The 144,179-nt window shown below is 42.1% G+C and overlaps 1 protein-coding gene across 1 annotated transcript; it reads left to right on the top strand.

Annotated features, from left to right (window-relative positions):
- Positions 1 to 74,244: 74,244 nt before the first annotated feature.
- SLC6A1 (solute carrier family 6 member 1) lies at positions 74,245 to 143,855 on the top strand. Its single transcript, XM_033926635.1, has 15 exons — positions 74,245 to 74,396; positions 108,295 to 108,705; positions 112,485 to 112,616; positions 117,297 to 117,397; positions 118,759 to 118,868; positions 118,959 to 119,091; positions 121,108 to 121,242; positions 121,370 to 121,473; positions 123,323 to 123,447; positions 128,090 to 128,202; positions 129,937 to 130,068; positions 131,176 to 131,278; positions 135,888 to 135,988; positions 139,465 to 139,632; positions 141,340 to 143,855. Exons 2-15 carry the CDS (start codon positions 108,468 to 108,470, stop codon positions 141,442 to 141,444), a joined length of 1,800 nt encoding a protein of 599 aa, XP_033782526.1. The 5' UTR covers positions 74,245 to 74,396; positions 108,295 to 108,467; the 3' UTR covers positions 141,445 to 143,855.
- Positions 143,856 to 144,179: the final 324 nt, after the last annotated feature.

The following is a 144,179-nucleotide window of genomic DNA, read 5'->3' as shown; positions in this document are numbered from 1 at the left end:
TTTATTTATATTTGTTAATTTGTAAAGTGGTGATTGTTATGTAGCAGTTTTTTCAAATTTACATCTACTGTCTTTATATTTTGCACAGTATTAGGGTATGTGTCATTGTTTCTGTGGTGTTGCATTGTATGCAGAGTCTGGTTTATTGGCGTTTCAGTTTAACTTTTGTCTACATATTTCTAGTTTTAGTTTGTGATTATTCCATATTAGGTGAGGGTGTATCTCTGTTCTGTGTGTATGAAAAGGACATGGCTTTCTGTTAGCATTAACTGTGCAGGATCTGGCTTGTTTAGTTTTACAATGCATGTGTTGGTGTTCTAGTGCTCACTGCAGTGTTTAAGATGCTGCCTTTTCCTAGGTGCACCCTTGTTGTGTAACTCATGGATTATTACTAAAAATAACTTTTTTTTATATAGAGGAGGATCATTAAAAATTTTTTTATATAGAGGAGGATCATTAAAAAATGATCAGCACTGGCTGTCATATATACTAGGTACGCCACTGGATTTAATGATCCTATGCTAACTTTACTGTTGATGTAGGTGTTGTCCCCCCCACACACACTATAATGAATTAAATTAAAGCTGTATTAACATCAAACAGCTTCAAATGACATTATAAGCAAATAAAAATAAAATATTTTTAATACATTGCTAATTATTACCTGCATTTTTACCTAAACTGTTTTGCCTAGCTCTCACTTTGATTTTTATCTGCTACTTTTTTATTTTGTTGTAGTGCGATCACACAGGTCTCCTTCAAATTATGTGGAAGAGGTTTGGAAGTGGGGATCGCATCTATTTCATATCCTCAGTGAGACCTCAGGAAGGAATATAGTGATCAAAATATTATTAGAGGTGCTGTAGAGATGTTTCTTGTATGACTGGATGAGCTATATTTATCTTTTTTTTTAGTTGTTTAAATTCATGCAGAAATAAATGGCTAGATTGAACCTAATGATTTCATTAACGCATTTCCCTTTTTTAAATCTGTATACCAGCGGTCTCAAACATGCGGCCGTGGGCCACATGCGGCCCCCCAGGGACTATTTTGCGGCCCGCAATCTGTCCTTGCCTAAAGCAGGGGTCCCCAATCTGCTTCCCTTCCCCAAGCCACTGCAATCGGGGAACAGGTCAGCGCCCGAGGTCTTAGCTCTCCCTACATATCTTCCCCAGCTCGGAGCCGACCAATTCTCGCCACCCAATGTTCAATTCTAATGTTGGGGAAGAAGTTCTGGGCCAGCCAATTGCTGCCTGGCTGGCCTGGAAGTTCCTCCCCGACGTTAGAATTGACGTCGGGTGGTGTGAATAGATTGGCCCACGCTGTGGAAGATATGCAGGGAGAGTTAAGACCTCGGCACTGGCCTGTTCCCCGATTGTGGCGGCGGCGGCCTGTTCCCCGATTGTGGTGGCGGCAGCTTGTTCCCCGATTGCGGTGGTGGCGGCCTGTTCCCCGATTGTGGCAGCGGCAGCTTGTTCCCCCATTGCGGCGGTGGCGGCCTGTTACCTGATTGCGGCGGTGGCGGCCTGTTCCCCAATGGTGGTGGCTTGGGGGGGGGACAGAGAGACAGAAAGAAAGAAGGGAAACGGGACACATACAGAAAGGGGCATGGAGAGAGAAAGGGCGGGCATGGAGAAAGAATAAAAGAAAGAAAGGGGGCACGGAGAGAGAGAGAGAAAGACAGACAGACATATAGAAAGAATGGGGGCATGGATAGAGAGAGAAAGAAAGAAGGGGGCAGGGTGAAAGAAATAAAAAGTTGGGGGAGGGAAGGAGACAGATGCCAGACCAGGGGAAAGGAAGGAAGGAGGGATGGAGAGAAAGGAAAGAAAGAGATGCAGACCATGGAAATAGGGACAGAAGAAGAGAGAGATAGAAGGGAAGACATGGAAACATAGATTTTGAAAAGAAAGCAGAAAAATTGAATATTAAGTTAATGCCAAAGATGGATGCAAGGCAGAAAGTGAAGTTGGAGAGAAAAACAGTCAAAGGACAAGAAGACCCTGGAAACATAGTTAAATGGACAGAAAAATAAAGTCGATGCACAAAAGGGAGAAAGAAAGTCCAACGTAGTCTGTAGTAAACAACAGCAACCAGAAAACAACGAACAGACTGCAGATAATGTACAAGATGCAGGCGTTGTTTATTAGTAAATGCAGTAACATATACAACCTTATAGCCAACCAAGGGACCCGACACGGTCCGTGTTTCGGATAACACGCCTTCCTCAGGGGTCCAAGGTGGTTAAGGTATAAAGCAAACTGCATAAAAGATAACAAACACACGCCAATCACGATCAAATGGCATTGTGTAAGACTTGCTTGACCCCATTTGATCGTGATTGGCGTGTGTTTGTTATCTTTTATGCAGTTTGCTTTATACCTTAACCATCATGGACCCGTGAGGAAGGCGTGTTATCCGAAACACGGACCGTGTAGGGTCCCTTGGTTGGCTATAAGGTTGAATATGTTACTGCCAGTGTTCCCTCTAAGCTGCGCTGGCGCACAAAATATTACATCCAGCGCACAAGTTTCACGTCACAGCGCACGGCGGGCAGGGCGGCGAGAGGAGAATCGGGCGAGTTGGCTCATAACTTGCTGGCGCCCGATATTTTTAGCGCACAGCGAAAAAAATTTGCTCACAACACCCGCCCGCTTAGAGGGAGCACTGGTTACTGCATTTACTAATAAACAACGCCTGCATCTTTGTACATTATCTGCAGTCTATTCGTTGTTTTCAGAAAAATAAAGTCACCAGACAACAAAGGTAGGGAAAATGATTTTATTTTCAATATAGTGATTGAAATGTGTCAGTTTTGAGAAAGGAACGATATTAAACTTTAAATGTGAGGGCTGCAGAAAAAATAAGGTACTTGGAGGACCACAGAAAAAATAGTTAATGACAATTTTGCATAAGGTAAAACTCTTTATAGTTTATAAATCTTTCCTTTAACTGTTAAAGGAAAGATTTATAAACTATAAAGAGTTTTACCTCATGCAAAGTTGTAATTTCTTTAATAAGACATTAACTATTTTTTCTGTGGCCCTCCAAGTACCTACAAATCCAAAATGTGGCCCCACTAAGGGTTTGAGTTTGAGACCACTGCTCTATACCATTTGAAAGAGGGTGAATATCTAATTATTCACTTCTAGAATTGGATACTTCTTAAATTTAGTAAAAATATTCTGGCACAAGTGTCAAACCTTAAAAAAAGGAAGCAATAGTGAACATTGGAAAATAATAATTAATAAAAATAGTACACATTTAGGGCTCCTTTTACAAAGGTGCGCTAGTGTTTTTAGCGCACACACCGGATTAGTGTATGCTATCTGAAAAACTACCGCCTGCTTAAGAGGCGGTAGCGGCTACATGTGCGGCAATTTAGCGCACGCTATTCCGCGCATTAAGGTGCTAACGCATCTTTGTAAAAGGAGCCCTTAATTTTCCCCACCATCAAATTTCCCTGTCTCGCCCACCCCACCCAGCTACTTTTTCATGCCACCCGGCTGGAAAAAATTTCTGGGGAGAACACTGAGGTTTGGCTAATTTCATAAAGGAAAAGCCCATAAGCCATTATTAAGATGGATTCAAGAAAATGCACGGTTTATTTCTAGAATAAGCAGCATAAAATCTGTTTTACTTTCTTGGGATCTTGCCAGGTATTTGTGACCTGGATTGGCTCCTGTTGGAAACAGGATATTCAGCTTAATGGACCTTTAATCTGTCCCAGTATGACAACTTTTGTGTTCTTGTGTAATAATGATAGTGCTAGTAAAACAATATGAGGAAGTGCTGAAAAGTTCTCAGCCCAACCAAGAAGAAAATTTAGGAAGTTGGTTGGTTTGAGAATGTCTCGGCGCCCTCTCATAAATATGAATTATACACTTGGGTATACTCTACGTTTCAAATAAAGGATGATGAACTAGGTGAATTTTAATTTTTTATTAAGGTTTTAATTAAACCTGGCTATGAAAATAAAATGAATGGAAAAAAAATCTCTGAATATGAATAAAGCAAGCACCCTAATGTTTATGGAATTCATGGATAAATAGTCTGGAATTATAGGGAAGATCCAAGTCAAACAGTGAAATAAGAAATAGCAAAGGCAGTCAGCTGTAACTACATTACAGGAAATACCTATCAGCATGAGGTTAGAGGTCAAATAAATAAAGCACTTCAAAATCAAATAGATCGAAGGTTTTGAGGGCTCATCGCTAGGACTGTTTATCAGTTAGAAATAATGCCATCTGTGATTCAGGCTTCAGGTTTTTATTAAAATTTGATTCTGTCGCTTATCAAAATGCTAAGCGAGTTTACAATTAAAATATAAGGATAAAAATAAAAAGGCCAGTAACAATACAAATTTTAAAAGACAGAAATAAAACATATCCATAGAAATCCGGACGTCTGGTAACCCCATCCTGGGAGAACTGTACAGAAAATTGAATAAATAAATGAATCCTTTAATATCTCATCAAATGTTTACAAAGACATTTTAGTATGTAAGAGGCTCCAAATTGTAAGACTGTAAGCCTGTAAGTGGTAAGACTGTTCTGGAAAGAGAAAATATTTCTATTCCACTCAGTATTTTATAGACCTCTATCATATCACCCCTGAGCTGTCGCTTCTCCAAGCTGAAGAACCCTTGCCACTTTAGCCTTTCCTCATAGGGAAGTCGTCCCAAACCTTTTATCATTTTCGTCGCCCTTCTCTGTACCTTTTCTATTTGAGGTGTGGCTGTACCATAGAGTTATACAAGAGCATTATAACATTTTCATCTTTGTTTTCCATTCCTTTCCTGATAATTCCTAGCCGCCACCACACATTGAGCTGAAGATTTCAATGAATTATCAATGATGACACTTGGATCCTATTCCTGGGCAGTGAATCCTAACGCAGAATCCAGGATCACATAGCTATAGTTTGGGTTCCTCTTTCCCACATGCATCACTTTGCACTTGCTCACATTAAGTGTCATCTGCCATTTTGATGCCTAGTCTCCCAGTCTCACAAGGTCCTCTTGCAATTTTTCACAATCCTCTTGCGATTTAACAACTTTGTGTCATCAGCAAATGTAATTATCTCACTAGTTATTCCCATTTCTAGATCACTGATAAATATGTTAAAAAGCAGGTGTCCCAGAAGTCTTTCATGAGGTACTTTTTCAAATGCCTTTTGAAAATACAAATGCACAATATCAACCAGCTCACCTTTATCCACATGTTCATTCACCCCTTCAAAGAAATGCCGTAGATTGGTGAGGCGAGATTTCCCTTTGTAGCATGATATGATTAATTTTTCTGCAGTTAAATTATAAATTTTTTGCCTGAGCCAACAAATGATTGAATTTTTGAAAGTGTATTTCTAACTTGGCTTCTGAGAGACTGAGGCATCTGCCTTCAGACAGTGTTAGGTACATCTATTCAGGAGATGACAAAGGAATGGCCAGATGCAGCTCACTATCATTTCAGACTAATCAACAAAGCAACAGTGAGAACTTCCTCAGTCTGCAAGGGTTGAGAATCTAATCAGGCCCTACCCAGCCAGAACTTAAGACACAGTCAAAATTTAATCAGATGACATCATGCACTGGAAACAGAGGGAAAAGCTGGACTTGAAATACTGCTGTGGGATTGGATGCAATGCCAGCCTCAGGTAGGAGACATAGCCCCCCCCCCCCCCACCCCATGAGTTCCTGCTTTGGGATTGGACAATTGCTCCTGGTGCCTCATTGGACCAAATTTCAATCCACCAACATCCATAAAACCAGAATATTCACCCATGCGCTCTCTCTCTCTTCCTTTTGGACCATCGCTGAAACATGTGCTATCTCTTCTTGGGGATCATCGTGGGCCATGCACCACACCTTGCTGCAACATCTTTCCTATAGAGTAGACCATGTGTTCCCAGGCCATGTGACTAGGACTTTTCAATCAGCAAGGCCTGCATCATTATGAGTAACTTTTGAACCCAGCAAATTAATCATTCTGCTTTAGCAATATCTTGTCTTGTCTTTCCCTTGTTCAAAGATCCTATTTGTAACTACATCTACTGCATTGCCTGTTTGATTTTATAATTAATTCTGCTCTGTAAGAAATAAAAGTTTCAATTAGCTTGTAAATATTTTGAGTTTCTATTCTTGATGTTTTGAGTTTCTGTAGGGATGCCATTCTGAAACAGGGCACACTTGATTTCTTCGCCCCTGTGTAAAAATTATGAATTATTCCTCATTCCCTCTTGCCACTAGCCATTCTACAGCAAGGAAAATGTTAGCACCTTGTGACAATACTGAATCATTCCCTCTCTCTCCCTTATCTGTCACACATTAACCCTTATCTTATCTAAGCTGTCCTTATTTGGAAAGGACATCAGCTGACAGGCATTGCATTGCATACGTTCAAAGACTCAGGTTCTGTCCACGTGTTAATCAGGCCCTTGCCTAAGTGCTGAGTTGGAGGGTGATCACAAGGTAAAGCACGAGGCAAAGGGCAGGTGATCGCATGTACCTGTGTTTCCACCAATGTAAAAGCATGCACCTTTGAATCCACCAATCATAGAAGCATAATAAAAGAGACTCGGAGCTAGCCATTGGCAGCGCCTCCATCCCAACTCTTAGACTGCGTGTGTGTGTTTACTGTGTTCCATTCCTACAATATACATAGCTAAGCTTTAAACAGGCAGAGCTTTTTCCTCAGACTAAAATATCGTTATAAAATATATTTCTCTCTGTTAGATAAATACCCCACTATGTTCATAATTACCTAGTTTGGGTCTGTATGCAAGTATGTTTGTGGTTTGCATGTGGGTTATTAATATGAGGGGTGTTTGTATTTATCTAGGTAGATATGTGTGTGTTATATAAGTGGGTATGTTGGTGTATAGAACTCCATGTTAGGGAATGACTGGGTACAGCTCCCTTTCCCTCTTCTCTTCCCTTATATTGCATCTCTAACTCTTCCGCTCCCTTCCTCTTCCCTTTCCCTTACTTCTTGTGCTATTGGGAGCTGGAATCCCAGCTAGCGTGACTCTTGTCTCCACAAGGTAGGCTCTTGTGCCTGTAGGGATTGGAATCCCTGCTATTATCAAGTCCTTTCTTTACCTTGTAGATCTCTTTTTGTGCAGTGGGGCTTGAGAACCGTCCTGGAAGCAAGTCTTGTTTCCACCATTTGGGCACGCTCTCTTTACCAGATGAGGTGCATATGTTTCACTGGATTAAAAGATGCCTAAAGAGACTTTTAAAGGCTTACAGAAATATCTTACTGGGCAAGCAGTTTCTATGGCAACAGTCAGGCCTGCTTTCAAGAATTATGAATGCCACAGAAATCAGTCTGTTCACATTCATTTTAGTGACAGATGAATTAGGGAGAAAAAAGATGTTTTTAACTATATTCAGGATCTGAGCTTGAGAAGCATAATGCAGAAACTCAAACAAGGTGAATAGTTCTCATCTCAGTCCTTGGGACATAACCTATACAGTCGAATTTTCAGGATATCCATAATGAAGATATATATAGATATATTTACATATAATGGAAGCAATTCATATACAGGTATGTATAGAAACATGATGACAGATAAAGGCCAAATAGCCCATTCAGTCTGCCCATCTGCAGTAACCATTATCTCTTCCTCTCTCTAAGAGATCCCATTTGACTATCCCAGGCTTTCTTGAAATCAGACACAGTCTCTGTCTTCACCACCTCTACCGGGAGACTGTTCCACGCATCTACCACCCTTTCTGAAAAAAAGTATTTCCTTAGATTACTCCTGAGCCTATCACCTCTTAACTTCATCCTATGCCCTCTCATTCCAGAGCTTCCTTTCAAATGAAAGAGACTCGACTCATGCACATTTACATCATGTAGATATTAAACGTCTCTATCATATCTCCCTTCTCCTGCCTTTCCTCCAAAGTATACAGATTGAGATCTTTGTCTGTCCCCATATGCCTTTTGATGAAGACCACGCAACATTTTAGTAGCCTTACTCTGGACCGACTGTATCATTTCATATCTTTTTGAAGGTATGGCCTCCAGAACTGTATACAATATTCTAAATGAGGTCTCACCAAAGTCTTATACAAGGGCATTAATACCTCCTTTTTCCTACTGGCCATGCCTCTCCTTAAGCAAATTTGCATCCTTCTAGTTTTCGCCGTCACCTTTTCAACATATTTGGCCACCTTAAGATCATCACACCCAAATCTCACTCTTCTGCCTTGCACATAAGTTCTCAGTCCTCCATAGCCCCAGGTACATTAGATAGATTGTGAGCCTGCCAGGATAGATAAGGAAAATGCTTGAATACCTGATTGTTAAACCATTTAGATAACCTTGATAGGCGGTATATAAAAACCTAATAAAACTTGAAACTTGAAAACTTCATCCCCTAAACTGTACCGTTCTGTTGGGTTTTTGCAGGCCAAACGCATGACCTTGCATTTCTTAGCATTAAATTTTAGCTGCCAAATTTCAGACCATTCTTCAAGCTTCTCCAGGTCTTTCTTCATTTTATTCACACCATTCAGTGTGTCTACTTTGTTGCAGATTTTGGTATCATCCGCAAAGAGGCAAATCTTACCCAACAGCCCTGACAGGTGAGTATGTCATGAGCAGATCTGGGATTAAAATTTGGTCACTCATTGGCATCGGGGGAAAAAGGGAGGCCTCAAATAGATATTCAAAGGGTTTCAGAGAGATATACCTCTTGCAAAAATCTACGGATGAGAAGTCACAAAATTTTCAATTTATGTTCTTTCCTAGGCATTTTATCATTTTGTTGGTTTCTGATAATAGTGCACTCTTTGGAAAGAGTGTGCATTGTATGGAAAGAGAGCACCCTGTTTCAGAAAGAATGAGAAATCTTTTCCCAGGTTTGCTTATGCACACTAGTTTGTGCATGCATAATGTTTCAAAAGAGCAAAACAAGAGTAGACCAAGAGACCTGAAACAGAGCAATTTAGGCTATGTTTTGCCCAAAGGCTATGTCAGGGGTGAACTGTAGTACAAAAAATAATTAAAATCATAAGTAAAATATAATAACATACTGATAATTAATAAAAACAACACAAATTATAACATTAATAGTTTTATTAAATTTGATAGACTATCATAGACTACCTCAGCAGTGTACAGTGCTTCAACTAATAGCCAATCTGTCGATCAAATCGGGAAAGATTCCGGAAGACTGGAAGGTAGCAAATGTTACACCTATCTTCAAGAAAGATTCGAGGGGAGATCCGGGGAACTACAGACCGGTGAGTCTGACCTCTGTACCGGGAAAGATGGTAGAGTCACTGATAAAGGACAGCATCATTGATCACCTTGACGGAAACGGGCTAATGAGGACCAGTCAGCATGGTTTTAGCAAAGGCAGATCGTGTTTGACGAACTTGCTGCACTTCTTTGAGGGAGTAAACAGACAGATAGACAAGGGTGATCCAGTCAACATTGTATATCTGGATTTTCAGAAGGCGTTCGACAAGGTTCCACATGAACGACTACTTCGGATTAAAAACTGGCTGGAGCATAGGAAACAGAGAGTGGGGATAAATGGACAATACTCGGACTGGAAGAGCGTCACCAGTGGGGTGCCGCAGGGCTCGGTGCTTGGACCCGTGTTCTTTAACATCTTTATAAATGATCTGGACATAGGTACGACGAGCGAGGTGATTAAATTTGCGGATGATACAAAGTTATTCAGAGTAGTAAAGACGCAGGGGGATTGCGAAGATCTGCAACGTGACATAATCAAGCTCGAGGAATGGGCATCGATATGGCAGATGAGGTTCAATGTGGATAAGTCTAAAGTGATGCATGTCGGTAACAAAAATCTCATGCACGAATACAGGATGTCCGGGCAGTACTTGGAGAGACCTCCCAGGAAAGGGTCTTGGGAGTTCTGATCGACAAGTTGATGAAGCCGTCCACACAATGTGCAGCGGCAGCAAAAAGGGCAAACAGAATGCTAGGAATGATAAAGAAGGGGATCATGAACAGATCAGAGAAGGTTATCAAACCGCTGATCCGGGCCATGGTACGCCCTCACCTGGAGTACTGCATCCAGCACTGGTCGCCGTACCTGAAGAAGGACACGGTACTACTCGAAAGGGTCCAGAGAAGAGCGACTAAGATGGTTAAGGGGCTGGAGGAGCTGCCGTACAGCGAAAGATTAGAGAAACTGGGCCTCTTCTCTCTCGAACAGAGGAGATTGAGAGAGGACATGATCGAAACATTCAAGGTACTGAAGGGGATAGACTTAGTAGATAAGGACAGGTTGTTCACCCTCTCCAAGGTAGAGAGAACAAGAGGGAACTCTCTAAAGTTGAAAGGGGATAGAATCCGTACAAACATAAGGAAGTTCTTCTTCACCCAGAGAGTGGTAGAAAGCTGGAACGCCCTTCCAGAGGCTGTTATAGGGGAAAACATCCTCCAAGGATTCAAGACAAAGTTAGACAAGTTTGTTCAACAAGAAGGTGCGCTGGTAGGGCTAGTCTCAGTTAGGGTTCTGGTCTTAGACCAGAGGGCCGCCGTGTGAGCGGACTGCTGGGCATGATGGACCACTGGTCTGACTCAGCAGTGACAATTCTTATGTTCTTATGTTTAAAAATTATATAGTAAAAAAAAAAACCTCCATAATGAGATAGGATAGCCCTCAAAATGGACCCATCCTATACACACACCTTATTGCATACCTAACCTTCAAAGCTTGTATAACGCATCATCTGCATCCACAGTTAGATATCACCCGGGGTGGGGGGGGGGGGGAGACCACAAATGCAAGCTTAAACAAGTAAGCCTTTGTGTAGAAAATACATTAATAATAGCAAAAAAGGTTCGCTTAATCTTCGGACTGAGAAAAAAAGACCACATTAGCCCATACTACAAAAACCTGCACTGGCTACCAATGGAAGCGCGAATACAGTTCAAATTTGCATGCATCTGCTTCAAACAAATCTGGGGCCTAGCCCCTTTCTACCTGCAAACACACTTCACTTTACACACACGAACAACCAGAAACAAAAACATCTTCGTCTATCCTAAAATCACTGGCTGCAAATACAAATCCTTCCTTGACAGAACCTTCATGTTCCAAGCTAACAGACAACAATCCTGGCTGGGAAACTACATAAATAAAACCAGACAGACCTACAACGCATTCCCAAAATCAATCAAAACCACTCTGTTTGACAAATTCATCACCTAAACAGATCAACCTTCGCTCTATGCATTTTCCCCCTACAAACCCGAAGCAATCTCTCAGGCAATTCCAACCCCTCTCACTTCCACTCCCCTTACAACCCCTCTTACATTCCATCCCCTTCAACCCTTCTCTTCTGTAACTTTCCCCTCACGCATTTGTAATTCGCGGAATGTCCAGCCTTCTTTCGATGTGAACCGCCTAGAAGTCGTCTTGACTATGGCGGTATAGAAAAATAAAGTTATTATTATTATTATAAGGTAAAAGAACTTTACATAAAAACAGTGAGCAGATGTGTGTTCAAAATATATAATTTACTCCCCCCCTGCCATTTTACAAATCACGCATGAGGTTTTTAGCACCAGCTGGCATGCTGAATGCTCTGCAATGCTCCGATGCTCATAGGAACACTCTGACCTCCATCATGTAATTTTGAACTAATCGGGCCCCTCCCACTTCATCCCAAGACACAATGGAAGGAGGAATGCCCCTTATTCTGATCACACGGCCCTATAGGCAGGAGGGAGTGGGTTTCTCTCTTGCTGATTTGTGAGGGGAATGTGGGGGGGCAGGGATGTCAGGTGGTCCAGGAATGTTGGGGGATGGGGGGGGTCTGGGGATTTCAGGGGGTCCGTGGATGTCAGAGGTCCAGGGATTGAGGATGTCGGATGATCCAGGAATGTTGGGGGATGGGAGGTCCAGGGATGTTAGAGATTGTTGGGGGGAGGAGTATAGGGCTCAATGGCTCTCTTTTAATTTGGTTAGTTTAGAGGTATACTGGAGGGGATCAGTGCCTGGGAGGGAGGGAGAGAAGAATCTCCCTGCCAGTTAAGCTGATCCTCACAGGGGGGGAATCCCCATCAGCTGAACCAGCAGGAATCCCTGAAACCATCTCAGCTAATAAGGATTCCCCTGCCATGATCAGCTGATGGCAAGCCCTCAATGTACTGATTTCCCCCCCCCCCATCTTTGGGTGGTGGGATGGGGTCAGTGACTACTGACGGAGTAAGGGGAGATCATGCCTTAATCCCTCCAGTGGTCATCTGATCAGTTTGGGCAGTTTTGGAGCATGCACAACTAAAACAGGTCTAACTGCTAGTGTCTAAGTTCTGTCTAGGATATCCTGGGGAAGCTTTGATTATTGCTGCAGGACGTCCAGGTCTAAGCCCGCCCAATGTCCACCCATAACACACCTCTCAACATGCTCCTTTGAGCTCTGGATGCACAGTGGCCTAGAAGTGCTCCAGTTTTGATTATCAGTGCTCAGTTTTGATTATCGACACTTGGATGTCCCAGCTATTAGGATGTCCAAGTGCTGGCTTGGGCTTGTTTTTGGACATTTCAAGGTTTTGATTGAGCCTCTAAGCATATTTATTTAACACATTTTAGTGAAAGGGCCTCCAAATTAATAAAGAATCGTAGGAGTCCTTACAAACACACTAACTGAGCTCAGAACAAATCTACTACTTTTTTGAACCTTCTTGTTCTGGGGGTTGAATAAATATAAAAATATATTATCAGCTCTCTAAAGAAATCTCATTAGATTGTTATTGATTATACTTGTCAGGCATTTGACTCGGCTAACAAGTGACGATAAATAGGATGAGACTGCCTTTAAGCCCGAATATTCTATACAGACAATTATTTTTCAAATTTTATTATGTGATGGGCATCCTAATTTGAAGACCTGCATGAGAGCTGAAAAGTACTTCTGTAAACTGAATAATGGCATCCTTCAAAATTTCAATGAAACATAATTGAGATGCTTCTAGTATGCTTGAAAAAAAAGTGAGAGAACATAGAAGTGTAGACTGAAAAGCAGAGGCATCTCAAATGGATATATTAATCTAACCTAATGTAATCTATAATATTTGAGTCGCTCTATGTGTAATTAGGTTCAAGATGATGTACAATTCAAGAGATATACAATAAGTATAGAAGAATATGGTAGTTATAAGAAGATAGCATACATGGTAGACACAGAGGAAAATAAAAAGGAATTGAGTCTATTACAAGGGCAGATATAGAGAAGACATTGGAGGTACGGTTTACACTGATCGAAGTTATGATGTTCGTTGTTGATGAGCATCCTACTGATTGTCAACTGAGCATATTGCCTCAAAGAGAAGAGTTTTTTTGTTTCTTCCGAAATCTAAGGTAGTAGGGTTTCACTTTGATGGTTATCGGGAGGCCATACCAGGTCTTTGTGCTGATGTAGGTGATAAGTGTGTTACATCTTGGTGATGAAAGGATCAGAAGAAGTTTCTTGATGTTTCTGGTTGGCGTGGACCAGGAATTGATGAAAAGATTTATGAGAGGCACAGCGGAGCTCGCATAGAAGAAGTGATACATTATGCATGTGTAACAGCCGTAGCCCACTTACCCAAACAAGAGTCACAAACGCTAACGAGCAGTCTAGGGAGGTAGGAGAATAAGCTTTTATTAACACAGAATTGGGGGTCTGTTTTCCTCACAGATCTCCCCTTACAGAAACCCGCTGCTTTCCCAAAATACACTGCCCCTCTCAGTTTAGTTTAGTCAGTCCAGAGCCCTTCGCGTCCAGCCAAGGAGCACAGTTCATGCAATCCTGCCACTGAGAAAGAGTTTTTTTTAACTGCAGCCTTTTTACTTATTCCTGTGCAAGTTCTCTCCTGGTCCTTCATGTCCTTCCTTCACTTTCTTTCTCCAGCTGCTCCGAGGGGTGGTAGACTCAAGAGTAATGTTAGGAAATTCTTCTTTATGGAGAGAGTGGTTGATGCCTGGAATGCGCTCCTGGGGGAGGTGATGGAGAGGAAAACAGTGACAGAGTTCCAAAAAGCATAGAATGAACACATAGGATCTCTAATCAGAAAATAATGGTATATATCGAAGAACTAAGGCCAGTACTGGGCAGACTTGCACGGTCTGTGTCTTATATATGGCCATTCAGTTGAAGATGGACTGGAGAAGGCTTCATTGGCTGAGATGGTTTAGATGGGCTGGAGTGAGCTTTGACAGAGATTTCAGTAGATGAAACCTAAGCACAGTACCAAGCAGAGCTTTGGGTTTCTGGCCCAGAAATAGCTAGGAAAAAGGACAATTTAAATCAGTAATTTAAAGAGAGGGTACGGTTAGGCAGAGTGGATGGACCATTCAGGTCTTTATCTGCTGTCATTTATTATGTTACTATATTACTAATAATAAATATTAAACAAAAAGTCTCATATTTCACATGCAAGTCTCCTCTATACCATAGAGCAACTACAGACTTGAAATAATATCATAGGCTCCCTTTAATTGTATCAGTAAAAAAAAACAACTCCATAAAACAGAGAAAAGACTGTGCTTCAAAAACCTGGGACAATATACAAAACAAATTGTAGAAATCCACACTACAGCTTGGGGCCAACCATGATGAGGTATTTGTAAGTTTGTTTTATGATGCAGAAGAGCTTTATTGTGGTGTTTATTTAAAACACTGCTTTTTCCATACGTGGCGATAAAACGGTCTTGTATTTCACTTTCAAGTAAATAAATGCCTCATTAGCCCACCTCCCTCAGCCTCTGATTTCTAGCAAGATTAATCTGTTTAGCAGTAATTAAAACTACATTTATTTTCATAAACATCCAAAAGCTCCTACTCCGGTCTCATGGTGTGAAGAAAACAGCTCATTATAGAAGGTGTGAGTCACATATCGCTGCCAAGCTGCAAACTGATTATAGAGTGAGGACATAAAGGTGGACCCAGAAATATGTCAACTATATGTTATCCTAAACACTAGTCACTGAAAGGGACATGCATAAAGTTTGTCTAATGGTTAATACAGTCGGCTGAGAAACTGGGGCAACCAGGTTTAATTTCCACTGCAACTCCTTGTGACCCTGGGCAAGTCACTTAACCCTCCAATGTCCCAGGTACATAAATTAGATTGTAAGCTCAAAAGAGACAGAGAGAGTATTTACATATAATATGTCCCTATCTCCTTCCATCCAGCATTTTTCCCCCTGTCTCCCCTTCCATCCAGCATGCCAGTCCATCTCCCCTTCCATCCAGTGTATTTGTTCTCCTCATCCAGCGTGTCTTCCCCCTTCCCTTCCATCCAGCATCTTTCCCCGTCTCCCCTTCCATCCAGCGTGTCTGTCCCCCTATTTCCCATTCAGCATGCCTGTCTCTCCCTTTCCATCTATCGTGTTTGTCCCCATATCTCTCATCCAGCGTGTCTGCCCCCTCACCTTCCATACAGCATCTTTCCCCCTGTTTCCCCTTCCATCCAGTGTGTCTGTCCCCCTGTTCCACATTCAGCATGCCTGTCCCTCTCCCTTTCCATCCAGTGTGTTTGTCTCCATATCTTTCATCCATCCCCCTCCTCTTCCATCCGGCGTTTGTCCCCTGTCTCCACTACTATTCATTGTGTCTGTCCCCCTGTTTTCCTCATCCAACGTGTCTGTCCCTCTGTCTCCCCTTCTATCCAGCATGCCAGTCCATCTCCCCTTCTATCCAGCGTGCCTGTTCCCCCTTTCTTTCCTTCTATCCAGTGTGTGTGTGTCCCATTCCGTACAGGATCTCCCCTCCTACATCCAGCTAACCATTCCCACCCAATGCTAACGCTGTTCCTGCTGCTTCTCCAGACTTGCAGCAGCAGTGGAGGCAAAAGAAAGGTAAAGCCATTGTGGGTCCCTTCTCCCTTGTGGCTGCTAGATCTACCTCCCTCTGATGCCATTTCCAGTTCCATGGCAGAGCCAGCAATGATGTCAGAGGGAGACAGGTCTGGCAGCCATGAGGAGGAAGAGAAGGGACATAAGAACATAAGCAGTGCCTCCGCCGGGTCAGACCATAGGTCCATCCTGCCCGGCAGTCCGCTCCCGCGGCGGCCCAAACAGGTCACGACCTGTCTGAATCACCAGAAGGGGCTCCCTTGAAGGGGTTTCTCATTGAAGTCCTATCTTCCCATCGTAGTCTTAATCCTCCGGTCTTGCACATGCACGACCTGTTGGGTTTCTATACTTATTACCTGGTTTGCTTTCTATACTTGTGTTACATCCCAGCTCCTCCCTCAGTATCCCACGATCCCTTTATCCCTCAGGAATCCGTCCAATCCCTGTTTGAATCCCTGTACCGTACTCTGCCTGATCAATTCCTCCGGTAGCGCATTCCAAGTGTCCACGACCCTTTGGGTGAAAAAAAACTTCCTTGCATTTGTTTTGAACCTATCTCCCTTCAGTTTCTCCGAATGCCCCCTCGTACTTGTTGTCCCCTTCAGTCTGAAGAATCTGTCCCTATCCACTCTCTCTATGCCCCTCATGATCTTGAAGGTCTCTATCATATCTCCCCTGAGCCTCCTTTTTTCCAGAGAGAAGAGCCCCAGCCTATCCAACATCTCGGCGTATGGGCAGTGTTCCAGCCCTTTTACCAGTTTCGTTGCTCTCCTTTGGACTCTCTCAAATACCGCCATGTCCTTCTTGAGGTGTGGCGACCAATACTGAACGCAGTATTCCAGATGTGGACGCACCATCGCTCGATACAATGGCATGATGACTTCCCGCGTCCTGGTTGTTATGCCCCTCTTTATGATGCCCAGCATCCTGTTAGCTTTTTTCAAGGCTGCTGCGCACTGTGCAGATGGCTTCAGTGATGCATCCACCAGCACACCCAAGTCTCTCTCAAGTCTGCTGTCTCCCAACAATGCCCCCCCCCCCAATTTGTAGTTGAACAACGGGTTCTTTTTCCCTATATGCATGACCTTGCATTTTTCCACGTTAAAGCGCATTTGCCATTTGTTTCCCCAGTCTTCCAGCTTGTCCAGGTCCCTTTGCAGGTCCTCACACTCCTCCCTGGACCTAACTCTACCGCACAGTTTGGTATCGTCTGCAAATTTTATAACCTCGCACTTTGCCTCCTTTTCCAGGTCATTGATAAATATGTTGAAGAGTAACGGCCCCAGCACCGATCCCTGTGGCACACCGCTCGTGACTCCCCGCCAGTCAGAATATTGGCCCTTCACTCCGACCCTCTGCAGTCTACCCGACAACCAGTGCTTGATCCATCTGTGCACATCCCCTCCCACCCCGTGGGATCTAGAAACAGGAATGAAGTGCGAGATAATAAAATTTGCGGACGACACCAAACTATTTAATGGAGCTCGGACTACAGAGGACTGTGAAAAGTTGCAAAGGGACTTGAACAAATTAGAAGAATGGGCGGCGAAATGGCAGATGAAGTTCAACATTGAAAAATGTAAAGTATTACATGTGGGGAGCAGAAACTTGAGGTACAACTATACAATGGGAGGGATGTTATTGAATAAGAGTACCCAGGAAAGGGACTTGGGGGTAATGGTGGACATGACAATGAAGCCGTCGGTACAGTGTGCAGCGGCTGCTAAGAGAGCGAATAGAATGCTTGGTATAATCAAAAAGGGTATTACAGCCAGAACGAAAGAAGTTATCCTGCCGTTGTATCGGGCGATGGTGCGCCCGCATTTGGAGTACTGCGTCCAATATTGGTCGCCGTATCTTAAGAAGGATATGGCATTAGTCGAGAGGGTTCAAAGGAGAGCAACACGTCTGATAATAGGTATGGAAAACCTGTCATATTCTGAGAGATTGGAGAAGCTGGGTCTCTTTTCCCTGGAGAAGAGGAGACTTAGAGGGGATATGATAGAGACTTATAAGATCATGAAGGGCATAGAGAGAGTAGAGAGGGACAGATTCTTCGAACTTTCGAAAAATAAGAGAACAAGAGGGCATTCGGAAAAGTTGAAAGGGGACAGATTCAAAACAAATGCTAGGAAGTTCTTCTTTACCCAACGTGTGGTGGACACCTGGAATGCGCTTCCAGAGGACGTTATAAGGCAGAGTACGGTACTGGGGTTCAAGAAAGGATTGGACAAATTTCTACTGGAAATGGGGATAGAGGGGTATAGATAGAAGATTACTGCACAGGTCCTGGACCTGTTGGGCCGCCGCGTGAGCGGACTGCTGGGCACGATGGACCTCGGGTCTGACCCAGCAGAGGCATTTCTTATGTTCTTATGTTCTTATGGTTCCACAGCTTCCTAAGCAGCCTTTCATGTGGCACCTTGTCGAAAGCCTTTTGAAAATCGAGGTAAATGATGTCTATGGGTTCCCCATTGTCCACCCGACTGCTTATTCCCTCAAAGAAGTACAGAAGGTTCGTTAGGCACGACCTTCCCTTACAGAATCCGTGCTGGCTTGTTCTCAGTAGGCCATTCCTCTCGATGTGCTCGCAAATGCCGTCCTTGATCATAGCTTCCACCATCTTCCCTATAATTGAAGTCAGGCTCACCGGCCTGTAGTTCCCGGGGTCACCCCTCGATCCCTTCTTGAAGATAGGTGTGACATTCGCCAATTTCCAGTCCTCTGGTACCTCACCAGTTTTCAAGGATAGGTTGCAAACATGCTGGATTGTGCTCGCTATTTCTTGTCTTAGTTCCTTCAGAACCCTTGGGTGGATCTCGTCAGGGCCCGGTGATTTACCGCATTTTAACCTGTCTATCTGTTTGAGGACATCCTCCTTACTTACCTCTATGTGCTCCAATTTTTCGGCCTGTTCCCCACTCATGAGCTCCTCTGAGTCCGGTATATTAGATGTGTCTTCGCTCGTGAAAACCGACGAGAAGAACGTGTTCAACCTCTCAGCTACCTCTTTATCCTCCTTAATCACTCCCTTCCTATCCCCATCGTCCAACGGCCCCACCTCCTCTCTCGCTGGTCGCTTCCCCTTTACGTAACTGAAGAATGCCTTGAAGTTTTTCGCCTCCCTGGCCAGCCCCTCTTCGTATTCCCCTTTCGCTTTTCTAACCTCTTGGTGGCATTCCTTTTGGCATTTCCTGTGTGCCTGGTGATTTTCCTCCATTGGGTCCTTTTTCCATCTCCGGAAGGATACTTTTTTGTCATTTATTGCCCTCTTTACTTCAGTTGACATCCAAACCGGGTCCTTTGATCGCTTGTTCTTGCAGCCTTTCCTGAAACTGGGGACGTACATTCTTTGTGCTTCCTGCAGGGTGTCCCTGAATAGGGTCCAGGCGCTTCCCACAGTCTCCATCCTAAAGATGTTTCTGAGCTTCCTCCCCACCATTTCCCTCATAGCAACATAGTTCCCTTTCTTGAAGTTGAGCGCAGTTGAAGTTGCGGTCTTCCTTACTATGGGTGTCCCCTTTCTAATGTGAATCTGATCGCGTTGTGATCACTGTTGCCTAGTGGTCCTCCCACTTCTACCCCTCTTGCAGGCCCCCCTAATCCGTTTAGGATGAGGTCAAGAGTAGCACCCCCTCGCGTCGGTTCTTTGACTAGTTGCTCCATGAAGCAGTCCCTCACAGCTTCTACAAATCCTGTTTCCCTAGTGCAGTTGGAGTGACCCATACTCCAGTCTATTCCCAGGTAGTTGAAGTCCCCCATCACTGTTACACTTCCATTCCTGCATTCCTGTCTCAATTCCGCTTCCAAGTCGTGTCCGACTCCTTCTGGCGTACCAGGTGGGCCCCAGTTTTATGCCTGCACCCTTGTTTCCCGGCAACTTGACCCATAGCGATTCCAGCCCCTCTGCCTTCGTTGCCATATCCATCCCAACCGAGTGGATAGAGTCCTTTATATATAGTGCTATGCCTCCCCCCTTCTTGTGGGTCCTGTCCCTCCTGTAGAGCTTGTACCCCGGCAGCGCCACATCCCATTGATTTTCCTCTGTCCACCAGGTTTCTGCAATTCCAATTATATCTAGGTCCTCCCCCTTGGCCACGACTTCTAGTTCACCCATCTTGGCCATGAGGCTTCTTGCATTTGCGTATAAGCACCGCAGGTCCCGTAGGTCCCGTCGTTTTTCCTCCACCTCTGCATTTACCTGGGCTGCCTGCCCTTGGATTTCGGGCAGTTCTCCCGTTCCCTGTGCTTCTGCTTTGCCCTCAGCCTTTACCCTCTTAGCTTTCAGCTTCCCCACATTCCCGCCACCCCACTTCCCCGCTTTTCCTCTGGGTTTTCTAGCCCTACCGGCCCCCTCCTGGGCTATCATCCCTTGAGCCTCTGTTTGATCCCCCTCGCCTTGTGGTACCTCTATATTGCCCTCAGCTTTCGCCCTCGTGCCACCCAGTCCCCCTGTGTCTCCATGCCCCTTAGTCTTCTCCCAGCAAGCTCCCTTTACCTGATGTTTCCCTCGCTGTCTGATCATAAGATCCTCCGGTCCCTCTGCTTCCTCCCTGCAGTCAGCCCGTTCAGCATCTGTTCTGAATACTGTTGTCCGAAGCGTCAACATCAGATCAGCTGTCGGCTTTCCCCCTCTCCTCAGTTTAAAGCCCTCTCGATCTCTTTCCTCACATTGGCTGCTAGTAGTCTAGTTCCCGCTGTGCTCAGGTGCAGGCCATCCCGCCGGTAGAGCTTGCTCTTTCCCCAGAAGGACGTCCAGTTCCTCACAAAGTGGAAGCCCTCCTCCTGGCACCATCTCCTCAACCATGCATTCACAGCCTGGAGGTCTGCCTGCCTCTTTGCATCTGCTCTTGGTACAGGCAGGATCTCTGAGAATGCTATCCTCCGTGTGCTCCGCTTCAGCTTTCGTCCCAGGACCCTGAACTGGTCAGTCAGTGTGGCCATGCTGAAGTTCCTCCGGCTCACATCATTCGTTCCGACTTGGATTATTACCGCAGTCTCCTCTGTCTCTGCTCCGTCCAGGATCCTCTCGATCCTATCAGTGATGTCTCGTGTCTTGGCCCCTGGGAGACAAGTCACTAGCCGGTCCTCCCTTCCTCCAGCTACGTGACTGTCTACCTCTCTCAAGATCGAGTCTCCCACCACAATAGCAGACTTCCCTTTCCTCAGCAACCTCCTCTGCCTCAGGTCCGTGTCCTTGGTGTAATGCGGTGTCTCTCCCTCGGGGTCCCGGTGAGTCGTGGTCTCCTCCTCTTGCGTGGTTCCTCCGCTAGGTCCTTCCCCGGTGTCGCCTTGTGGATCCTGGGTCTCGTCTGCCGACATCCGTCTGTGCAGCTGCTGGTCCCGTTCCTCCACCTTCCTATAGGCCTCCTCGATGAATCTCTCGAGGTCTCTCACCTCACATGTGACAGCTTTATCTGTGTTTTGTCACTGCAGTTCTTGCTGTTAAGATAAACAGCAGTAGTAACTGCAGCAGTGGCAGATACTTCCCCATTACTGTGGGAATGCCACAAGAGCAGCTCCTAAATCCAGCGGTACTACCACAGAACAGCCCACCATTATTGCGGCATTCCCGGGGAATTTTCCATTACCACAGTATTGCACCATAATGGTTCCTGCATCACCCTCTCCTGCCTACCTCTTGCATCAGCCAAAATGGCTCACAGGCACTTTCCTGCTGAAGTTTAGGCCTTGGCAAATACGGAGACAGAAGTTCATGTTGGAATATAGGAAGTTGTTAACAAACTCTGTCTTGTTTAATAAGCAAGAATCGAGCCCTTACACTCTTTCACTAAACCGTGTTAAGTACTGTTGTGATCTGAACATGGGAAAACAAGCTTATGCTATTGGCACACTATTTATTTTTTGAAAATACTTTTTTTCAGAAGGGAGCATGTCATGGGCAGGAAATAGGTGTGAAGCATTAACCAACTAGAAGAGTGTTCACATTAGTGCATGCTGACAACTAGGGAATTATATAAATGGCACCTAAAGTTAATGCCTACATCAGCACGCCTAACTTAATTGTTTAATAGACTTAATCAGTGCTAATAATTGGCCATAAGCACCTCATAACTGATATAAGTTGGATGTTAGGCACCTAACTTGATAGGTGCCTACCACTTTGTCCAAGGCACCTATCACAAAGGAGGTGTGGTTAGGGCCCAGATCATGGACATGCTTGTTTTGGGCTTAGGCTCTAATAGGTGCATAACTTGGGTGCACGTATTTCGGCTAAGAAAACCCTGGCATAAACATGGTCTGCTTAAAAGTTGGAATGCCTAGCAATCCCTAAGGCCACTTAGTCGGCAATAAGAGTGATTCTATAAAGCGCACCTAACTTAAATAGAATATCTTTTAGCGCAACACCTAATCTTTAGGCACCATGTAAAGAATCGGGCTTTTAGTACATCCTAAATGGAAAAATTAGAACAGGAACTACAAAAAAATTTTTTTTTTAATTTAAAAGGCCCTATTTTTGAGACACGCAAGAAATGGTTTTAACGCGTGGGAAAGTCCTGAGTTAAAACGTGCTAAGCCTGTTTCTTTTTGCATCTTAGTAAAAGGACCACTTAGTGCAGATGAAATCAATTTAACACATGCTAACCTAAAAATGTCCAAATATTTGTAAAAACCATATGAACTGGGAAAGAAAAAGATCCTATGTACACTCTTAATGAACACTATTATAACCATGATTCCCATGTTGCAATGTTCAGATTTTTAGGCCATGTGAAATAACACTTTGTTACTTTTGGGTTTCTCTTATGTCCATAAAAACCTTCTCCTATTTATGTTCCAAATATGAAACTTCATAAGGCTGCTTCATGGAGTGCTAGTTTAAAAAGATCAAAACAGCTCAGGGTCTTTGTGTGTGGCTTAGAGCTTCTTCTCTCAACTCCTCTCTTTCTGGAACTTTAAAGCAAGAGTTAATTAGGGTTTTCGATGATTACCTTGAATGTGTCTCTTCTTCTCTCTAAGCTTGTACTCAGTGATCGCCATGGAAAGTGCACTCTTCCTGTTTCTCAGGGCAAGCTTCTCTCAACAGAAAGAAGATAATTTCTTGGCTGCTGTCGTTGAATGTGGAGCCAAACCAATACAAAGCATGAATTTTATTTCTGAAGAATGTTCTTGTCCATAAATTGTCCTGTAGAGATGCATGAAGTGTTCAAAGAAACGGAGTGTTTATTCTTGATGCTTCTCACTGTGGTCAAGCAAGCATTTCTTTTGGGCAATTTGTATAAATTACGAGAGCAGATAAAAGAATGTCAAGAGAGCATTCCGGAAACATGTACCTTTAAAATATCCAGGAATTAACCAACACCCCACTTGTTTGCCACTCAACACACAAAAATGATGTTGGGAAGTTTAGCATACTCCTACTATGTCTCACTTTATATAGCGTTGAAAGGCTGTACATTTTGACATTTAAGAGACAGTCCCTGCTTGGAAGAGCTTACAATCTAACTTGGACAGACGGATATGACACATAGGGTTAGGGATGCAGAACCCAAGGTGAGAGGAGTTAGGAATCAAAATCACTTTCAAAAAGGTGAGCTTTTAACTGGGCCTTGAACACTGCCAGAAACAAAGCCCACTGTACGGATTTGGGCAGCTTGTTCCAAGCATATGGCGCAGTAAGGTAGAAGGGATGGGGTCTGGAGCCGGCAGTTCGCAGGGGGGAACATAGGGGGAGATAAGTGAAGAGAGATAATGAGGGGCAGCTGAGTGAGTACATTTGTTGGTCAGTAAAAGGAGTTTGAAATGTATTCGGAAACAGATAGGAAGCCAATGAAGAGAAGAACGCAACTTGGATAAATTTAAGAGCAAATTAAAAAGCTTTCTTTTTAAGGATGCATTTGATAATTAGTAAGCCTGATTGTAACTTTACTGCATGGCTTCACTGAAGTGTACTGATTTTTCATTGATTTTTCCTTTGCTCTTGTTTTTCCCTTGAATGTCTTACCTACTATCAAATAATTTGTATTTCCTTTCCCTACTTTTCCTTGTGTTGAATGGGTTTGTCATGTTAGTCCTTAGTCTTGCAAGACTTAGTTTTTGTCATTTGCTGTATTGTTCCCTAAATTTTGTAATTTTAGTGATATGTACATCGCTTAGAATTCTGATTAAGTGATTAATCAAATCTATATTAAACTTGACTTGAAACTTTAAGAGAGGGGTAACATGAGTATAGCAGCTTGAGATACCATGCTTCTGAGCCACGTGCAGATGCAGAAATGCCTAAGAAAATGCATCCAAATGGTTGATAATTAGGCAGAAGATACCTTCTTGGGATTCTGTTGAACCAAATCCAAAATTTATTATACAGTATACATGAGAGTGAAGTCAGATGTAATTTGAACAAACTGTGTGCTGTATTTTGGTTTTATGGTCGGACTGGAGAAGGGTCATGAGTGGTGTCCCGCAGGGCTCGGTGCTTGGGCCGTTGCTATTTAATATATTCATAAATTATCTAGAAACAGGGACGAAGTGTGAGATAATAAAATTTGCGGACGACACCAAACTATTTAGTGGAGCTCGGACTAAAGAGGACTGCGAAGAATTGCAAAGAGACTTGAACAAACTAGGGGAATGGGCGACGAGATGATAGATGAAGTTCAACATTGAGAAATGTAAAGTACTACATGTGGGAAGCAGAAACCCGAGGTGCAGCTATACGATGGGAGGGATATTATTGAAAGAGAGTACCCAAGAAAGGGACTTGGGGGTAATGGTGGACATGACAATGAAGCCGACGGCACAGTGCACAGCGACCGCTAAGAAGGCAAATAGAATGCTAGGCATAATCAAGAAGGGTATTACAACCAGAACGAAAGAAGTTATCCTGCCGTTGTATCGAGCGATGGTGTGTCCGCATCGGGAGTACTGCGTCCAATATTGGTCGCAGTACCTTAAGAAAGATATGGCGTTACTCGAGAGGGTTCAGAGAAGAGTGACATGTCTGATAAAAGGGATAGAAAACATTTCATACGCTGAGAGATTAGAAAAACTGGGACTCTTTTCCCTGGAGAAGAGGAGACTTAGAGGGGATATGATAGAGACTTACAAGATCATGAAAGGCATAGAGAGAGTAGAGAGGGACAGATTCTTCAAACTTTTGAATAATAAAAGAACAAGAGGGCACTCGGAAAAGTTGAAAGGGGACAGATTCAGAACGAATGCTAGGAAGTTCTTCTTTACCCAATGTGTGGTGGACACCTGGAATGCGCTTCTAGAGGACGTAATAGGGCAGAGTACGGTACTGGGGTTCAAGAAAGGATTGGACAGTTTTCTCTTGGAAAAGGGGATAGAGGGGTATAGATAGAGGTTTACAGTCCAGGACCTGGACCTGTTGGACCACCGCGTGTGCGGACTGCTGGGCACGATGGACCTCTGGTCTGACCCAGTAGAGGCACTGCTTATGTTCTTATGGTCTGGGAACTACACACTAAGGATGATTCACACATACACGTAATATCTGGAAAAAGTGCACACCATGGGCCTTTAAAGTGTGCCTAAAATTTAGGTGCCAACTAAGTGCAATTCTCTAAAAATTAGGCGTATTTTATAGAATCAAGCTTAACGCTGCTTATGCGTGCTTAGACATTGCTAGGCATCGTAACTTTAGGCATACTTTATTTATGCCAGGGTTCTTGTCATCTAAATACCTGTGCCTAAGTCAGGTGCTGAACAGCGCCTAGCTCAAAAACAAGCCTTTATCATGCCCACTTTTATATAGATGTTATGGACTAGGTGCCTACTTTTATAGAATCATGTTTTTTGAGTTAGTTTGTACAATCTCTGCCCGCAGAATGCTCTGGATAAGGCAGTGGGTGGGAGATTCAGCGTCTAAAGCTACTTTGAGCAGACTCCCCTTTAAGGGGCAAATGCTCTTTGGCGAAGGATTACAAGAGTAATGGATAGTAATTAATAGTAGCAGTCCTAAATCCAAGTCCTGAATAAATACGTCGTGCTTTCCTGTGTCTGTACGCGAGTGTCCTTTCCACTCCACCTCACAATTGCATGCGGGAGGTTACAGCAGTGAGGCAGGCAACGTTCCAGAACAATGGTAACATACTGAGGGCTTCAAAATAGTACCTGGCCCGTGAGTTCGAGACCACTGATTTACACCTACTGAAATGTGATACACAAACCCCAACGCCTAACTTAGGCACAGATCAGGCATATTCTGTGACAGTGCGCAAAGATTGTTGCAATGCCCATGACCTGCCTTTGCCATCCCCTTGGCCAGACCCCATTTTTGGATCCACCTATTAGAATTTACATGTACCTTTTTATAGAATACCTCTAAAAAGATGCACACATAAATTAGAATTATTGTTAATTGGTGTCAATAATTGATTGCTACTGTCCAATTATTGGCACAATCTAATCAGGTACTCTAAGTATTTTCCCTATCTGTCCTTGTGGGCTCTCAATCTAGCTATGTCCAAATGCACATGCGCAACTCAAAGCACCATATATAGAATCCAGGGGAGAGTGAAGCAATATATTCTCCGACTTGCTTTAAATTTACTCCTTAGTAGCTTCATTGTGTGGCCCCCTAGTCATTGTATTTTGGAAAAGAGTAAACAAGTGATTCCCATCTACCCGTTCCACTCCACTCAACATTTTATACTTCTCTATCATGTCTCTTCTCCAAAGCATGGTCATGCAAACATATGTTTAAAATAGTCTTAACACTAATGTGAAATTTTAGATTGTCCCCCAACCAGAGGCAAAACTAGGGCAAAGTAACATAGTAAATGACGGCAGGTAAAGACCTCAATGGTCCATCTAGTCTGACCATTAAAAATACATGATTAAATTAACTTGTCTCTTCTTTGATATTTCTGGGTAACAGACGGTAAAGTCCACCTGGTATTGTCCTAGGTTCCAAATGCTGAAGTTGCCATCCAAGCTCACTCCAGTCTATCCAATCTCATGTTCCAAGTTCATAGAGTTCCCATTGATACCCTCCCCAAGCCAAATCACCACATATGGGACACAGACCGTGCAAGTCTATCCAGTACCGGCCTTAGTAAATAAGGCATTGACCCCAGGGGCAAAATGGGGTTTAGTTCATATTCAGTTTATGAACTTTGGCTACATCACTAATCCCCAAATTGATTTACCAAACAGTCCAACAGCAATATCTGAACCTAATTAAGCTTCCATATAGACATATTAGGAAGTTGACCTGTAATGCAGAAGAGCTTCATAATGGTGTTATTTAAACACTGCTTTTTTTTTTCCATATGTTGGGATAACAAGTCTTAGATTTCACTTTCAAGTAAATAAATGTCTCATTAGCCCACCTCCCCCAGCCTCTGAATTCTAGCAAGATTAATCTGTTAGTAGTAATTAAAAGCTCATCTATTTTCATAAACATCCTAAAGCTCCTACTCCAGTCTCACGGTGTGAAGAAAACAGTTCATTAAAGAAGGTGTGAGTCGCATATTACTGCCAAGCTTCCAACACATAAGGGAGTGACACATTAAGATAGTCCAAGAAATATGTCAATAATATGTTATTCTAACACAATGCACTGAAAGAGGCATTCTTCAAGCTACACCAGGGTACTATGCATGATTATTAGTGGTAAAAATAATGCACGCTAATGTGGGTTTCAAGTGAATTTTAATCTGCCTGATTGGCAAATTATATTTTAGTTAATGAAGAAGTGGGGATGGAAGTTTACACATCAACCAGGGATGACCAAGTCGATTAATATTTGTTGCAAAATAAGTATTTATTAATAGTCAATAAAACAGTTTTTCACTGCAATCAATATTTGAGTCAAAAACAGTTTTATTGACTTTTAATAAATACTTATTTTGCAACAAATATTCATCTACTTGGTCATCCCTGATTGATGTGTACAGTTCCAATCCCACTTCATTATCTGCTATTTCTTTGTAGGGCATCTTTCTTTTCTTTGCTGTACATTATATTTTAGGACACAAGGTTAGTATAGAATAAGAGCATAAGCATTGCCGTGCTGGTCTATAAAGTCCAGTACCTGTTTCCAACAGAGGTCTAGCTAGGTCATAAGTACCTAGCAGAATCCTGCCCAGTACTGGCCATAGCTTCTTCAATGTATACCCATTATTTTCTGATTAGAGATCCTCTGTGTTCATCTCGCGCTTGTTTGAACTCTGGCACCGTTTTCTTCTCTACCACCTCCCTTGGGAGCACATACCACGTATCAACCACCCTATCCATAAAGAAGAATTTCCTAAATTTACTCTTGAATCTACCACCCTTCAGCCTCAAATAATGCCCTCTGGTGTTACCATTTTCCTTTCTCTACGAGGAGACTACGAGGGGATATGATCGAGACATTCAAAATACTGAAAGGAATCGACAAAATAGAGCAGAAAAAAACGCTATTTACAATGTCCAATGTGGCACAGACAAGAGGACATGGGCTGAAGCTAAGGGGGGACAAGTTCAAGACAAATATCAGGAAGTTCTGCTTCACACAACGAGTGGTGGACACCTGGAATGCTCTCCCAGGAGAGGTAATTGCGGAATCCACCATTCTAGGATTTAAGGGTAAGTTAGATGTATATCTCCTTATGAGTGGCATGAAGTGACATGGGTAGGGGTAGGTTAGATGCACTTCTCTTTACGAGAAGCTTGGAGCGATATGGGGACCAAAACTATGCCAGGGTACACCTGGCGGGGCCTCCGCGTGTGCGGATCGCCGGACTTGATGGACCTAGGGTCTGTTCCGGAGATGGCGCTTCTTATGTTCTTATGTTCTACGTTAATACCTTTAAAGTATTTGAACATTTGAATCATATCTCCCCTGTCCCCTAAGGTATACATATTCAGGGCTTCCAGTCTCTTCTCATACTTCTTCTGGCGCAAACCTCCTACCATTTCCGTTGCCTTCCTCTGGACAGTGTCAAGTCTTTTTATGTCCTTCGCTAGATACGGTCTCCAAAATTGAACACAATACTCCAAGTGGGGCCTCACCATTGACCTGTAGAGGGGCATCAACACCTTCTTTCTTCTACTGGTCACACCTCTGTCTATACAGCCTAGCATCCTTCTGTCAGCAGCCACCGCCTTGCTGCACTGTTTTTTCACCTTTAGATCTTTGGACAGTATCACCCCAAGGTCCCTCTCCCAATCCTGGCATATCAGCCTCTCACCTCCCAGCACATACGGCTCCTTCCAATTTCTAATCCCCAAATGCATTACTCTGCATTTTTTTGGTATTGAATTTTAGTTGCCAAATATTAGACCATTCTTCTAACTTTTGCAGATCCTTTTTCATGTTTTTTACTCCCTCCTCGGTGTCTACTCTGTTACAAATCATGGTATCAACCGCAAAAAGGCAAACTTCTTCTAACCCTTTGGCAATGTCTGGTAACCCTAGGTATTCAGATACCAGCTGGTGCTGAATATCCCGGAATTGGCCTTGACCAGCCGTACTATTTGCTTAACGGTGATATTCAAATCACTAACTGGATTGTTAAATAGATAAAGGGGTCCTTTCCGTAAACTGTGGTAAAAATTGACCTCAATGTGCCATTACAGGGTCTTTTCCACACACTAAGGCCAATTTTATTGCAGCTATAAAAATGCCTTTTTCTAATTTTCAGCAAACCATAGAGAAGTTTGTCAGATTGGCACTAACAGTGATGCAAAAAGAAATAGATCCCAGATGGACTGCTTATTAAAACTATACCCCATGTGGGTCATGTTTCGCCAACTCTTGAGCTTCTTCAAGGGTATACTACTAAAAGTGGAAAAGTTAAGAGATTTGTGTTCCCTGTTCATCTGATTCTATGTATATAGTGCCCAAAAAATTGGCACCAACTAGAATGGCACTTACATGATCCTATATAAGGCATGCACCATATATAGAATCACGCTTAGCAGCCATATGTGTAATTAAAATTTAGGTGCACCCATTTAGACCCCCAAAAAATGAGGCCTAAATACTAGTGGGTAAGTTGTATGTGGCCAGGTACTAGTGACCTGGATTGGCCACCATGAGAATGGGCTTCTGGGCTTGATGGACCATTAGTCTGACCCAGTAAGGCTATTCTTATGTTCTTATTCTATAACAGTGCGCATAACTTTCAGGAATGCCCATGATCTGCCCATGCTTCTCCCCGGCCATGCCCCCCTTTAAGATTTGCGCATTAGAACAGATGTACACCACTTTATAGAATGTTTCTACCAAATTGTGCACATGATTAGTGCCAGTTAGCATCAACTATGAGGTGTTAGTTGCCAAGTAGTCTCGCCAGTTGGTCTTGTTAAACAATTAAGTTGTGCATGCAGATTGCCTGTGCGCACGGATTTGCATGCACAGCTTATGATGCTATATACAGAATTGGGGGTAAGTGGATAACCTCTTGCTCCTCCCAAGCTCTGCCTATGGGCCACCCTGGCTCTGTCTGAATACTGCTGAGGGAATCGGAGGTGAATACTCAGAGGCGCTACCTAGCCCAGGGATAGGCAATTCCGGTCCTCAAGAGCCGGAGCCAGGTTTGATTTTCAGGATATCCACCATAAATATGCATGTGATAGATTTGCATCTCAAGGAGGCAGTGCATGCAAATCCATCTCATATATATTCATGGTGGAGATCCTAAAAACCTGACCTGGTTCAGGCACTCAAGGATCGGAATTGCCTACCCCTGACCTAGCCATTTCCGCTAAATATCACTTTTGCTGGCACATAACCAGTTAGTAATACCTGCTAATTGAGTAAGGCCCATATTCTATAAACAGTGACTTAAGTTAGGCACCAGTAGGGGCCCTTCCGGCACCTAACTTAATTTGAAAATGCTGTTGGGAAAAAAATAAATAAATAAAAAGCACTTTAAAAAGAAAAATGTGTTAACTTACAAAATTATTATTTTGCGTTCAGCTGCTAAATTGTTTGACACTCTTTTGGGCTTAGCTAGCCAACATATTTTATCAGAATGGAAAACAGTGCTGCACTTTCTTTTTCAGCATGACGGTCCAGTATTTATTTAACTTGTAAATATGAAGAGGTAGCTGCCATCAGATGGAGTAATGTTCACCATATACAGAAGGTCTGGGCTCTTTTGGATGACTATTGTAATTTACGTACTGTATAATTTTCAATTTAGCTTAAGCTCCTAATTCGCCTTGTTATACGTTTGTCTTAGGGGGATTCTGTAATGTTTGTATTGTTTATAATCAATAAAATACATAGAAAAAAATAGAAAAAAAATGTAGGCACCTAAGGTGCCTTTAAAAATGGCATCTGCATTGTGATGATGGAGGTGCTTTATGATGCCTAATGCCACTATAGGCATGGCTAATGTCAGAATTTATGTTAAGCATAATAAAATTCTTGCTTAGACACGATTCATATAAAAGGTGGGCACCAGAAATGTAGGCCCTGAAAACCCTGGCCTACATTTCCAGTGCCTACCTTTTATCTCAGGACAAGCAGGCAGCATATTATCACTTATGGGTGATGTCACTGACAGAGCCCCGGTACGGACCACTTTAAAAGTGCATTGCCACTTTAAGATCTTAGAAAGTTCACGATAGCCCAAACCACGCATGCACAAGTACCTTCCCGCCCGACGTAGGGTACGCAGTCCCTCAGTTTTCTAGTTTCTGTGGAGCTAGTAAGACGCTCTTCAGCTTCGGTTGAACTTTTTTCTCTTCGCGGTTTTGCGGGCTTTGGTCCTCTGGGGCCTTATGGACCTTTCTAGCCATAGAGTTTGATTTGTCAAAGGCTGTCTTCCCGTCCATGTCACGCCTGTCGACAGGTTTCAAAAAGTGCGGTCGCTGTGCTCTGGTCATTTCGTTAACTGACCCTCACCATTGGTGTTTGCAATATCTGGGACCTGAGCACCGTACCGACTCTTGCTCCCGCTGCTCATCCCTTCAGAAGCGCACCTTCAAAAACCGGCTGCTTCAACAAAGACAACTGTTTGGCACTGCAATGGACACGGAGCCCAGCTCATCTCCGACTCCGTCCACACCGTCCATGCTGCCCAAGACCACACCAACCAAGACGACACCGAGAATAGACCCTTCAACATTGGTTCCGGTGTCGCAACTCGCAGTGAATAAGCTGGCTAAGAAGCCTTCCCCCCACCCCCTCTGGGCCTCAGATCAAACTGGCAGTGAGCCAAGTCCTGTTGACCTCGAGGAGACCCAAAAAACGCTTGGCTCCGATTTCGGTGAGTGCCTCAACATCGGCCTCCTCATCGCCGGAGCACAATGCCGCATCGAAGGTACTGGCAAAAACACCAGCGGTACCAGTGCATTCCATTAAGCAGCAGATTAAAGAATTGCTGCTTGTGGAGTTACGGGAGCAGTTACAACTACTTCTCGTCATGGTGACAATGGCTCCTCCAGTGACAGTCACGTCTGAGCTCTCGAGAACGGTACTGACTTTTCAAGAGTCTACATCGGTGCTGACTCCTCTGGGTACAGAACCAGTGTTCTTCTCAGACATCTCCCAAGACAATGTCAGTCAAATCAGCTAAGGCATTAACAAAAATGAATCATCTCCAGGCCTTGACACCCAATTCTCGGCACCGACCTCCACCAATCCGAGATTCAGATCTCTGGGGTGATTCTAATCAAGAACCTCTTGTATCTGATGATGAGGTTTCTTCGGATGAGGATTCTCATTTACCATCTTTTCAGGAGCCTACTTTCAAATCTGACACATCCTTTTCGAGATTTTTTAAGGAAATTTCTGTCTTTTTCTATTCCACTTGAAGCTGACTCCAAAAAATCTAAGCATTTTTTGGTGCCTTAGATTATGACCAGCCAACTAAGAAGTTTCTCAAGCTACCTCTTCATGATATTTTAAGAGAGACTTTTTATAAAAATCTTGAAATTCCTCGTAAACTTGATTCACTTTATAAGGTGGTTCCCATTCCAGGGTTTGACAAATCCCAACTTCCACATGAATCATTTCTGATGGAATCAACCCTGAAAAAATCTGCGGGAGCCAGTGTTTATGTCTCAGTACCTTCTGGCAGATAAGGGAAGACCATGGACAAGTTTGACAAAAGACTGTTTCAGAACACTACGCTGCCAACCGGTCTGGCAACTATGCTTTTCATTTCTCTTTTTATTTAAAGCAATTAGTTAACCAAGTTGCTAAATTTCATAAATATTTGCTTGACCGTAAACTCCCTGCTTTTCAGCATTTCATCTCTGACTTACTTCAACTTCGTAAGTACCTTGTCCGCTCTATTTATGATACCTTTAAACTCTCCTTACTTGCTGCAGCCATGTCAGTGGCCATGCAACGTCTAGCCTGGCTGAGAGTTTCGGAGCTTGATCGGCTCCTTGCTTAGGGGACGAGCTTTTTGGAGCCTTGTTGGACACAACTACCCAAAAATTATCTGCTCAAGAGACTAGGTGGGATACTCTTGTAAGACCTAAGAAAAAAACCTATCCCTTCTCGTCCTTTCAGACAGTCCTCCTACCAGAGACGATTTACTACAAAGCCTATGACTCCAGCTCCGTCTCAACCTAGGAGGCAGCGGCCACAACAGCAACAAGCACGTCAGCAACCACAAAAACAACAGGCTGCCCCTCCAAAATCCACACAGCCTTTTTGATGTGTTTCTTCGGAGCATAGTCATTGTCACCACTTTGCATCCTTTACCTCAGCCCATCAGAGGCTGTCTTCAGCTTTTCATAGGTCGATGGGAGCTCATCACCTCCGACCTCTGGGTCCTAAACATCATTTGTCAGGGTTATTCTCTCAATTTTCAAACCCTACCACCAGACCATCCGCCAAGCGAGTCTGTTTTGGACCCTGCACAGTCCTCCCTTCTTCTACAGGAGGTTCAATCCCTTCTGCTGAGTGCCACTGCAGACTTACACTAGTATTATATAATCTGTAGCTGTCTCTTTTGTGCTGCCCACTTTGGTTGTGGGGTACATATATCCCATCAACATGTACATCAAAATGCAATATGAACATCAGGAACAAAATATATTGCTTTTAAAAATAGGTCTTCAGAAAAATATAAACTAATCATCTTGCTATACCTTGGGTTGATATTTGTTGTGTATTACAGAGCATGTGTTGCATCTCACATTAATGACTACAGCACATTGCAGGAAGCACCCTGCAAGGATATACAATTTCTCCCTTGTGTAGTCCCTTCAGGAGAGCAGTCATGTTCGCCACAGTTGAATTGCAAGGCACTTGAAATTGCATTACGGCTTCATAAATGCAGAGCATGATTTGAAAATTCATACGCAAACCCCTGAAGACCATTTGACTGTAAAGGCAAGCCAGATGGGATTTGAAATGCTAAATTATATGTCATATTATTTAGCAGGTTAGTTCACTCCTCATTTACTTGCCATCTGTCATTATTGTGGTATGCCAGCAAATAATGGGCAACTCGCTCACCATACGTTAACACCAATGCAAATTAGTATATAAAAAGAAACAACTTTCTAGAAGTCTAATGTCTCTGAATTATTAATAATGTTGTTGCTGATTCCATTATCTTATTTGTTCAACTTCTGTTTTCATACCACCTCTGTCAATTCATTTTTACTCATTTACATATTAATTTGGGGGCCCTTTTACAAAGAAGTGCTAAAAGGTGGTCTGCGTTAGGCCCAGCGTGGGTCTTTCTCACATACTAAGGCCACTTTTCATGGTGCTGGTAAATGGTTGATTTTTCTATTTCAGCAATAATGGCCATGCACTAATTTTCCCATTAGCATTTACTGACACCTATGAACATATTTGATAAGTTAATGCCAAGGTGATAATTCATCTACTTAAGCCTATCAAAAAATAGTCTTCAAAAACTCCAGCTAATCCAGAATACTGCAGCCAAGTAGATTTTTGCAAAACGCAAGTCTGACCATGTCTTCCCCACTTCTAGCCAAACTTCACTGGCTCCCAGTGATTTCCAGAATCCATTTCAAATGCTCCTGCCTGGCTTTTAAGACCATTCACAGCATCCTTCCTCCCTTAATCCCAGTATTTTATAACTCCTCGAGTCCTGACTCTACCAGACCCACCCAAAGGTATAAACTATCCTTCCCCTCTCTAAACAGTATTCACTATGCAGGCAAACTGGGAAAATCCCTTCACTTCAGAATCACAGGTCTTTGGAACGACCTTACTACCCCGCTGCGGAACCTGGGCTCCCTCCAATTATTCCGCAAGCAACTGAAAACCCGGCTTTTCACTAAAATGTAATTCTATCCCCCCTTACTCTTCTCTTCTATATATAAGTTCATGTAAACCTTTTTTTTCCTTCTCTTCCTATATTTTAAGTTCTTGTAAACCGTGCCAAGCTCCACATCCATGGAGATGATGCGCTATATGAACTTAAGGTTTAATTTAGTTTAGTTTAGGAAGTTAAATAAAAGGTGATTTCTATGTGTAAAATAGGTGAGTTACATGGGGACAGAAATTTCATCCATTCCCAATGGAATCTAGCCCATACTCACCTGTACCCACTAAAATCCATTCCATCCTCTTACTCCCTCCCATCCCCCCAACCCTCCCCCCCCCCCCCGACACTGTCTGTGGCAGGAAAGATACCCACTCCCTCCTGCCGCCGACTCCGTCGATGCCACAAACCCCTGACACTTCTGACATCTCCCCCCACATCCAATTGGCAGGAGGGATGTCCAGTCAATCCTCCGAACCCCTGACATTCCCCAACATCCACCATATATTCCCTGACACTCTCCAATACCCATCCAACACTCCCCAATTCCCACTCAACATCCCAAACACTCTCTAATATCCACTGGGTATTCCCTAATACTCCCTCATCTGACACATCTGATACATCCCAACACTCCTCAACACTCCCTCACACCCCAACATTCTCCCGACACCTCTCAAACCTGCCCCCATACTTTTAGGAGATGGCCAGCAAGAGGGCTGCCCATTCCCTCCTGCCAGCAGGCCCACCTCTTCCAATGCATTCTGGGATGCACCAGGGAGGGGCCTAAAGCTCTGATTGGCCCAGATGCCTAAGGCCCCTCTCAAGGGAGTCGAGAGTGACAGGGGTTCAGGGGATCGACGGGGCTGCTCCATGAGAGAGTGGGCATCTTTCCTGTCACAGATAATGTCGGGGGGGGGGGGGTGGATGGGGGGTATTCCCTGCAAACTGCTGCTCAGCTGATCATGGCAGGGAGAATACCTTGCCATGATCAGCTAAAAGCAAGTGATCAGGCGTGATTCTCTAACCGGAGCTCGTGACATGGGTGCCAGTTAGAAAATCAGGATGGTTATGTGGGGTTAGACATCTGTCTGTTAGGACAGATGCATTTCTGTATAGTGTGCGATTGTCAGCAGCCAGTGTGCAATTTTCAGTAGCTGCTTAATATTTCAAGTTTATTTAAAATTTGATTGATCACTTATCCAAACTTCTAAGCGATATACAGTACCTAAAAAAGAAAGGGGGAGAGTACATATAACATGTATTAAACAAACAAACAAACATAGATAAATGCAGACAAAAAATCTTTGATAGATATCTTCCATCCCCACCTGTACCTGTAGGATTCAACACTATAACTTTCTTGCTCAGAGCCCAACAGTATTCACTATTCAACCAGTCTTCAATATGGTGTTCTGGTTGCCTCTATGGTCATTCCAGTACTCATTCTGGCATTCCAATTGTCTCATTCTGATGTCACCAGAGATTTTTACTACACTCGTATGGGAATCCCACAGCAACTTCTTCCATTCCTACTTCATCAGGAGGAGGACTGGAGTCTTGAAGATGATCAGTCTTCCTCCTGATGAAGCAGTAATGAGAAACACGATCGGTGTTGAGGAAGAAGACTTTGTGGATATTTTGTTGAATGTTTGCACTATTTTTTGTCGGAGATTAAGAGCACGTTTAATTACATATGTTTCAGCACATCGGGATTTCCCGGCAACAGCGAAAAGAACTATGAATAGTTGTATACCCATTTGCCTGAAGGAATATCATTTCAACTATAAGATAAGTGGGACCACCATACACAATTTTTACTTAATAGTTGGCTATTTTTACATGCATTATAGATTTGGCAGGTAAGTGGGTGCAATGATGTTAATGCACAAATAGATAAGGCATATAATAGGATATATTTTCTAAGGTTTTCTTATCAGATATCAAAAGATGACACACCATCTTAGATATTTTCAATTAGCCAGTTTAAAGACCTCAGTGGTGCAACTGAGGTCTTTAAACGGGCTAATTGAAAATATCTAAGGTGGTATGTGGTCTTTTGCAATGATGTTAAACATAACACCTCTTTGAAACACTGTTGCCAGTGTAAGTATGGTGTTTTAGACTGAGCATATTAATTCACTAGTTAATATTTTGTTTTTTTGTTTACATGTACAGTAAAACCTTGGTTTGTGAGCATAATTCGTTCCAGAAGCATGTTTGTAATCCAAAGCACTCATATATCAAAGCAAATTTCCCCATAGGAAATAATGGAAACTCAGACAATTCATTCCACAACCCAAAATCTTTAATACAAAATACTGTACGTACTTGTATTGCAAGACCTCGCCCGTTTAGAACACTACTCTCATTTAGTCACTTCACTCCTGCAGCGTGAGAGAGAGAAGACCCATCGGCTCAGTTGTGATGATGTGACTCGGGTATACTATATGTACTTGTATTGCAAGACATTAGTTGTATATCAAGTTAAAATTTAATAAAATGTTTTGCTTCTCTTGCAAAACACTTGCAAACCAAGTTACTTGCAATCCAAGTTTTACTGTATTATATTTAGTTTTTGAATGGTCAGAAGAATTCCTTTGAGGATTTGGTTTGGATAATATTTGGGAATTCATTCTAATTTTGTAATTTCCCCGAGCGTTTTTTTCTTTTAAAACAAACAACACTTTAGCAAGTTTTGCATTTGACCAGTTGTGATCGACCATAATGTACCTTGTGGCTGGGCTGCATAAACCCGCATTGCCGGTGGTAACATGGCTATATTATTCCATCCCCACCCAAGATAACCCATGACAGTAACATACATGGGACCGAGTTAATCCTTTATTTGGCATTGTTGCTCAGAAGCAACACGGGTCTTCTACATCTCCAAATGCCTGTTACCTTGGCACTGTTGCTCTCGTTCAACTCAAGTTACATAAAGCAACCGTTTCTCCCTCTGTCAATTAAAAGGTTATATCAGAAAACAAATTGGTGAAAACTTTTAAACTCCCCTTTGGAATCACTCCAAGGCCTGAAGAATAAAGATTATAACGGTAGGGTAATTCAAATTATTACCAAAAGGACTTTCAATATGTTTGAATTTAGCTGTTTGAATTTAGCCCTGGGTGGAAGTTCATTGACTAGCACCAGACTGAAATCTAAATAAACTCCACCCCGTATATCATAATGTCCTTACAAAATTATTCAATTAGAAATAAATACTCCCATCCATAAGTCCAGAACTTTGAGGATCATTCCAAAAGTGGGAGCAAAAAAGACCTTTTATTAATAATTTTAATTACCCTACTGTTATAATCTTTATTCTTCAGGCCTTGGGGTGATTCCAAAGGGGAGTTTAAAAGTTTTCACCAATTTGTTTTCTGGTATAGTTTTGATTTTTGGTGAATATTTTTGAAGCCTTTAATTAAAAGGTTAACCATATGGTAAGTGCAAAATGTATCATATTTAGTAAATCAAAAAGGAATGGTGCAGTGAAGGGGAAGGAAGATCGAGGCATCCCCCTTCACTGCACCGGAGGAGCCCGAGATCGGCGGTTTGCCCCGCCCCCAACAGCCACTTCGGCACAAGTCTGCCTTTGCAGCCCTCTTAAGGGCTCTGAATTCAATATCCATCCTTGGAATCCAGCACAGTGAAGGGGAAGGAAGATCGAGGCATCCCCCTTCACTGCACCGGAGGAGCCCGAGATCGGCGGTTTGCCCCGCCCCCAACAGCCACTTTCAGCACAAGTCTGCCTTTGCAGCCCTTTTAAGGGCTCTGAATTCAAGATCCATCCTTGGAATCCAGCACAGTGAAGGGGAAGGAAGATCGAGGCATCCCCCTTCACTGCACCGGAGGAGCCCGAGATCGGCGGTTTGCCCCGCCCCCAACAGCCACTTCGGCACAAGTCTGCCTTTGCAGCCCTCTTAAGGGCTCTGAATTCAATATCCATCCTTGGAATCCAGCACAGTGAAGGGGAAGGAAGATCGAGGCGTCCCCCTTCACTGCACCGGAGGAGCCCGAGATCGGCGGTTTGCCCCGCCCCCAACAGCCACTTTCAGCACAAGTCTGCCTTTGCAGCCCTTTTAAGGGCTCTGAATTCAAGATCCATCCTTGGAATCCAGCACAGTGAAGGGGAAGGAAGATCGAGGCATCCCCCTTCACTGCACCGGAGGAGCCCGAGATCGGCGGTTTGCCCCGCCCCCAACAGCCACTTCGGCACAAGTCTGCCTTTGCAGCCCTCTTGAGGGCTCTAAATACAGGACCCCTCTTCAAAATCCAGCACAGTGAAGGGGAAGGGAGATCGAGGCATCCCCCTTCACTGCACCGGAGGAGCCTGAAATCGGCGGTTTGCCCCGCCCCCCAACAGCCACTTCGGCACCGCCCACTGTGAACCGCCGAAGAGGAAGGTGATTTCAAGTCCATGACCTGATCGCCACGAAAAACGCACGGATGGCTTAAAGGCTCCTCTTACACACCTGATTTAATATAATCTGTGCTTTTGCAATTTGATTTTCATTACATTTAAATACGTAGCAATTTAAAAGTGTGCATCAAATAGAAATGCCGGTAAGACCGGCCAAAACACCTAAACATAAATTATCCTGCTCAGAACTTAAAATGGCGACGTCACCGACTCCATCTATAACCTTGACACAATGGGGAGATTGGGCCCAAGAAATCTCAAAAATGGTCACCGAGGCCCTGGAAGAAAAATTTCTTAAATTACAACTGGCTGTAGACTGTATTAATGATCGTTTTGAATCACACGCTGGACGTATTACAGCAGTGGAGCAAAGGGTGTCTGATAATGAAGATGCAACTTTGCAAGATCGTGAAAAAGTAACAGCATTGCAAAATCAAATAGCAACACTGACAACACGTTTGGACGACCAGGAGAATCGTCAACGCCGCAACAATCTACGAGTAGTGGGGCTACCTGATCTCCGTACTGATCAGGATCTATACTATTTTTTTCAACTTTGGCTCCCAAAACAACTTGGCCTAGTGACCCCTGACTCTGGTTTTCCATGCGAGCGGGCACACCGCTTGAGCCAACGTACAGAGAATAACAACCGCCCGAGAGCAGTTATTGCTAGATATATCAACTGGAAAGATAAAGATCTTATCATACAAGCCTTTCGAAAATATGGTCGACTTGAATATGAAGGTCAAAGATTACTTTTGTTCAACGACTACTCCCTACATGTATCCACCCTTCGCAAGACGATGGTGCCACTATGTTCTACACTGCATCATCGAGGAGTGAAGTTTGCACTAGTGTATCCAGCGACTTTACGCATATGGAGAGAAGGAAAATCACACTCATTCACAGACAAAGCAACCGCACAACTATTTATAGACTCTATACCTGAGACAAATACTACCCCAACGGGCTAATATTATCAGCCATATATTTTACTTTGAGGTATCTGTTTGATCAAATCAATTCCAAATTTAATATTTTAATCTGAGCCAATAAGCTCTTATCTTAACATGTTATGTTATGTAATGAAATACAAATTTTATATAACCTGCTAAATTAAGCACACTAATCTTTACATTTATATTACTGATTAGGTGTGGATCTTGTTAGATGTTAGATGCTTTACATGCGTCATTCTTATATGCTCATAGAAGCATCCTTAAAATATTTTAATATGTACATGATAGTTTGGTTTATCTATCTTCTGACCACATATTATGAGGTCATTACTATCTTCTTCTTTCTTATTTTAATGTCTTTTCTACTTTTCTTATTAGACAGGAGTGTCTACCTTATCTCACTAATATATCAGATATCTTCTCTCGACAAAAGTGATATACTGCATATCTCTCCAACGCAAATCATATATTATGGCTGACCTACATGTCTTTTCCTTTAATGTGAATGGCCTGAATCATCCCATTAAAAGAAAAAAGATATCCAATTATGTGTCCAATAAACATCCAGACATAATTTTATTACAAGAAACCCACCTCCCATCTGCTGCCGCCACGAAATTTCAACTAAAGGGATACTCTGCTCATATATACTCCCCTGCGACTTATCAAAAGAAAAATGGTGTTTCAATCTTTCTTAAAGATAAACTCTCTCCCATTATTCATTCAATTAAAACAGACACAGAGGGAAGATGGTGTCTGGTACATGCTGCGTTGCACTCAATAGACTTTGTTCTTCTCAATATTTATGGCCCGGTTAAAGATCACCCGGATTTTTTTAGAGACATTCAACTAGCACTAATTGAATTCAGTTCTTGTTCTCTGATATTGGGTGGAGATTTTAACCAAATCCAAGACTTATATATTGACAGATCTTCTTCCTGTAAACCATCCAAGACCAAGTCTTTCACAGCTCTACAGGCCCTAAAAGATGCTTTCTCCCTTGTAGATCCTTGGCGACTACTTCACCCGAAAGGTAGAGAATATTCACATTTTTCACCACCACATAATACATACTCGAGAATTGATTTCTTTCTTATATCCTCCTCTCTCATTCATGACCTTACTAATACTAGTATACATCCAATCTCCCTTACGGACCATGCTGCCATTTCTTTATATATTTCTATTTCGGCTCCACGAAATGAATCTCCTTCTTGGCGACTAAACAACGCCTTACTCTTGGATGAAGAAACTGTTGAAAAAATCAACTCATTTACATTAGAATTCTTCGAAAATAACTCTAAAGATCCTGAAGTTTGTCCTTCCATAATCTGGGAAGCTTATAAAGCAACCCTTAGAGGTGAATTGATAAAAATTGCCTCTTGGAAAAAAAAAACAGTCCATGAAAAAAGAAAAAGAATTAGAAAACGCTATTAAAACATTAGAAATACAACATATGTCTAATCATTTACATGACCCAACTATTCTCCATCATATCCAAAAACTTAAATATGAATATAATACTTTAGTTTCATGCACAGCCAGACGAGATATCTTCATTTCTAATTCTGGTCATTATATGGGAGATAATCTTATGGGTCGTCCACTGGCCAGATACCTTAAAATTAAATCCAAAAGATTACATATCACATCTATCCAAAATTCATTAGGACAATTAGTCAAAACCAGATCTTCAATTTCTTCTCAATTTGAAAATTTTTATACTTCATTATATAAGTCTGAAGTTGTGGCTCCTGAATCAGATATAGACTCTTTTCTTTCCTCCTTATCTCACCCGACCATATCGGAGCCTGTTAAATTGGAACTAGATTCTCCGATAACCATAACAGAAATAGAAACTGCTATATCTTCCCTACCGACTGGAAAAGCCCCAGGTCCGGATGGTTTTACTAACGAATTTTATAAACTATTTCGAAACATCTTAGCTCCTCATCTCCTTACATACTATGATTTCCTCCACTCCTCTCCAGATAAACAATTTAATTTCACAGAAGCCACCATCGTTGTAATCCCTAAACCTGACAGAGACGCTACCTTGGTCAAAAACTTCCGTCCCATCTCTCTCCTTAACTTAGATTATAAAATAATGGCAAAGTTACTTGCATTAAGACTCACCAAAGTGATTCCACATCTTATACACAAAGACCAAACGGGATTTATTAAACAAAGATATATAGGAGATAACCTACGACTTTTTCACCACGTGAATGCACATGCTAAAACATTGACAGACCCAATAATAGGCCTAGCTATAGACGCTGAAAAAGCCTTTGATCGAGTGGAGTGGTCTTTTCTTTTCAGTGTCCTAAAATGGTATAACTTTGGATCATTTTTCACGAAATGGATAAAAACATTATATTATAGTCCTAATGCTCGTATTCTAATTAATAACTCTTTATCCAATAAATTTCCCCTTCACAGAGGCACTAGACAGGGCTGTCCTCTCTCACCACTATTGTTCAATTTAGTATTGGAGCCTCTTCTCTCTGCTATTCGACAATGCCCGCTAATTAATGGTATTCCCTCCCCTGATCGAGACTTCAAACTAGCAGCATATGCTGATGATGTATTAATTTTTCTAAGGAACCCTCAATCTTCTCTCCCTCATCTTATACATATCATCAAACAATATTCTAGCTTCTCAGGATATTCTGTAAACTGGGAGAAATCAGAAATCTTTCCTCTGAACAATAACATTCTTCAATCAGACTTGGCTAATTTTCCATTCACATGGTCAAATGAAGCTGTGAAATATTTAGGGATTTTAATACACAAAGATCCAGTCTTTGCTCAAGATCTTAATATATCCAAAATCAAAAATTTAGTTCTTAACACTACATCTAGGTGGTCTCCACTTTATTTGTCTTGGTGGGGTAGAATATCATCCATCAAAATGACCCTAGCACCTCAAATTAATTACATCCTCTCAATGCTTCCTCTTTTATGCCAGAAATCATTTTTCCATTGGCTAAATAAGAAGCTATCTGAATTTATATGGAACAAGAAAAAACCCCGAATTGCTCTAGCCAAGCTGAAGGCCTCTAAAATTAACGGTGGTCTTAACTTTCCAGATTTCTACCACTACTATATTGCTTCATTAACTAAATATGGAGCTTACTGGATCAATGACTCCTTCTCTCAAGACCCTCCTAATTGGTATGAAATGGAATGTTTTCTATGCAAACCTTTACACATCTCTTGCCTATTAACGATACCAATACCCAGACATTTGAGAAAATACTCTCTTTTGAATTCAACGCAGCATGCTCTCCATCATTTAGATAAAATAGCTGATATCTCAATTAGTGTTAGCCCATTCATGTCCCTTTGGAACAATCCCAATATCCAAAACCAAGGCAAATCCCTTTCATGGAAACGGTGGCAACGGACAGGTATATGGTTTGTTCATCAATTATATACTCTTAATAAACTAATCCCTTTTGATATACTTTGCTCCACATACCTACTAACATCCTCTGCTTATTCACAATGGATCATACTCAGTGAAATACTGTCTTCTGTACAAATACAATATGACTTCATATCTTCTAAAAATACTATTTACCATTGGTCTTTACGGTCTCTATCAAAAGGGAAAGCTATATCTTTTTTTTATAATATTCTAAGAGACCAATCCTTCACTTTCTCATATCATGCTATGAAACACTGGGATAATATAATAACCATTCCACTTTCTGACATTGACTGGGAACTCTTTTGGTCTTCAACAAATCGCCCACTTTTATCTTCTAGAGTTTCACAGTCAATGCTCTTTGTAATGTGGAATGCAATATGGACCCCATTTCGTATGTGGAAAGCCAAATTAAAACAAGATTCTATCTGCTGGAACTGTTTGAAAGAGGAAGGAACTCTTGATCATATGTTCTTCCATTGTACTCTGGTCCGTTCTTTTTGGTCCAAAATCTGGAATACCATACAATCTATCACCAACTGCTCAGAAGAGATTTCTATGGACATTATAATCCTTCGATCTCAACACCCCTGTTTCGCGCAATCAAATTGTCCTCCTAAACTTATTGATACCTTGTTTGTGACTGCTCTCATGCATATTCTGAAAAATTGGAAATCATCTTCGTTATTAGATTATACTTTTTGGTGGAACTCTCTATGTATGTACCACAGATTTGAATCATATGCATATGAAAATAAAATTTCACTCCATAAATCCATGAATTGGAAAAACAAAAAATCACCCTGGTCATTTTTAGATTCATATGTACATTCTACTATGTAGACACTCCTGTCTTCTCTTCTCCTCTCTTTAAAAATTATATATATATATATATTTTTTTTTTCTTTCTCTCTTCTTTTTTCCTCTCTCTTTCAATTTTTACTTTGTCCTATTTCACTTTCTATTGTCATACATCACCACAAACAAATCCAAAAACAACTCTGAGCTTTTCTTAATAATATGGGCCTTTATAATTAACTGTATATTAATGCAAAATGATATACTACTTTTATGTATTTGAATTGCTCCTTGTATTTTTTAAAATACCGAATAAAATTTATTGAACTAAAAAAAAAAAAAAAAAAAAGGAATGGAGGAACAATCATACTAATTCAAAAACAACTCCACCAAACGCAGCAGTGCCAGGAAAGAACGCTGAAGCCGACTGAGGGAAGCAACAACACAGGCGTGAGTATTTTTGCTCTTTTTCTCTGAAACAGCTTTGTTGTGCTTAAGATCCAGTCAACTTTTTTGTGTTTTTTTTCAGCCCTTTTGCCCCATTGCCCTGAAGAAGTGGTCAGTGTGCCATGAAACGCAGGAGTTTATTTTGAAAGGTGCTCACTTGGTTGTATTGTTCTTAATTTATCTCACATTAGCGTTCCGGAGGTTTTTTAGGCCAGTGATGTTTCAAAAGTTGAGCTGATTATCTGGTTCTCTTTAAACCTGGGGCTTTTTTCTCCATTTAAGAAAACCTATTTTGTTTTGAGCAATGCCGCCAGTGTTCATATTTAGTAAAAGCATGTTTAAAAACTGTGTGAAAACACCAACACTTTTTTTTTTGCTGTTTCTATATCCAAACCCTGCCACTGAGGCACCGAGTCAACCTCGGGTGTGTTTTGTTTAGATTTGGTATTGTTACGATTTGAAAGATTCAATCTTTATTTCTGCCAGGCTGCAAAATTGCAGAAAGGCAAAGCAGGCTTGGCCATTTTCGGTTATATTTTACTCCACATAAGCAGCTTATTTATGCTGGTGCACATTTCAATTTGTCTCCGACCTTCAGGACAAGATTATGGGCAATTTAATTTATCTCTCCAAAACAGGAACTATGGTCTTTATTGACATGTTTCACAATACACCAAATCAAGTCATTAATTGTACAGATAGAATTTGTTTAGGCTTCTCACCTGCATCACAATTTGCTGTCACATTGTGCTTTTATAAAATAAAACAAAACAAAGAAGCTTAATATTCAAACACTTTTATTGATGACAAAAAATTACCACAAAACGGTCACAGTACACTTTCAACAATACATCCAAAAGACGACATCAAACCTATTAACAATTGTGTCTAGTCATCAAGCCAATTTAACATGAATGTTCTCCAACTCCCTTCCCCCTCCCCATAGCCCAATCCTGAGATATCAAAAGCAGGGCATGTAATTACATGTATATTTTTACATACAGTAGTAAGCGTATTTATACGATATATAATGCACTTGAGAACCTGGGAATTGGTGTTTTTCTATTGCTGGAGTGTAAAGCATACATACACAGTCCACCAGTTGTGGACATATATGTGGAAGTCTGGGCCATCCAGAGCCAGAGAGTGGCACCCCTGGGAGAAGTATGCCATGAAAATTGTGGAAGCTCATCAGCAGAGATGCTCTAGGTCAGGAGTAGATTTATCACGGGTGCCATAAGAAATGCAGGACTGGCATTAAGAGTGGGCAATTGCCCTAGGTTCCCCCTATTATAAGGGTCCCCAAACCAGCCAGTAGCTGAAAGAGAGACAACCTGTAAGCAAGCTTTGGGGCCTCCTCTGTAACATCTAACCCGAGCCCCATCATATCTAGCACTGGCCCTTAAGAAAAGGTGTGGAAGCCCTGATGAGCTGTGGAAGGTAGAAGGACAGAGGGAAGAAAGTAAAATAGACTACCAAAGAGAGAGAGAAAAAGTGAATACTAGAACAGAAGACAGTGTTCTGCCTCTGACATTGGGAGTTCATTGGGGAAGAAGAGAGGTGGCTTTGTGGGGACGGGGCTGGAGATGGGATAGGGTAGGACCTTATGTCCGGAGTTTTGCAGCCCCAAATCTGGTAACCCTAGGCCTATGGCACTTAGGTGTTAACTTAGGTGTCTAGCTGTTGATTAATGGTGCTAGATTTACTAAACTTACCTTTCCCATCCGATCCGTGGGCGATTCGTGGCCAGGTGACCGATTCTCTGCCAATCTTCATGCAAACTAACTTGATCATTGGCAATCCTGCCGCATGTACAGACCATCTTCTTGTCTGTAGAAGCGGTCGGCGCATGCGCTTGCTCTCTGCACAACAGGGGGCTTTAATGGAACAAAACACGCTGCAAGGGGAGGCTTGGCCAGAGGTAAAGCAAGGAATCTCTTCTATGCCTGGTCGCAAGGATTTCGGGGCAGCAGTGTTAGTGCAGCCCCGCTTTTAACACACGGGTTAAAAGCACAGGCTCGCAGAGAGGCAGGGCGGCAAAGAGCAGGATGCTTTTTTGATGGTTCCAAGATGAGGACAGTCAGCAAGGACGTGAGAGACTGGTCCTTAGCAGTCGCTTCTTTTTTGATCGGCCAGCCCATTTGGTGTTCCTGAATTTGTTTTGCATTCGCGGATCAGTACACGATTGGTGGGTGTACTGAATCTAGTCCTTAGTGCTATATACCTCTAGGTGCCTGTTTACAGAATTGGTTTGATTGTGTATTAGATAAACCAGGTGAATCTTTTTCAATTGTTGGCTGCATCCTTCTTCTGCAACCCAATTCTAGAGGTCTATTCTAGTTCAATATAGAAGAACTTAACTAACATCAATTGCTCAACCCTCATGTCAAGTCATATTATTATTTAATATCTCCTTTAGCTGATCTAATTTCTTCTCTGTAGATTCAAATACAATAATTAATATATTAACTAAAATCTGTCTTTCAAATTTTTCACTTGATTTCATACCAACTTCTTCAGTACCTGTCTCCAAGACTATGGGCCTCTTCTATTAAATTGCGCTAGCAGTTTGTAGCACAGTGAGCCACGTTGAATGGTCCACGCTGCTCCCGACGCTCATAGAGTTTCTATGAGCATTGGGAGCAGCACCGGCCATTCAGCGCAGCTCTCTGTTCTAGTTTAACAGAAGAGGGGGTATGTATGGTATACCCAAAAGATGTGTTTAAACATAGTACCCTTTTACTAAAGTGCACCATAGAGTTAAATGGTGAATTAGGTTCCACAAAAGAGTACCAAGTGTTACCATAATGACATGGCAGTCGGGACTAATTGGGGTGGGGTGAGAATGGGCATGGACCGCATAGTACAGTTATCACCAGTTAGTGCAGGTTTACTTGGAGCTAGATTCTCTAAATGGCACCATTAAGTTCGGCCGCCTTAAAAGCGACCACTGATCATATATCAGTCAGGTGATGGCGCCATTTAGAGAATCACGACTCCAGCAAAGGTAAGCGCTGGAAATGTAAGCCAGGGTTTCCAGGGCCTACGTTTCCGGCACCTACCTTTGGCATTAGCCACACCTAAAGTGGCAGTAGGCACTGGCAGATGCCTCCGCAGGCACAATTCTGGCACCACTTTTTAGGCATCGGTAGGCGCTTTGAAATTTTAAACTGCATTTTGGAGTTGACTTTTGCGCCAGTAGGGCACCCACTGGCACCTAAATTGCTTATTATGCTAAGAACGCAAGTACTGGCATAGGGTTGAAGAATATAGAACAAGTGGAAAAATATAAATTCATATATAGACAGCACGATGGCTTATAACCAATTACCTTTAGGTGCTGTGATTGACCAAGGGTGCCACATTTAGGTGTATCCCCGGTTGTGGTTACTCTACCATACGGTTCTGAGCACTTTGGGTTATGTGGTAAATAAGCATGGAAGTGATTGTTGGGTGTCCTTGATGTATTTGGATTTACCCTGAGTACAGTATTTGCCCCCAGTTTCTTGTTTGGGTGCCATTTAGAGAATATAGGCCTTAATGCCTCCTCAGCAGGTGGTGCTAAGTACAGTCACACTGATTGCAACCAGGTCTATACAGCCAATTTTCAATGCCGTAATTGCTGAGGTTGCATGGTGGGGATGCTTTTGCACTTAGCACAGTTTCATGAGACTCCCTACAAGTGAGAAGTTCTCCAAGTTCCAGAAGATTCTATGTCTTCACTCTCTAAAATGTTTTAACAGTAGGAAAGAAAGATTCTTGTGGACCTTAAGTGGAAGGGGGGTTAGTTATGGATACTTTGAATATTTCCTCTTTGGAGTCAGCTCATAGTCGTGACTCTTGCTACTTTGATTCCAGTACACTTACAAACATGGAGAAGATTGCTGGATCCAGCTGGAAAACTGAAATATTTTGGCAAACAAAACTGAAAATACACAGATCTTGTACGTCATCACTTGTTCAAAAGGATTAATTATCAATACATTCATCAAATTTGACACATAAAAAAAAAATATATAATAATTAATAGACCAAAAGTTGCAGAATAAGAGCTGTACTGCTTTGAGAATAATTTTACAGAATTCCTAAGCCTGTAGCAACATAATAGATGATGGCAGAAAAATTACTCATTTATTGTGCTCTGTCATTCCCACCCACATTGCAAGGACACATAGTTGCTAGTCAACAACTGTGACTGATTATAGTACATATCACCTTGTCCCAGACAGCTTGTAATCTATATCATTTCTATGCTCTACCAGGTATGTGTAAAGCTATCCATCTCGCAGAGCTCCACTCTTACACATGCACACACACACCCCTGTCGATTTTTAGCATTTCACCTTCTTCCCTCCTGTCCACCAAATTTTCCTTCCCCCAACCCCAATATTAATTGTTGAGCAGGTGGAGGAGGGGAGCATCACGTCACCCTTCTCTGCCTGGGGCATGATTCACAGCTTGAACCCTGAGAAACAATGAAATACTAGCAAAACAATCTCACAATTTGGGGCTGTGCTTTTACTTTACTTCACATATTCAGCTTAATAACAAATAAGCTTAGAACAGTAATGCATTCAAATTGTTTTATTACCCATCAATTCATGGGATAATGCACGACAAATTGATTTTGGACACACTAAGATGCTTCTTTTAGAAGCTCAATGCACATTTCAGACGCCTATATTGCAAAAACACATCTAAATCCCAGCAGAGATATGTATCTAATTCCCCCACACACATACACACACAAAAAGTGCATATTTAAAGGGGGCATGGTCTGAACATGTTTAGGATGGGACAGGGGTAGGCAACTCTGGTCTTTGAGAGCCACAGGCAGGTCAGGTTTTCAGGATATCCACAATGAATATATATGAGATGGATTTGCATGTACTGCCTCTTTGAGATGCAAATCTGTCTCGTGGATATCCTGAAAACCTGACCTGCCTATGGCTTTCGAGGACCGGAATTGCCTATCTCTGCAATGGGACTAGGGTGGGGTGAAAAAATACACCAGCATGCCCCTTTTCAGAATGAGAATGCACCTCTATGTCCTAAAAGATCAATATTGGGTAAAGGGTCAAAGCGGTTTACATACATGCAGGTACTTTTTCTGTCCCCAGTGGGCTCACAATCTTAGTTATATAGCTTGGGCAATAGAGGGTTAAGTGATTTACTCAGGGTAACAAGGAGCTGCAGTGGGAATCAAACCCAATTCCCCAGATTCTCAAACTCCTGCATTAACCATTTAGGCTACTCCGCTACTGGGATTTACACCTACTTCCAAGAATAAGTAAGGCGAGCACCTCAATTTAGACAACCAAAATTGGAGAAGTGCTTGGGGGGAGGGGGAATTCATCAGTGGGCACTAAGGGGAAATTTCTATAAGTGGCACCTGCATAAATAAAAATCAACTTCAAAATTAGAGTTAATTATGTCTTTAATGAACTCATAATGACAAAAATGGTAGTCATCTACAATTTAGGCCTACCACCATGGGATGTGGTTAAGGAGGGCGGATTGGGAACATTTTTAAAGTTTGGTGCTGGTAGGTGTCTCTAACAGAATCATGCCTACATTGCTGGCACGATTCTGTTAGCGATTCCTAACATGTGATCGATACATCTAAACATCTACATTGGAGGTGCCTACAAATGTAGGCATCATAAACAGAATCTGGTCCTAAGTAACTTAGCCTGTGGTAACCGCATTAGCATATGCTAATCACATTAGTGTATGCTAATGATTAGCATGTGTTAAATGCTAAGATGCCCACAGGAATATAATGGGTGTTTTAGCAGTTAGCACACGCTAAATCGCTTAGTGCCCGTTGATGTGTTGTCCAAAAGGACACACAAATCTAGATAGCAACTCCCAAAGTCCTTGCACAAAGCTTTGTCTTCTGTTTTTTTTTTTTTTTTCCTTGGCTCTCAAAACCCCTGCCAATAGAGGGCCTCCCAGATATCCCAGACTGCAACCGTGTACATAAATGTGCCTAAACCTCGCACAGTCCTCTCCGACACCTACCTGGTGTTCCTCGTGGGACATTCAGTGGTGAAGCTACAGGAGTTCTCCACTTGGATTCATCTTTCTCAGTGCAAGAAGACAGATCTGCCGCCAGTTTCCTTTGCTCCATAAAATCCTACAGAGTCGATTGCTAGGCCTGAGATTTCTGTTGCTGCAGTTCCAGAAGGATCAGCAGTTGCATCACTGAATGAATGTTATTGAACTGCACAACCTAAAACACCAGAGAGACTGCCTCCTATCTGTCTTTCTCGGACTTTGAACAAGACAAATCTGAGGAACTGAACTGGTATTTGTCTGCTTTTTCCTTATCATTAGTGTACACATGCCACTCAGTCTCTTGTAATTATGTTAATGAAATTGATTTCTCTGTTGCATCTTTTGTCACCAGCCATGGGGGTGGGAAACACCTGGCTCATGCTAGCCCAAGTGGCTTTGAACAGTACTGAGTTTTGTGTAAGGGGAACTTTGACAGCCAGCTCCACTCTTGTGACCTGCTTTATAGGAGTACCCTCTTCCTTTGGTGCCCTTCAAAGTGTCACTATGCTCTCTACTCTTTCTGACTGTGACTCAATTTCCTTTGCCACTGTTCTCCATGACTTTGGGGCTGTACAAAGTCTTACTCCTTACACCTACTCTCAATCTTTTAGCCTAACGCTTATCGACGTGGCTCCAACCAAAGATTGTTTCTACTTTGCTAATCAGTGTAAGGAGTCCACTAATCTTACTTTTTCAGACCTTAACTGTATGCCAAAGAGAATCCCGCTACCACTTGGTTTACGACCATGCACTGGCACCAACATTCTTTGATCTCCATAGTATCACTCTTCAAGCATTCACATTCCCTACTTCATTCAGTCCCCCATACACATAAAATGAAATGAAAATTTATAGTGGCCAGAACAGTCAAAACTTTATAAACAATTCCATCAAAAATTAACAACAAATAATTAAATTCCAAAATGTAAGTCTTCCATTTAGGCTCTTGTCAAATCTTGTCCCAAGTTCACCATCCCAACATTTAAAAAATGTCCATAACTGCACTCAGAAAACAAAAAACTCTGGAACTGATGACCTTGATAAAACCTTTATTTGAACAGGGTGCAAAGACGTATCAAATTAAAATGTTCAACAACATGAGGAACGCAATATATGAATTGTGGCATAGACCTGACATGGGCCGTGTGTCGGTTGTGGAAACGACCTTCTTCTGGAATCCTAAAGCAATAAACAGTACTGCAATAGACCACAAATATGGGAATTGTGAAAGAATGCAACAGAATACTGTGCACTTGCCAAACGAGCTTAGTCTCATCCGGTCAGTCAATTGTGATCTACCATAATGGAGTGCTCAATGTACCTTGTGGCTGGGCTACACAAACCCTCATAGCCTGCGGTAACATGGCTATACTATGCCATACTAACCCAAGATAACCCATGACAGTGGCATACATGGGACCGAATTAACCCTTTATTTGGCATTGTTGCTCAGAAGCAACATGTGTTTCTATGTCTCTTAAGGGAGATCTGCATCTCCAAATGCCTGTTACTTGGCACTGTTGCTTTCAGTTCCAGCATGTCACTGCATCCCCATTCCTCATGCCAACAAATGACATGTCTAGTATGCATGTTCTATTTTATGGTTGTTGAGTTTCTTTTATGAATATGAATGTTTTTATGGTACTCTACTTAGGATGTAAGCAAATAATAAATGACAAATCCTGAATAGAATACAAGAATTTGTCCAGGTCAAAGTCTGAAAGGTGAACAAATCATGCACCAGATTTGAATACCTCACCAGTCACTCATCTTGGAAGTTTCTTAATAGCTTTTTACATCCTTCCATGCACAACTGGAAATACTCACAATCTATGGCCAAATAAGACGAACAGAAGAAAAATGATAACTGGCCACCAAACCCATTTTCATCTGACAAATGAGGTCTCCCTCTTTTATAGTGCAAATATTATTAAACTAAACTAAACTAAGCCTTAGGTTTATATACCGCATCTTCTCCACTGAAGTGAGCTCGACACGGTTTACAGAGTTTAAAAAATATGGGAAGAGAGAAGAGAAAGAGTTTACAAAGCATAAAAAGAGGGGATGTAATCAGGAGAAGAGATTATTATTACCCACCCCCATCAATAAATGAGCAGTAAAGCAGATGAAGCAAAATGTTTCATATGCAGCAGAGATGGCAGAAATAGGCTCCAAAACGTACCGTGGAAGCCCAAGCATTGGATTTTCACTCCCAGGTGTTCCAGGATCAAATGGCACCTTAAAGGGAACTGAGCAGCTTTTTTTTTCTATCTAGAAGACAAAAGAATGTCTGCAAAGCCAAACAGAGATTTCAGGAGGTAAGAACACTGATGGAACATAAAGTAGCAGATAAAGTTATTATTACACCAAAAAAGCATGTATTTCAGAACATGACATGCATAGCAATTGCACTTGCCAGAACACCTGTATTACCCTCCTTGTCAAATATGGAGAACCCTCAATGTTTCTGCACATGACGCTGCACTAGAGTGAAAACACTGAGGTCCCAGTTGTCAAAATGGTGGCCGAATTTAGGCCATGGTAGGTGCCCTACTGCAACCTAACTTTAATTGGTCCAATTGATGCACTAGTTGGCTGCGTCAATTAAAAAAAACAATTTAAATTCAAATTTTAAAAAATGGGACCACCTCCAATAAGGCCACAGAGGTGCCTAATGCCACTGTAGGCATGGTTAACGCTGGAAGTGAGTCGTAAAGTGCCTCCATAGGCACGATTGTTGTGAAAAGCAGGTGCCAGAAATGTAGACCTTTAAAAAACCTGGCCCACATTTCTGGTGTCTACCTTTCGTGTAGCCGCAATTCTGCAAACAGCTGCATTGCGCGATTGAGATGCGATCGGTGGCCATTTACAGAACCTGGGTCTGAGTGCCACAATGGCTGGGATCCAACCCAAAAAAGTCAAACATTCTTTCAGGACAGAGGCAAATTGACATCAAGGCAAAGGTGTCCCAGCCACATGCACAAGTCAGATAAAAACATCATGCACACTGCAGTCAGCAAGTATCCAGACCCTACCACCTGATGCAAAATAACCCACTGCCCAATTCATCCATCTTAGACCATCTGCTGTTGGTCCACCCACATAACATTCCACACCAATTCCTTGCTGCTTTGCAGACTCCAAGTCCACCCAATTTATTCAGTTATGAATGAACAGGAATACAATGATGGCTTTGTTTTGCTAAGGATGCTAAAGTAAATATGGCCTTTTTTTCTTCACTTCCCTCCATCTAAATCACTAGTTAATAAGTCAAAAGGCAATAGCACACACATAATGTATGCCAATAATAAGACACCTGCCCACCAGAAGGACCCAGAACACTAATACCACAAATTCCCTATTTCCAAAATTACCCCCCCCCCCCCCAGGTCTGAAGATAACAAGGAAGCTGACAAATCCTCAGAATTGGACTCCCACACTTGCAAGGGGCCAACATTTTTATTCCTACATTAGCGCTTTTTCATATGCAAACACTTAACTCTGTGCAAATTCTTCAGACTGTTTATCCTGCAACTTTTGGGGCAACTGTTTCCCAGCCCCATTTGATGCCATCCCCAGCACTACCACCCTGTAGCCACCCAAAGCAATCTCTCCACAAGAATTATCTTTAGTCATTCCCCATCAGACTTACTGACAATTTTCAATCCTCACCAGCATCCAAAAGCAAGTTCTCTGTAGATCAATGTACTGCTGGTGTCCTGCTTTAAATGAACAGTAATATTCTGCCTGAAAATTTATGGCTTATGGTTTACTTTATTTAAATAGAAAAACCACCCCATCTACCTTATACAATAATAGAGCGTTTCAGAAAATTAATAAAATTTTCTATTTCCTTTAAAAAAAAATTAAAATTGAAAATTGCAGGCAACAGTGCTAGTCAGGCTGAACCATAGCGGAGCCATTCAACTGAATAGAAAAAGCCTCAACTACATCCAAAAGTCAAACACCGCAGGCAGAGGGGTCCTGCCTACAGTCATCCCAGGACCACATGGCAGAGTGTCTGTCCTTTTACCATGGGACCGTATGGATTAAGCACAATTACTTTAATTTATGCTCCACAAAATAGTCATTTCTGATAAACTCTTTTACCAATATTCTTAGTTTTCTGAGATCCTCTTGCACCACTTCTACCATTACTTTTTGGTATTATTAACCAACTAACCCAGCCTTCTCTAGGACCACAAGGATGCCTTACTGAAGCCCGCAATAAGAAATATGTCCAGAAACACAACACATCAAGACATCAGGCTGCAAGCTCCTGAAGAACACACACACAAAAGAAAACTCTGTGTCACCCAACACACAAACAAAAGCCTTCACTCTCTGTCCTACAATAAGCAACATGGACTGAAAGAACAGAAGAAAAGAACCCCCTTACTTGTGATCCAAAAATAACTTCAAAATAGCCCACAGATGATAGAGCATTGGCTAACACCACTCCTACTCAAACTCCCCCCCCCCAAAAAAAAAAAACAACGTAAGAAAAGAAACCTAAAATTCAGCAAATCTCTGTCAAAACTGTAAACCTCTTGTAATTTTTAGCGAGTGATGCTCAGGACATAGCAGCAATCGCTAATACTTTCCTTTATCTACTCCGCTACTAACACCCCCCCCTTGCAATGTGTGTGTGGAGGGGGAAAGGGGTTCAAGGCAGTTCAGAGCTTGCCAACTACAGAAACAAAATCCATCGTGAGAAGGTACCAGAAAGCAACAAGAGCATGGTTAACTATATAGTGCAGAAGAGAGCTCTGAATCTGCATCTGGGGCACTGCTAAGTTAACTGCTGGTTTGCAGTAAAAGAAGCCAGAAACCCAGTGCTAGCATTTGAAATCTTCAAGTCTCTCCTCCCCTCTCACCAAAACTTATAAGGAAAGGCATGTCAAACAGACGTGCAGATTTTTGAGACCCTGCAAAACAGAAGGCTGGGGAAAAGCCGACCGATTAACGAGCTTCATCTCATCCAGCAAAAAATGTTTGAAGTGTCGGAGTCTGTTGCTTCCCCTGCCAGAGGTGAGAATCTGAACCCATCAGCCAAGTGCTCTTATAAAGTGTGTCGGGCAGAAAGTGACTCAGCTGGACGGCAGCCAGCTGGTGGGCATTGACCCCTCCCACAAAGCGGCGCCAGGCCCCGCCCCCTGCCCACTTCGCCGGCGTCCCCTCCGTGCGCTGGGCGACTCCAGTTCCAGGCTCCAGTCCTAGTGCAGAGCTCGCCCTGTATAGCAAAGCAGCCCCGGCAGCTGGTGAACGGTCAGATTCCGCCTGGAGAATTGAAACATCCGAAGCGGTGCAGGTAGGTGTCCTGCCTATTGCTCTTTTGCAAAATAAGGATCCCGGCTCTGTTCCGATTTCCATCGTCTTGCTGCATTCCCACAAATGATCTCCTTATCTAGGCTTTCAAAACCCATTCGTTGCGAGAGTTTGCAAGTAGCAATTCTGGCTTCTTTTTCAAAGTAGGTCCATATGTGCATGGGAAGTTGTCAAATAGAGTCTGACGTTCTGGGTTGATGAAGTCGCTTTACTGATGTGCTTAGGATGAGTAGAAAAGAAGACAAAAGCAAGGTTAAGATCGAGGTTGCCAGAAGGGTTTGAAGGCTTTGAATATAACAAAGTCCTGCAGGCAAAATCGGACAAAATACTCCATCTTGGGAGGGAAGTTGAGACGTGCTCAGCATTCAGCAAAAAGTTACAGCTGGGCTTAATGTGGATAAGAAAACCAGCAGTCTGCTCAGGGTTTGTCGTAACCCTTTTTCCCTTCTGCTCCTCTATTGACACTCTCTTTTAACCTCCGCCTTTTCTTTCCAGTGCTACCCCTCTAGCTTTCACTTATCCTTTCTCCACAGTATAACTACTGCTATCATTCCCTTGCTTCTTGTCTGGCACCCTAGGTTCTGTCATTGCCTTCTTTTTTTAATCTCTGCCTCCCTTCCTCTTTACATCAAACCATTGCTCTCTCTTATTCCCTTCTTACCCTCACCTCTCCCTGCTTCCCCCCCCCCCCAACATGTTGCTGATGCCACCATTCTATTTCACTCCTTCATCCTTCTCTTTGGCACTGTCACTGCTTTGTGCTCTCCATTGCGTGTTCACTTACTTCCTGACAGGGGGCATTTCAGCTGAATCTGTTGGAGTTGTGTAGCTCTTGTAATCTTGTCTTATTATTACGGTCCTATGAGAAGTTAGCTTGTAACAAAGGAATGACACAGGCTAATGCCACACTCTCATATCATAAGAACATAAGAGACTTAGGTGTGTGTGTGTGTGTGTTATCAATATGGGCTGCCATCAAGTCATGGTGTTTCACTGTTAATCCCAGATATTAGTAACTAGATTTCATTTCATAAAATAGGATCTGTGCTAAGATGGAATGAGTTAGTAAAATAGCCCACAAAGATAATCCAACCCCCTAGGGACATAGTTATAACAAGGGCTACCGTTAAGGTAGGATATTTTAGTACTAACTGGTGTTATTTTAGCACAGGTCCCATTTTATGCAAGAAGACCTAGTTACTCATAATCCAGATTAACAACAAAATAACCCATTTTAACGGTAACCCACACTGATAATTTCCTCCCTAGAGGCCAGAGTTATCAAAATGGGTTAGCTTTAAGACATGTCATTTGACCACTAACTCACACTGTTTTAACACAAGTCCCATTTTATGCAGTCAGATCTAGTTACTAATAACTGGGGTTAACAGAAAAATAACATCGAAACAGTAGTTCACATTGATAACTTCCCCCCATTAGTGTATTCAGCTGAGCCACACAGCACTGGAGGAGGATTTTGAAAAGATGTGGAGAGACAAGAAACAGGTCTGGAAAATGGAAAAAGGTATTGAGACAAGCAGAGAATGAGAAAAATATACAGGGACATTAAAAAAGAGAAAGAAGCGGAAGAAATGAGGAAAATATGAAAAGTTTGAAAAGGAAGAAAAGAATCAAAAAGGGAGACAATATGGCTGATTCAAGAATTGTATCAATCCAGAGGTGAAGAACGTTACTTAGAAAATAGCATATATATATATTTTTTTTAAATCAGAATTTCTTACTGGTCATTTCCTATGGAAAGAATGAAAGCAATGAATGTGGGGAAATAGGACGGAGAGAGATGGAAGACGAGGGCAAAAGAGAAGGAGAGAGTTTCTTTTCCAGTCAGCTCCCTATTTTCGGTACAGACAGGTTGTCTAGCATAACGGAGAAAAGAGCGTGAAGAGTCTGATGGGCCAGACTCTGGAAATAGAGGAGAAAGACAAGATTCATGGTCAGACCTGATATGCAATTCTTTCTAGCATAGAGGCTAACGGTCTGGAACAGATTTTAGTGATGAGTAATAATTTGAGACCATGCTGTTTTAGGCAAAGAATAGTCTAGGATATTTCTTGCTTCTCTCTTAAATCCCAGGGACAATGATGCGTGAGTTCCAAGATAAAAACATAATTTGCTTATCCAGTTTAATAACTCATCAACAGCCATCATGGAGAAAATTTAAAAAAGGTAGTTATCTCACTTGAAAATGCTCCCTTCTTTTAATGTGTAAGACTAAAATGGGAATTAGTTATGGTTACCTTTATTTAATATACCACAATACACTGAATAATAAGCAGGTACTCTAAGTATTTTCCCTATTTGTCCTGCTGGGCTCACAAAAATGGGAATTAATATAATAGAAATACGAAATGCCAGTGACGGGGGGTGGGGTGGAATGATTTGGTCTATCTAGTTTACTCATTCATATCTGTCTACTGTGCAATGCTTATGGTGAGAAACAGTCCATCAAATGCAATAAGTCATAGCAGAAATATTCGTGGTGTAGTAATCTAGGGGAAAGTTCCCAATGTTCTTTTCTTCATACATGTCACCTTAGATAACCTCTAACCTTTGATAAAAGTTGTCTGAAAGCAGAGAGACATTGGCTTACAAAACTCAGCCCAAGCACTGTCTTTGATTTCCCATTTTCTCTGACTTCCCCCACATTGTCAGAATGTTTCCTGTTCTTTAAAATGTAAAGTATTAACAAGAGACATGCTTAAATCTGAATTTTCTCATTGAAACACTAGAGATATAATGACACTATTCTTGCTTTTAGTTCATGGGCAGACATCTACCTTAATTATTAATTTGCTTTGGAATGAAGTACCAAATACATTATTAGTCCCATTTTGGTCAAAAACAGAAGTATACATAAGAATAGCCTTACTGGGTCAGACCAATGGTCCATCAAGCCCAGTAGCCCGTTCTCACAGAGGCCAATCCAGATCACTAGTATCTGGCCAAAACCCAAAGAGTAGCAACATACCATGCTACCGATCCAGGGCAAGCAGTGGCTTCCCCCATATCTTTCTCAATAACAGACTATGGACTTTTTAGTCACTTTGCTATTAAGGAGGGAGGTCATTCTGTAGGTCACCTAAGGTGCTGGGATTCAGCACGCTGAGCACAAATTCTACAATGCATTTAAGTGCTTAATTGCTCTTATGGAATACTAAGAACAAGCAACAGGGCTGATGGAAAAGCAAACCAGCAGTGCTCCTTCTGCAAACTTTATTATGAGAACGACGACTTGATACGATCATGCTTTGACTGAACACGAATCGTGTTTTGGCCTGAGAGCCTGCGTCACCAAAAGATATTGTAAAAAGTTTGGAACACCAATGCTCTCCAAACATCTGGTACAACTGGAAGACTTCAAGAGTACAACCTTGTCAGACAACAAAGCCCACTGAGTAACTAACATGCTAGGTAATAATAAGGTTTACAGCAGGATCGCTGCTGGTTTCTTTTTCTGTCAGCCCTGTTGTTGCTTGTTTGGTGGATTCATCCGTGGTGGATTTGTTTTCTTCTGATTTCCCTGTTATGGAATACCAACATAAGTTTGCAGTTATATACGTAACTTTAGGTCTGAGCACTTGCCAGCTCTATGGCAGGCATACCCTCTCACAATTATATGCTATGGAAGTTAGGTGCTAACATTATAGAATAACACCTAAGAGAAATTACGAGGGGCCACTGAAAAGTTCTCAGCTAAACCCACAAAGTTGGAGCAGTCTCCATCGAGGTCTATACGCTTAATCCAGCACGTTTCCATTTTTTTTTTTTCCTTCCATATTTTTCTGACAGAATGAAAAAAAAGTGGAAAATCACTGGACTAAATATATAGCCCTCAATGGAGACTGCCCCAACTTTGTTGGGTGGGCTAAGAACTTTTCAGGATTATAGAATAAGGGGGTTAATGCATACCTTAAGGTGCATTGATACCTCATGACAGCAGTGTTGCCATACTTCTTCATAGAACAATGCTACTTGTAATTTATGTGTTAACAACATATCAGGAGGTGAGAACTGGGTGGATTGTGTGCAGGTTATGCGCTCGTGTTCATCTGTGCGAACTGTGAATAATCATAATGCATGGGAGGTCTTTCAACTTAACTACACATTAATATTTGCTATTAATATATGGTAAGTACAAAACCCTACCAAACTGTAGTAGTCCTCAAGGGCCGCAATCCAGTCAGGTTTTCAAGATTTCCACAATGAATATGGAAGCAGTACATGCAAATCAAGCTCATGCATATGGATTGAGTTGTTGCTCTAGACCAGGGGTAGGCAATTTTGGTCCTCGAGAGCCGGAGCCAGGCCAGGTTTTCAGGATATCCACCATAAATATGCATGAGATAGATTTGCATCTCAAGGAGGCAGTGCATGCAAATCCATCTCATACATATTCAAGGTCGAGATCCTCAAAACCTGACTTGGCTCTGGCTCTCAAGGACCGGAATTGCCTACCCCTGCTCTAGAAGATCATGGTTACCCACCCGTTATAAACTGATCTTTTATTTATGTGGTGGTGTGGGGGGGGGGGGGTTTGGAGGGAGAGATGGAATCCTACATTGAAGATTATAGTTTTTTGTTTATTTTGTAAACTCGTATTTCGAGAAGAAGAGGGAAAAGAGCTTTTTATTTCCAGCTGCGGCAATAACAGCTCCGACGCTCATAGGAATTCTATGAGTGTTGGAGCTGTTACCGCCACAGCCGGCACTAAAAACCGCGCTACAGTTTTGTAAAAGGGGGGGGGGGGGGTTAGTCTCCATTATGCAGGATTTTGAAAAAGTAATTCAGCTCTTAATAAACTTCTCATTTTGGAATAAATGCATCAAAGAATAGGGGCAGCACAGATGTACAAAGCTTATTATGTATATGTTTATGCTTATTACAACTCTTAATATACTGCCCTTCAGTATTGGAATCATTAAGGGGGAAAGTTATCAATGAGAATTACTGTTAACATGTGCTGTTTTATCACTAATGTGTGCTACTTTAGTACAAGTTCCATTTTATACAATGAGACCTAGTAAATAGTAACCCAGATTAACAGTAAAATGACATCTTATCATTACACCATGTTGCTAACTCCCCCTCCCTTTAATTAAAGAAAAATGAAATGTCTCTAGAAATTGAGATCACTGCTTTAAGTAATAAAAGTAAGCCAAGTATAGAACGATTAAGCAATCGTGACATCACAGATGAGGTTGCCTCTCAGGCACTGATGGAATGAGGCATAATGACATCACAATATCAGCTCTGGTTACCAAAGACTGAAATTCTTCACACTAAGGGAGAAGTTTATCAATCTCGACTACTGATAATATGTGTTTCTTTAGCACAGATTCCGTTTTATGCAATGAGATTTTAACTGTAATATAGCATTATTTAATGGTAGTCCACATTGATACCTTCCCCCTTAAGTGGCAGGAAGCTAGTTCATTTCAGTCTATCAGTGACAGTTCAAGAATTTTTCTTGTAAGTTGTTTATTGTGGTTTGACGATAAGCTTCTACATTATTATAAATCAGGTCAAATGTAGACACCGGCATTGAGCCCACTTGGATGCCCAGAAAAGGTACCAGAATTCCATAAAATCATTTTATTTTTCATGTGTGTGAGCCTAAGGAATGCCATTTCTCATTCAGTGCGTTCCACAGATATGAGAATTTAGTCAGGGCAAATTTTGTCTCAAGGAAACATGATATCTAGATATAAGTCTGCTTCACTTGAGCCACTTAATTTGTGGATTAAAAGCCTTGAAGAATTTGCCTTTTAATAGAGGAATTCCAGTAACCCCCAAATTTTGCTGTATATATCTTCTTGTGTGACTGGAACATACTGTTTCAATAATATGATGAGCGGTTTTTAGATTCTGATTATTTTTAAGCAGCTCCCACTATAAAGGAAGAAGGGAAATTTTGCACAATCACCACCTGCCTTTGCATAGCTGAATTCAAACAGAATTAATAAACAATGGCACAGCTGTAACAATTGCAATGAAATTTGGTGACAGGTTACAAATTCCAAGGGTACGTCTTGATTGAAGAAATTCAGTGAATCTAAATATAGTGGAGGTAAAACCGAGACATCTGAAACTAGTAACGTTTAAATGACTGATTCTGAATAGACCAAATAAGGGCACCTTTTATTAATTTAAAAAAAATGTGAATGGGATCTGAATATTATTCAATACTTTTCCGTGAAAGAAACCAACAAAAATAGTGATATCTAAGGTGAAAAAGACATTAGTGTCAAGAACAAAAGGATAAAAGAATTGGCTTTCAAGCGTCTAGGCACCGACTTAAGAAAGCGCTCATTATAAACACTGACAACACCGATAATTTTCCCTTGCTTCACCTTAGTACAACAAGAAAAGCATAGACTTTGTGAAATAATTGTAATTACAGAAACTCACAGAAAATGTCCTTGTTTATTGTTTCTTCTCAGATCTATACCTTTTGTGGCATTAAAAAAAATATGGCAGTGTACCAAATTATTTAAACCACTGTTTGAGAAATTGGTGATATTTAATGGATATTTAGCCTAATCTGGAAGCTATTGTTCTGGAAACAGCTAAATAATAATAATTTTTAAAAGCTGCAGACCTGTATAATAACAATAATGTAACAATAATAATACGCAGTGTTACAACTTCTCCGCTAGTACAAGGAAATCCATCGTTTTTATCATATCTACCTTAGCAAAAAGAACTCAAGATTTGCTTATTAAATTAAGAAATTGAATGTATACCTTTTACTGGATAAATATTTTGAATAATTAAAGTCTTCCTTCTAGAATGTTATTGGTTTTTGTGTTACAAAAACAGACATAGTTGATTCTTCATGAAATCCTCTGGAACTTGATTACAAAGATTCTTGGTCTAAATTGTCTTCTGAAAAATTGTTTACGGAGAAGAAACATGCCAGGGATTACACTATTATAAGAGGAATCTCTGTATTACATATGGACAACAAAAGGCTGCAAATTGAAAGAAAGCCTTCACTTTCTTTCATGGTGATGTAACGATGCAGAATAAATGAAAAGAGAAGCTCAGATTGATGTGAATTGCAAGTGGATTTATTTCATTGGTATAAGAAGACTGCAAATTCGGGTTTATCCTGAATCTGGTGAATATTATGACGTGCATGATGGATGAAAATTTAAATTCACAGACATCTTAAACTCAACAGTGCTGCTACTTCGTATTGTCATGTGCTTGACTAATCGGAAATACAGAAGAGTTACAGTCCAACAGCTCTTATTACAGATCTGCAGTTTTGCATTGCTCAGCCTTGTGACCTGGCACACAACGAACCAGTGATGTCCATTTGAAACATATCTTTTTCTTTTAAAATCATCCCTCAGCTAACTCAGATGTAAACCAACATGAGCACTTCATTGACAGAGAGATTCATTTTGAGGAATCATTTCAAAGTCAACAGCTAGACTGAAACTCTGTGAACTATCCATATCTTATGCTTTGATTGCTTTCTTGATCGGTTTAGGCTCTACCTGTTAACATGACTCATGACATAATTTCTGCTCAATATAGATATACAGTATATGGCTTTTACTGGTGATAGATCCATTAGATATAGATATAGGCATGAACAAAATGTGCGTCATCTATAACCCTACTCAGGTTATTGATCCTCAAGAGCCATGTTATAATGAGAGGAGAATATGATGCATTGATCTTCAAGGCACATAAACATATCTTGTTGCCTGCTTTATATGGTCACTGGAATCAAAGCGATTAGCCAGTATAAGAATCAAACCATACAGTCTGTAACTTCATTATCTACTGTACAAATTCTATTAGCTGTGATTGAATTCAACCTAGGGATACCACAATACTACACTGGCAGAGTGTACTGGTGATACATTGTAATGCTGTGAAAGAGCACGAAGGGTTATTCAGCCAATCAAAAAGCTTAACAGACTGACATGCCTATTGATTGGAATTCTGGTAGTGTCACAGTATGCTGTGAAAGAGCATTTGAAAATTATACTGTGAGCCATATTAAGATATTTTCCACTGATTTTGGCTTAAGCAAAAAGTAATTTGTTATAAATCACCCACACTGATATAATTCATATATGCTTTGTAATAAGTTACTCTAAGTACAATGGTGCTACCACTAGCATATTTGCTTGTTTTCAGAATAATAAGAGATACCACCAAGAGCATATGTGATTAATAGAAAATGGGATGCATGATTTACTATAGTAATATAGAGGTTCAGGAAAGACAGCATAGGAAGAAAAGGAAGGAGAGTGACATTATATGTTAACGATCATACTAAAGCAACAGAATTGCAGGATTTGCAGGGTAAAGAAGAAGCATTGTGGGTAAATCTAGAAGAGGGAATGGAAAATGTGTTTACACTGATGTGATTATACAGGTCTCCTTCACAGACAGACGTGGATAGAGATTTAATAGCAGACATTCAAAATATAGCTGTAGAAGGAGAAGTATTACTAATAGGTGATTTTAAAATGCCAGATGTTGATTGGGGTATCCCTATTGTAGGGTCTTCTAAAAGTAAGAAGATCCTTGACTCTCTACAAGGAAAACTGTTCCAGTAGTGGGTAATGGAACCCATGCGGATTGGGGACACACTTGGGAAAGTGTTTCTGATGTTACAGTAGGTGATCGTCTGGTATCAGATGGGGGATTACATCAAGATTGTTTTCTTTGACTGGATGACCAATGAACTAGATAAAGTTTGTGCTCTAGATATAATCTATTTGGATTTCAGCAAAGCCTTTAATACGATTCTTCACAGAAGCTGAGAGGGCTGAACTTAGGACCCAAAGTGGTCAACTGGATTTTTTTTTAACTGTTTGACCAACAAGCAACAGAGGATGGTGGTAAATGGAATTCACTCAAAGGAAAGGAAGGTGAGTGGTGAAATGCCTTGGAAGTTGTTACTGGGACCGATTCTGTTTAATATATTTGTGAGAGACATTATTGAAGGAGTAGAAGGAAAAGTTTGACTTTTTACGGATGATACAAAGATAGCCAATAGAGTGGATACCCCAGGGGGAGTAGAAATCATGAGAAGACATCTCCAAAAATTAGAATGGTTAAAGATCTGGTAGTGAAAACTTAAGTCTCTCGAGACTATGTCGGGAACTCCTTGTAGCCATTTCCTGATGGCGATCTGCATGGGGCAGGAGCGTAGGAAGATCGCTCCTACCCCGAAAGCCCTCTAGACCACCAGGTAAGGCCGGGAAGGTGGCAGGGAGGTGGGGGTGGTTCAGAGCCGGATAATCGCAGTTTTTCGGCATTCGCGGTCCGGCTCTGCCCTTATCCCCTGCGAATGATGAGAGAGAAGTGTATTTAATTATATTTACATTAATTTAGTTTAAATGTATGTATATATAGTATATATAGTCTTCACTTAGCTGGCCAGCTGATGCCTAATGAAAGAAGCAGCAACTTGGCACTTTTCATTAGCCCCGGAGCCAGTCGTGTAGTCAGGCGTGGCGGGAGGCGATCCGCTCTGGGCGCTGTCTTTGTGGGGGGTGCCAGCATCGGTCCTCCTCTCCGTCCCCCTACTCCTTCCCCACTCCCTCCCCCACTACTGCGCGTGCTTGCGCACCGCTTCCCTCGTACCTCTTTAACATTCATGGTGCGAACAGCAACTCCAACATGCTACTCGCACCAGCGTCGGCTCTTCCTCTGATGTCACTTCCTGGACCTGCACTTAGCTGGGCACCATTTATAGACCAGTGCTTAGAGCTGATTCCCATGTCAAACTTTAGGTACGATGATTTACACCAACTGGGACCTGGTGTAAGTCCTGACGCAAATTTTAGGCGCAGATCCTGATGTTCATTAGTACTGTGTGCATCTTTAGTGACTGCCCTTGACCTGCCCATGCCCCCATGGCCATTTGCCCATTTCAGTTCTATGCTATAAGATTTGCACGTGGACTTTTACTAGAATAGCATGTAGCAAATAAGTAAGTTAAGTTTAAGTTTATTGTGTTTAATATACCGACCATCAACATGTATCTGGCCGGTTTACAATGCTAATAAAAAAATGAAATAAAAAAGGTAAAATAATAATTATATATATATATGGCGAGGAGTGAACATTATAAAGACAATAAACAAGAACTTACATGAATTTGAGGGTAATAAGGGGAAGGAAGGGTCAATAAATACATTATTAAAATGAAATAAAAGAAAGGGAGGAGGGGGAGGATATGACATCAGGGATAGGGTCGCTTCATAAAAGCGGTTGAGATTATTTTACTGGTTTTGGGGAAGGAAGTATTTAGAGATTATGATATGCATCTTGAAAAAGAAATGTTTTTAATTTGGTCTTGAATTTAACAAGAAGATTTTCACGACGGAGTTGAGGTGGCATGGCGTTCCATAAGGTTGGAGCAACTACAGAGAAGTTAGTTTTCCTAGTGTAGTAGAATTCTTTGATGGAAGGAACGGCCAGTAAGTTTTAATCTGCTGATGTTAAGATCTGAGAAGGACAGAGAGGGATAATAAATTTGTCGAGAAAAGATGGAAGACGTGAGAATTTGATTTTGAAAACCAGCATTAAGGTTTTATAGGTGATACGGTGCGTGATGAGTAACCAATGGGCTTCTTTCAGGAGAGGAGTTACATGATCATATTTCCCTACTTTATGTATGAGTTTGATTGCTGTATTTTGTATGAGCTGCAAACGACGTAATTCTTTTTGTGGAAGTCCATTATATAGGGAACTACAGTAGTCTAGATGGGAGATAACCAGTGAGTGCACAAGGGTTATGAATGCATTAGTTTCAAGGACTGAAGTTAGAGAGCGGATGAGCCTGAGTTTGTAAAAAAACAAGTTTTTACTAAGGAGCTTATCTGGTCGTGGAAGGTTAAGTCTTTGTCTATGGTTACTCCAAGAAGTTTTATTTTTGGTTCAATTTTTACAGAGCAGGATTTAATGAAGATTTTTCCGGTTATAGTTTTATTTTTCCTGATTGGGAAGAGTATACCACAGGATTTATTGATGTTGAGGGAGAGTTTATTTATTTGGAGCCAATCACTGATTTTGTCAAGTTTATTATTAATTTCTTATATTTTGTTTGTTTTTGTAGAATCAACAGGGTGAAGTAGTTGAATGTAGTTTGCGTATGTGAAAATTGTAAAGCCAATGGATAGAGCTAGGGTGAGAAGAGGAGAAATAAAGATATTAAATAGTAATGGAGAGAAAATAGAACCTTGGGGGACGCCGTAAGTTTGAAAAATAGGTGGTGAGGTTTTCTCTTTGGAGTGAACTTTAAAATTTTGCTCATTAAAGTAAGAGATAAACCATGACAGCGCTGAACCTGTGATACCGCAGTTCCTAAGACGATCGATAAGAAGATAGTGATCAATAGTGTCGAAGGCAGCGGATAAGTCAAGAGAAACAAGAAGAACAGATTTTTTGGTGATAAGAATAGCCTTACTGGGTTAGACTAATGGTCCATCAAGCCCAGTAGCCCGTTCTCACGGTGGCCAATCCAGGTCACCAGTACCTGGCCAAAACCCAAGGAGAAGCAACATTCCATGCTACCGATACAGGGCAAGCAGTGGCTTCCCCTATGTCTTTCTCAATAACAGACTATGGATATTTCCTCCAGGAACTTGTCCATACTTTTCTTAAAACCAGCTACGCTATCCGCTCTTACCACATCCTCTGGCAATGTGTTCCAGAGTGTCCCCTAGTCTTTGTAATTTTTGACAGAGTGAAAAATCGATCTACTTGTACCTGTTCTATTCCACTCAGGATTTTGAAGACTTCAATCATATCTCCCCTCAGCCGTCTCTTTTCCAATTAATTCCAGTAATTGATGGTTGGCACCCAATTATTGACACTACATAAGAACATAAGAATTTGCCTCCGCTGGGTCAGACCAGAGGTCCATCGCGCCCAGCAGTCCGCACCCGCAGCGGCCCATCAGGTCCATGAACTGTCATGTTATCTTGATTTAGCCCTATAGCCCCCTTGTTTTTATCTATACTCTTTCCATACTCTTATCTACCCTTATCTGTATCCCTCAATCCCCCTATCCTTCAGGAATCCATCCAATCCCTCTTTGAATCCCCGTAGCGTACTCTGCCCGACCACTTCCTCCGGGAGCGCGTTCCATGTGTCCACAACCCTCTGTGTGAAAAAGAACCTCCTGGCATTTGTTCTAAACTTCTTGTTCTAAACTAATTTGGACTTACACACAGATCAGCCTATCATGTGTGCTATTCTATAATACTGCACATTGAAAGTGTCCCATGTGCATCCCCAAGGCAGTTGTGGTCATCTACTGAATCCAGCCCTTTGCCACTTATAGTGCATTCTCGTTATCATTATCCATGTGTTTTGTACTCACAAATTCACTTTCATGCAAAATAAAGTGTAACCTATTTTAACTATTCACAGTATTTTTGCTTATTTATGGAAAGACTATAAAGGTTAGGGCTCTTCAGCTTGGATATCTAAGGGGAGCTATGATTGAAGTCTACAAAATCCTGAGTGGAGTAGAACGGGTACAAGCGAATCGGTTTTTCACTCCGTCAAAAATGACAAAGACTAGGGGACACTCGATGAAGTTACAGGGAAATACTTTGAAAACCAATAGGAGGAAATTTTTTTCCACTCAGAGAATAGTTAAGCTCTGGAATGCGTTCCCAGAGGATGTGGTAAGAACAGATAGCGTAGCTGGTTTTAAGGAAGGTTTGGACAAGTTCCCGGAGGAAAAGTCCATAGTCTGTTATTTGGAAAGACTCGTGGAAACCACTGCTTGTCCTGGATCAGTAGCATGGAATGTTGCTTTTTCTTGGGTTTTGGCCAGGTACTAGGGACCTGGATTGGCCACTGTGAGAATGGGCTACTGGGCTTAATTCTTATGTAGTCCCATAATGAAGGTATTTGCAGAGCTGTACATGAGTACTGCTACATCAATAGATTGTTTTTGCAAAGCAAAGCTTGTATGAAATACATTTATAAAATGCAGAATATATTAAGCAGGCTGTTCTTTACAAGAAGGTACACAAAATGATGAATTTATGATGCTAGATAGCAAAAATGTAGCATCAACAGGGTTACGCAAGAACCTATCCTACTTTTTACCATGGGAACAATAGTCCTGTATTCGTGTTTTCAATATTCACCAGGTTTTCTAGGAACCTAACCCCAGCAAACAGCAAGAACACATTGCTCACCATATTCTGTAAACAGCTCTAGTAGGCACCTAGATCGCGGCTACCCATGCCTAAGTTAATTGCATTAATCAGCTTTCATCAGTGCAGTAAATGAATGTAGCATTTGACGCCGATTAAAAATCCATTAAAAATAAAAGGTCCCTTTATCAAGCTATGCTAGAGGTTTTTAGTTGCGAGCCAACGCGGTAAATGCTCCGAAGCTTATAGAATTCCTGTGAGCATCAGAGCACTTACCTCACCAGTCCACGCTAAAGTCCTCTTGCGCAGCTTGATAAAAAGGGGGGAAACATAGGAGCCGCTATGCGCCTTTCAGGGTAGGCGCCAGCATCACACTTACAGCATGTCCCTAGAGGCATCTAAGATCAAAGCAGGCATATTTAGGGGCAGAGATGACCTTAGACCTCATTAAGCACGGCCAAAAACGCAGATGCTGGAACATTAAGTTTTTTTTCGTAGACTCCAGGAGCCGTGATTCTGTCAACAGCACCTAAGCGAGATTGACACACAGCTGACGCCATTTTTCGAAGCACCTTTTTACTTGACTCTTGCAAACACTCCCCTAACCTCTATTTCTACCTCAGCAAAATTATTCTGCCACACTGAATTTGCCCTCCACTTGACTTACAAGCAGAACTAAGTCTCAAGGCGCACATTCGGTGCAAAACTAAGCAAGATCTTATCTCTCTACTACAGGTACCCACGCCATAAATGCCTAAAACTGTCCTGTACTTTGAATGTACTATAATTCCTTTTAGGGCCTATCAATTGCCATGCTACTGTGCTCAGCCCCCAATTCTTGTCTTCGTCTCTCCTTACAGTTCATCAGAATTATCCCTCTGCTGCTGTTCTTCCCTTTAATCTGTTGTTCTGAATATCTTATATATGATTTTGCATCCTTGTTGCCCACTGTTTGCCATACTCACAAAACGTACATAGGAATTTCTGCTACTGCTTTTCATCCTTTTAATCTGTTCTTCTGTTTATCTGCTGTATGTGAAGTTGTAACCTTGGTACTAAATCTTCTACTGTGTATGTAAACTTGTAACCCGTTCTGGGCTCTTCTGGGAGGACAGGCTAGAAATTCAACTAAATAAATAAATAAAATAGATATAGGTGCCATTTGCAGAATCTGGGCCTGTATGTGCATACATTTACATTTGCCCACAAAACAAGAGAGCGCATTAACGGTTGTTGCATGTAGACAGCAGTTACTACTGATTATTATTTCCATAGTGCTGAAAAGGCGTATACAGTGCTGTACATTTTAACATACAAGAGACAGTCCCTTCTCAGAAGAGCTTACAATCTAATTTAGACAGGACATTTCAGGGTTGGGGGGAGGGGAGGAATTATGGTTGAGGAAATGATACAGTGGGTCTAGGTATCTGACAGCAGAGAGTAGGCGTTAAGAGTTGAAAGTGAGCCTTTAGCTTGGATTTGAACATGGAAGCTGCCAAGCGACATCATCCTGGGTTTTCATATGCATCATCGTAAAATTACTGCTCCCACTGGATGTAAACTTGCTGATGTCCTTATGCCGAATGCATTTAAGCAAAGGCTCCTTGTGAATCCTATTGTTCATGTGGAGCTCCTATGCAAAAGGAAGCTCCGTGCTTGGATCTTAACCAAAAGTTGCAAAGAAGACATTCTAATACATGTCACTGCTGCTTAACAATAAGCATATAAAGCATTGTCATTTAGAAACAGAGGTTGTAATGATAACTACAGTTGGAAAGACGAGGTCAGACGACAATTCGATTTTATGATGAGGAAATGAGAAGTGGGCAGGGAGTGTTAACCACGAATCAATAGAATGACATGTTGGATGATTACTTTGGAATAGCTGTTTAATTTTCTGCCTGAATTCATAAGGGCTGTGAAATGCTAATCTCTCCCAATCGATATGAGAGCGTTGTAATATTTGTTAGAGGAACTGCTTGCGCATGAAAATGGGGAGAGCAATTTTCAGAAACCGTTTACTAGGGAGGTGCTCAGCCAAAAGAATTCCAGTTCCTTTTCCAGATTTTTAGAACTTTTCTCAGTTTTGAGGGAGTTTGCTTCGTTTCACTCATTTAGTTTAATAAAAGGGGGTTAACCTTTCTTATGTGCACAAATAAATTGTACACACATGCATTAAATATTTTCAGATGTCCTAAAAAAAACTGAATGCATGCTAATGAATCTTTATCCCACATTTGGAGTTAGAAACATAGAAGATGACGGCAGAAAAGGGCTACAGCCCATCAAGTCTGCCCACTCTGCTTACCCACCCCCTGTCTATGCCCTAATGATCTAGGCATCATAACTGAGGATACATTGAAACCCTGAGCTCAGTGTGCAGTGGCGGCTAAGAAGGCAAATGGAATGTTAGGAATTATCAGGAAAAGAATGGAAAACAGAGATGAGAATGTTTTAATGCCTTTGTATTGCTCTATGATGCAGCCACACCTCAAATACTATGTGCAGTTCTGGTTGCTGTGTCTCAAAAAGATATAGCGGAATTAGAAAAGATAGAGAGAAGGGCAACAAAAATGATAAAAGAGATGAGATGACTTCCTTACGAAGAAAGGCTAAAGCAACCTCGAGAAGAGATGGCTCAGGGAGTAGAATGGGTAGATATGATCGCTTGGACTAGGGGGCATACGATGAAGCTACTAAGTAGTAGACTTAAACCAGAGAAAATATTTCTTCACTCAACATGTAATTAAACTCTGGAATTCATTAACGAAGAATGTGGTGAAGGCAGTCAGCTTAGCAGGGTTTAAAAAAGGCTTGAATAATTTCCTTTAACAAAAGTTCATAAGCCATTATTAAGATGGACTTTGGGAAATTCACTGCTTATTCCTACAATAAGCAGCATAAAATCTATTTTACTCATTGGGTGGTATCTTACCAGGTACTTGTGACCTGGGTTGGCCACTGTTGGAAACAGGATACTGGGCTTGATGAATCTATGGTTTGTCCCAGTATGACAACTTTTATGTTCTTATCTGTAGGGAAGGGGTAAAACACGGACCTCATGGACATTACGGACCTCGCGGATCTAAACCCGCACATCCTTAAAAATCTGAGGTCCGTGCCACTTTTAGTCTCAGCATTGGGAGGGAAAAGCGTTAGGATCCATCAGAAGTAAATTGTCATAGAGGTCTGTCGGAGCCATAACCTATGCTGAGACTAATAGTGGCACAGACCTCAGGTTTTTAAGGATGTGCGGGTTTAGATCCGCGAGGTCCTAAGGTCTGTGATGTCTGCGTTTTACCCCTTCCCTTATCTGTACCGTTGACTCATGTAAATGGCTGCTTATTTGGGTAAAAGGGTTCTTTGAAAATTACCCTAAGAGTGGATGCAAATTTGCAGGAGCAATCCAAGTGCATAATTAGCCCTGGCAAGTTAGCACCATACATGTGTTGCATTTTTAAAGCTATTAATGGCATAATTAAAAAAAACTAAAACATCCAAAAATCCCCCTAAGTTGGCACTTGGATGTTCTAATCACCAGGACGAATCTAATCACCAATCTGTTTTCTTGGACATCTAGAGAGACATTTCCTCTGTAGTGCATCCAGAATTCAAGGATGTGTGTTAAGAGGCATGTTATGGGCGGGCGTGGGTGTGCTAGATTTGGAAGCCTTGCAGAGATAATCAAACCTTTCTTAAGATGTCCTGGATGGAACTTAGAAGTTTTGGGGTGGGCTAATGAATCACAGAGGACCCAGACCCATAAGCACTCTAACCAAAACATCTATGGTGTTTACTATGAGCCCTTTAAAACCCACCAAAACCCTACTATACTGCCATATAGGTGCCACTTACAGTCATAAGGGCTATTGGGGTGGTAGACAGGTGGTTATAGTGGGTTTGGAGGGCTCACAATAAATTATAAGGCATATATGGTGAGATGTATATCTGGCACCCTTTATGTGAAGTTGACAGCAGTGCCCTCTAAGGTGACCCATTGCTCTGTTGGCATGTCACTGTGGCCAGTCCATTAGAATAGTGGCCCTTCCCATGACTAAACGATGCTGTTTTGCACGTTTCTAACTTGGATATTTTTGTGGTCAAAAATGGCAAATAAAGTTAGACGTCCTGGTGGTCTAGACCAGTGGTCCCCAACCCTGTCCTGGAGGACCACTATCCAGTTGGGTTTTCAGCATAGCCCTAATAAATATTGTCACAGGGAACCCCATGTGAAGGCAAAGGAATCCTTGCAGTGCCCTAGAACTGATGAGCGAAGTAGGGAATTGTCCCAGAAAAAACAGTAGGTAAGCCTAAAATTCCTCCTAGGGCACTGACAAGAAAGAAAATGCCTTTGCATAGCAGTAGAGAGAAGGAGATAAAGACTCCTCATGCCTGTTTACCTTTTTCTAAGCAGCAAGTGAAAAGCATGGCAATAGGACTACAAATCCCATCAGGCCAAGGGCAGAGAATTCCTAAAGCCAGGGCTGGAACAGTTCCAGTGCCTAGCTCCAGAACTGGTTTGAGCTCAACAAGCACCTGAGCTCAGAATTAGCCAGAACTAAGGGCGCACCTGCACTCCAGCACAGGAAGTTAGCCACTGAGAGAGAAAAGGGTGGGGCTCCTGGTTGCAGGGAGGCAGACATTGAACCACATACTGAGCCACAGAGAAGAAACCCAACAGGGAGAGATAAGGGAACCAGACCTTCTCTGTCAGCAAACAGAAGTGCACCAGAGCCTTATACTGTAGAAGGGCAGGTAGGACCTCAAGATTGGGAGGATTTTGTTGAGGACTCTTTCATAAATGAAGATGATATAGAAATGAATGAAGCTCAGAGTATGGAAGAAATGAGTGAGGATTTAATGGAGTGGGGCTGAGGAACAGTAGAAAAAGTTTGGAGTTTATCAAAGGGAAATTATTGGTGAAGATTCCAGACTAGCCAGGCTGTATTATTTAAAGCCTTTTGGCTGAAAGAGTTGGGGTTTTTTTTCAACTTGTTGCATGGAACTGGCAGGGAAAAACTGCACAGCCTAAATCCAAGCAGGACTGATTTTTGTTTTTCGGTTATGCTGTTTGGGGGCAGTGCATGAAAATTGGTTACTTGAAGCACTGCTGGCCAGAGAACTGGGGAACTCATTCAAAATCTAGTGGGATCTTGGTTGGGATTTTTCTACACCAAAATCTACAGGGCAGGTACAGATCCCAACATCTCTGGGGGTATTTTAGCTAAGAAAACCCTAAAGTGAACTTTTCTCCAGTGAAAAGACTTATAAGAAATCTTAGCAGAAGCTGTTTGAACAAGCCAGGTGGCAAACAGTGGCTGGGCCGGGAAGGGCCTAGCCGAGTGTGGCAGGGCCATTAAAAAGGCTGAAATAGAAGCCAGCGGATGGCAACAAGCCAACTAAAGGAATCAAATGGATTGTTTTTGTTTTGTATTTTTGTGCCAGGACTATTGTTTGCTTGTAGTTTGGAACTCATTTTGAATTGCTACTAACTTGAGTTAAATGCACCAAGTCTGGTGTGAAATAAAGATTTCTTTTGTGGCACATAAGTGTTTTGCACTATTTTTGAACTTTATTGCAGTCCTTCCCAGCTTTCGCGTGGCTGAGGTCTATGTGGCTTAGGGTAATGGCCCCTGGACACGTCCAATCGGCCATGCCCGGCCACAATATGTATGGGGCAGATCTGCACTCATATCATCTTCATTACATTCAAATCTCTTTCATACATATTCATTAGGGCTATCCTGAAAACCTGACTAGCTGGTGGTCCTCCAGGACAGGGTTGGAATCCACTGGTTTAGCCAAGACATCCAAATTGGTGATTCAAAAAAATATATATATATTTGGACATCTAGAGGGAAACATCTAAGTCAGACTTAGACGTCTTTTTCAAAAATGGCCCTCTATATGTGCTACTTTGCCTGGAAAAAGTACCTGTAGTAAAGGAAGGTACAAAGTTCTGTAGGAACCTTTGTCATCAGCAGTTTTCAAGGAAGGATATATGCGTAGTTTTTCTTTTAGAAATAATGCATAGATCACAGGGAATAAGTATGAATTTTATATCAATCAGGGCAGTTTTAGTGGTGGACCAGCCAAGTGGTTATAGATTGCTAAGGTCCTCTCAAGGAGTATCCCTGACCATCCCTTTTCCAGATGACATCACTTGATGCGACACCCATCAACAAGCCTTCTCTGGAGTAGCCCCACACTCTGGCATACACTCCCTAAGAGGCTTCACAAAAACAAAGACTATCTGTACATCAGGACACTGGTGAAAGCTTTGCCGTTATCCCAAGCCTTTAATGGAGGAAGTGCTCCAGGATACAAAGTATGTGTATTCTACTGACACAGGCAGAATTGTATCCCACATCAATATAGCTCTATTTCACACTTGCAGTTATGTCCATTAGTGTGTCAAGCTTCTCCATAAATCTGTCTTTCTTAGGGTTACCGGATGTCTGGGAAAACCTGGACATATCCTCTTTTTAGCGGACTGTGTGGGCTCCTGGAAAGATAGAAAGAAGATCGACTCATTTGAGCTTTGGTGCTGGAGAAGGAATTTGTGTGCCATGGATTGCGGGAAGAATTAACAAATTCTGGAAGAGATCAAACTGTCTGTATCGCTCAAAGCCCAAATGATGAAGCTACGACCGTCTTATGGTCACACTGTCAGAAGAGAAAGATCATTGGAGAAGGACATGATATTTTGAAAGATCGAAGGAACCAGGCGAAGAAGGAGATTTGCCTAGACACGTTGAAAACAATCATGGGGATGACATTCGAGGACCTTAACAGATTAGCTCAAAACCAATTTTTTTTTTTTTTTTTTTAGATCTGTAATTCATCAAGTTGCTAGGATTCGAACACGAATTGATCACACCTAACTAAAGGTGGAGGATATATACCTGGTTATGCTAATATTCTGTAAAGGACAGTAGATGCCTACCTTCCTTTTATTAAAAAGGTGCCACATAGGCATCTTTCAGGCACCTAAATATAGGCTCACTGTTACAGAATTGCTCTCTAACCTCCGTATTCTGTATACCATGACTAAAGTTGTGCGTGCAAATCTGTATGTATTCCAATTTGCATGCACAATTTAATTAGTTAAAAAGTCAATTTATGCACGAAACTTTCTAAACATAAATGGCTGCAGCTAAATGTTAAAGATATACTCAGGTAAACCACATGAATGAAGAAAAGCAAGTGCAATGAGAACCAGCACATCTGGCCATCTACATTTCATCTAGACCAGGGATCTTAAAGTCCCTCCCTGAGGGCCGTAATCCAGTCGGGTTTTCAGGATTTCCCCAATGAATATGCATTGAAAGCAGTGCATGCACATAGATTTCATGCATATTCATTGGGGAAATCCTGAAAACCCGAGTGGATTGCGGCCCTCAAGGAGGGACTTTGAGACCCCTAATCTAGACTTCATTTACGAAGTCATTTAATCCCCCACTGCCCCAGGTACTTTAGATAGAGTGTGAGCTCACCAGGGCAGATAGGAAAAAATGCTTGAGTACCTGAATGTAAACCACTTAGGCCAGGGGTAGGCAATTCCAGTCCTCGAGAGCTGGAGCCAGGTCAGGTTTTCAGGATATCCACAATAAATATGCATGAGATAGATTTGCATCTCAAGGAGGCAATGCATGCAAATCCATCTCACACATATTCATTGTGGATATCCTGAAAACCTGACCTGGCTCCGGCTCTCGAGAACCGGAATTGTCTACCCCTGACTTAGGCTATAAGTGGTGAATAAATACACACAAAAAAATATATATATATTCACAAGTGCAGTGAATAAAGGAGAAGAGAGATTATGTTGGGGCTTGACCCTAAGTTTGGTCTCTCATTTACTTTTTCTGAGCACTATTTAGCCCCGCCCCTCTTTTTATAAAATCGTAGCGCAGTTTTTAGCTCCAGCCACAGCAATAATAACCATATTGCATTCAGCTCAATGACTGCCATTAATTGCTCTTGTATATATCTAAGCTGTAACATGACTATTCTGTAATGGAAAATAGATACCTATGTTCCTTTATAAAACAGGCTCCTACCAGGTTCCCTCTGGGCAACAATTTATAGACCTATCTCTTGGCTACTTACTCCACCCTAGTTAAAAGACATCTATGCCATGTAGAAATTTGGTCGATTGACCAAAAAGCTCCATATTGCTTCATGCTTCCAGCTGAGTTGGTCTATAGGAAAAAAGAAAGCTAGTGTTAGTTTGTATCTTTGTGCTTGCAGATTTCCTATCCATGAGGGCTATTAGTTGAAAAAACTGCAGTTCCAAATAATGGCTTGGATGCAATGAGTATAAAAGCCGATAATAGCCATAATAACAGTGTTGGTAGAAAGAGCCCGGTTGCCTTGACAACAGTGTGTGTGCCGTGCAAGTTAATGTAACTGCTGTAGCGGAGAGTTCGTCCCTGAATATTGATTCTAGGTTTTGTATTTGTCTAGAAGTCAATATGGTAGATTTTTGTATCAAAAAATGACATTCCCAGGCAAAAGACACATTTATCCCATAATCATAACATAGAGGGGATAAACCTCTTTAGTAAATCAAGCCTTTAGACTAGAATTGAGGCAACAGGCTTTCGAAATACTCAAATGAATGTGAACCAAAGTTTGCATATAAAGGGGCTTAACAGATTTCATTAGTTTTCTTGGCAGCCATAAATTTTCTGCCTGTCGTGGGAATTATGATCAGAAATATTTGTATTCAGTTCTTCTGTTCACTCACTACTATTCCACTCGCTACTATTTTTTGACATATGTATTTCATAACGCCAATAGATTATTTTTGTCCCATTCTTTCCTTGTATACATATCGTGAAAGTTAAAATCAAAGCGCTGCAGGTCATTCAGAATATCGCATCAAGAATGATTACGGGAACGGCCTGGATCAAGCTCATCAATCCAGTGTTGAAACGATTGGATTGGTGGCCGATTGAAATGAGGCTTGAGTAGAAGGTCTTGCCGACTGTGCACCAGCTTTCCCCCCCTCTTTTACAGACGCATAGCACAGGTTTTGGCTCTGGCAGCGGTGGTACCTGCTCCGCTCATAGAATTACAAAAGAACATAAGAATAGCCCCACTGGATCAGACAAATGGTCCATCAAGCCCAGTAGCCCGTTCTCTCGGTGGCCAATCCAGGTCACTAGTACCTGGCCAAAACCCAAGTTGTAGCAATATTCCATGCTACTGATCCAGGGCAAGCAGTGGCTTCCCCTGTGTCTTTCTCAATATCAGACTATGGACTTTTCCAAACCTTTCTTAAAACCATCTACGCTATCCGCTCTTACCACAACCTCTAGGAATGTGTTCCAGAGCTTAACTATTCTTGGAGTGAAAAAAAAATTTCCTCCTATTGGTTTTAAAAGTATTTCCCTGTAACTTCATCGAGTGTCCCCTAGTCTTTGTCATTTTTGACAGAGTGAAAAATCGATCCACCTGTACCTGTTCTGCTCCACTCAGGATTTTGTAGATTTCAATCCTATCTCCCCTCAGCCGTCTTTTTCCAAGCTGAAGAGCCCTAACCGTTTTAGTCTTTCCTCATACGAGAGGAATAATATCTCCCCACACCGTGAGAGCAGAACGCTCCCTGCCTGATAACTATTCATACTACTATCATTATTATTATTATTAGCAATTCACACATATTAAGCTTGCAACTAAGCACACAAATACAAAGTGCAACTGATCTCTCATGCTAACTCATATCTTTCCTTTAGAAAAATGCTAAGGACCTACTTATTTGAATGTGATTAAAATACACTGTGCGTGTACAATCTCTTGATTGTTGTCAACTGTGTTGGATTGAGGTTACTGCGGTATATAAGTGAATTTGTTATGTTCTATGTCCTGGGATTCTCCTTATTTTTATAGGCGCTGAAATAAGAGACGAGCAATACTAACACTAAAAAAAACCAGTGCCAGAATCATGTCTACAAATGCGACCACGTATGTAGGCCTTGAAAACCCTGGCCAACATTTCCAGCGCCTACCTTTGCCAGAGGTGCGATTCTCTAAATGGCGCCATTGTGTAATTGACACGCAATTAGTGGCCACTTTTAAGGTAACGCCATTTAGAGAATCCGGACCTGCTAGAAGGATGCTGTCAAACACCATCAATTTTCTTTTTCTGCAGAATTGGCTAAACTTCAGGCTTATGCCTTCAGGCTTATTTTTCTTCATTTAGGGGTTCTTTTATGAAGGTGCGCTAAACGATTTAGGTCTTCGGAGTAGTCCCTATGAGCAAGGATCTATCTTGATAAGATAGGTCGTCTCGTCACGTTTGATAGACTCTAAAAACCACAGACTTTTATGGTATTTAAGTATTTGTACTAATAAAGTAACTATTTGGTTGTTTTTGGACATCTTGTCTGCCTCTTTTTGTTTTTATTGATGTATATTTTGGGGGGAAAACTCGCTTCTTTCTCTTTTTGTTTCGCCTAAGGAGAAGATTAGCACGTGGCCATTACTGCACAAATGGCATTTTACAACTGCGCTAAAAGTGGCCTCAGCTAGGGTTACCAAATGTCCGGATTTCCCTGGACATGTCCTTTTGAGGACATGTCCGGGGGTCCTTATGGCTTTTCAAAACCCGTCCCGACAAAATTGCATCGGGAAGGGGCATCCATGCATGTGCAGAACATCCATGGGGCATCCATGCATGCGCACGTTTGTGTGATGTCACTGCATCGCGGCCACCCATTTGCAGATGCTGTCTGGGGTGGGGGCAGAACAGGGCGTGACAGAGGCAGAACTGAGTGGTCCTGGGGGTGTGGCCATGGGTCTGAATTTTCCCAAAGTAAAATCTGATAACCCTAGCCTCAGGACACTAGAAACCCACACAATAATCATAGTGCAGGCCGCCTTTTGACGCTTCTTTGTAAAATGGCCCCTAAATGCTGAAGATGGGATTCAATCATACTTTGATAGATTCTTAGCCTGCTGTTGGAACTAGGGCTACTAGATTTTGTTTAAAAAAAAACAAGAGGACGCATGGCCCCGCCCTGTTATGCCCCTCCCCCCCTTCTGTCCACAAATCCTATCTCTTCGGGGCCATGTCTAGAGGGTATTTGCACATGTGCTCATGTGACATCTCCGCATCACATCCATGCATGAGCAGATGCCCTCCAGACACGCCCTCCCCAAGCTCAATGGATTCCAAAACCTGGACAAAGCGCCGAGTTTTGAAAACCCATCCGGGCACCTGGACAGTTCTCTAAAAAGGGGACATTACCGGGTAAATCCGGACTTCTGGTAATTTCTCCTTGGTAGGAATAAATAGCTTCACACCACACAACTGACAGTCTTCACTACATCCAAGTATTTGCCTGTGATAAGCTTCCCCTTAATGAACGCAGGCTGAATTGTTTGAATCAATCTTCCGGTGACCTTTCCTAGCCTTGAAGCCACAGTCTTGGCTGCTATTTTTCTGTCCTTGTTAAGTAATGAGGCAGTTCAATACGAAGAAACAGAAAGTGGATCATGCAAACAATTCAAAGTCAAATCGGACTCATTTCAGCCAGGTTTGAACTTCAAATGTACTTTTGTTCTAACCCTCTCACAGCTCTGTGCTCATTAATTTACTCAGTCTACGGTTCTTGAAGTGGACGTTGAGTCTAGGGTTACCAGATTTTATGTCGGTAAAATCCAGACCTCCTAGGCCCGCCCACTTCCATGCTTCCCTGCCCCGGTGCACCCCAGCTCCCTCCCCCTCTGCCTGTTCTTCAGGCAGGAAGGCATCCGCACATGCGACACTGATGTCGCATGAATTTGCGTGTGCACCTGCGTCGATCCCCTCTCCCAACGCAATTTCTTTTCAAAATCCAGACAAAGTGCCAGGTTTTGAAAAGCCGTCCGGACCCGTGGACATGTCCTCAAAAGGGAAATCCGTACGTCTGGTAACCCTAACCTTGCTTGCACTTCCCCATTCCTATTGCAACTTTTAGTTCTATTTCATTTACAATACAACTTCTTATATCCAGCAAATTTCAACCTGGAATCATTGCGGCTTACAAGTTGAGTTACATTTGTGATATAGCGTTATTGATAGGTGAGTTCAGTGTTTTCATGTCATTTTAAGGATGTCTGTGAGATGAAGAGAGATGTCTTTAATCTTTTCCTGAACAGGCAAAAAATAGTGGTGTTTATTCAAGTAACATGTGAAACATCTCAATTTAATCCTAAACAGCAGAGGAAACATTTGATCAACGGGTAAACAGTTTATAAATACAAATACCATACAAAACCTAAACCTCCATCGCGTCATTTGTCCCCACAAAGGTTCTATTTACTTTAGTTTCTAGCCTTGAAAGTTAAAGGCTCCCTTTTGGCTTCTTTAAGAACATCCAAACTTTTCTACAAGGAAAACAGAAAGTTATCTTTGTGTTGCCTCCCTTCATCTCAGCAACCTGTCTTGTACACAGAGGTAGGGGCTGTCCATCCATGCTCAGACCACACACACTGGCTAAGCACAGGTTCACCGGGAATTTGAAGATGAGTGCACGAGAGTTTGACAAATATTTTCTACCTGGGGTATCCTTGTTGGGCTTGTTGATAATAAAAACGTGTGGTAGCTTTGTTAGTCACTTATCCGTGAAATAGGACTAACACGATGCATTTAACCCGTCTTCTTCAGATCAGAAATAAGCAAATGTTTGGAAATATCAGAATATACAGTATAAGTGAAACATAAAAGCATTCCAATGGCAGTCTCACAGGAAGAGGAAAGGGGTGGGTAAGGTGAGAAAACAGGGAGATGATAAGAAGGTGACAAAGCAGTAAAACAAATTTTTAGTTAAAAACTGACAGGCCACTGTTGAAGCCATTCTTGTAACAATTAAAAAAGGTGAGTCATTCTCCCAAAACAGCACATGCAAATGAAATTCGCTGAACGGAGTGTAGGCTCGCCAAATTTACTTCAGATGAGTTGCTGGTGGTAGCGATCAGCACATGCGCAGAATACATCCGCATAATAAAAAACCAAATCAAAGACTGGCAGGAGAGATGCCCACTCTCCTGCCGCATCGTACATCTTCCTCACACCCCCTGGCAACGGGAGAGATGCCTACTCTCTCCCCCCATGCCCCAAACTCTACACATATACATATCCCACAGTGTGAGAGATGCCCACTCTCTCTTGCCATCACCCAACTCCCCTCATGCCCAAAATGAGCCCCCCCCCCTACCTTATTCAGAAAATCTGGCTGGAGGGATGCCTACCTGATCTAGCTGGCAGGTCTGCCTCTTACAAAATGGTGGGCCTTCCCAGTGCATCCTTGGATGTGCTGGTGAGGGGCCTAAGGCTCTGATTACCCAGGAAGGGACGTTAGGTATCTGGACCAATCAGAGACTTAAGCCCCTCCCCAGCGCTTCCACACGCTAACAGTATCTGGTGATTGTGCGACACGGCAAGAGAGAGTGGGCATCTCTCCTGTTGATCAATTTGGGGTTTGTTTTTTAAATTTTAATTTACATGGGGGGGTGTCTGAGCTGTCATTCTTAACAGTGCCTGAGCCAATCAGAAAGTAAGGCTACGACAGCTCAGACCTGTCAGAAAATGAGGTTAGGGAATCACTCGGCAATGACCTTGTACTACATTTGCATGGCAGTATCGGAGACTGCATGAAAACTTGGAAAAGACCACGGTAAGCTATTTTAGTAATCTGCTACTAAAATACGTGCATACTAAACCGGCTGGAACGGGTTTAGTGACCGTGTTAAAGGCAACCTTAAGTTTTGAGAATCTGGTCCTAAGATCTTTGTTAAGTCCTGTCTGATGAATGTCAAAATATTTTATCGTTTTGATTTCAAAGGTCTTACTTTCTTGGATTGTCATATAATTTCCTTTTAACATTATCACCATAAAATCATTGATGAGGTGTTCTGCTTTTCTGAACTGTTGTCCAACAGATATCCTGGTTGGCATTGCAATGTTTAATTCGATATCTGTGTAGACTGATCCTAGTCTGTAGCATCTGGCTTGTTTCTCCATTGTAGCGCCCTTCTGCATTAGAAGATGAGCATCAGAATCCCCTTATACTGAATGTTTTTCATATGTCAGTGACTGTAGAGTCCTGTGAAATGTGTTGGCATAGAGATAACGGATAGGGACTTGTATGCCATCTTTGTGTAGCTACACAACCACATTCAAAGCAGTTTTACATGCAGAAACTTCAAGCATTTTCCCCTATCTGTCCCAGTGGGCTCACAATCTATCTAATGTACCTGGGTCAGCGGAGGATTAAGTGACTTGCTCAGGGTCACAAGGAGCAGCGTGGGATTTGAACCCATAACCTCAAGATGCTGAGGCTTTAGCTCTAACCACTGTACCACACTCTCCTCCATATGCCCCCTTTACTAAGTGGCATTAGTGAGTGTCTCGCGGTAACCACACCAAAGCCCATAGGGATTTTAAGGTCTTTGATATGGTTACCGCGCCAGGGCGCGCTAATCACCATGGTAAAAGGTGGCCATAGTTTACAGTTTGTTATATTGCAGGGATATGTGCCATTCTCTTTGTGAGCTTGTGCTGGGAGTTTGTTTTTCACTAGTCTTGGTTTCAGATTAGGTGGCTGTCAGGTGGAGCTGGGAATATTTCTTTCAGTAATTCATCCTCCTTAAGTAGTGGCTGTAGATCTTTTATCATTTTTCTCAGTTTTTCCAGCTCTGTATTATATATCACCACCAGAAGGACTCTATGGTTTTCTTGCCTTTGTACTGCAATACAATAGGTTTTCCCTAGGTATTTCAAGGGAGGAGGAAATATTCTTGGAGATTATATTGGGGCTCTAACCTTTTTGTTTGAAGGATTCAGTCAGGACTTTGAGGTGTCTATCTACGACTCTTGGGTCAGAGTAGATACAATGGTATTGCGTGGCTTGGCTATGTATAATGGATTTTTTTTTTTGTATGTAATGAGGTGGAAGCTGGAGTTGTGGAGGTAGCTGCATCTATCTATAGGAATAAGCTGCCCGAATCCCACCTCTCCACTTCCCTCATTCTCCGTCTGTGTGGACAACACTCTCACCTTCCTGTTTTGTCTGCTCATAGTCTTGGGGTCATCTTTGACTCCTCTCTCTCATTCACCACCCAAACACAACAAGACTAAGAATGTTATAATGCTCCTATATCACTCCATGGTGCGACCTCATCTGGAGTATTGCGTTCAATTCTGGTCTCTTTATCTCAAGAAATATATAGTGGCGCTAGAAAAGGTTCAAAGAAGAGCGACCGAGATGTTAATGTGGATGGAACTCCTCTCATTTGAGGAAAGACTAAAGAGGTTAAGGCTCTTCAGCTTGGAAGAGAGACGGCTGAGGAGAGATATGATTGAAGTCTACAAAATCCTGAGTGATGTAGAATGGGAAGTGGATCCATTTTTACTGCATCAAGATTTACAAAGACTAGGGGGTCACTCAATGAAGTTACAGAGTAACACTTTTAAAACCAAATGGGAGGAAATATTCTTTCACTCAGAGAATAGTTAAGCTCCGGAATGCGTTGCCAGAGGATGTGGTAAGATCGGTTAATGTAACTGGTTTTAAAAAAGGTTTAGACAAGTTCCTGGAGGAAAAGTCCATAAACTGCTGTCGAGATAGACATGGGAGAAGCCACTGCTTGTCCTGGATCGGTGGCATGGAATGCTGCTAATATTTTGGGGTTTTGACAGGTACTTGTGACTTGAATTGGCCTCAGTGAAAACGGACTACTGGGCTAGATGGTCTGATCCAGTAAAAGCCATTCTTATGTTCTTAACATCATTCTTATGTCAAACATAATAAGAACAGAGCCGGTGTTTTTCCTGAGAGGGGATCTACCTCATGTAACATATTTATGCAATTCTGAAATATTTACATTAAGAGTATAAATTAAAAAAAACCAGAAGCAGGGTAGCTGCCAAAAAAGCAAAGCAAACTGGAGGCAGCAGCTGGAGTGTTAGCTGCTGTGTTACACAGAGCAGATGTGAATTTATCTCTCGGGGACGTGAATAGGAAAAGTTAGCACATCCCCTGCTGCATTAATATTTCTCCGATGCTATAATGTGAAAATGCATGACCTTCACTGAATTCAGGGGAGTATTTTATTTTATTTTTTTTATATATAATTCTGACACTCTAGTCTAGAGGATTTATCTCAGCATTTTCAGTTTGCTTCCCGGGATAACATGAAAAACTCCTGTAAACACATTCTAATCCACAAATCTAAAGAGGACAATGTTCTTCCTCCTATAAATTGTGATAATACCTGAAGAAACAAAAATTGACAACTGGGTATTTTTCACTAAAGATTTGACATTTACTGAGCAGAGAAAAGACTGACATCTATTCCAGAGCAGTTGCAACCCGAGTCTCACTGCTCTATATATGTAATACCTGCTCTGGTTATGGTTATACTTATTTTGATTTGATATACCTAGGGTTACCAGATTTTCCTAAAGGAAAATCCAGACCCAGAGACCATGCCCCCAGGCCTGCCCAGTTCTGTCTGTGTCGCACCCTGTTCCACGCCAGCTCTGCCCCCAGATGGCATTCGCGCATGGACAGACATGACACAATGGTCTCGTGCGTACCCATGCATGCACGTGATCTCGCTGCGTTGCGACCATGCATGTGTGGATGCCCCTTCCCAACGTGATTTTGACGGGAAGCTTTTCAAAACGCGGACAAAAGTGCCGGGTTTTAAAAACCCATGTCCAAAAGGTCTTGTTCTGGGCATTTGGGACTTGGACGGATTTTTGGTTGAGAATGTGGTATAAAGATAGATGTAGTGGCGGTCTAGACGATCAAACGCTTAGACATACAGAGGCTATTTTCAAAAAACGGAATCATTTAGATGTACTTTTTGAGAATGAACATTTTACCGGTGCCGACTTTGGGCGACTAACATCCTAAGTCCAAATCGGACTTAGACGTTTCTTTTGATTATGGCTCTCCACGTTTTTTGGTTTATGCACTAAGGTCATAATTAGCATGCGGCCATTAAAATATTTACAAGATTAGCACTTACGGACACCTATTTTGTAGATGATAAGGTACCTGGCAGGATCCCAAAGAAATAAACAGATTTTTCCAACCTGTACAGCTTAACCTCCATGGTATAAGTGCAGAGGTAATGAGTCTCTTTCAATTTAAGGAAGCTCTGTGACAAGCAGTCATAGGATGAGGTACACAAGGAGTAGATTAAGACAAATCTAAGGAAAAGTGTGGTATATGCCTGGAGCAGCTTCTCGGTAGAAATGGTAGAGATGAAGACAGTAGCTGATTGCAAGAAAGCATAAGGAAAGTAAGAATGACCCCTGATGGAGAGAAAAACATTGTAAGTGGTGTGGATGATGTGGATGAGCAGACTGAATAGACTATGATCTTTGTCGGCCATCATTTTCTGGATTTATTCAAAATATGCTAATGCACGGTAATTGTTATACAGATTGTCATACCAACAGAAAGGCTAATTAGTTTTAGGCATTCTATTGTGTTTATACTTGCATGAGTATTTTTCATTTATTTACTAAAAAAAGAGTCAATAAATTTGAGAGGTATGCCTGACATGAGTAATTATAGCCAAATTTATATCCACTTGGAGTCTATTCATTGAAAAGTATTCATTGGGCTAAAGTCCTCAACAATGAGTCCTACAAGAATGTTTAAGTCACAAACTGTCCTCCCTCTGTACATTGCTCTGTCCAGCTTGACCTTTTTGTCCTAAGTTTTCCAAGTTTTATTTAAAATTTGATATACCGCTTTAAAAATTGTCTAAGCAGTTAAAATCAAGGGGGAACACAGTCAACAACAGACTTAAGAGACATAATGAAACAAGGGGGATGGGGGAATACAATTTGTGATAGGATAGAGAGCCAGTAACGGTCAATACAGAAGGAGGGGGATATGCTCTTTCATCTTCCTAAAGTCTGGAGATTACTTGTCATATGCGTCTTTAAAAAGGAAGGTCTTTAGGTTAGCTGTAAATTTGTCCATAGGTATTTCTTCTCGGTGATGTGAGGGCAAGGAATTCCATAATGAAGGTGCTGTAACAGAGAAAATCTTTCTGGTGGGAAGGAATAATTAGAAGGTGTTGGATACCGGGTCAAAGTGTTCTAGTTAGACAATGTGGAATGAGAAGTCTGTCTATAAATCTGGGAATGTGTGTTTGGCTTTGAAGATCCTCCATCCCTGGCCTCTTCTCTTCACTTATCCTTATTTCCGCTCTTCTATTAATCTTCTATTTCATTTTCACTCCTGATTTCCCCCTTCTCTTAGCCATCCACCCATCTGTTCTTCTGTACTCTAGTCTTTATGTAACATCTGCTGACAGTGCTTCCCACGTTGTTTCTCATTCACCATCTCCAGAACCATCTCAGCCTGTAGACACCACTACTGCAGGGTTCTGTACTCAGGCTCATGATGCCGACAGGCTCAGCTATTATCAGTACTCACCAGAACTCATGTGACAACTAACTGCCCAGGGGTGAAGAAAAGAATGCAACAGCCTAACGGTGGTGAGAAAGTTCTATAGCAAAAGGCAGTGAGGAACAATGTAGGAGTTGATGGGGTTAGAGAAGACTGACAGAATACAGGAACCAACAGGAGAGCAGAATGGAAAGAGCACCTCAGTCAGCTTGATGGGAGAGAAGTAGTAACTGGCGTGTGAGTAAGAATGGAGGGAGGGAAATCGTAACTGTTTCGGAGGAGATAGGCATTGTCTGAACTAGCAGTGTGGTGCATCCCATGAGAAGAGGCAGCAGAGTAGGGTTATTAGTTTTCCTCAGTTCTAGAGGGAACAGCTAATTCTGTGGTAGATATTGTGGCCACGGAATTATAAGGAACTAGGATTCCTGCATTTGATGTTGTAGCTGGAAATTTGAGAAAAGTGATAATCTGTGAACTTAAGCTACTTATCATGTTGTGAAGAAATTACTTTTTACTATTTATTCACTATTTATTATTACGGAGATCGAATGATGTACGGGGCAGGACTTATTGAGGTTTTTCAACCTGGTGCTGGTCACCCATAAGTCTTTTGCCTGGGGCTATAAAAGTTATACAGCAGTATTAAAGTGTTCAACTTTGGCCCGTACTGAGGTGTCTCACCTTTATTAAATTTTATTTAAATAAAGCCAGCACAGGCCTTTTGAGAGGTTAATGTAGGGTTCTGCCAATTGTTCTTTTTGTTACAGTATTTTATACCATCCCTTGGACACTGCAGTTAGCAGCTCTACTTGAGCATATAAAGGAAAGTTGGGGGGGGGGGTTAACGTTTGCCATGGGGAATGCATGAATTCTGGCCATTAAAGTTGCAATCAGACAAATTTAAATCTGAAGAGAGGCTGGATTAGGGGAGGCAGCAAGAAAAAGTTACAGTATATGGAGAATGGTATAACTCAACTGCTGTCCTTATAACTGTTAGTATGCCAAACTCTTCATCAGTCCATTTTAAATAAATATATAGCTCTTTTCATTGTTTAAACATTAGAGTCGTAAATCTTCCCATAGCTTTAGAAACTTACTGTATATTGTGACTGGGCATGGCCCTGCCCAGAGCACACAGACCTCGGCCGAGCGGTTAGACGAGGCTTGGAGAGTGGAGTAGGGAAACACAGACAAGTTTTAAATTGGAAAAGAAATGTACTTTATTGCACAAAGTCAGTTCAACACTCTGTATAGTTCATCCATGGTACAAAACAAAGAAAACACATCATACTCAGTTCAAGCTTCACCTTCTCTTCCACTGCTTCCAGTTTGGTCAAACAATGCAAACCAGGTAAGTCAAGCAAACAAAAAAACCTAAAACATAAGTTGTTTGCAGCACAAGTTCTTCACCCAGTATTTGATAGCCAGTGCTTGGAGAGGGGGGGGGGGGGGTTTAGAACCAGGAATATTACTTCCCCAAGCTTTGGAATTTCAGCTCCCATAAATGGAACCAAATCTTCAGGTTCCCCACTCACAGACTGGCAGCCTCAAAAGATTCTTAGACAAGGCAAAGGAAAAAAAAAACCCACAATTCAAAATAACTGGGCCTTAACATACTACTTCAGCAGAAGGTGAAACAACCAAATCATGCCAAAGGCCATATCTTATTAGGCTCTGGGTTCTGGCAAGGTCTTGAACAGTCCAGCTGTCTTGGTAATTCATAGTGCAGGGAGCACAGGTTTTAAACCACAATCTTTTCCTCTGGGTTGTCAGTAAGCACATTTACTGCATGGAAGCTCCTTACTCTGCTCCATGCCTGCTTCATTAGTCCATCCTTCCCCCACACTCTACAGACTCCATTTCCCAGGCATTTACTTCTTCCTCCATAGAATCTTGCTCCATTTCAATGCCCCAATATCATTAGCAAATTCAGCTTCAGAGGCTTTTACCTGGGAATATGGAGAGTGGGCGGCTTGCTGCTTTCCAGCCCTGAGCTGAAGTAAACTCCTCTCTGCATCAGTCAGTCTGGCTCTGGGAGATGGTATGGGCCTCCCCTGCTCCCTAGCAGCCATGCCCTTTCCTCTCACTTTGTTCCGATTAGAACTCATACCAGCTGAGCTACCCTGTCTCATGTTAGCAACATTCTGGTTTCTTCTCGGCAAATTACAGCCTTTCTTACCTGGGCTGGTTCTCTTAGCAGTTCCAGCCCTGATTTGTATAATTTCCACCCTGGGGCATGCTGGGCCTTGTAGTTTCTTGCCTTTGCATAATGTCAATTTCCTTTGAAAATCTGAACAGGTCTGAGGATTTTGACAATTTTAGAATTAGTATTTAAAGGATGATCTTGGGACTGCTCTGGGCCTATCTTTAGGGATAGTTGCTTCCCCCCTCAGAGTCCTGCTCATATCTTTATCCCCACTTTCAGAGCGCTACAGCGTTTCCTTTAAAGGCAAAGGGGTGGCACTGTGACAATATAAAAGAAATACTCATCTTTAGATGTTCAAAAGAAAGCTTGGGGGACTTTCAGCATGATATCAAGTTTTTTTGCCTGTCGGCTGTATCGAGAACTGCTCCCTTAAATCAACATGTCTGCCATCTCGTTATCATCACTTCCCATACTAACAGTTCAGCTTAGATAACGGAAGCCAACTGAAGGTAGCCACTGATGTACGGTTACCATATGGCTCCAGAAAAGAGAGGATGGATTGAAACATTTGGGCTTTACTTCCATTGCCTACACTGATGTCCGTAGTGACACATTAATTTATTGTGGTGTGAAATTTAAATGTGGATTGTTGTACTTTATGCTGAAGATTGTAGAAGGTGCTGTATGTGAGCACCTGTCCTTATAATTTAGACATTCAAGTGTTGACACCCAGATAGCAGGTATAATGTGAAATAGATTTTTTTAAAAGTTGTGTTATACATGATTTTTTAGCAGTGGAACCTGAAGTTTATTCCCACTGAAAATGTACAAAATAAGAAGGTTTGTTTATTTTAAATATTTATAATCTGCTTAATGCCTAAGCGTCTCACAATAAACAAACATAATATCAAAAGACATAACTTATCTCCCAATAATATAAAACAAAATTAAACAAAAATTAAAAAGGAAGGTTCCATCTCCCAGAGTAAGATGGATTTCTTATGTGGCAGCCCTGCTGATGAAAATCGACCTCCAATATATTTTTTGTGGCAATTTGTGGGCAGCTTATTTGTTTAAAAAGAATAAAATTTAAAAAATGTATCCCTGTCAACCAGTCTGATGACTGTAGCAGAACAAATTGTGAAATCAATAATAGAAGATGAGATAATGCAGCATCTAGTGGAAGGTGGAATAATAACAGTTACTCAACATTGATTCATACAAATAGATACTGCTGGAGTAACCGAGTAAAGTGTTTCAAGAGATTTGCAAAGGCCTTAAGCAATGAAAGTAACATTGATCTTACAGCTTTTATCAAAGCATTCATGAGGACAGTTTTATAAAGTCAAGCCTAGTTGACATGCATTTTTACATAACTATTTTATACCTATTTTGAAAGTGAAGGACACAACTACTTGACTTTATCAAATACTAGCTTAGATGCTGAAGAATGTGCAGTGGTGGTTGTCTAAGTGGTTTACATTCAGATACTCAAACATTTTCCCCTATCTGTCCCAGTGGGCTCACAATCTATCTAATGTACCTGGGGCAATGGAGGATTAAGTGACTTGCCCAGGGTCACAAGGAGCAGTATGGGATTTGAACCCATAACCTCAAGATGCTGAGGCTATAGCTCTAACCACTAGGCCACTCTTGTAGCACTTAAACCTGTTAGTGCATACTTTATGCCTGTATATAAGTAAACTAAGGAATTTTCGAAGCTACACATGTACATGTGGACTTCATCCATGCTTCTCCTCTACATATGAGAGGATGCTGAAAAGTTCTCAGCTCATCTAACTTCCTAAATTAAGAACATAAGAAGTTGCCTCCGCTGAGGCAGACCAGAGGTCCATCTCGCCCAGCGGTCCGCTCTAGCGGCGGCCCATCAGGCCCACTGCCTGAACAGTGGTCTCTGACTAATTTTACCATTTACCTATCCCTCTAACCTTACCTCTACTCTTATCTGTACCCCTCAATCCCTTTGTCCTCCAGGTACCTGTCCAGATCTTCTTTGAAGCCCTGTAGCATGCTTCTGCTTATCACATCCTCCGGTAGCGCGTTCCATGTATCCACCACCCTCTGGGTGAAAAAGAACTTCCTGGCGTTTGTTCTAAACCTCTCCCCTTTCAATTTCTCTGAGTGCCCCCTTGTACTTGTGGTTCCCCACAGTTTGAAAAATCTGTCCCTGTCCACTTTTTCTATGCCCTTCTGAGTGTTTTTTTGCCACTGTAGCTGAAAAGAGTGTTATTTTGGGTGCATGCTGAGTTTGAAGAGGGGGGTACCTCGGTGCCACGATCACACGACATTTTATATTATATTATATGAACATATTGTATGTTGTGCATCCTCATATAATTTCTTATTTTATTTTGCAAAATGCCAATCTGCAGAATCGTAATGCAATGTTTTGACATTGTTTCAGATCATTGATTGAACCATGTCAGTAAAAAGTGTGGAATTTTCATGTGTGGAACTCCAAGCCGTCACCAAGTTCCTAACTCCAAAGGAAATTCATGAGTTTATGGTGCAAACATTGAGTGATAAATGCCCATCATACTTAACAGTGAAGAAGTGGAGTGCAAACTTTCATTGTGGAGATTTTGAGACCAAAGATGCAGCAAGGTCTGGGAGGCTTCAAACGGTGTCAGCTCCTGAAATTGTTGACCATGTCCATGACCTGATTTTGGCAGATCGACAAATATCAGCTAAAACAATTGCTGAGACCCTACAGATATCCAGAGAATGTGTTGGGCGTATAATTCACGAGCAGCTGGGTATGCAGTAGCTGTCAGCCAAATGGGTGCCCAAATGTTTGAATGCTGATGAGAAACGACGTCGTGTGGACACTTCCAAGCTGATTTTCAGTGAGCTATTACCAACTTTTTGGAACGACTATGGCTAGAAAGATCTTTTTTTTATTTTTATGTTGTACATTCTTCAATTTGACATTCATTAGAAGGACAGAAATATAAAACAAATACAAACATGGAAAATATTACCACAAAAAATATAAATACATTAGTGTCTACAATATTTTCTTCATTAATGAAATTAATGTGAGGTGTTAATTTGAAGTGTGACTTATAGATATAAACATGATTTGTGCTAGCTCTTATGTAATTATTTTATCAATATGCAATTCTAGCTAAAAGATTGCTTCTTTAATTGACACTTGACATGAAAAGCGAATTTGCAGACTTATCTTAAGCTTTTGTCACTCTGTAGACAGAGGTTAGCAAACGCACTGCTTATCTCTCACTTTCAGACTATGCCTACTGATTGAATGTTCTTATCTTTCTAAGCCAGAGAATTTTTAGAGATTGCTAGGCAGGCAGAAAGCATTGCACTGAATCCTTCCATTTTAAGTCATTCGTTTAGCAGAGGAAGATTTTCCATTTCCATTGAAAGTGTTCCCATTTCATCATGAAAATTCATTATAAGCTAGGGGTTTTGAATTAAAGCCTGGGGATAATGTAGAATGTAGTTGGAAGGCATTCTTTTCAGCCTAAATCAAGAGCAAGGTGTGATTTTAGAATTTTTGCATAAATCTATTTTGCAAAACATTGCTAATTAAGTTCCCTTAATGGATTTTTAAAAATGTTTTGCATAATGTAAAATGTTAGAAATTGGTTGCTTAATATGATTTAATAGGTGTGTGTTCCTAATAATCTTTCAGAATGGTAAGCATGAGTTCATGTCATCTCCGATTGTTCACGATCAACCTGCCTCCTCAACTCAAGCCCCAGCCAATCAGGTTTGAGGACCTACTATATATAAAGACAAACTGCAAACCTCACAACACACCCTGAAGTAGTGCTGTCCGATTCAGGAAAACAAATTTTGATTCGATTCAGCCTACTGAATTTGTTTTTCTATTCGATTCGATTTTCCTGCCCAATTGAGTGTTTTTTCAAACATCCTGATGGGTTTATTTTATAGCCTCTTCACGCCCTTTGCCTTCTCCTAACCACACTGGCGCTGTGGTGTAAACAAAATAAACAAACAAAAAAGACTTTTCCTCTCTCTCTTAAATCCTAGCTCACATTTGCAGTCTAACACCAGCTCTGGCAAGATACACGTTTCAAATCTGACATATTGTAATCACAAAAGAGAAAATAGAATTAGTTTTTCTACCTTTTGTTGTCTGGTCATTCAAATCTTGTTGGTCCCCTGCTCTGGTTGTCTTCTGATAACTTGCTTGCCAGAGTCTCCTTCTTTCTTCTTTCTCCGTGCTAACCATCCATCTTCTATCTCTGTCCTCCCCTTCCGTTTCCCTTCCTTCCCCTGGAGGTCTGGAATCTTTCCTTTTTTTCGTCTCTATCCACAGATCCACCTTTACTCAACTACCCTTTCATCCAGCATCTCTCACTCCTTCCCCACCATCCCAGGGCCCACCATCTCTCCCTTTCTTTTCCCAACTACCCTCCTATCCAGTATCTCTATCCCCCCTCCACACCATCCCTTGTGTCCAACTTCTCTCCCTTTCTGTTCCTTCCCTCCCTAAATCCCATTGTCCATCATCTCTCTTCCTCTCTTCTATTTTCAGACCCATTATTCCCCCCCCCAAAGTCCGGCATATGCACGTCCGCCCCCTCCCCTGGTCTGTCCCCCCCATGAAGGCCTGCACCTTCCCCGTGAAGGCCTGTACCCCCTTGAAAGCCTACATCCCCCCAAAGACCTGCATGCCTGCATCCCCCCAGAAGGCCTGCCTGCCTATTTCCCCCCTTTGAAGGCCTGCATCCCCCTCCGAAGGCCTGCATGCCTATCCCCCCTTTGAAGGCCTGCCTGTCCCCCCCCTTTGAAGGCCTGCATCCACTCCGAAGGCCTGTTCCCCCTTTGAAGGCCTGCATCCCCCCGAAGGCCTGCCTGCACCCCCCTTTGAAGACCTGCATCCCCCCCAAAGGCCTGCCTGCCTGTCCCCCCCCCCCCCTTTGAAGGCCTCCATCCCTCCCAAAGGCCTGCCTGCCTGTCCCCCCCTTTGAAGGCCTGCATCCCCCCGAAGGCCTGCCTGCCTTTCTCCTCTGAAGGCCTGTACCCTCCTCCCCCGGAAGGCTGCATCCCCCCTCCGGAAGGCCTGCTGTTCCCTTGGCCTCCAGAATCAATCTCCCTAACTTCAGCAGCCTGCAATAAGATCGCTGGCGCTAGCAATCTTCGCAAGCTGCTGAACGGCTTCGGAGCGTCTTCTCTCTGCTGCGGTCCCACCCCTTCTCTGATGTCGGAGAAGGGGTGGGACCGCGGCAGAGAGAAGACGCTCCGAAGCCGTTCAGCAGCTTGCAAAGATCGCTAGTGCCAGCGATCTTATTGTAGGCTGCTGAAGTTAGGGAGATTGATTTCTGGCACTGTGGTGGAAGACGGAGAGCACAGCAGCGGGTAAGCCACTTCCCGATTGACCCTTCCCACTCGCCCTCTAAAGCAGGAGTGGCAGGCCAGCAAAAGGCAGCCCTACCACTCCTGCTTTAGAGGGCAAGTGGGGAGGGTCAGTCAATGAATCGGGAGACCGATTTTTTGGCAGGGTAAATCGATTCGAATCGATTCACTCGATATGAATCGGTGAATCGGGCAGTACCACCCTGAAGAAAGCTTCAGCATGAAGGCTGAAATATCAGTTCTATCCAGACATGGTGAGATCCAGAAAACTGGAACTATTATGACACCAGATGCATAAGCTTAAGAGAACAATCAACCATCTGAGCACCTTCAATAACTCATTATCCATTTCCGTTTTTAGCTCATGCTGGATTGGCCACTGTTCAAATCTGGATACTGAGCTAGGTAGAGCTTTTGTCTCACCCAATTTGGCAACTCTTTTGTTTTTATCAGTGTCTCTCAAACTTTCTCAAGCTGGGGCACACTAAAGGTAGTAGCCACAGCTTGCACCCAGAAGTGCATGGATGTTGCCATGATGACATCACACATATGCGTGACATCATCACATTGATGTCCACACAAGTGCAGAGGCCCTCCAGATGGGCCCTGAGATGCTAGCTGATTGCCTACAGCAGTGTTTCTCAACTACTTCAAGCTAAGTACCCCTTAAGTCTAACAAATATCAACTGAGTACCCCAACCACAGACCTCCCTAGGCCCACCCAAGCTCTGCCCCAGATCCCATCCCCTTTACTAATTGTAATACAACTTTTTCCATTCATTTTTCATATACACACAATATACACAGCAGATATAAATGATCAAAACTGACACATATCAATCACTATATTGAAAATAAAATCATTTTACCTACTGGTGATCCTCTGCAGGCTGCTGTAATTAGCTTTAAAGGTGAGACACTGAGGCCAGGGGGAAACATGCAGGCATTCGGCGAATCGGGCAGTGCTGGCACTGTACCATGTAGGGAAGTCAGCTGGCAGGCGCCTCTCTTCCTCCTCAGTATGCTGCGGCGCACTTGGAATCTCAGGAGGCACACAGTTTGAGATTCAGCAACTTGAAATATTCCAAGGAAGAAATCTTAGTAGTCCTTCTTTTAAAAAATTCTACATCAAGAGTAGTCCAATAAAAGGTGATGCATAAATGAAACTCCTCTGACAAGTAAAACCAGAGTTGATATCGAAATAGAGAATTCAGAATTCAAAATTTACAAGTTTAGGCATCAAGCCTATTGCCGGCATCTTCCAAGTAGGGCCACTTGATGCCTATACTTGTAAAAGTTTGAATTCTCTCTCTTGATATCAACTCTTCCAGGAATATGTTTGACATCTCTATAAGTTCACAGCATCTTGTCAGCATGCATGCTTATCCATGCATATTTATCTACACAGCTCTATAAAAAGCATTTTCCATGTGTAAAACTATGCTTCATAAAATTGCCTCATTTGGGTTAATTTTATAATTATGCACATATAAATAGTATGCACATACTTTTTCCTGCATTTATGCATCTATGCAGTTATTTCATAAAATACAGTCATAATGGCCAGACCGCAGGTTGCAGGACAGTTTAACTCCCACAGTCAACGCTGACTGTTAGCCATTTCCAGTGATCGGAGAGGTAATAAGACAGAGTACAATTCTGGGGTTCAAAAAGGGACTGGATGACTTCCTGGAAGCGAAGGGGATAACAGGGTACAGATAGAGGTTTACCGTACAGGACATTGAGCGAATAGGGTATGGATATTTCAGGTTAGGTAGGGAACACTTTCAGGTCATGGACCTGGGGGGCCGCCGCGGGAGCGGACTGCCGGGCACGATGGACCCCTGGTCTGACCCGGCAGAGGCAACGCTTATGTTCTTATGAATATCCAGTTTATTTTTTGACTGATGTAAATGGAATCAGCAAGTCAATATTCAGTGCTGACTAGTTAAGTTTATAGCAGCCAAAGATAGAACTGCTATTTGGGTGGCCCAATTTGGCTACTAAACTTGGCTAGTCAGCAATGAAAATTTCCAGTTATCATGTGATATCGCTGGTTAACTTTTAACCGCTTACCGGGAATATTCAGCAGAAATAAACAGTTTGTTTGTTTTATGTTTGTTTATTTTTGTATGTTTATATTTGGTATGTTTATTTTTGTATGTTTCAAGTTTTATTATTTTTAATATACTGACCAGCAACATGTATCTGGCCGGTTTACAAAGCTAAAAAGAAATAAAATAAAAAATAAAATAATAATTGTATATATATGGGGGAGGAGTGAACATTAAAGAGACAATAAACAAGAACTTACATGAATTTGAGAGTAATAAGGGAAAGGAAAGGTCGATAAATACATTATTAAAAATAAAATTTAAAAGAAAGGGAAGAGGGGGGATATGACATCAGGGATAGGGTTGCTTCGTAAAAGCGGTTGTGAAGATTTTACTGGCTTTGGGAAAGGAGGTATTTAGATGTTAAAATATGTATCTTGAAATAAGAATGTTTTTAGTTTGGTCTTGAATTTAACGAGAAGATTTTCATGATGGAGTTGAGGTGGCATGGCGTTCCATAAGGTTGGAGCAACTACAGAGAAGTTAGTTTTCCTAGTGTAGTAGAATTCTTTGATGGAAGGAACCACCAGTAAGTTTTGATCTGCTGATCTTAGGATCCGAGAAGAACAGAGAGGGATAAGTTTGTCAAGAAAAGATGGAAGACGTGAAAGTTGGTTTTGAAAACCAGCATCAAAGTTTTCTAAGTGATACAGTGCGTGATAGGTAACCAATGGGCTTCTTTCAAGAGAGGAGTGACATGATCATATTTCCCTACTTTATGTATAAGTTTGATTGCTGTATTTCGTATGAGCTGCAAATGACATAATTCTTTTTGTGGGAGTCCATTATATAGAGAGTTACAGTAGTCTAGATGGGAGATAACCAGTGAGTGGACGAGGGTTATGATTGCATTAGTTTCAAGGATTGTAGTTAGAGAATAGATGAGCGTAAGTTTGTAAAAACAGGTTTTTACTACGAAGCTTATCTGGTCGTGGAAAGTTAGATCTTTGTCTATGTTTGTTTATTGTTGTATGTTTATGTTTTTGGATATTTATGTTTATTTTGTACTTTTGCATTTTGTATGCTTATGTGTACTTTGTACTAAAAATAAACCCATACCAAAGTGGTTAATAAAAATCAAGCAAATTACAGGGGAGATATGATTCAGACGTTCAAATACTTGAAGGGTATTAACGAAGAACAAAATCTTTTCCAGAGAAAGGAAAATGGTAAAACCAGAGGACATAATTTGAGGTTGAGAGGTGGTAGATTCAAAGGCAATGTTAGGAAGTTCTACTTTACGGAGAGGGTGGTGGATGCCTGGAATGCATTCCCAAGAGTGGTGGTGGAGAGTAAAACTGTGACTGAGTTCAAAGTAGTGTGGGATGATCACTGAGGATTTAGAATCAGAAAATAATATTAAATATTGAACTAAGGCCAGTACTGGGCAGACTTGAACGGTCTGTGTCTGTGTATGGCCGTTTGGTGGGGGATGGGCTGGGGAGGGCTTCGGTGGCTGTGAGGGTGTAGATGGGCTGGAATAGGTTTTAACGGAGATTTCAGCAATAGGAACCCAAGCACAGAACCGGGTAAAGCTTTGGATTCTTGCCCAGAAATAGCTAAGAAAAAAAATTAAAAAATTTAAATTGAATCAGGTTGGGTAGACTGGATGGACCATTCGGGTTTTTATCTGCTGTCATCTACTATGTTACTTATTCCTGCATGTAAAACAATGTTTAACCTACAGAAATATCTTTTCAAATGATTCTCTATGCATTTGGAGAAAATTACCTTAGAAGGGGGCGTGTCAAAGCCAAAACACATTTTATTGTTGACAAGATGATCCTTTCCAAAATTGAATGCCTGACAAAATGTTTATTACCTAGAAGAAAAATCTGTCTCTGGATTTAAATCTGTCAAAGACCATTTGACATTTCTCCTTGAATGTAACAGTGTAGGTGATTTTCAATTGAAGCTCCTAATGGTTTATATTTATGTTTATCGCAAGACTTTATGTATTACTATCCACAGGCTTCATGGCTATTCACAAGTGATGGAGTTTAAAAGAAACAGTTTGCAATTCAAATTAGTATAACATTGGAAAGAAAATTAAAAAAAAGAGTCAAAGTGGAGAAGACAGAAAAATAGAAAAGAAATGTCACTCATCTGCCACATCTGGCATCTGCCAATCCGAAAAGTCAATAGCGCTATACAAATCCAAATTTCTCATTGATTTAGAAATCAACAACAAATCCTCAGCTGGAGTACTGTGTTCAGTATTGGTCACGGTACCTTAAGAAGGATATGGCAATACTTGAGAGGGTCCAGAGGAGTGCGACACAAATGATTAAGGGCATGGAAAACCTTTCATACACTGAAAGATTGGAGAGGCTGGGGCTCTTCTCCCTGGAAAAGCGGAGACTCAGAGGAGACATGATAGAGACCTACAAGATCATGAAGGGCATAGAGAAAGTAGAGAGGGATAGATTCTTCAAACTTTCAAAACATATAAGAACAAGAGGGCATTCGGAAAAATTGGAAGGGGACAGATTCAAAACAAATGCTAGGAAGTTTTTCTTTACCCAGCGTGTGGTGGACACCTGGAATGCACTTCCAGAGGACGTAATAGGACAGAGTACGGTACTGGAGTTCAAGAAAGGATTGGACAATTTCCTGCTGGAAAAAGGGATAGAGGGGTATAGATAGGGAGCTACTGCGCAGGTCCTGGACCTGTTGGGCCGTCGTGTGAGTGGACTGATGGGCATGATTGAATCAGGTTGGGCAGACTGGATGGACCATTCGGGTCTTTATCTGCCGTCATCTACTATGTTACTATGTTACTATGATGGACCTCGAGTCTGACCCAGTGGAGGCATTGCTTATGTTCTTATGTTCTCAGGGTTTATCAGAATTTTTAAGCATGGTTCATGGTTGTTATTTAATGTTGCAATCAAACTCTACTTGAAATCAAGGCAATATTCCTCACAGATAATGCCCCATGCTGCGTTAGACATAGAAGGGCAATGTGACAACTTGAATGTGGATTATCTTTGTAAAAGCACAACAGCATTGATGCAACCCTATAAATCAAGGAGTGTAGCCATGTTCAGAGCTTATTATATGCGTCAAACCTTTTTTCCACCTTATAAGAGGAAGCGCCTTGGAAGATAAGTCCATAATTTGGGGGGTTCTGGTGAAACTACATCATGACAACATCACCCATTCACTGTTCGAGAATCCCTGAAAAAAACCAAATGAATGTTGGTGAAATGAGTGCTTGTTGATGTCCTTTAGCTCTGCCGTGGATTTCGGGAGCTTACTGTGTAAGGCTGATAAGTTTATTCAATACCGGCAGATTTCTCCCAGTAGCGTTCTCTGGCGCCTGAGTTAAATGTTTTCTGCTTCTGCTTTTTTCAGCTTTTATGTAGTTTGAAAGTTTATAACTTATAAACTATTTATAATAATGATTTAAAAAGTATAAAAATGATTTAAAATTTAAAAATTATTACTGTGCAAAGTAGTGCGTTTTTCCATCTTTAGATCTCTTAACATTGTTTTGCGGGTGTGATTTTTTTTGCCAATGACAGTAAGAATGCTAGCTGAAAATCATCAAAGATTGCTGCGTGATAAAAGTTTTTGAGGCTTTTTCTCCACCTGTTTTAGATCTTAATGTTAGATCTTAGAGGGGTAGCCCACTGCTGATGAGTGACATTGTTTGAATTTTTTGATTTAAACATCTCTATCTCTCCCCTCTCTCGCCTTTCCTCCAAAGTAAACAGATTGAGATTTTTAAGTCTTTCTCCATACACCTTATGAGGTAGACCATCAGCCAATTTAGTTGCCTTCCTCTGGACCAAATCCATCCTGTTTATATCTTTTTGAAGGTGTAGCCTCCAGAATTGTACCCAATATTCTAAATGAGGTCTCACCAGAGTCTTATACGGGGGCATCAATACCTCCTTTATCCTATTGGCCATTTTCTATACTTATGTACCCTAACATCTTTCTAGCTTTCGTCATTGCCTTTTCAAGATCTGGCAAGATAGCAAACTAATAAAAGGATATCTGTTGCACAGAGATTTCCTAACATTGCTACGTGCTCCATAAATCAAAGGACAGAAAAGACCAATGTTGGCAGTAAAACACCTACTCAGGAAAATTGTTGGCATCTGTCCTGTGAGTATCCAAGAGTGTCTGTGAAATGACTCGTAAAATAGATATTAGATTGGTAGCATTTTCAATTTATGAATTATATACATAAAGCTGTAAAACCATGCAGTGGAAAATAAAAAAGGATAATGATATATCATTATCAGGCAGTTTAAGAGCACACTATAGGATGGTACTGTGTTGGTAATCCAGGCAAAACCAATTAATTACATGGGCAACTGTCCATTGAAAATAAGACAAAAGCAGAAGATATGTCTCAAGGCATTTGCATTTTTCTTAAATTTAGCTATTGTCTAAGAACAAAAGAATAATTATACTGGGTCCAACCAATGGTCCATCTAGCCTAATATTCTGTTTCCAACAATGGCCAATCCAAGTTACAAGTACCTGGCAGAAACCCAAAGAGTATCAACATTCCTTGCTACCGATCCCAGATCAAGAAGTGGCTTCTCCCATGTCTATCTCAATAGCAGACTTTGAACTTTTCCTCTGGAAATTTGTCAAAATCTTTTTTAAACCCAGCTATATTAACCACTTTTACCACATCCTATAACAATGAATTCCAGAGCTCAACTATTCATTGAGTAAAAAAATATTTCCTCCTATTTTTGGTTTAAGGATATTTCCTCCTATCGGAGGGGCTTTAGGTGCCTGGGCCAATCAGAGTATTAGGCCTCTCCCATGATGCACCAGGAAAAGGAAGGCTCACAATTTTGAAGAGGCGGGCCTGCTGGTGGGAGGGAGTGAGCATCCCTCTTGTCGGTCTTCTAAAAAAAGTATGGGGAGGTCAGAGGTGGGAAGGTCCACTAGACCAGTGTTTTTCAACATTTTTACACCTATGGACCGGCAGAAATAAAAGAATTATTATGTGGACTGGCATCGGTCTGTGGACCGGCGGTTGAAGAACACTGGGCTAAGTCGTAGGCCAGACCACGCCCATCTCTACCCAATCTCCACCCCAGACCCCGCCCCCATAATAGTACTAATTGCACCTTACACGTCCCGTGCCTCATCTGGAAGCCTTCCCTCTGCAACGTCAGAGAGAAGGCTTCCAGTTCAGGTGCAGGATGCCCGTAGGAGCCACTGCCCATGGCTTTGTGCACTGAATCAGTTAGGAAGAGGGAGCTGGCTTGAAGATAATGCCGCATCGATTGCACCGTGGACCGGCAGTTGAAGAACACTGTTTTGGTCCTGATGCACGTGCTGGCCCTGTGGACCAGCAGAAAATTTGTCCACTGGTCCATGGACCGGTGGTTGAAGAACACTGCACTAGACCACCAGGCTTGTGTGGTGGGGGACTGCCGGTGGGTACCAGGGGGGAGGTCAGAGGGGGGGATGGCCTACTAGACCACCAGGCTTGTGTGGTGGTGAGGGGCTGTCGGGGGGGAAAAAGCTTGCTGTAAGGGGGGAAAAGCAATAGCTTGGGGGGATACTAGACCACCAGGTTTTGGGGGGCTGCATTTATGAGAAATCGGGGCTGGTGAGAGCTGCTTTATTTTCCTGTCAGTGCCTGAGCCAATCATAGCTCAGGCACTGACAGGCAAGTAAGGCTACAGCAGTTTAGACTCTGCAGTATTCTGGATCAATTGAAATCTTTGAAAGCTTTTTTTGGTCAAGCGGCTCCACAGACACTACGCAGAGTGCATCTGTAGGAGAAAGTTAACACCTTCACATCCTGAGGCAGCCAATTGAGGCGAAACGCTGGCCATCGTCAATGTGCAGTAGATTCATCCAATAGATGAATATTTGATTCTCATTTTTTCTCACTAGATGTCTTAAATCTCCTGCATTGCACAAGGCTTTTTGGTTAACAATCCAATTGAGGAGTTTTTTTATGCCGATGAGGTGCTCTTACCCCTGTGAGGTTCTTCCACACTTTGAGCCAAGTATGTGGTCTGTGTGGGAAGGGTTCTGAGGCTTTTTCCTACCTCTTGGATGGTTTTCCAATTTAGTTGATGTTTGCTGAAAACTTTGTTCATCGGTTGTCTTAAACCTGGTAAACTTAGTCAGCGCTCTAGCATATATGTCATGAGAAGTCTGTGCTGGTCAATTTCTAATGAACTTTTGCTTGCATTATAAAAATCATAAAATGCTTTGACTGTTTAATATTGTGACATGTCAATATAATAATATAAAGCAATAAATTCATTAATGTAGCATAATAATCAAAAAGAAATAAAAATATTTGGAAATCTCTGACACAATCAAGAACATTGCCTGCTTTGTCTGGTGGCGCTGACAGCATCAACAAAAAAAATATAGCACTCCTTCCAGATGAAAAGAGATAGCCAAATCAATCTTTCCACACAAAGCTAGAGATAACAAAAGGTCTTCATAAGAACTGCCATCACCGGATCAGACTTATGGTCCATCAAGTCCGGCAATCCGCACACGCGGAGGCCCTGCCAGGTGTGCACCTGGCGTAAATTAAGTCACCCATATCCCTCTATGCCTCTCGTAAGGAGATATGCATCTAGTTTGCTTTTAAATCCTAGAACGGTGGATACCGCAATAATCTCTGGGAGAGCATTCCAGGTGTCCACCACTCGCTGTGTGAAGCAGAACTTCCTGATATTTGTCCTGGACTTGTCCCCCCCTCAGCTTCAGTCCATGTCCTCTTGTCCGTGTCACATTGGACATTGTAAATAATATTTTTTCCTGCTCTATTTTGTTGATTCCTTTTATTATTTTGAAGGTCTTGATCATATCCCCTCGCAGTCTCCTCTTCTCAAGGGAGAACAATCCCAGTCTCCTAAGTCGTTCCTCATATTCCAAATTCTCCATACCTTTTACTAGCTTTGTTGCTCGTCTCTTCACCCTCTCCAGCAGTTTTATATCCTTCCTTAGGTTGGGAGACCAATGTTGGACACAGTATTCCAAGTGTGGTCTGACCATTGTTCTATATAGCGGCATTATAACTTTCTCCACTCTACTCATGATTCCCTTCTTTATCATGCCTAACATTCTATTCACTTTTATTGCCGCGAGAGGCATGTCCTGTAGGCAGTCAGCCGGTGCCTCTCCTCTTCCCCGGCATTTTGCAGCACACCTGGAATCTTGGGTGGCACACTAGTGTGCTGCGATACACTGGGTTAGGTGCATCGATCCAGGTACCTAACTTTAGGCATCATTTATAGAATCTAAGGCAAACTGTCTCAGGAACTTCCCTGTACTTTTGAGAGGACAGCTGTGCCACTAACGTAGGTAAAGTTTGCTATTGTGCATTAATAGTTCAGCTGATAAAGTGGAATACAGTTAATTATACCTCTTCAAGTGACATTAATTGTTAGGCATTATCTTCTGAGTTAGTAGTTAACACATTGTAACACCACCCTATATGCTTAAAAGACCTGCCAGATACCTAGAGGTAACTGTGTAGAGGTTTTTGTATGTTTAAAGCCTGGTTTGCTCACAGAAATGAATGTTTATAAAATTGGATGCATTACACAAAAACACACCCACAGTTGACCAATGGCAATATTGTGTGTATATACAGTATTGTCACAGGGTAGACCCTATGACTGAGAAGGGTAGTAAGAAAATGCCTGTACCAAATGCTAGGCAAAGGAAAATACAGTCCCAAGATGAAAGAATACTACCGACACCTCAGCCCAGAACCAGCCAGGGATGGGCTCGTAGTGAGCAGCTTAATACCCATTTGCTTTCACCAAGGATTGGATTAAGGAATGGGGAACAATATGCAGGTGGAACTAATAGGGTTGTGGATACTGTTCCTAGGGGCAATGTTTTGGAGGGGACTCACAACATTCATGGGGGACCCAGTTTGAGGCAACACCAAGAACATTCTAGTTCCCACTTTAGCCAGGAACAGGCTGCAGATCATTATCTTGAGGCTTATAAGGGCCAATAGCAGTGCTCACAAAGAAGGCAGCCACTGAATCAACCCAAGCTGGAGAGGAAACCTTGTAAAGAAGCCAGACCAGTTCCTAGGACTGGAAGCAGCTTGCCTCAGCCAAACATGCAGGTCAGACCACTCATAATGATTTTGAAATGCTAGATGGAAGTGCTTAATGAAACTTCTGAGAACAAGGACTGTTTAGACTCAGAAGAAACCATGGACTTTTATGAGGGGGATTTTGAAAGTAACCTATATGTCATGGATAGTGAAATGGTTTAGACCAGGGGTGCCCACACTTTTTGGGCTTGCGAGTTACTTTTAAAATGACCGAGTCAAAATGATCTACCAACAATAAAATTTAAAAAAACACAAAGCAGAGAAAATGTTAATTATCATTTATATTCTGCGGGTTTTCAAAGAGGTCAAGGCAGATGACTTTATGCAATGTTACCTCAGGAACAGCTATACGAAAATAGACAAATATACCCCCTCCCTTTTTACTAAACCTTGATAGCAGTTTTTAGCGCAGGAGCTGCGCTGAATGCCCTGCGCTCATAGGCTCCCTGCGCTAAAAATCGCTATTGCGGTTTAGTAAAAGTGCAAAATATAGACAGCAAATATAAATTCTCAAAACAGACACATTTTGATCACTAAATTGAAAATAAAATCATTTTTCCTACCTTCATTGTCTGGTGACTTCATGAGTCTCTGGTTGCACTGACAGGCTGGTCAAGCTGGGGCTCTTCTCCCTGGAGAAGCGGAGACTTAGAGGAGACATGATAGAAACTTTCAAGATCATGAAAGGCATAGAGAAGGTAGACAAGGAAAGATTCTTCAGACTACGGGGAACCACAAGTACAAGGGGGCACTCGGAGAAACTGAAAGGGGACAGGTTTAGAACCAACGCCAGGAGGTTCTTCTTCACTCAGCGGGTTGTGGACACATGGAACATGATCCTGGAGGATGTGATTGGGCAGAGTACACTACGGGGATTCAAAGAGGGATTGGATAGATTCCTGAAGGATAGGGGGATTGAGGGGTACAGAGAGAGGTAGATAGGGTATAGAAAGAATATAGATAGAAAAATAAGGGGATATAGGGCTAAATCAAGAAAACCTGACAGGTCGTGGACCTGATGGGCCGCCGCGGGTGCGGACTACTGGGCGTGATGGACCTCTGGTTTGACCCAGTGGAGGCAACTTCTTATATTCTTATGTTCTGACTGTGCATCCAATATTTCTTCGCTTCTTTCAGCCTGCTGTATGCTTCCAGACCTCATTTCCTCCGCCATCTTTTTCTTCCTCTCTCCTTGCCCCTCCCCTCCCCTTTCTTTGTGTTTCTCTCTCCGTACCCCCATTTTTTCTGTCTTTCTGTCCCCCCTTTCTTTCTGTCTCCTGGCTCCTCTTCCTTTCTCTCTGTCTTTCTCTCTCCATGCCCCCTCCCCTTTCTTTCTTTCTCATTGCCCCCCTTTCTCTCTGTCTCCCTGCCCCCCTTTCTTTCTGTCTTCCTATCCCCCCCTTTCTTTCTTTTTCCATTCTTTCTTTCTGTCTCCCTGCTCTCCCTTCTTTCTGTCTCCCTGCCTGCTCCCAAGCTACCGCCGCCGCCATCGGGCAACAGGCCTCCAAACCAACGCTGCCCCAAGCTCTCCCTGCTTCTCCATACAGAAGCGTCGGGTCGACCAGATTTCCTCAGTTAGTATTATCCCCAGTAATTTAGAGCCAGGCCATATACTGATCTAGCACTGAATATCCGAGGCTAAATGGTACTGCACTGGCTGCCTGAACTTATACGTGTCCTAGGCAATATTCAACCACTGCCTCTATAAGACAATTATGTGGACCCCGGCTGAATATTGGCCACAAAATGCATAACATTTTAAAAATCCCCCCCACACCCAGCCCACATTCTTTTCCAATTCTTTCCCCCAGGCCACAGGCATTCTTAACCTCCCAATCCCCCTAAACATCCCCAAATCCCACAACCCCACCTGCTATCTAGGTAGATCCCTTGTAGCCCTGGTGGTCCGTGGGAAGTGATGGGGATAGGCATGAAGCCCACTCACTTTTGCTCCTTTCGTCCTCCTTCTGCAAATGGCTGCCGTGACTACTCCTGCCTCCATTGGACCACCAGGGCTACAGGTAGGCCCAGGGGTCCAACTAGATGGTAGATCATGGTCCAACTAGATGGGGGTCAGGGGATGTGCAGGGGATTTGGGGATAAGAATGCCAGTGGTCTGGGGGAGAGGGCAGGAGACTCAAGGGGGGAATTTATTTTTAAAAAAATGGTATGTGGGTCTTAGCTAAATGGGTGATCCATAGAGCTAAATGGGTGAATTTAGGATAGCTCAAAAGCTTAGCTATGTGAATCCCACACTGAATATTGCTGGCACCAGCTTAACCTCTGGCTCCTTCCCAGTGTACTGCTTTTGTCCTGCCTAGTTTTAACATGAGCAGTCAGAGACATTATTCAGTGCCACTGCCCAGTTTATTGCTGCTGAATATTGGCAATTAACTTCTCTGACCAACTTAAATCGCTCTGAAAATAGGCTGCTAAATAATATAGCTTCAATATATGTTGGGTTTTTCTCTAAATGATGTTTGAGCTCTTCTACTATTATATTTTTCAGATTTGCATAAGCCAATCGGAGGATTTCAAGGCAGATCAGAAATTAGTGTACCATTTTCTCTTAAACTTTGAATCCCTACTTGGGAACGAAGAGCCGCGAAGCTGCTGTCCACGTGGACTGGTGCTGAAATCTCTCGTCTGGCTACCAGGCATCCTCATTCCAAACCAAGAGATATGGCAACAAATGGAACAAAGATTGCAGATGGACAGATATCCACTGAACTTAGTGATGCATCCATCACCAATGACAAACCGAAGACCTTGGTAGTAAAAGTGCAGAAAAAAAGACCAGAGGATACAGAGAGAGACACTTGGAAAGGGAGATTCGACTTTCTCATGTCTTGTGTTGGTTATGCCATAGGTTTAGGGAATGTCTGGCGATTTCCATACCTTTGCGGCAAAAATGGAGGAGGTACAATTGTTTAAAATTCTTTCTTTCATGACTTAATTACCGTTATCAACTATGTCAAAGCAATATTAATTTCAAAACCAAATATGAGTTTTATTCTAAAGCAGCAGTTCTCAAACCTGTCCTAATGGGCTCTCAGTCAGTCAAGATTTCAAGTTATCTACAATGAATATGCATGAGCTCGGTGGCGTAGCAGGGATGACAGCGGGGGTGGTGGCACCCCTCCTCCATCCTCTTCTCTGTCCCCCACCTCAACATACTCCTTCCTGCCGTGTATGCACTGCTTCTCTTTGCCCCCATACCTCTGTAACATTCCTGGTGTGAGTATCAACCCCCCAGCTTGCTGTTGTGCCAGCGTTGGCTCTTCATCTGATGTCACTTTCTAGGCACAGGTCCATAAAGTGACATCAGAGGAAGAGCCAACGCTGGTGCAACAGCAGGTTGGGGATAGCTGCTTGCGCCAGGAACATTAGAGGTACAGGAGAAGGGAAGCGGCATGCAAATGCAGCAGTGAGGGGGGGGGGGGGAAGGAGCAGGAGAAGCGAAGACGAGGATAGGTGCCTGTGCCCTCATCAAGACGGCACCCAGGATGAACTTCCCCCCCCCCCGTCCCACTCCCCAATTACTACACCACTGCATGATCTAGATCTTAATTCACTGCCTCTGTTGCATGCTAGTTTGCCTTATGTATATTTATTGCAGAAATCTTGATTGGCATGTGGTTTCCCCAGAACAGGTTTAGAATAAAATCTGTAATGCAAATTCAGATTCTGGGGTCAAAAGACAATTTTGCAGAGGGCCTTATAAATTAGAGAAAGTGGCGTAGCAAGGGTTGGAGGTGCCCTCTTCCGCACTTCTTCCCCACCCCCCACGCCACACTCTCCCTCCCCCCACATACCTCTGTAAATCTTCACCAGCACGAATGGCTTCTCCAGCATGCCATTCGCACCAGCATTGGGTTTCTCTCTGATGTCACTTCCTGACCCTGCAATCTGGAAGTGATTCAGAGAGGAACCAGGCCGGCCAAGCAACAAGCAGGAGAAGTTGCTCGCACTGGTGAAGATCTACAGAGGTGGAGGGGGAGGGAGGGTGGAGAGGTGCTGGTGCCCCATCGAGACAACACCCAGGGTGTCCACCCCCTCCTCACACACACCCCTTACTATGCCACTGGCAGTACATCATTGTAGATCAGGATAATGTCTGAAGAGCTGTACTAGAACTGCAGGCCACTAGACCACCTTCTTTCCTGACTGCTGCCTTCCTCTCACCCCCTTTGGCAGAATGTTTGTCGCTGAATAAAACTCAAATTTACTATAAAAAAAAAGCTGCCAAAAAAGGACATGCATAGATAAGAAGACTAAGGGGCTCATAATCAAAAAAAACAAATGTCTAAAAAGTGGCCTAAATGGCAACTTGGACAATCAAAAAGCCTGATCGTCCAAGTACCCATAATCAAAGCTGGTTTTAGACGTATCTAAAACCAGCTTAGACCTTTCCCCTGCCTCTAAATGCATAGAGCGAAAAGAGGCGTTTTTAGAGGAGGGGAAAGGGCAGGAGGTGGGTCGACCTACACCTAGGCGTACAGCAGGTATAACCAAACGTTTTGACAGGTTGCCTAGTCGGCACTTATACGTTTTGACTTAGACCAAATCAAAACAGTTATAAGTGCCAAAAAAGGGGGCCGATGAGCTGATCGCTGCAGCTCAGAGGCCCCAACAACCTGCCTACCACCTACTGAAACTATCGCTGCAGGAGAGATGGCTCATCTCTCCTGCCACAATGGTGATCGCCCACCCCCCTCCGAACCACGGCACTTCGGGGTGAGCATCGTGGCAGGGCATCTCCCCTGCTGGCGATCCTCACCCCAAAGTGCCGCGGTTCAGAGGGGGGTGGGCGATCACCATCGCGGCAGGAGAGATGAGCCATCTCTCCTGCAGCGATCAGCTCTCCCCCTCAACTACGATCGGGGCAAGAGGGAGCCCAAACCCTCCTGCCCAGGCGAACCCCCCTACCCCCACTAAGATATGGGCAGGCGGGATCTCAGGTCCTCCTGCCCTCGATGCACCCCCCTCCCACAAACGCCCCCCTGCACCCCCAATCGGTCCCCCGCCAACCCCTTGATTTTCCCCCCTCCCCCTCCCCATATCTTAAAATTGTTGGCCGGACAGACGGGTGCCAAGCCCGTCCGGCAGACCAGCCATCCCGGGAATGGCTGGCCTTAGGGCCTGATTGGCCCAGGCAGCACAAACCCCACCCATAGGTGGGGCCTGAGGCGCCTGGGCCAACCGGAATCGGCCCAGTAGCCTTAGGCCCCTCCTGTGGGCGGGGCCTTACGCACATGGGGCCCATGTGCGTACCTGGCAGGGAGGAAGGGGGCTTGGTGCAGAGCCTGGCACTTAAATGGCTGCTGCAAGTTCTCGCGGGACTCACAAGTGCGGGAAGACCACTCTTGCTCCAGATCACCACTGGACCACCGAGGATTTTAAAGATAGGTAGGGAGGTAAAAGTTGTAACAGTCAGCCAGGACAGGAGACGGGAGGGATCCCTCCTATCCTGGCCCATTGCTGGACTCTCAGGTTTTTCGGCAGGAGGGAGTGGGTTGGGTAGGCGCTGACCCAAATATAAGCTGAGATCCCCATTTCTGGGCCCAACAATTGGCTTATATTCAAGTATAAATGGTAATTGCTTATTAAGAAGCCAATTATTAGCACTGTCTTGTTGTTCAATTAAGCTTCACACACAATTCAAAGCACCATTTATAGAATTTGCATGTATGAAAGTTCATAAAAAAGCAGCTCTGATACATGCAAGTGCACTACTCACTATTTTAAAAGGTAGCATGTAAGAGCATTAGCATGTCTCTGCACGTGGTGTGGGATATTGGCATGTCTTCCACTTATGCAGGTAACTTATAGAATACTATAAGTTACAAACATTACATATTGCACTAGGAATGCCTATTTATACCTGCCATTGCTTATTTTTAGGTGCCCTTAGTGGCCCAGTAAGGGGGAGGGCAGGGGGATGGTCTGCCCTGGGCTCCATCTAGGTGGGGTGCCAGCATCCGTCCTCTCCACCCCCTGCCATGTACGTGCCTTCACTTCCCTCCACCATACCTCTAGCTCTTCGCTGGTGTGAGCAGCAAGTCCCACCTGCTGCTCGTGCCAGTGTTGGCTCTCCCTCTGACAACAGTTCGGGGTCCCACCCGAAGCGGGCAGCAAATTGGTGATGCTGCTCGCACCAGGAAAGTTAAAAAGGTATGGGGGATGGGAAGGGGTGTGTGCATGCGTGCAGGGGAGGAACACCACTGCCCAGGGCTCCTCTCAGCTTCGCTACGCCACTCGGTGTGGGTTTACATTAATATAACAGTAACTGTGCACACAGATGGTATTATAGAATGGGAGTACTGGGGCGTCTAACAGGAGGCGCCCAGTTATAGAATTGCCCCCATAGGCTTCGTACCAGTACGGTTCAGCAAAGCGTACTTGTTCCATTCGAAATGACTTGGTTTAGGAGGTTCTTTTTTTATTATTATTTCTTTTTGTGGACATTAAGGGGTCCTTTTATCAAGCTGCGGTAGGGGTTTAACGCACGTAATACCGCGCGTTAAACCGCCTGCCAAGTTTTTTAGCCAGCCACGGGGGTTAGCGCGTGATGAAATGTCCGGGCTAGCGCAGCTTGATAAAAGGACCCCTAAGATTCAACAATGTTTTAAAAATTTGCCATTACGTGAACTACTGCATATTTTGATTTCAACACCCTTTTTACTATATCGCTATTAGGTGCATTCTTGGTTCCATATTTCCTAACTCTGATTTTTGCTGGCGTTCCCCTGTTTATTTTGGAGTGTAGCCTTGGTCAGTATACATCTATAGGAGGCCTCGGAGTTTGGAAACTTGCTCCAATGTTTAAAGGTATGTTCTTTGTCATCTTCAACTGCATGACAGATCTCGTTACATAGTTAAGCTAATTCAGTAACTCCATTCACAGTCTGTGTAATACAACCTGCTGAAACGTGAGAGGTCAGGTCAACCTTACCACTTTATATAGAGCAGTCCAGTGTTCATCCATGGATTTTGATGGTAATTGGGAAGCTTGTAGCTGCCTGCACAGTCATTTATTATGTCATATACAGTTTTTGAATTGTAAAACACAATGGATCAGAATTCAGATACCGTTATCCGCATGGCAAGCGCTGTTGTTGTGGAACTGATAACTGGCTGTGGCTCTCTGGTGATTTTTAGCAACACTATTACTGATCCCTCTGGCAGTATCCAGATAGTTAAAGAAAAAAGAGGTACAAAAATGCCACGGCAAAAGTCAAAATGCCAGAAGAGAGGCAGCCAGAAGCCATCAAATAATATATATAAATATAAATATATTTTTATAAATATAAATATATATATATTTTTATAAATATAAATATATATATATTTTTAAAAGCAACCTTTTGTGACAAAATGTGCTTTTGCAACACCTATAAATAATAAAACAAACCAGCTAGGTGTTTTGGGACCTGGGTTGGCCACTGTTGGAAACAGGATACTAGGCTTGATGGAACTTCGGTCTACCCCAGTACGGCAATTCTTATAAAAAAAAGCAAAATAAATAGATAAATGAAATACAAATAAGAGGGAATTTAATTACGTATATATGTTTCCGATTTGCTTTATTCATAAATGTGTTATGTGTCCCTACTGCATAGACCAAATGTGGTCTTGATATAAGCAGTGTGCTGCCAACATTTTGGGGGCTCTTACTAGAACGTTTGTATGATAAGACATTGTAAATTCGACTATCACAGGTTGGTTCTCTTCTGATATTTGGTCTGTCTGGATAGTGCCAGGCTGGTGTGTGGCTCTGTTAGACCACTAATTGGGCAGCTATATGGATAAAGTTAGGCCATAAAATGGCTGCCCTAACTTTATCTGGTTATCTATTTGGTTTGAAAATCATCACTAGCCAGAGAGCACAGTCAGTGGTGGGGTGGAGGGGGAAGGTGGGAGCGCCAAGATCCCTCCTCCTCGCCACCCCACCTCTTCCTGTTTCTCCCTTCCCCCGCACCTCTAGTTGTTCACCGCCATGAGCAACAGCTTTAACGTGCTCCTCGCGACCACACTGTCTCGCCCATTGATGTCGCTTCTGGGTACTGCACATAAGAATTGACACCAGCTGGAGAGATGACGGGATTACGAGGAGCACGTTGAAGATCTTGTTGCTCGCTGCAGTGAACAATTAGAGGTACAAGGGAAGGGAAGAGAGGCGCACGAGCGCCCCGGAGCCCTCTCATCCTTACTACGTCACTGAGCACAGCTGCTTGCCACAGTCTGGATAGTGGCGTTGAGGTGGGAATTCATCAGTAGCTGCTAAGTGATTTTGTGTGTGCTAACCGCATTAGCATGCACTAACAATTAGCGCATGCTAAATGCAAACATGCCCATAGGAATATAATGGGCTTCTTAGGCTTTAGCGCCTAGTCCATGTCAGTCACACTTAGGTGCCAATCCCAGAATTGTGCTTAGTGGCAGCTAACTTAAAACTTAGGCACCTGTAATGTAGACCTCAGTTTTCAAAGGCCTACATTATAGGCAGTGGTGTGGTAAGGGGGAGGGGGCCAGGGGGTGGTCCGCCCCAGGAGCAGTCTAGCTCAGGTTGCCGTCACGCCCCTTACCCCTTCCCTTTCTAAGTTAGGCGCGAGCAGCCACCAACTTGCTGCCCGCGTCAGCTTCGGCGCGCTCTCTGCCATCGCTTCTGGGGCCTGCGTCGGCAAAGTGACATTGGAGAGTGCGCCAAAGTCGATGCGGGCAGTAAGTTGGTGTCTGCTCGCACCAAAGTTTAAAAGGTGCAGGGAAGGGGCGACACTTACCCTCGCTACGCCGCTAATTATAGGTGCTTAAGTCCATTAGAGAATCACACCTAGTGGCGCCTAATTCTTTTTCAACCTGTCTCCCAATTAAATTTTATTTTTTCAATTATGAGCTTGTTAAGGCTCATTATTTAAGCCAGTTTACGCTTTAGACGCCTCTTATAGAATTTCCCCTAATTCCCCTCTGAATACCAAGATTATTTTTACTGCGGTAGCTGGAATTTAAAAGCCACGAATTTAAGGCAGCTGAATCTTGGTCTGAACATATTTACATAGAAGGAGCAAAGCCGGTCATAGTCAGTGGGGTAGCGAAGGAGGTCAGTGACCGGGGTGGTGGGGCCAGCTTCACACCTTCCCCCCCCCATCCGCATACCTCTTGAAATGTCTGCTGGTGCGAGCAACATCTTCCACCTGCTATTCGCAGCAGCCTCGGCTCCCTTCTGATGTCACGTCCTGGTCCCATGACCAGGAAGTGATTTCAGAAGGGAGAGGAGGTCGCCGTGTGTAGCAAGATGCTGCTCACGCTGGTGAACACTGAAAGAGGCATGTTGGGGGCTGACAGGAGGAGAGGTGCTGGCACCCTCCATGAAGACACTACCCAGGATGGTCTACCCCCCTTACTATGCCACTGGTCATAGGGAACTTCTTTTTTTTTTAGCATTTACTTCATTTTATTAAAGAAGTGCATTAGGGGTCCTTTTACTATGGCATGCCAATGTATTTAAGCCCCAGATCTATAAACAGCGCCTAAAATATAGGCACCGAGGAACTAAGTCTTAAAGTGGACTAGGGTGTTGGCAAGTGCTTGACTCTTAGGCGTATCCTATTTATGCCAGGGTTTGTTTTTTGTTTTTTAGGGGCCTAAATATCAGAGTCTAAGTCCACCTTAAGCGCCTACATGTAAAACACGTCTACAATCTGCCCACAATCCACCCCTAACCACACCTATTTTCTGGTGGGATAGGCATCTATGAGAAAGTGGTAGGCGCCTACTGAGCTAGGTGCCTACCACCCGATTGATTTTAATTTAAGTCAATTATAAAGTGCTAATTGCTTGTTCTCAGTGCCAGTTAAGCTTTTTAAACAATTAAGGCCCCCTTTTTATCAAGCTGCATTAGGGTTTTTTATCACTGGCCGCCATGGAAAAAAACTGATGCTCATAGAATTCCTATGAGTGTCAGAACTTTTATCACAGAGCCCGCAATGAAAAAACTCTAACGTGACTTGATAAAAGGGGGCCTAAGTTAGATGCCTAACTTTAGGTGTCTTTTATAGAATCAGGCCCATATTCTATAAATAGTGCATTAAGTTAGGCCTCCTTGAAACCAAAAACCCTACTGGTGCCTAACTTAATTGACTAAAGCAATTTAAAAATTGTTTAAAAACCTAAATGTAGGTGCTTAGAGATGCCTACAAAACTGACATCAATACCACATTTATGGAGGCGCCTTAGAATGCCTAAAGTCAAAGTAGGCGTGGCTAACATCGGAAACATCCTTAGACATCTTAGGTGCCTCTGTAGACACAATTCACCTCTAATATAGGCACCAGAAATGTAGGTCTTGAATATCCTGGCCTACATTTCCAACACCTATGTTTGAGATAGCTGCGATTCTATAAATGGTGCCATCGCATGATTGACATGCAATTGGTGACTGTTTTTTAGGCAGCCACTGATACTGGCACCATTTGTAAAATCTGGCCCTCAGGGCCTTAGAGTGCACTAACGATTAGTGTACATTCTATGCCATGCAGCCCATTATATTTCTATGACAGTGCACAGTAGATGCCTGATTCTCAAAAATACGCGTCCCGATGGCAGGCGGTGGTAGACGTCCTACAACTGTCAGGCAGCCAGTGGGGATGTATATTTTTTTAAAAAACTTCCCCAGGCCAAGATGCCCACAATGTAGGCCTCTGGAGCACGTCTACAGAGACATGTAGCGAAGCTTCAGCATGCGCAAGGCAGGGCATGGGCATGGCTTCGCTCGGAAATGGCCTTTGGCAGGTTTAAGCATTGGTACACGTTTCTGTAAATGGAAGACAGATGCAGGCCTGCATGTAGGCCTGCAAAATTCTGATCTACATTTCAGGCATCTATCCAGGAGTGTAGGCATGATTCTGCAGAGGACTCTGGTGCGTGATTGACACACGATTGGCAGCCATTTCTTAGGCAGCCACCAATACTGGCCCTAAATCCGTTAGCACAGCTTAGTAAAAGGACCTTATAGACTCTTGCCAATTTTAAGGCGAAGTTAAAGACATTTTTATTCCTTGATGCTTTTGAAACTTAAACCGTCCTTCTAAGGATGACTTAGATTCAGGAAAGGTTTCTACCTTCAGTTCCCCTTCCCTTTGTTCTTTCCCTTGAATGTTCTCTTTCTTTCTATCAATTGTAGTTCCAACCCTTCTTCCCTTTTGTTACGGTTCGTCAATGTCTTTATAAATTGTCATTTCCCTTGGTTTGTCTTTGTTTATATTGTATTTTAATCGGCGCATTGTTTTGGCGTTTTTTGTACACCGCCTAGAAACTTGACTGTTAAGCCCATGAGTATTTGTTTATCACTGATAGCACCCGAGTGGTAATATTTTGGAGAAACATTGACATGTCTTTTTATAATTTCTGCTCCTGTCCTAAGGTGTCATAGGTGTTTTTATTTTAAGGAGAAAGTTAATGCCTTGTACAGTAAACCACTCTTGACCACCTCTTTTGTATCCTTTTCTTCAGGTGTGGGATTGGCTGCTGTTGTATTGTCATTTTGGTTAAATATCTACTACATTGTGATCATAGCATGGGCCATATATTACCTCTACAATTCATTTACTACGGTATGTTGGCTTGGTTTCTCTTATAGTTGCAATATATTTTTTAAAAGCCAGAATGACATTAATGTCCCATGGTTTATTACAGTAGAATATAACATGTGGTACTTTAGTCAAATATTACAGTCCTTGAGCATAAAGATTTTAGACCGATGAAGGCAAATGTAAGTAGGGTCTCAGGCCTGCTTGGCATATTAATCATGGATGGCCTACATATCTGACCAGCTTGTGGTCCTCAAGAACTAGAGAAAAGCAGTTTTGAGCTGTTTCCTGAGCGTTAGCACCTTTGACTGACTATTGCAAAAAAGAATTAATTCCACAAGGGGTCAGAATATTAAAAGAATCCAGATTGTTTATAGACGATGATGCTTTTATTGAAAAATAAATTATATTCTTAATAAATGTGCTTCGGTTTAGTGCTTTTGATCTCTTGAACATCAAGGGAAAAAGAATGAAATTGTAAAGCAAAAGATGAGTAATGAATTGAAAAAGATTGAACTCAATGTATCCTATGAGAATCAACGTAATGAACGTTAGCAAATATTGAAAGATTTCAGGGTGAACTGCAATCCAGATTAAGAGATTTGAAAGGAATGCAAAGAATGAATTGCATTGTCTGGATTAGGTTGTAGGTGTTCAAAGATAGCTCAAAAAGTTAGACATCCTTAGGGACCAAGACATCCAAATAGGTCATTTAAAAAAAAAAAAATTGGACGTCTAGTGGTTTCAAAAATGGATGTTTCCCCACCCCGATATTTGAACATTTTGCAGGATACATCCAAAGTCGTGCTTAGACGCTCTATTAAAAATGCCCCTCTATGTTGAGAAATGTTTTAACTTCTTTTTTTACCGAACTTTACAAACCACCCGCATATATTCCAGTTTTATTTTCTCATTCATATTGATTGCTATAACCAAATTTTGATACCTTTCTGACAGTATCATCATCATCATAGCATCACACTTTTTGGGCTGCATCTATATTTATTACCGTTCTTTCAGCGCTTTCAAGTAAACTTGGATAATGCAGATAATTTGACTACTGATCCATCCTTGGAGTTTCATCTGGCTCAAATAAATTGTGCTCATAAAGTATATCTCTCAGGAGAAAGAGGTGCAAATTAAGAAAAATCCACTCCCACAAAATATGATAGAATCTGAAAACAGACTTACACGTGAACAGCCAAATAGTTTGAAGTCAAAACCTTTAGTAATTTAAGTCAACCCAACAATGTCTTCAAAGGAGCTTATGTTTACGCTAATGCTTAATGATTAATCCAGGGCTGGGAAGTGACCCCCTAGTGTGTCATGAGGTAGTCTCAGAAATGTTTTCTTCTCTCAGACCTATTTCTATCTTTTTTTTATAGGTGCTTCCTTGGAAACACTGTGGAAACTACTGGAACACTGAGCGCTGTTTCTCAAATTACAGTATATTAAATACCACCAATTTGACAAGTGCTGTGGTAGAATTTTGGGAGTAAGCACAACAAATGTTTCTATTAAATAGTAGATGAATGTTACATGTTGTGGGCATTATAATGAAATCAACATTTCTTTGCTATTCCAGACATAACATGCATCAGATGACAGATGGGTTGGAAAAACCAGGACAAATCCGATGGCCATTGGCAATCACATTAGCAATTGCATGGGTTCTAGTATATTTTTGCATCTGGAAAGGGGTTGGCTGGACTGGAAAGGTAAGATCAAAATTCTGACAATGCAAATGTTGGTTTAATTCCAATGTTAGCAGCGGGGCAGAGATGTGCATTATCAAACAGAAAGATCAGTTTATGTTCATTTAAAAGACTTCTCAGTTTTTGGGGCACCTTTTTCAGTTCATTCAACATATTTGCTCTTCTATGCTACAACATTTTAAAGCAACACATCAATTGTGTAGACATTCATTAGCAGATGAATTTGCATGCATTATAGCTCCTTGATATTCAGCCCATGTCAGCAGCTTTAAAGCCTCTGACTGTCATGGGAAGAATTAAGCCCAGCAGTGGTGTAGAGAGGGGGAGGGCAGATTGCCTTGGGCGCTGCCTTGGCGGGAGCACAGCAACTCTCCTCTTCACCACTCCCCCTCCCCTCTCTAGGAGATGTTGTTTGCTTCTGGCAAAAATTTTGAAGAGGTACTAGGGGTCGCGCTGTGGGTGCACATGGTTCGGCGATGCCAAGTGCCACCTCCCTGGCTGCCTTCTTCCTTTGCTACACCACTGAAGCCTAGATATCTACTGTAGAGCAGAGGCAGGATTAGCACTTATCTGTTAATTTATCAAACATGTGCCCAAACTCGGTTAAAAATGCCATTCGAAGGAAGTTTTTAACTGAGTTTCAAGGCACCTATTGGCTCCTAAAAAAATCGGCAATGGAATCACGCCTCCAAACGCGTTTTAGGCCACCTAATGCCACTAGGGGTGTGGCTAATGCCTATGGAGATGCGTTCACGACAAAGATAGGTGCCAGAAAACCCAGGCCTACGTTTCCAGTGCCTGCCTTTCTCAGAGGTAAGAACATAAGAAACACCCTCACCGGATCAGACCTAGGTCCATCTAGTCCAGCGATCCGCACACGCGGAGGCCCAGTTAGGTGTAATTCTCTATGGCACCGTCACATGATTGACGCTTTTTAGGTGGCTGCCAACATCCGCGCTCTATAAAGAATCTGGGCCTTAGCCAGTTAGTGCCTGATTCTATAAATATCACCTAACTTGTAGGTGCTGGTTGGCATAGTTGTCAATCAACCACTAGGCACCATTTATTAAATCACAGCTAGCAGCACATAGGCATGCTTATGCATCGTTAGCTGTCCTTGTTTTTCTGACCTAATTTACCAGCGTCTAACACAGGTGCCTTCCAATGCCTACGTCAACCATGCCTATTCTCCACCCCTAACTATGCCTACTTTTCAGGTAGGCATCATTAGTTGCCTCCCCTTAGGCATCACAAGGTATTGTGCACAATCCTAAGGGGTCCTTTTACTAAGGCGTGCTAGCCGATTTAGCACACGCTAAAGATTAGCGCGCGATAAACGCTAACACATCCATTATATCCTTAATGGTATGGTCAATTACCACACCAATTAGGCCAATTAAACTAAAATTGCATGTGAATTTCAGTTAGGCATTGCTTGTTGGCTGTGATTACGACACCTAACCTAGACACGCCTAGGCTTTCCCCCCCTTAGTGCTGAATATTGGCTTAACCGAAAGAGTGGTTGTTTGTTGGAATGATCTTCCACTTCAGGTAGTTGAGGCCAGCAACATGCTCGATTTTAAGAAAAAACGGGATAAACATGTGGGTTCACTTCGAGGAAGTGCTTAGGGGGGAGGGTTCTTCGAGTGGGCAGACATGTTGGGTCGATGGTCCTTTTCTGCCGTCATATTTTATGTTTCTATGTTTCTAACTAGCTAAGTTGCCACAGCCAAAAAAATGAAACCAAATATTCAATGTCGGTCACCAGAAACAGCCCCACATTAAATATCTGGGCTCAGTGTTGACTGTGGGATTTAGACTGCCTACCTCCCACAGTCTGAATATCATCCCCATGGATTTGGCTGCACAATTTCAGAAGAGCCATGCTCCATGTGTGAAACATTCCTTATACACAGAAGATGTTTTTGGAAAATTACCTCCTGCTGTGCAAACAAGGATAATCAATTTGACCAACATATCTTGAAATTAATTTTAACCCTATTTTCTTTCTTTTCTTAGGTAGTATATTTCTCTGCTACTTACCCCTACATCATGTTAATTATTTTATTTTTCCGTGGAGTGACCTTGCCTGGAGCAAAAGAAGGTATTTTGTTCTACATAACGCCCAAGTTCAGTAAACTTTCAGATTCTGAGGTGAGACTTCAATAGACAAGAAATTGCTTTGCAATTCAGATGTACATTTTGAAACTAGAATGGTGTCCAAGATAGTTTATAGGCTTAATCTATATATCTACATTTATTTTTTGATCAATGCTTTTAGGTATGGTTAGATGCTGCCACACAGATTTTTTTCTCTTATGGTTTGGGTCTTGGCTCACTCATTGCTCTTGGAAGTTACAATCCATTCCACAACAATGTTTACAGGTAAGTAAACATATAGAAAAGATTATTTTAACTGTGCAAATATTTTTAAGGCTACTAGTATACATTGAGCACGTAGGCCATGATTGTATAAACAGCATCTAACTCATGGGTGCTCTTCAATGCCATTTATAGAATTATGCCTATTGGTACCTAAGTGGTCTTAGGCACTGGTAGATGTTGAATTCTTAGTCGAACTGCCATTTAGGTCAAGGTTTTCTTGGCCTAAAGGAGTGTACCTAAGGTTCGTAAGTCAAACCACACCCAAAATCAACTTTGAATCTGCCCCTAACCATGCCTACTTTCTGGTAGGCGCCTTGGTGTAGACGCCTACCAGAAAATTATTAGTTTTTAATTGTTTTTTTAATGGTACCATTCAATTATCAATGCTGATTTAGCCAATTAAAAAATTAAGTTAGGTACCTAGATCGGCTAAGTATGCAGATCGAGGCGTCTAACTTTAGGCATCACTGTGAGAGAGACCTAAGATTCTGGTTGGTCTAGGCGTCCAAGTCCCCTTCTATGGAAGGGTCCTTAAGTGCCTGGACCAATCAGGGCTTTAGGTCCCTCCGCAGTGCATCTCAGGATGCACCAGGAAAGTGAAGACCTGTCTACCAGCTGGCGGGAGTAAGCATCCCTCTGGCCAGATAACTCAATAAAGTACTTGGGGGGGGTGGTTGGGGTGCCAGTGTATTGGGGTGGGGGGGTTCCAGCAGGAGGGACTGGGCTTCACTCCTGCCGGGGGATGTGTCGGGGTGGGGGATTTTGATGGTGATAGGGGGGTTCTGGCAGGAGAGACTGGGCACCCCTCCTGCTGGGAAATGTCTCAGGGAGGGGGTGTTCAGGCAGGAGGCACTGGGCATCCCTCCTGCCAGAGGATGTCTTGGGGTGGTGGCCGCAGGAGGAATTGGGCACTTGTCCTGCCGCAGACATTTGGGATGGGGGTGGCTTTGAGGGTTCTGACAGGAGGGACTGGGCATCCCTCCTGCCAGTAGTCTTCATGGGGGAGAGACAGGTTCTCTGCCGCTAAAATGATCTCGGCAGGGAGATTCCCTTGCCGTGATCAGCTCAGTAGCAACCCAGTTCTCTAACCGGAGTCTGTAACATGGCCGCCAGTTAGAGAATTGTGGTGTTAGGCCGGCTTAGGCATCTGTCCATGAGGAGAGACTCAATTCTATATAGGACGCATGTGTGTGATTCTCAAAAGCCCCTAAGGGGCTAATTCTATAAACTGCGCCTAAATAAATGGTGCTGGCATCGTGTCAATCGCACTTAGCTAATGGCGCCTATGTAAAAACTTTGGTGCCTGAAATGTATGTGAGGGTTTTATAGGCCTGCATTTCAGCTGCCTAAGTTTTTGGAGAATCACGCTTAGTGGCGTTTAATTCATGACCACCCATACAAATGTCCACTTAGGCATTAGACGTCATAAGCGCCATGTGATAGGCATCTATTGGCCAATTACATTTTTGTAGCATTTATTGAGTCTATTAAGGAGTCAATTAAACCAACCCCTTTTGAAGCTGCGTTAGTTTTATTTTTATTACCAGCCGCAGCGGTAAAAGCTCTGATGCTCATTATGAGCATCAGAACTTTTACCACCATGGCCGGCGATTAAAAAAAAAAAAAAATGTTAACACGGCTTCGTAAAAGGGGGGAGGGGCAAGTTAGGCACCCTTTATAGAATGAGCCCCTAAGCCTTTTTAAAAATGGATTCTTTCAAACAAAATTTCTTTGGCAACTTTTCTGAAAGAACAGATTTCCATACAGTGCAGATGGTGGTTACAGAAACAATATTTCCTTTATCAACAGCTTGACAAATGTGTTCTATATTTTGTTTTCTCTCTCTCAGGGATTCTATCATAGTGTGCTGTATAAATTCTTGCACAAGCATGTTTGCCGGCTTTGTTATCTTCTCCATCGTTGGCTTCATGGCTCATGTCACAAAGAGACCTATTGAGGATGTCGCAGATTCAGGTATCTGTGTCTTTAGCCCATCAAATGTAAGCTATTGTGCTTTAAAATAGTCAGAATACTTATAGCTATAGAAGTAATTAAGGCTTTCTTATAAACTCTTTTTGAACTTTGTATATTCCATCACATATTTAAGTACTGCAATAATAAAGTTGAACTTACCTAGGTAGGAATGGCTTCTAAGTGCCACTCACTAGAGTCAATCACTAATTTTGCAAAGCACCTATGTCTTTAAAAAATAGGCTAAATATAGGTCCCTCGCGGGGTCTTTCAAAAATGATGTTATGTCTGCTCAAAAGCAAGTGCAAAGATGCACAATCACACATAAGGACATAGTTATCAATGTGACTACTGTTAAGATGTGCTATTGTGTCCTCTTGAGCTTGCACATAGTAACATAGTAGATGACGGCAGATAAAGACCCGAATGGTCCATCCAGTCTGCCCAACCTGATTCAATTAAAATTTTAAAATTTTTTCTTCTTAGCTATTTCTGGGCAAGAATCCAAAGCTCTACCCGGTACTGTGCTTGGGTTCCAACTGCCGAAATCTCTGTTAAGATTTACTCCAGCCCATCTACACCCTCCCAGCCATTAAAGTCCTCCCAAGCCCATCCTCCACCAAACAGCCATATACAGACACAGACCATGCGTCTGCCCAGAACTGGCCTTGTTCAATTTGTAATATTATTTTCTGATTCTAGATCCTCTATGTTCATCCCACGCTTCTTTGAACTCAGTCACCGTTTTCCTCTCCACCACCTCTCTCGGGAGCGCATTCCAGGCATCCACTACCCTCTCTGTAAAGTAGAATTTCCTAACATTGCCCCTGAATCTACCACCCCTCAACCTCAAATTATGTCCTCTGGTTTTACCATTTTCCTTTCTCTGGAAAAGATTTTGTTCTTCGTTAATACCCTTCAAGTATTTGAACGTCTGAATCATATCTCCCCTGTCTCTCCTTTCCTCTAGGGTATACATATTCAGGGCTTCCAGTCTCTCCTCATACGTCTTCTGGCGCAAGCCTCCTATCATTTTCGTTGTCCTCCTCTGGACCGCTTCAAGTCGTCTTACGTCCTTCGCCAGATACGGTCTCCAAAACTGAACACAATACTCCAAGTGGGGCCTCACCAATGACCTGTACAGGGGCATCAACACCTTCTTTCTTCTACTGACTACGCCTCTCTTTATACAGCCCAGAATCCTTCTGGCAGCAGCCACTGCCTTGTCACACTGTTTTTTCGCCTTTAGATCTTCGGACACTATCACCCCAAGGTCCCTCTCCCCGTCCGTGCATATCAGCTTCTCTCCTCCCAGCATATACGGTTCCTTCCTATTATTAATCCCCAAATGCATTACTCTGCATTTCTTTGCATTGAATTTTAGTTGCCAGGCATTAGACCATTCCTCTAACTTTTGCAGATCCTTTTTCATATTTTCCACTCCCTCTTCGGTGTCTATTCTGCTACAAATCTTGGTATCATCTGCAAAAAGGCACACTTCTCCTTCTAACCCTTCAGCAATGTCACTCACAAACATATTGAACAGGATCGGCCCCAGCACCGAACCATGAGGGACTCCACTACTCACCTTTCCTTCCTCCGAGCGACTTCCATTAACCACCACTCTCTGGCGTCTGTCTGATAGCCAGTTTCTAACCCAGTTCACCACTTTGGGTCCTAACTTCAGCCCTTCAAGTTTGTTCAACAGCCTCCTATGAGGAACTGTATCAAAGGCTTTGCTGAAATCCAAGTAAATTACATCTAGCATATGTCCTCGATCCAGTTCTCTGGTCACCCAATCAAAAAATTCAATCAGGTTCGTTTGGCACGATTTACCTTTTGTAAAGCCATGTTGCCTCGGATCCTGTAACCCATTAGATTCAAGGAAGTACACTATACTTTCTTTCAGCAAAATTTCCATTATTTTACCAACAACTGAAGTGATGCTCACCTGCCTGTAGTTTCCTGCTTCATCCCTGTGACCACTTTTATGAATAGGGACCACATCCGCTCTCCTCCAATCCCCAGGAATCACTCCCGTCTCCAGAGATTTGTTGAACAAGTCTTTAATAGGACTCGCCAGAACCTCTCTGAGCTCCCTTAGTATCCTGGGATGGATCCCGTCTGGTCCCATCGCTTTGTCCACCTTCAGTTTTTCAAGTTGCTCATAAACACCCTCCTCCGTGAATGGCGCAGAATCTACTCCATTTTCTCGTGTATGTTTGCCAGACAATCTCGGTCCTTCTCCAGGATTTTCTTCTGTGAACACAGAACAGAAGTATTTGTTTAGCACATTTGCTTTTTCCTCATCACTCTCCACATATCGGTTCCCAGTATCTTTTAATTTAGCAATTCCATTTTTCATTTTCCTCCTTTCACTAATATATCTGAAAAAATTTTTGTCTCCCTTTTTTACATTTTTAGCCATTTGTTCTTCCGCCTGTGCTTTCGCCAGACATATCTCTCTGTTGGCTTTTTTCAATTTCACCCTGTAGTTATTTCTGCACTCCTCTTCTTGGTTTTTTTTATATTTCATGAACGCCAACTCTTTCGCCTTTATTTTCTCCGCCACTAGTTTTGGAGAACCATATCAGCTTCCTTTTTCTCTTGTTTTTATTGATTTTCTTCACATAAAAGTCCGTAGCCATTTTTATCGCTCATTTCAGCTTAAACCACTGTCTTTCCAATTCTCTTATGTCCTCCCATCCTGTCAGCTCTTTCTTTTTGAAATCTAGGACTTTAAGTATCTAGGACTTTAAGTATCATGTGGCCGCTCTCCACTTTAGCCGTTATATCAAACGAAACCATTTGGCATCATGATTGCTTCAATTGTCTGGGTCTTGCCACATCAAAACAAGTGTAACAAACGTTTCAGCCATTGTATTGCAACATCAGTTCCATTTCTTCAGACCTGGTAAGGCCCAGACAACTGCAACAATCATGTGCTAACTTACGGATGCTAGTTTAGGACAGGTCCCATTTTATGTTAAGTTCTTATTATTAAACAGGAGTTAACAGTAAAATAATATATCTTGATGGTAGCCCATGTTAATAACTTTCTCTAGAAATGGAAATCACTGAAATTCTTCACACTAAAGGGGGCTACCATTAAGACATGTTATTTTACCACAGATCCCATTTTATGTAATGTAATGAGACTTGGAGGCCTTTTTATTAAGTGGTGGTAGGCACTAACACACATCTGATCAGTGATGTAGCAAGGGTAGGAGGCGCTAGGGGCAGCATTGTCCCCCCTGTTCCTTCCCCATCCCCACGCCATACTCTCGCCCTCCCTTCCCTCCCCTGTACCGCCTTAAATCTTCGCCAGAGTGAGCAGCTTCTCCAGCCTGCTGCTCGTGCTGGCGTTGGCTTTCCCTCTGACGTCAGTTCCTGGCCCCATGATCAGGAAGTGATTTCAGAGGGGAACAAGGCTGGCGCAAGCAGCAGGCTGGAGAAGTTGCTTGCATTGGTGAAAATTTAAAGAGATACTGGGGGAAAGGGAGGGCGTGAGCATGGCATGAGGGTTGCAGAGGTACCAGTGGCCCCACCAAGATGGCACCCGGGGCAATCTGCCCCCCCCTCCCCATACCACTGCATCTAATGCCACTTAGTAAATAATGAAACTCCTCTTATGGGAGGAAAAGCTAAAGAATTTAGGACTCTCAACTTGGAAAAGAGACAGTTGAGGGGAGATATCATTGAAGTGTACAAAATCCTGAGTGGTGCAGAATGGGTAAAAGTGAATTGATTTTTCACTCTTTCAAAAAGTGCAAATACTAGAGGCACTCAAAAATAATTGAGCTCTGGAATGTTGTGAGTGGTCTTAAGGCAGAGTTGGCACTTTTTGGTCAAATAGGATCAAATAAACAGTCCTCTCTTTCTATGGTTTAATTTATGTGGTTAAGTGCCAATATCATATTTAACCAGATAAGAACATAAGAATAACCTTACTGGATCAGACCAATGGTCCATCAAGCCCAGTAGCTCATTCTCACGGTGGCCAATCCAGGTCCCTAGTACCCGGCCAAAACCCAAGGAGTAGCAACATTCCATGCTACCGATCCAGGGCAAGCAGTGGCTTCCCCCATGTCTCTTTCAATAACAGACTATAGACTTTTCTTCCAGGAACTTGTCTAAACCTTTCTTAAAACCAGGTACACTCTCGGCTCTTACCACATCCTCTGGCAATGCATTCCAGAGCTTAACTATTCTCTGGGTGAAAAAATATTTCCTCCTATTGGTTTTAAAAGTATTTCCCTGTAACTTCAAGTGTCCCCTAGTCTTTGTAATTTTTGACGGAGCGAAAAATTGATCCACTTGTCCCCATCCAACTCCACACAGGATTTTGTAGACTTCAATCCTATCTCTCCTCAGCCGTCTCTTTTCCAAGCTGAAGAGCCCTAACTGTTTTAGTCTTTCCTCATACAAGAGGAGTTCCATCCCCTTTACCATCTTGGTCGCTCTTCTTTGAACCTTTTCTAGCACCACTGATAACAGCCACATCTACCAGGATATTGAATGCTGATGCCTAAAAAACGCTGACCACCACTGTCTAATTATATACCCCATAAGTCTTTAATACTGACTTGAACATTTATATCTTCCAATGATTGTTCCTAACCTCTCCCTTTTTTCTATTTTTAAGGGCCAGGCTTAGCATTTTTAGCTTATCCTGAAGCAGTGACCCAGTTACCAATATCTCCATTATGGGCAATATTGTTCTTTTCTATGCTGCTTATGCTTGGAATTGACAGTCAGGTAATACGACAGAGGTTGATAATGAAATGCTGATAAGCCATTGACTTTGGTACCAACCGCATGTGTTTTTTCATCACTGACACTTTGGCCATATATGTTAATATATGGCCAAAGTTGGAGTGAGATTAGGAGGTCTTCCTTGAACAGGACTTAAAGTTAGTAGGACAAAAATGAAATTCAGCCGTTGTTCATATAACTTTACCCACGTTAGTCAAGTATATAAACGGCAGGTATAACTTTAAATAGCTAAGGGGTCCTTTTACAAAGGTGCAGTAAATAATGGTCTTAGCATGCCGTTTTGCAGGTCTTTCCCGTCCATTAAGACCATTTTTGCCATGGCTGATTTTCTATTTTTTGTATTAAGGGGCACGTGCAAATGTTGCCATCTATTTTGTAGCCTGAAAAGGTTAATGTGTGAACCATGCGCTAACCAGTTAGCATGCAGTAATATAGATGCACTAATAAATCACTTAGCTGAAAGGCTGTAGAAACTTTGTTGTCCCAAATGGACAACAAATGGACAACAAAATTTCTACAGCCTTTCAGCTACTGTAAGTGATTAATACTTTATAAAATTTAAAGTTAATTATTTCAAATTTTCCTATTACAAGTGCGATGATTAAAAGCTAAGACACAGACACTCAAACACTCGGGTTTGTCTCAGTGTCTGGTCTGACATCAACATTTTCTGAGCACTGTTCGAAAGTATTTGTGACCAAGTGTTAAGTTTTTGGAGCATGCAGCTAAGCCACCTCAGTGTTTATTTAGACACATGTAAGTGATGGCATTTCTAAAATTGCTCTTTGCACGACTAGTGTAAATCAACTTTTTAGCATATGTAAATGGTAGCTTGCTCTTCTAAAATTGTCTCGTAAATGTTTCTTCCCATGTTTAGTGGCAGAAAAACAGTGGGAACGACCAAAAACGTTTTTTAAAAAAACCTGACGATCCAGGAATCTCCAAGATAAAAAAAACTTTTATTATAACCTTATGATGTAAAGTGGTGGTGTGGTCCAGACTCAACATGGGCTACGTTTCGGCACAAAAGCCTTCGTCGGGAGTCCAATAAAGATGATGAAGCTCAAAGAGATAATAAAAGCAGTCATCTTCTCTATAGCAACAGACGTGTCACTGAGTGGGAAGTCTCTGCAGCAACTAAGAAAATGATTCCCCAGAAGGCTGTCTTGCAGTGCTGAAGCTGCTCCGAGTCCATACCACTGAACCACTGTACATCATAAGGTGTCTTATAATAAAAGTTTTCATCTTGGAGATTCCTGGATCATCGGGGGGAGGGGGGGTTAAATTATTATTTTTTTGGTCATTCCCGTTGTTTTTCTGCCACTTTTGCGCTGGGTTTTACTAAACCACGTAAAAGCTCCTTACCGTGGGCTGGCGAGGTAAATGCTCTGACGTTCATAGGAATTGAATAAGCATTGGAGCATTTACCTCTGGCCCACAGTAAGAAGCTTTTCCGTGGTTTAGCCCTTAGTGCTTTATGGGAATTGTGTGTGGGGGGGGGGGAGGGTTTGTGTGTCATCCCAAGTTTACCCATAAAACTGTGTAGTTTGATTATTGCCTCCCTCAACTCAGTATGGCATTGTTTACCTCTCATCTACTTTTAAATGTAGGGAGTGTTAAGTCATGGAGGGAAAATATGCAGAAGAAGATGTACAGCATTGCCCTCTTATTATGGAAATTTTGTATATACTGTATAACACTTGTATTTCTCTGCAGTTCTGTACTGTGGAAGGATTCATAACTGCCCTGGTAGATGAATTCCCAAAATTATTACGCCCGCGAAGAGAAATTTTTATTGCTGTGGTGTGTGTTGTTTCTTATCTGGTGGGACTATCCAATATTACTCAGGTAATATATTAAGGGGATGTTGGTGGAGTTCTGCTGCATAGGGAGATGGGAGGGAGGGATAGAGAAATGCTGCACGAGGGGAGGAAAGATGCTGCATATGGGTGGGAGAGGGAGAAAGAAAAGAGGAAGAATTGGGGTGGAGGAGAGGAAGAGTGAGATGATTGTTATACATGAAAAAATAAGAATCCCTGAAAATAAGCCCTAGTGTGTTTTTTTGGACCCAAAATTAATATAAGGCACAGTCACTAAGTTTAAGGGCTCAATATTCAACATTGTTCATCTGTTTGAAAATAGCTCCTACCTGGATAAGTCCTGCTGATCATTTGATACCCAGTCCAAGGGTGGGGTCTGGGAGGTGCCGCAAGTTAGCAACAATATTCAGTTGACTAACTGGAACCTCTGAATAAACTTAGAACTGCAAAGAGACTAAATATTGCCAGAATTAGGATGATTGGTGGTGGATGCATTGTACCTGGAGATTCAGCATGGGGCATAAAAAGCCCATAGGAGATGGTGTTTAAAAATCACTAATTGAAAACTGTGCTCATGGGCCGGAAATGTATTCTCGCCCAGTGGCTTTCACCTCAACCACCATCACTTCCACAGTGGAGACTTTTAATGCTACAACAGATGTTATTAGAAAGAAAGGCTATTGCAGACATGGAGGCAAAAAAGGGTCGGTTGTTTCGTCAATGCTGGTATCCTTTCAGCCAGACATTTCCACCTTATGTTCAACGACAGCTTTGGGAGGACTGATTTGAACTTTATTCCTATTTTGACAGTGCGTTTCTTAGCTATGTTTGTCCTTGCTGCTGCTGCCCAGAAGGGGTGGGGGGGGTTGGGGGGGTTTGGGACCTGGAGTTGTGTTGTGTTATACCTAAATTTTAAACGACGTTTGTACTACTTGTGTTTATATTTGGTTGAATAAAAATTACTTTACATAAAAATCACTAATTGTCGCAGGCTGAATATCGACCCATATGTACTTAAGACTAATGGAATTTTACAGTGTAACAGCCAGGTACCAAAGGATACCGAAAGTTTTTTGGAAATAGTATGAATTTATTATACAATTATACAACTAAGCATTTTTTTAATGTATTACAGGGTGGGATTTACGTATTTAAGCTCTTTGATTATTATTCTGCCAGTGGAATGTCTCTCCTGTTCCTTGTATTCTTTGAGTGCATCTCAATATCCTGGTGCTATGGTACGTACTCTTTTTTTTTTTTTTTTTGGTTTGACTATTCTATATCTTTCAAAAATGTTTTATTTCAGGTGACTGAAATATCTTTTCATTGAATTCAGTCAACATTATTCTCCTCTTTGTTAACATACTTGACTGATTTCTTCATTTCCCCTGAACCATACTCAACCAATTCTTTTATCACTTCATATCATGACAGAAGAGCATCCGCCATGAAATAGAGCATTAATGTTCTACAATTAGCAAGTAATTAAGTCAGTGGTTCTAGGCTCTGGTTCTAGTGGTGTTCGAGTTACGCAAATTTTGCAAATTAGTCTGGCTCTTAAACCATACGTATGCAGGCATTATCTTGTAAAGTTATTGTGTATATTCTGAAACTCAGATCTGTTAGGAAGCCATAAGGATTGGAGAGAACTGTATAGTTGAAAGAGGAAATCATCATGGTGCTAGAGATCGGTTTGTGTGATCTAGACCAGTGTTCTTCAACCTTTTTACACCCGTGGACCGGCAGAAATAAAATAATTATTTTGTGGACCGGCAAACTACTAAGACCGAAATAAAAAACACATTTTCGCCCTGTCTCCGCAAGCTCGGTCCCCACAAACCATCTGATCCCATCTGCACAAGCCTCAGTTATGATTTTATATTGAACGTATTTTATTAAAGTATAAAAAGAAACAATATTCTGTACAATTGTCATTTTATAAATATAAATATTCAGAGCAAGGACCAACAAAACCCCTGTCTCCCCTCCCCTTCACATATATCCCCTCTATCAAGAAAACTGAACAAGCCAAATTATTACAGAATGCTACACAGAAATATCATGCTAACAGAATACTGCAATCACACATGATAGGAATAGTGTTAGGCTTTTCAGTCCCCAGTTATGTCTCTAGCAGGATATATATTTCAAATCTGATATATTGTAATGACAAAATAGAAATAAAATGATTTTTTTTTCTACCTTTCGTGGTCTCTGCTTTCATCTTCTTTCCACTCTTCCTTCCAGCATCTGCCCGTTCCATCCACTGTCTGGCCTCTCCTCCTTCCATCCAGCCTGTGCCTCCTCTCTCCTTTTTACATCATTCATTCCAGCTTCACTGCTTTCTTCATTTTTATCTCTCCTACACCAGATCTAGCATCTTTATCCCTCTCTCATTTCTCTGCTGACCCCCTTTCCAGCATCAATCTCTCTCTACTTTCTCATTCCTGTCTCTCCCCTTTCCCTCCTCTAATCTCCCTGCCAGCTGTTTCCTTCCTTTTTTTTTCCTTCTCCCTTCCCTCCTCCCCCCTATCCAACAGTAGCTCTCTTCCCATCCCTTTCTCTCTTCCCCTCCCAGCAGCATCTCTCTTTCTACCTCCCTCCAGGTGCAGTAGCAGCTCTCCTTTTATCCATCAGCTTCCCAGCCTCCAACAGTGGCTTCCTCTCCTTCCAGCAGCTCTCAGTACTTGCCTGCAGCAGTGATTTCCTTAGGCAGCCTTGGGTCCGTTGCCGCCTCTGAGGAAAGGGGAAGTTGCCAAAGTGAATCACTGCCCTGGAAGTACAGAGCTGCTAGGAGAGGAGACAGCCACTGTTGAAGGCTCCCTGCACATTCGCGACCCCCTCCCCCCCAAAAAAAAACAGCTTTGCACCGCAGGCCCTGAAGCCCAAGACAAGCCGGAGGCCCCTACCCGCCGCATCCTGCACGTGGGCAGACTCTCAGCACAAACGCTGCTGATGGCCCCAATCGAAACGCTGACCTCCCCGCGCACGCTGACCATCTCCTCTCTGCCTGCACTTTCCCCGCGGCCCTCTTCGGCGACTCGGCCGGGGCAGCGATCAAGACAGGCTACCCACGTCGGGACCTTCCCTCTCTTGAGTCCCGCCTATTTTGTTTCAACTTCCTGTTTCCGCATAGGCGAGACTCACAGAGGGAATGCCCGACGTCGGCAGCCTGTCTTGATCGCCCGAGGCTTGGAGGAACAGAAGATTTCCGAACACCACCAGGGCAGAAAATTTAACGGCGTTCATCTCACCGGTCCTGCGCGGACCGGCAGAAATTTTCTGCGGACCGGCACCGGTCCGCGGACCGGCGGTTGAAGAACTGTGATCTAGACTATAAACATAAGAACATAAGAAATGTCTTCACCGGATCAGACCCTTAGGTCCATCTAGTCCGGCGACCCGCACACGCGGAGGCCAAGCTAGGTGTTCTCTAATGGACACCTTGTTCACCCGTGTTCCTCAATGTGATTTGCATGAAGATGTGCATCCAACTTGCCCTTGAATCCCAGAATGGTGGTCTCTGTCACAACCTCCTCCGGGAGAGCATTCCAGGCGTCCACCACTCGCTGTGTGAAGCAGAACTTCCGGATATTAATCCTAAGTCTGCCTCCCCTAAGTTTTAGTCCATGACCTCTTGTTCGAGTCACTGTTGACAATGTGAATAACGAAGATTCTTGCTCCATTTTGTCGAAACCTTTTAGTATTTTAAAAGTCTCTATCATATCCCCTCGCAGCCTTCTCTTCTGGAGAGTAAACAATCCCAGTTTTTCAAGGCGTTCTTCGTAACTCAAATTCTTCATACCTTCTATTAGTTTTGTGGCTCGTCTCTGCACCCTCTCTAGTAGGGTTATATCCTTCTTTAGGTAGGGAGACCATTGTTGGACACAGTATTCCAAGTGTGGTCTGACCATTTCTCTATAAAGCGGCATTATGACATCCGCCGATCTACTCGTGATGCCCTTCTTTATCATACCCAACATCCTGTTTGTTTTCTTTGCCGCCGCTGCGCATTGAGCCGACGGCTACAGGGTCCTGTCTATCAGTACCCCCAGGTCCCTTTCTTGTTCGCTCTTGCCCAATGTTACACCTAACATTTTATATTCTTGTTCTTTGTTTTGCCTGCCCAGGTGCATCACTTTGCATTTTTCTATATTAAATTTCATCTGCCACTTTTCCGCCCATTTCTCCAGTTGGTTCAAATCTCTTTGAAGTGCGTCTCTGTCTATTTGCGATCCAACTGCCCGACATAGTTTTGTGTCATCTGCAAACTTGATTATATTACTTGTTGTTTCCTCTTCTAGGTCATTTATGTAGATATTGAACAAGATGGGCCCAAGAACCGATCCCTGGGGCACGCCGCTCGTCACCTTCTCCCAGTCCGAGAACTTCCCATTTATAAAGTAGATATAAGAACTTGAGAACATAAGAACAGCCTTACTGGGTCAGACCAATGGTCCATCTAGCCCACTATCCCGTCTTCGTGGAGGCCAATCCAAGTACCTGGCAAAAACCCAAATAGTAGCGGCATTCCATGATACCGTCCCATGTCTGTCTCAACGGCAAACTATGGACTTTTTCCTCCAGGAACTTGTCCAAACGTTTTTTAAAACCAGATACATCAACCGCTCTTACCACATCTTCTGGGAACACATTCCAGAGCTTAACTTATTCTCTGAGCGAAAAAAATATTTCCTCCTATTAGTTTTAAAAGTATTAATCTGTGGTTATTCCTAAACTAAAATCCCATTTATGAACACAATCAGATTGAATGTTGCAATAGCCCCTATCTACTTAGGAATGCCTATTTTTATTATATTAATGAATGCATGAAGTCTGCGGTAATGGTTTCAGTGGCCATGCTGAAGCCATTTGAACATACAGAGACCAGCAGCTAACACTCGGACACCGTGGCGCTTAATGATGCCGCATGTCTAAGTAGGTGTGTTTAAGGGCGGAATTGGCCTTGGGTACCACTATGCATTGCTAGGTGCGATTCTACTATGATCCTCAGCACTGGAAATGCAGGCCTTAAATCCTGGCCTACATTATCAACGCCTAAGGTCATCATTCGGCGCTGGTAACTGCAATTCTCAAAGTGGTACCTGAACATGATTGACACACAGCAGATGCCATTTTTCTAGGCATCCGCCATTTCAGGCACTGCTTATAGAATCTGCCTCTCAGTGCACAATAACATGAGTGCAAACCTGCCACGAACCCCATGATAATGCTGTTAGGTTTGCACACATGGCTGCTGAAACTATTACTGTGGACTTCATTTAAATGCGTCCATTCATTACTCCCCACCTGTGCTCCAAACAAATCGGATTTTTCAGCTGCATTTAGTGCAGGAAACTTTGCACCCTCTCCAGAACAGCATAGAAGGGATGGCTGAGAAGAGAGGTATCTAGAAGAACCCCTTCCTGCTTAAAAATCCATCTCCTCTCCCAGCCTGATCCCAACTCAACCCAACCCCCACTTTCTCCACACATTACAAAAATGCAGTTTTTGCTGTGTTAATGCCTAACACAGCTTTGAGCAAGTATGGGGGATCCACTAGCTGCCATAGTGATTGGATATAGTGACCCATAGCAACCTAAGTTCATTCTCTTACTCTTCTCCTTCTGTCATAGATTTAAGTGATTGTAAATTACTATGAAAATTATTTAAATTGTGGTATACAAAGTACCGGAATAAATGTAAACCTAAACAAGCACACGACTTGTGGGTATTTTTTCCATAGGCAGTTCTCAAAATGAAAGAGATGCAAAGTCTACAAGCCAAAGTGCTTACCACTTACAGAGCACTTTCACTCCATTCCTCTTTTTTTTGTTATAATTTTAGGTGTTAACAGATTTTATGACAATATCCAGGAGATGGTTGGCTACAGACCTTTCATCTGGTGGAAACTCTGCTGGTCTTTCTTTACACCTATCATTGTAGCAGTAAGTAGGAGAACCATTATTGTAGCAGTAAGTAGGACAACCATTATTGTTGCTAAACTATGAACTATCGCAATTGATGCATTGACATGGATACGTGGGATTGATATCTATCATGTTTAAATCAGAAAGTCACATATATTATGAAATGTGTTATCGCTTATGAAGAATAAAAAAAAATCATTGCCCTTCAATGGAAATTCAAGGGCTCGTGTTCCAAATGAATTTTATCCTCCAGCATTAAGAAGTCCTCTAAATCCTCGATGTAAACATTAATCATGCAGCAATTGTGTATTCAGCTCAATTATGCTGCCTGTTATTGGAGCAGATATGTAAATGTATTTTAAAATCTATGAAGTTATGATTGCTTTCTCAAAAAAAAGACAGCGGTAAGCTTTGTACTTTAAGAAATTCTTGTGATCTCTAGCTGAGAATGTTTTACTAAAATTCACAAATACAAGGCTAGCAAACACTCCCAGCTAGGTATACATAAATGATTGGCCCTGTTACATGCCAGAGAAGCATCTCTTTCGAGATCACTTTCATCTGAAGTCTTCATTCTCTAAGGTACCCAGGAAAAGATTTAAACCATCCTCTCCCAAAGTTTCTATGCAGCTAAGGACCATGTTTTCTAAACATTGACATGCATTAGGGCCCGAGTCTCAAACGCATGTCCCAGTGGCAGTAGGCGTCCTACTGATGTCTGGCAGCCAATCTGTACGCACATGAAAAAAAAAGCAAGCTGTCAGAGGCAGGATGCCCACATTATAGGCCTCCAGAGTCCATCTACAGAAATGTGGTGTGTGTCTAAGGAGCCACCCAAGGCAGGGCATGGGTATGGCTTCGCACGGAAGTGGCTTCGCATCTACGTAGATGCAAGACAGTTGCCTTAAATGTAGGTCTGCAAAATGCTAGCCTACGTTTCGGGTGTCTGGCCGGGAATGTAGACATGATTCTATTTTGGACGCTAACGCGTGATTGATGGGCGATTGATAGCCCCTTCTTAGGCAGACGCCGATGTCGGCATCCAAAAGAGAATTGGGCCCTCCTGCCTTTATACCCATGTTATTCCTGTGAGCATGGTGTTAGTACATGTGTTATAACAGTTAGCAAACATGACCTTAAGGTAGTAGATAGAGCCAGAGAAATACTAGAGTGAATAGATAGGGAGATCATATTCAGAGACACTTAAACATCTCAGAGGTATATATCAGTGGTTCTCAAACTTGCCCACGGGAACACTAGTGTCAGGTTTGCAGGATAGTCACAATAAATAAACCTGAAAAAGAAGCAGTGCTTAGGAATCTTTCATGCATACCCACCGATGTATACCTCTGAGATATTCAAATGTCTCGATCATAAATCAGGAAACGTCTGAGAAACATCTTTGAATATAATGCATAATAAACATTTTTCAGTGGAAACAAATTCTAGAAAAAATATCAAGATATGAAGCTGAAAGCAGGGCACTGAGGGGTAACGTTAGAAAATTTCCTACAGAAAGGGTGTTGGGTATATGGCATAGCCACCCAGCGATAAAGATGAAAGAATTCAATGAGTAAGCACAGCGAATGTTTGGTGGCCAGAAAGTGAAGGGAAAATCAGAGATCAACTATTCCAAGAAGAAAATTGAATAAACATTATAGGACATACTTTCTCATGAATTTACCAAATAGGGGTCCTTTGATTAAAGTGTTACTACCTGTTAGTTGTAGGCATTAATGTGCCAAAACTGCAAAACCTATTGACGTGACATTATTTGATCTGGTATATCAAAATAAAAGATGGTTTTAGGAGATATCAGGTTGTAGCCAATACACAAGAATAACAGTTCTCTCAAAATTCAAAAGTAGTAGCAGTGTTTAAATATCATACATAAAAAATGGAAGGGAAAAACCTCAAAGAGCTGCAAGCTACTCTTATCCTACAGAGCTAAGTCACTCTTTCATCATCGGCATAAAAAAAACTTTCATGAATCCAGTCATGAACTGATGGCCTGTAGACAATTCTTTTAGCGTTTCAATATTCTTAGATATCTTCAGCAGTCAAAAAAGCCCATGATTAGTGCTGACCAGTATTTCGTTCAAGGTCAATGGACAAAAATGCTAAACTTCCCGCTTTCTAGATCCTCTGCTCGCATGAGCTGAGTGGAAGCCTTGCGACAGCAGAAAATCTACAGTAGAGCGCAGGAAGTTTAGTATTTTGCCCTGAAGGTGCAGTCCATGCAGTTAACACAGCAAAGAGTATGTGCTAAGTGTCCAGGCACCAAGTTAACTGTTGCCTCAGCCATGTGCTAACAGTTTGAAGGTGCCTGAAACCAAGGCTTTCATTTTTGGCTGAAACTGAAGTCAAACCCAAACCATTACCCCGCCTCTCTTCCACACAGAAAGCCCATCTTCCTTCCCATCCTGCCCCAGGTCAGCCTCTATCCCAGTCCTCCTGGGTTGCCCCCACTACCCCCCACCCTGGGCCCTCCTCTGGTCTACCTTCAAACCCCTGGTGGTCCAGTGGCCTTTTGGGCTCCTGCTCATACCAGTTCCTATCTCAAAATGGCTGCTACAACCTCCCACAGCAGTCTTGCAAGGCTGCTGCAGGAAGATCCAACATCCATTTTCAATGCGAACCACCAGGGCTTCAAAGTTAGACTGAGGGTGGTACAGAATGGTCACGGGGATAGGGGATTCACTTGCATTTTTAATCAAAGCTTGGCAGAAGGACCTGCATAGGAAGATGCTGGACACACCCCCTCTCCCCAATAGTGGTCACTCTAGATTAGCAGCTACCACGCATTACATTTCTGTGTTAAACTGTGGTAACTGCAATATCTAGCACATTTTAGTAAAAGGGTCCCTAGTTCTAAGCTGATCACAAGGAGCACTACAATATCACCAAAATTCACCCCTTCCTCTCTGAGCACACTACCCAGACCCTTGTCCAAGCTCTCATAACCCCACGCTTAGATTACTGCAATCTACTCCTAACTGTCACTTCTCCCCCTTGCAATCTGTGCAAAACTCTGCTGCGTGTCTCATCTTCTACCAACTTCGCTACACTCATGTCACCCCTCTCTTTAAGTCACTTCACTGGCTTCCTATCCGCCATCGCATACAGTTCAAGATCTTATTGCTGACCTACAAGTGTGTTTATTCTGCTGTCCCTATCTATACACCTCCCAGAGAACTCCGTTCCTCAGATCAGCTGCTATTAGCTTTACCCTTCTCCTCTACTGCGAATTCCAGACTTCGTTCTTTTCATCTAGTTGCTCCCAGCCAGCAGATTAACTGTTCCCCTTAACTGTATCCATGACATCCTGTTTCTCTGTCTTGTCTGTTTAGATTGTAAGCTCTTTCGAGCAGGGACTGTTTTCTTCTTCTTTGTGACACTGCATGCGTGTGGTAGCGCTATAGAAATAATAGTAGTAGTAATACAAGTTCCATGATATGCTAAACTAAAACGCACTTTCATTTTTTTCCCTTTAGGGAGTTTTCATTTTCAGTGCTGTTCAAATGACTCCACTTAAGATGGGTTCTTACACTTTCCCCAAGTGGGGCCAAGGTGTTGGCTGGTTCATGGCTCTGTCCTCCATGGTGCTGATCCCGGGCTATATGGCATATATGTTCCTCACCTTAAAAGGCTCTTTAAAACAGGTGATTCTGCATGATATTATCCTGCCGAATTTAAATTCTGAGGCTTATTTTGAAAAATGGCACCTACCGTATGTCAATAAAAGTTAGGTACCTTTGTAGAATCGCGCCTAGTGGCACCTAAATCAGACTTGGGTGACGATTGGCGCAATAATCTTAAGCACTGGTATATTAAGCCAGGGTTTTCTTGCCTAACTTAATCCACACCCAAACTCTATCCCTAACCATGCCTACTTGGCTTATAGGCACCTTGGGACAGACATTTTTTAATGGTGCTTTCAATTAACACTACCAATTAAGCTGAATAACCCCCCCTTTTTTTTTTTTTTTTTTTTTTACAAATCCGGGATAGCAGTTTTTAGCACAGGCTGTCACGCTGAATGCTTTACGCTGCTCCTGGTGGTCATACAGCATCGGGAGCAGCGCAGAGCATTCAGCACATCAGCCTCTGCTAAAAAACACTATTGCAGTTTTGTAAAAAAAAAATAAGACGGGGTAAGTTAGATGCCTAAATCAGCAGGTGCCACTGTAGACTCCAGTAAAATGACCTTATTGATTGTTAATGCCATTTATTTATTTAAAAATTATTTTAGGCCGATTACATTCATGATCGTCAAATGACAATAAAACATTTTTTAAAAAAGCCTCTATAAAGTTGTCTTCAAAACCATCTCTCCTCCTTTTTCCTGTCCCTCCTTATAATTGAAAACTGGTTACCAATACACTTGACAATTACTCTCTGTATCTTCTCTGTATATGTACAGATTTTTCAAACTGTGGGGGCCCACAACCACTAGGGGTCACTCGGAGAAATTGAAAGGGGACAGGTTTAGAACAAATGCTAGGAAGTTCTTTTTTACCCAGAGGGTGGTGGACACATGGAACGCGCTTCCAGAGGATGTGATAGGCCAGAGCACTTTACAAGGGTTCAAGGAAGGTTTGGATAGGTTCTTGGAGGATAAGGGGATTGAGGGGTACAGATAGGTCATAGAAGGTAGGTAGGTCATAGAAGGGGTCAGAAACCACTTCACAGGTCATAGACCTGATGGGCCACCACGGGAGCGGACCGCTGGGCGAGATGGACCTCTGGTCTGACCCAGTGGAGGCAACTTCTTATGTTCTTATGTTCTTCCCCTGTAAACCGCTTTGAACTGTTTGTGGTATGGCGGTATACAAAAATAAAGTTATTATTATTATTAAATCTCTAAGTCAGATAGCAACTGAAGGGGTCCTGTCAAATTGTTCTATCACAGTACTCCTTCCACCGAGATAATGGAAGTCCTCATTTTCTCATAATGTACAGTCTTCAGCTCTTCACTAACTAACCATAACATCCCTTCCACCTAATTTAACAATTAAATTGCACTTGTAACTACCATTATTCTGTAACCTGGAAAAACCTGCTCAAGGGCACACTAAGGACCTCTTGGAGTTACCGATGAAATGGATGAGATAGATCCAAATACACATGAATAAGCCTAGCCTTCATTCTTTACGGAATCTTTGACTCATGAAAGAATATCCTTGTCAAAAATCAATAACTGGATATGCAACACAATTTACAGACTCAGAGGAATTCGATAGGAGATGTGATTTTAATCAAAATCAGTCAAGGTTGCCAGGATGATTTCATTTATTACTGTCTTATACAATTCTCTAAAGCATTCTTAAAATTTAACTTAATTCTCTCGATTTTTTTTTTCGTAATAGCGTTTACAAGTAATGATTCAGCCGAGTGATGATATTTTCCACCCTGAAAATGGGCCAGAGCAGTTGTCCCAGAGCAACTCGGCAAACAAAGAAGCTTACATCTAAACTGCTGTACCTGAATAATAACCCACCAGCTCGACTCTAAAAGAAATGGTTGAAATGACCACAAATTTATATCCGCATCATATTTACCTACCTCTAGTGGCAAAAAAGGGGACCATCACCAGTATAATACAAGGGAAATCATGCTGTTTTGGGGAACAGGAAGTGTCTGCTTTGTGTTACCAGGTGATTTACAGACTGTTAAATGTTTTTATGCTTTCTCAATAAGAGTTGAATATCTTGGAATTTATAAATTGAACACATTTTTAATCTGCCTTTTGGAATGAAGATCTGAGGTTTTGTGATGCTCATTTATAGTAGTTTATTGATATATTTCTTACAGCTGAGTCCCAGGACTGTTATTTCTGACTTTCCAGAAGTACAATTAAATTTTAAAGCTAATTTTTTACACATTAATATTGTATTTTGTACACAATTTACAACAAAAAATTTCCCGTTTAACATTCTAATAGTCGAGAACTATCATTTTCTTTTCTTTCAATTTTTTTTAAGTATCGGGCAGCTGAAGCACATTCTATTGTAAAACATTTCAAACATTCATTTAAATTCCTTCATAAGTGAAATTTCTTTTTAATTCCAGCATTTTCCTTGAAGCAAAGATATTACTTTTTTAGGATCATATTTTGGTCTACCTAAATAATTAAAATAAAGTCAGAAAAGCACAGACAAAATGGTCTACTAAAACATTTTATTAACAGCTGTGAAAAAACATTACAGCACAAATTCATATGTAAATTCACAAGTGATGCATATGTAATACAACACGTTTGTTATCTATGGCCGTGACAATTTTGATCAAATCCCTTTTTTTTTTTTTTACATAGATATATTCAGTTGTGATATGGCCCAAATAAGTGCAAAAATTATCAAACTAACATTAAAGCACAATTTGCTATAGACTCAATAAGCTTCAAGTGTTACTACTTGTTCACAACAGCACTGATGCAGTCGGTTGAGGTTTCCTTAAACAGAAGAAAAGAAGAAAAATGATGGCCTCAATGGCACTTTTAAAACAGTTCTTTTTTTTTCCTTGGTTTTGTTGTTGCTTTTGGTTGGGTTTTTTTTTTTTGTTGTTGTTTTTAAATTTATTTATTTTTATTGATTCTTTTTTACGATGATGATGATTGGCAGAGAAAAGTAACCGCCGTCTCACGTTTCCCTCCATGTCATTTCTAGTTCGGCAGCTAAGAGCAAATGTTAAAGTAAACCCCATATTTGTTGGATTGTAAATGGCTGTGACAGAACTGTGCAATGAACATGCTTTCCGGCAAGCTGTTGTGCAATGTAATATGTTAGATAGCACATATGTTAATGTAGATCTAATAAGTGGAAAAAAAAAATGTTAACCGTGAGCGTTGGTTTATTTCATTGTTTCTGTCTCGAGATAAAAATCATAAATGTTCTTGCAATAAAGTATTGTTCTCAGAATGTTAAGCACATAATTGTAGAAAAAAAAAAGTATATATACATATATTTCAACTTAATACATTCCAAAATACAGCAAAGAAGGTATTGTCTAGTGGTTTTGCACCTTTCTCATATAAAGTGTAAAATATAATAAAATATGAAATGCATTCTTAATGTCAATTGTTGAGCTCATATGAAATTCAGCAGATATGTCTTGTAACCTTCCAGGGTTTTAAACTATTGTCATATCACAATCACAAGTCCTGTATAACATATATCATTGAACAGTAAAGCTTCTTTATAGCCAGTCAGCAGAGAGCAAACCTTGACCACAATTACAAAAACTGCTTTGGGCGACAAGCTTCGTACTAACCAAGGCATCTTATAAAGGGATTGGCTATAAAGACGGTCCATTTCCACTTGTGAATTTCAGTAGCTTAAGGACAATAAATTCTAATTTCTTTTTATGGTTTAATGTAATGCAGTCCCTTATTGTTCTAAGAAAATGCAGTATGTAATGTTTGATTGTAAACAACCATCACACAGAAGTTGGACAGACATGCTTTCTAGCCATCCTCTGTACAAACTGGTATCTTATATAGCACAAAAATCGTGTGGTAGAACTGTTGTGTGCAACTTGTGAATAGCTGTAATCTTTTTTTTTTTTTTTTGTAGTATTTTGCCCTTACAACAAAATTATTATATTATCTATGCTTTCTTGCAATAAGATATTGTTCTCAGAACACCAAGCAAATATATCTCTATATAAAATATATATGTAATATACATATTCAAAGTATATACAGAGCCTGTTAAAAGAGTACAGTATTATTTAGTAACTTTCCATCTGTTCTATGGACTAAATGTATAATATTTATAAATTCAGATGCATTTTAAATGTCTATTAATGGTGTCATAATTAAAGCACGATCGTCATGTATGTTTTCAAGAGTTTAGAATACAAATAAAAGTTATATTATACAATATGTATGGCCATTTCCAGTAGTGTCTTTCTTAAGGCTAAAAATAAACCAGCAAACAGTGGGTATGTTTGCCAGGGTGATGTCTTCAGCTTTGCCAGTTCTCAGGCAACAGTTCCAAAATGAATTATGCCTAAATCGTACCCACCATGATTTTCAGCTACTTATTGCCAAATTAATTTGTTCTACATAGTGTTTGACAAAAAAACTGTTTATTTTATAAGCCCTGTGAATGTTTTTGGCATACGTAAACTGGCTTTTAGATGCCTATGTTGCATCCTGATCTATCGCTGATTAACCAGAGATTGTACTTATGTTCTCAGTTATCTA

This window comes from Geotrypetes seraphini, chromosome 17 (assembly GCF_902459505.1).
Source record: "Geotrypetes seraphini chromosome 17, aGeoSer1.1, whole genome shotgun sequence".
Taxonomy (NCBI): domain Eukaryota; kingdom Metazoa; phylum Chordata; class Amphibia; order Gymnophiona; family Dermophiidae; genus Geotrypetes; species Geotrypetes seraphini.
This window is presented reverse-complemented; position numbering and strand designations above follow the sequence as displayed.

Coding starts and splice junctions, on each gene's coding strand:
- SLC6A1 (XM_033926635.1), top strand. CDS start 108,468: ATGGCAACAAATGGAACAAAGATTGCAGATGGACAGATATCCACTGAA. Junction 123,448..128,089: donor TGAGGATGTCGCAGATTCAG/GTATCTGTGTCT, acceptor TCTATTTTTAAG/GGCCAGGCTTAGCATTTTTA. Junction 135,989..139,464: donor TTACACCTATCATTGTAGCA/GTAAGTAGGAGA, acceptor TTTTCCCTTTAG/GGAGTTTTCATTTTCAGTGC.